Raw genomic sequence first — 141,914 nt, 5'->3', positions numbered from 1 at the left:
GACTGGCTGAATTTTTGTTTTTATTTCTTAGTTAAGAATTATGTTTTCGTTTGCTAAAACCAAAGTGATATTAAAAGATTTATTTCAAGTTGAAACTTATAAAGAAGTTTTTATTTACGTATTTCGTACACTTTTATTTACATGAATATACGGTTCTTTCGATTGCATCGAAGTGTACTAAGTGTAGCACTTTCCTACACGTGGTGTAAATTACACTCGATTGTGGTATTCGTATGCTGATTGGATTCAACGATTATGCACTAGAAAGGATGGTCCATTTTTCTATGATGGCACTAGAAAAGCATTGAACGGAAAGTCAAATTATTCACCAAATACAGGCACGACAAAAAATTTCACCAACAGGAAGAAAAACCGCTGTCAAAAAGTATAGACAGGCCTGGTGACAGGTTACAGTGGTGATGTCAAATGATCGCTAAATTTGTCCAATATACCATGAGCCATCCTTTGTTGTATCTGCACTAATCTGCAGTTGATTCAAAATCTGGTGTGAATTACACTACACCTCACCACAGAACACCTCAGGTTACCACACTACACCTTGAAGCAATCAAAAGAACCTATAGATAGGCACAATTTTCGAAATTGGCGCGTTTTATTTGGGAAAAGTTGAAGGGGATATTTGCGGATGTCATTCTACTAGGGGAGAATTGCGGATAATTTCATGATACTAGTGGGATAATTTTTATATTTGACATTGGTAACACTGGTTGAAACAAAACATTAAGAAATTCTGTGTTGAAATTGAAAACTTGCTTAAACAAATACGTTACTTCATTTCAGTAATATGGATTTTCTCTTACCTCTGGTAGGTACCCTCTTGACAGCTTTATTTTGTACCTCCCTCCTATATATAAAACCCTGCGTTTTTCGAGCCAGTCTCTAATCCACAGCCCATCAGCATATTTTTTAAGTTGACAGTGGTAGCCAGTAGCTGTCAGTTTAGGATAGGTTCCGCAGACTATTTTGCTTCAGGCTGGCTATATACTAGGCATATATTCGTGATTTGCTTAGTTCGTTATAAGTAGGTAGTAATTCATAGAGCATTCACAGTATGCGTATGTTCACAATTCCGTAGGCGCGATGCTTGATTTATTTACGTTCGTTTCGTAGTTCGCGGAAAGGACCACACACAAACCTTATGGAAAATGGCTTTCCGTGAATTCTACTGATTTTTTGGTATGATGAACTTTTCAAAGTCCTGATCAAAAGTCTCCACGGGCACAACAAAAAATAATGGACAGTTTTTGAGAATAAAATTGCTCAAAGTTGACAAAATGGGGAATTTGATAGCGAAACGGGAGAAATAGGCCGTATTATTTTGGATATGGATATGGTTTTATAGAAGATGATTCAATTAATATATACAGGGTGATACAGGGGGCAATAATGGAAGTCAATTGTATTACAGAATATGTACGAAAAAACGTGTCGCAAGATTTATTTAAGAATAACACTTTGTGGAATTTCAATAAAACAAATAATATATATTGAAATGATAATTAATCGACAAAACACCATTAAAGAGTTTGTTGCACGAACTGAAGCGCATTCAGTCAATGATATGAGGTTCCAACTCATTTCCATTTTGATTTTCCGCATCGACAATGTAGTCCAACAAGTTTGTTAACGGATACTTGACATTTGGTTCATGTCTGGCGTATCCAATGAACCAAAGGACACTTGATATATGAGCACATGTGCCCAGAGTTCTGGCACCTGCCTTATAAGTACAATAATAACCTGTTCATTTGTGTACCGTATCCACATTATATTTTTTGTGTCATTGAGATGACGGGAAAAACTGCGAAACAAAGTAATCCAGGATATGGAAGTGAGGTATCGGAATGAAGTTCATTTGGTGCTTCCCTCTGATTTGAATCTTGTACATAAGATGGAGCAAGTCTCAATTGATATGTACCGACAGCCTAGGAAAATAAGGAAAATGATGATGGTCCAATGGTATCCATCTTCCCCGTCTCCTCCTGACATTTTCTTCCTCTATTATGTTCTGTACCCTATTCATCTGGTGAGATCTTTCCAGAATCAGTTTTGGGATAATTCTGCATCTGCTCCTCTCATTTCAATCACTGGGTTGTATTTGTTATTAATTGCTCCACCAAAAACAAGAAAGTCCCTCAAATGTTAAAGGTGATGAGTTGATATTGTGGTCGAAAAAAACTTAAAGATTGATTACATGTGTCCATTGCGCGCTTTAATTATCCACTGGGTTTTGTTCACGAGGCGAGAGGCATCAGCCTCGTCAGTAGTAGGTTGTTGTCCGTTTTGTACATTGCAGGGCATTTTATGTGCAGTACCTAATTCTTCTAGAAGATGAATGGCGTCTCTATAACCACGATCGACAAAAAAATGTAATCCTCAACAAATCTCAGTTTCTTATCTCATTAATGTTCCGCAAAGTTGACGCGTCGTTGTTTCTGGGGTCGGAGAAGTAAGGTCCTTGAATTGACTTAATATAACCGTTGGGAGCAACAATTAATGTTGGCTTCAATAAATGGTAATTTTTATGTCTGCAGTAAGACTGACGGAGTACTTTGAAATTCTTGCTTTTCTCCACTTCACAATAGGCCCCGATCTATTTATACAATGGCTTTACGCTGTTCAGGATTTCGATTATATATTTGTGAACTGATTAACATTGTGTTGAATGTATTGTTCCCGAGTGATTGAACTGAAACCAATATTTTCTGGGACAAATCTTTGTACAAGTGATCTTCTCACATTTGCAATTGCCATACTTGTGCATTGCCTCAAATGATATTTGAATATGACTTTCAAAAAGTCGTTGGAGAGCCCTTGTTTGAGTTTGAACAAAAAAGCCAGGAAATTTTTTTTTAAATATATATGTCGCCACCTTCTATTGGTACAGAATCGCTGTAGATATAGATATTGCGGAACTGATTCTTATTCATTGGAATGATCGATTTTGATTCTTTATCTGTGAAACTCTCTTCATCCTGGAAATCCCATTGTGGAATGTTCTGTACATTCCTAAGTTCTTGAAAGAAAACCACCAAATTCCTTTTTTTCATTTTACATGATCGAAAATTCAACTGCATCCCAGGAAGAATTTATCTCAGAAAAAAACATTCTCATGCAAGGCCCCAGCATTATCTCTGATATAAATGTCAGTGTTTTTGTTTTGAAAAACATTTTTGAAAACAAAAACACCGACTCAGTTTGAGGAACGTCCAGTCGTCTTCCAAAGCAGTTATCTCTTCCATTACTGCCCTATTAAAATTCAGGCACAGTCTTGTGAAGTTGTCAAAGGGAATATCTGGTAGTCCTGATTCTTCCCTAGCAATCTCCCGTTTTCGTCATTATTCACCCCATCTAATTTTGCCATTCGTTGTATATGGAAAATATTGTTGCATATGAAACATTTTGAAGCATTTTGAATAAAAGCCATCAGAAAGGTATGAAATGTAAAATAAACAGGCAAAAGATTCAAACTTTAGAAAAATCTTTTATTTCTGACCGGGATATTATAAGCTTATATCGTCATAGTTACGCTATCAATAAAGAGTGTCATAACTCCCTTGGGACATTATAGATTTTATAATTCCCTCTACCTTTCACAAGTAAAAATAAATAGAAATGAAAACTTAACCATATTTTATTTATTCACGTCATTACAAATAATAAATGTACAATTTTGAAATGTTCCCTGAAAATTACTTCCGCCACTGGAAACAATTTCTTCTTTTGTATGGCTGGAGCTTCTGTTCACTACAGTCGAGGTACCTGCCTCTTCTGATGACAAAGTAGACAACATACGCGCCGTTTTATTTCTCAATTCGATGCTATCCTCCAAATACCCCTCCGCCACCGTGGAATTTTTCTCCAACCTCCGTGTCTTTTTAAGTTAGTCATAGTTGCTCCTGCATTGGCTAGAGCAGTAGCAGAAGTGCGACGAAGGCAATGTCCCGTATAGGAAGATGAGTTTGGCAATCCTAAATACATTGCGATTTTGCTGGGGATTTTCCCAAACATGTTTTTTCCAATTGGCTGAGATGTACATTTATTTTGTCGGAAGCTCAAAAAAAATCGTTCAATGCCTTTAGGACGCAAAGACATATAAAGTCTTAATAAAGGCAAAGCGGAGAACTCTTTTTCATCCACAACTGTAAATTTCTTCGATACACCAGTTTTACTTTCCGGTACGTTCACTACCATAACGGAATCCCGGTCCTCTATATCCGATATCTTCATATTCAAAAGTTCCTGACTTCTGCATCCTCCAAAATAACCCATAATCAAAACAACCTATAACAAAAAAAAGGAAATAAATACACACAAAAAGGAAAATAAGAAAAAAATTACCTTATGCAATAAATGAATATCATTAGGAGCGTCCTTTAGGAATCTGATAACATCTTTAGGAGATAAAACAGCAGACTTTTTCGGCTTATAACTCTTACTCTTCCGTTTCAAAAAAGCCTGTAGTTCATTGAACTGTGTTATCTCGTTTCTCATGTATAGTCACCATCGATTTTAGCATTGACCATTTAGTCCATAAAGAATTCGGACTATACGTTTCTGACTGAAACGAATAAACACAATTACTACCAAATCTACCGAAAAACATAGAAAATTCCTTACCAGTTCTTGAAAATATGCCAGAAATACAGTTTCAGTGACATCTTTTGGCATAACATTTTTCCGTGTCAGCCAGTCCAGATATATCTTGTATTCTTTTTGGTATACGGCTTCACTTTTCGATGGAATTAATGATTCTCTTGCTTGTTCAGCTTTTTTCAAAAAATCCTCCATTATATTTGGGGTAGAAAACACGTTTTCACCGCAAACACAGCTTGATAACAAAGTTCTGTTTATAAACAAGTAACATAGCAACAACCTAGCAACAAGAAAACTCTACTATAATCAACGGTACCTGATTCAAATATACCGGGAAGGTAATGAATTGGTACATTTTTCCGTTTCAAAAATGAACAAAATTTTATTGAAATCGGTCAGAAATAAAATTATCTATGTACCACGGGAATTAATGAGCCTTAATAACCTCAGGCAATTGCTGTCCCTCGGGCCAGAGGCCCTCGGGACGCAAACTTTGCCATCGGTAATTAAGGCTCTCCTAATTCCCTTGATACATAAATAACTATTATTTACCATGTATACATTACATGACTACAGACATTACTAATTATATGTCATCGTGACAACCAATATACAACTGGTAACTTGATAAAAAAAACGTGATACCGGTTGAAATATTAGTTCAGTAGCGGATGAAGTAGATAAAACTATTTGACAATTTAGGAATGCGATTATGGAATGGTTGGTTTAATTATACAGTGCATTTCTTTAATGTACCCCCCCTTTTATTTTTTGAACGCGTCAACTCAAAAAATTGAAATTTGGGTTAATGAAATTAATGCATGAATACTTTATTTTGAAGTGAAATTGACAGATGAAACTTTTAAGATGGCGATTGGGCGCCATCTGGGGAAAAAATAAATGGAAAGGGGGTCTTGTGACACATCATTTTGAAGTTCCTGACGAATACTTCACAACCCTAGGTGAAAAAACCGAGGTGAAAGACTTAGGCATTACTTATAATAGTACTCTTTCCTTCACAAAGCATATAATGGTATTAGTAAAATCTGCAAATCGTATGTTGGGATGAGACAAACGCGTGAATTTAATAATATAAATACAATTAAATTACTCTACTATACTATAGTTAGACCAAAACTGGAGTTTGCTTCAATAATTTGGACAGGAGAATACAAAACTACTTTAAAAGAAATTGAAAAGGTTCAAAACAAATTTCTTCGATATCTCTATTTTAAAAAATATCATAAATGGCCCGATTACAATTTAATATGAAAATCACGGCTAAGGAGCGAATTCAAAATATTATCATTAGAACAAAGACGCAATTTGTCAGCCCTGATATTCATATATAAAATAATTAATAATCGAATTGATTCCCCCGAAATTCTACACTTGATTCCGTTTCATGTCCCTTTACGCCGTACTCGACATACAATTATGTTCAATATTTCTGTGTCAATATCTAGCACTAGATCACCTCTCGCAACCATGTTGATATTAGCTAATGAATTCAATGAAATAACGGATATTGATTGGTCTTTACCATATTCAAAATTCCGTAACACAATACTGAATAATATACTGATTATATCTTCGTGAAAATTAAATCTACCTAAATCTGTACCCCAACAGTTCTTATAGTAGGTACGTAATAAAAATATATTTCTTTTTTAAGTTGAATTTACATTGTATATATTGTTAATAATAGGAATCCATGTAATAAAACTTAACAAGTTTGTATGGGTCAAATAAATAAATAAATAAATAAAGTCAAGATCTTCACCTACTACAACATGGCGGAACATTAAATAATTTCCTGAAGACAAACACATTAATATCGATATTTCTAGAAATATTTCTTTTTATCTGCCATATGATAATTCCAACCAACCGACAAGGTTTTTTAAGTTATTTTTTGTTTATAAAAACGACAAAAAATGTCAGTACGACAATGAACATCATTGTTCAGTTAGAATATTCCAATTTAATTTTCGATTTTACTAATAGAAAGGTACCACGTCAACAATCTATCAATATTTTAGGACCTCTATTTATTGATCAAAATTTGACAGGGAAACTGTATTTGAATATGCTGGAAACTACTGTTGACCCTCACATCACTGAAATCGTCGAAGCGATTCCTGAAGAATTCTACATGGATATTGTATTCCAACAAGATGGAGCACCACCACATTACTCCAGACAAGTAAGAAACTATTTGGATACTACTATTCCAGGTCGTTGGATTGGTCGTCGACGTCCTACAGAATAGCCAGGCCGCTCGCAAGACTTGACACCTTTGGACTTTTTTTATGGGGCTGAACCTTTTTCAATATCGAATATAGGGCAGAGAATGATAAATATTTGTAGAGACTGTATTTGAAAATGTTCGGCGTGAAATATCGGATAGGCTGTTCGTATGTCAAGAAGTTCAAGGCAACCATTTCGATCATCTTCTGAACTGACCTCCAGCTTATTACCTCATATTTTGTAGTTGAATGTCAATGTATTCAGGCAATTATTAAAAGTTCCGTCATTTTGTAGTAGTTGAAGATATTGACATTATATTCTAGAGTTATGAAGCATCCGTCAGGAGCTTCAAAATGATGTGTCACAAGACCTCCCATTACATTTAATTTTTTTCCCAGAAGGCGCTCAGTCGCCATCTTGAAAGTTTCATCTGTCAATTTCACTTCAAAATGAAGTATTCATGCATTAATATCATCGTCCCAAATTTCAATTTTTTGAGTTGACCGTTCAAAAAATAAAAGGGGGAAGGGATATTAAAGAAATGCACTGTATAATGAACGAAAATTAATGTGGGATTATGTCAAATACATTATTCCGTAAAAGAATGATAGGATGATTGAAAAATTGAGAATGATGAAACTTTGCTTATTTGTGACATGTTCTAGTTTTCATTTTCTCACACGCTATTTTGCCGACTTTGAGCCGTTTTTCTCTTTCTGATTTAATTTTTCGTAAAGTTCGCATGCAAATCCCTGTGGCCTCAGCTACTAGTACTTGAACTTTCAAAGTTTAAATACAATATCGGTTACAATTTTACTTATTCCACAAATGTTATAATCTGAAACAAATATATTTTTTTTATTTAAAAAATAACCGCATCAACCGCGAAATGTTATTAGCGGAGGAACAATTAGTTATAATTATATTTTATGTAATATATGAATAGATTTCAAAAAGGTTACTAAAGAGTTCTAGTTCACCACGTCTAGGGCAGAATTGAAATCACTGGGAAGTCTTGCTTCTTGTATTTCATATTCAAAAACTGGGCACTTCAGGATAATGTGTTTCACACTGTTGCTCACACCACAAATATCACACTCCGCAGCAAGATATACCGTATAATTTTGTAGACATTGTTTTTGTATAATACATTTTCAACATAGCGGTTGCGGCGGGACTAGCCAGGGGGCCGGTACCGACATACATGTCGAACTGATAATCTCCTTTGTTTTGAACTCTCTGAAAAAGACTGCTTAAAGCACATTCAAAAAAGTTTCCATCGATAGACATACATTTTCCGTATGATATGTGAATGATATCTATATATATTATAACGATATACCAGTGGGAACACGTCTACAACTACTATTATTCAATTTAATCGAAATCAGCGCTATTTAAATCAATGCACTTTTGTCAATATAACACAAGTCGATTAATTCCGTCAGCATGAAGATTGGTGATTGGCATTCGATGAGGTCGACGAAGATCGTTTTTACCTGGTCCTGATTGGCGAAGGTTCTACCGGAGAGAAAGTTATCGAAGTGCCTGGAAATATCGTAGTCGGTTGGGGAGAAGTCTGGAAAGTATGGTGGGTGAGGCAGAACTTCGACGCTCAATTCATTTTTCAGACGGTGATTTGTCAAACGTGTGTTGTCGTGGAGCAGGATCAGACCTTTTCTGTTGATCAATGCCGGCTGTTGTTGACGCAATTTTTGGTACATTTTGTGGTACGTCGTACATCCCGGCAAAAACAATTATGTAAAATTGACATAATATAATATGTGTTATGTAACATGTTATGTTAACCTTACATCCCTGTTATGGCGAAATGTCCGCCACAAATTCAACCTGATTTTTACGTAACATTAATGTCATTATTTTACGAATATTTTATATAATTTTGGTGGGTAAATATAAACAAATATAACAAACTGACATAAAAATATTACATAACATTCTCTAAACTTACATCCCTATGTAGAAACGTCAGCCACAAATATAACCTTATTTTGACATAACACTGATGAGACTACTTTAAATATATTTGAAAATACTATGTTATTCACGAATGACTTCTCTACCATACCAATCCACTTCACACGTTTATGCACATTTCGATAATATTTTGGACGCAATTGCACTCGCTCGCAGAAAAACTTAGTCGATCAAAAATAAAGGTTTTTTCATCCTAGCGCCTAAACGATTGAATTTTTTTAAATGAGATCGAAAATAAAGATACCTCAAACATTAAACCATCTGATGAACCCATTATTATTTTTGTAACTTTTTCCATTCAATTTTTATTTTTATTTAAAGTGTGATCGACTTAACCCCGCATTTTGGGTAAAGTCGGTCACCTGTTTTAAAGCATAGAAAAATCGACTTTTCCCTCTTAAAGGGTAAAGTCGATCTACGTACAATAAAAAAAATATGTTTTTTCTTTTTTAGTGAAATGAATCCATCAAAAAATAGGAAAATGCTTCTTTTTTTGAAAGACATGTAATCTTTATTTAAAATAACTTAACAAAACAACTAAAAATGATAGAAAAACATAGGAACATAATTTAATCACAAATTCTAATACCTATCTACGAACTACACAAATTCTAATACCTATCTACGAAAAATGTCACATTGGTATGTAGATAAGTTCAGTCAACACTTCAATAAAATATACCTAACAAAAAATATAAAATTCTTAGCTGTAAAAAATAGCTTTGGTAAAAGAATATAAATAATTAAAACTCATTTCAGAAGACCTTGTTCTTCTTCGCGAAGATGAAAGATGTGCCTTCCACGTTTTTTCCTTTCAAGTTAACCTTTCTTTTAATCTGCTCTAATGTAATTATTGATAGGTCCGGAATTTGCGGATATACAAAAAACAACTCTTTCTTTGACTCCGTCTTGCGCATTGTATTAACAGTAATTTACTCACCTGAGATAGTTTCAATCTTAGCAATGTCTGTCTCTTTTGTTCTTTTTGAATTTCACTGATACGTAATCGTTTACAATAAAAGTTTCAGAGTTTTGCTCATCTGCCAAGCTTTTGCTTATGGTAGAGGATTCTCCTATTTCGTATTCTTCTCTGAATGACTTCTCTGACTCCACAATATCTAAATCCAATTTTTTTTCTGATTCAATGTCACTTATATTCTTATTTTCAGCTTGCTCAGGTTCTTCTGATTCGCTGTCACTTCTGGTGTTGATGTTTTGTGATGTGCATCTGGATTCAGCTATTAGCACATCCGATGTCCCTATGCTCTTTTCTGCAGATACATTCAGTTTTTTCCCTCGTTTTATAGTATTTGATGGACCTGTCCGAAGTTGTTCAAGATGGTCTACTATAGCACCTGTCCATGATGTTTCAAGGGTATCGTCAACTGTTTTACGTGGCATTTTCTCAAGTACAGCATCCGGATTGAATGGCACGATGCCACATGCCTTGAACCCTGCAATAGAGTTGGCTTGAGATCTGAGACCAACAGACTCCACAGTCTCCTTAAGAAGCTTTGGAAATACAGTTTTGGGAAGCACTCCTCTATTTTTTAACTTCCATGTTTCTAATACCTTTTTCCATGCAGCCTTAAGAGGTCGAAAGAAAGCTACATCTAGAGGTTGTAGCAGGTGTGTCGAGTTTGGTGGAAGGAGAACAAACCTAATATTGTTATTTTTGCATTCTCGTATTATGCCTACAGTGACGTGGCTACTTAAATTATCTCCGATCAGAACTTTATCTCCGTCTAGCTTTTTGAAGTGCGGCAAAGCAATAGAATAGAACCAGTCTTCAAAGATGGTGGAATCAAACCTCCCGCTGAGAGTGCGATTGTATCTGGCCCCTTCTATACCCCCTTCAGTCCATCCCACATACAAATGTTTTGCCTTATAGACAATGTATGGTGGAAGCATCGTGCCGTCCCCTGATATCGCAAATATGACCGTAGTGCTAGTTTTCGTGCTATCTATGGCCCTATGTGCATGTTTGGTGCCTTTTTTTAAAACTACTTTCACAGCACCGGGGTCATATACGAAATTCGTTTCGTCATAATTGATAATATTAGAATATGGAATATTCTTTATGACATTTTTTAAATTTCGGAAATAATCTTCCACTGACTCGTAGCTTAACGCTGCTTGAACTCGTTTCGTATTTTCTGCCAGTTTTATGGTAAGATTGGGATTTCGCTTCATAAAACCATTAAACCAATCTGTTCCAGGTAAATTCTCTATAAACCTTGGTTCTGTCAACCCACGCTTTGTTAAATAATGCTTTACAATATGCTTGATGTCGATTGGCTTTAAGCGGAATTCCCAATTGGCGCAAAGTTGCAGGATTTCGGACAAAAGTCTTTCTTCGTTTGCATCTAGGGCGGGCGGCCTCCCATACTTCAGCTGATGTCGTCCGTGAAAGTGATCATTGAGTGTCGAGAAAGGGACGGCAAATTGTTCAGCGGCAACCCTCATTGACATTTTATCTTGCTTCACCGCCGCCACTGCCCTCTGAAGGAATAATTCGTCATAATTTTTCTTTCCCCGGGTACCAAACTTTTTCTCATAGTGTCGAGGCATCTAAGAACAAATAAAAACAGAATTAATATAGACATAAAATGACTCTCTCACTAAACAGGGCATCGCCATATGTTTGGCAACACTGTACAGGTTGTTCTGTGTACCTTATTGTACTATACAATAAACATAACTTAAAATATTACTTCTTAAATTGAAAAGTAGGTAATAATAACATAGGTGTTTCTGAAACTGACAGTGATCGAAATTACCCCTCAACAATAGTTTTTTTTTAAACCTCCAATATAGTATTGAAAAAATTAAATTATAGTGTTATTTTTGTTTATTCACATTCACAAATAACTATTTTTTCCCATATTTTTACGAAATATATTCCTTCGCACAAGCTGTAAGTTGTGGAATCAATCGTTTTCGCATGTTTATATTTTAGCCAATTTTCAATCTTCTATAAATACGTGTGCCTACATGTTCTTACCTTATGTGTCACTGAGCGCTCTGCAGTTGATCACTACCAAAATTTCACTGAACCAGTGGACAGTTGTCCACTATATAAAAATGCACCCTTCCCGTTTTACGCGCTTTTTTCTTCGCAGTGGCGTGCTTGATCGATTTTTCCCCGCATGATCGAAATTACCCCGTTTGACGGTACTCATCAACAAAAACGCAAATCCCAACGTACCGCGTGATAAGAATGTCTCAAAAACTCTAGCCTCTCCCACAGAACTTCACACAGACCAACATAACTCGAAAACTCAGAGAGATTCTCATTTCTCAAAGAGTCAAGTGTGTCTGGATGTTACCAACCTGAAAACAGGAACGTAATATTGAAGGAAAAACTTTACGTAGGAGTTAAGTGAAATATTATTGACGTAAGTTTTTACGTAATAGCTACGACATATTTACATAAACTATTTATGTAAATATGGGGTTAAAATGTAATGGAGTATTTACGTAGATGTATTATATAAACATGTTCCGTTAATTTTGTGTAATATTTACGTAAATTTAACACGTGTGTTTGCTGGGATGTTTTTTTTTTTGATGAGTTTTCGCCTTTGGGAAGAGCCTGTGTGGATGATCGGTGTCCAACCACTGAACGTCTTTTGTTGTCGTAGAGGATCCACTTTTCATCACACGTGATGATCCGATCTAAAAAAGGATTGTTTTGGCTGCGCAAAAGCAAAGAAGAACATACCTCGAAACGTGAACATTTCTGTCGATAGTTCAAATCGTAGAGAACTCACTTTTAGAGCTTTTTGACCTTTCCAATAGGTTTTAAACCATCAAAGATACGGAGCTACAAAAATATGACATTAAAACGGACAAAACTTTTGAAATAATATAATACAACATCTTTGATTCTTTCGAGCAGATAATTTGACAAATAAATATCTTTTCCTCAAAGTACTTGTTGAAAAAAGAAGAAAAGTATTCTACCTTTCCAAAAAATCAGAGCGGTCTTCATACGGTCTTAGTACATTGTGTTCTTCAAATTCATTTATAACTCATTTATAACTCGTATCTTGCTTTAGTAACCATTGTCAAAATATTGGAAAAATAAATGAAATATACTTATATACTAAGATTCTCCTGCACTCCCTTATAATTTCGAAGCTTTATTTTTAATTAGTCAGCAGAAGCTATCATCTTTCATCCCTCTTTCTCTGGTCTGCGATGATGCTACTATGTGTACTAACAAATTTTGTAATTTATAATGACCTCCCCACAGGTGAGTCGTTGGTTCTTCACATAATGTCTTGATGAACATCATTCTTTTGACACATCGTAATGACTCAGACCGAAAATAAATTAAGGAAAGTTATGGAGTACGACTGAATGACAGTGACATAATTGTTTCAAGGTGATACATCGTTTTAAGGACCATGTTGACATAAATTATTCAATTTGTTCCATCAACACAAAGAGGAGTTTATTGGAGCGCAAGTGAAGCTCATTTAGGAAAGTTACCGAGACTAACCCAACAAGTAATAGTGTTTGAACGAGTAACGGGTGTTACAATTCACAATTATCATGAAATTGTGTTTCCTAATTTAATGAAGTAGAATTTTCATTCATTATTTGAATAAATGAAGACAAAAGTAAAATTTTATATCTTTGGGGAAAAAAACGTTATAACTATATAAATGTAATAGTGAGTCAGCGGATTCATATTTCTTCAAAAAAACAAATGTCCAGAAACATTTGACACAATTTTATTTGAAAAATTTATTCGATAAACATTATTTGTATGGTGTTTGAGGACCCGACATTTTCTTTTTCAAATTTTACCACTTCTAGAAAATTCCACGTATCACAGCGGGTAATGAAAATGAACCTATACAGGGTGTTTATCAAAAATGCGGTAAAAAATTAAGGGACTATTTCTTGTGCTATTCTAAGGATATTTGATATTGATCATTGTTAGGTGTCATACAAGGATTTTCATATATGTTGAGTTTTTAATAACTAACATTAGTGTATTTTGATGAAGTGTATGTTTTTGAAGCATTATAATTTGCCATAATTTACTCTTTCTCACTATATCATGACTAGCTTTTTGCCAGGATTTTTTTTGTTTTTCAAAACTTCAATGCATTTCCGGGATACTTACTTTACTTACTTACTTACTTACTTTACTTACTTACTTCACGGGATACTACTTATTCTTTGTCAATAACGTCTAACAACTACGAACTGACCTACAAAATGTATACTCTAAGGGATCTCATGAAATTAAAGGAGAAATGTACGATAATGTCCTGAAAAAAACATAATTCACTCAAAATTGAGTATTGTGAAGAAAAACAGTTCATTTCAATGGCAAATAATTACAGAGTGAATTATTTAATATCAGGAGCGTGACTGACTTTCATTATATTGGAAAGATGTGTTAAATTCACCTTTTTCTATGGGAATGTTATTAAAAAAACTTGAAACATGAAATATGAAATTTAAATTTAGACACCATTATTTTGAAAAAGTTATACAATGTCTCATCATAAGGTAGAGTATGAACATCTTGATATTGTATATATATATATATATATATATATATATATATATATATATATATATATATATATATATATATACAGGCTGATTCACGGTGGATGGCACATTAGACGTTTCTGGTGAACCAGACAACGGATCACTTTGAAAATTTAATGAAGGGCATATTCGGACATTCTCTAGCCAACTAAAATATTTTCGACAATGCGGTGTTGCCGCTTCTATTAGAAAGCATATATACAGAGTGTTCCATTTTTCAAATGGAACACTCTGTATATAATATTATTTTTGGAATCTCCAACAATTGCTCGACAACTTTTCTTGATATTGCCCTATACCTATCTGTTACCGTTTTCGAAATAAAAATTAATTTCAATTTTTTTCTTCGAAAATCATGACTTCTAAAAATGCCGATATCTTTTAGTTAAGAAGTACTATGATATCGAAATTTGGTTTGGAGTTAGGTGATACTTGGACACTTTCCACACGTCAGCCTAATCTCCGTTACTTCAATACAGGGTGGTAAAAAAATACAGTTTTTTCGTTTGCTTGAAAAAGTTGCTGAAATTTGATTATTTTAAATGGAACACCCTGTATATTATTGAAACTTCGGAAAGCTGCTGAAATTTGCTTTCTTTCTATGTATATCATACCTATACCTAACTAGTCCAGTTTCGGACTTATGAACATTTATTTGTGAAAATGTCCCTTCAGAATGGTATTTCCATTCGGTATTTGGTAAGCAGGCCATGATTACTATTTGACAGTAGCGTTGTGACATTCTCCTAATAATATCGACATTTTCGTCACTTCAGAAGTTGCAAATACCTTCAAAACGATGGAACAAACTATTCAAACGAAGTTCTTATGAATTTGTTTATTATTTTTGGACAGTGTGACAAAATTATCAGCAGAACATGTAGAAAGTTCAATGAAATGTATCCGAATCTACCGCCAATGAACCTCAAGAAATTTATACGAATTCAGAACAATTTCAATAAGTTTGGATAAACTTTAAAAAAGCACCAAGCAACTTGAAATTGGAAATATTGATATGAATAATTATAAAAAAGTAAAACAATCATGTGGAATATTTCAAAATATGTTCGAATCGCTGGCCGTTCACTTCCAAGCACTTTAAAATGCGGGTGTTGACTGCTTTCGTGGTGGCAGATCTGATTTCATTGGGATCCAAATCTTCAAATGTTTGGGCAATCCTTTCTAACAATTCATCTCTCGAACGCACGGGTATTTTGTAAACTTTTTCTTTAAACATTCCCCACAAATAAAAATCTAATGGATTAAGATCGGGTGATCTCGCTGGCCAATTCCATGGTCCCAAGCGCCTCATCCACCGATCGTTAAATAGTCTATCCAGTTCTGCGCTCACTTCTCTTCTGCAATGTGCAGGAGCTCCGTCTAGTTGGTACCAACAGTTTCGATAATCTTCGAGCGGCAGATTATCCACGAAACTGTCTACAGTATTCTCCAAAATATTCAGGTAGCTTCTGGATGTTAATGACTCCTCGTATATCACGTACCTCAATTTGTTGTCCATCAACATGCAGAAGACATTAAAACTAAATTTTTCTTGAAATCCGGCTTCTTTTGTGACGTGAGGATTTTCACTGGACCAATAATGACGATTTTTTCTATTGAAAATCCCTTCTCTCGAAAATTTCGATTCATCAGTCCAAATAATTTTATTTAAAAAAAGTGGATCTTCTTGAATGCGTGTCAACAACATTTCACAAAATTCTACTCTCTGTTGAAGATCTTGAGGCTTCATTGCTTGAATTTTGGTGAATTTATAATCATGCATTTTATGTCTTCGCAAGATTCTTTGAACCGATGAATATTTTATACCCAAATCTTCTTCAGCACTTCTTATCGATGACTCGGGAAATGCGTGAAAATATGCTAAGACATTAATCTGGTTGTCTTCGAAAGTTACGGGTCGAGGCAAGTTTCTTGGTGCTTTTAAAGTTGATCCAAATGCATTGAAATTGTACTGAATTCGTATAAATTTCTTGAGGTTCATTGGCGGTAGATTCGGATACATTTCATTGAACTTTCTACATGTTCTGCTGATAATTTTGTCACACTGTCCAAAAATAATAAACAAATTCATAAGAACTTCGTTTGAATAGTTTTGTTCCATCGTTTTGAAGGTATTTGCAACTTCTGAAGTGACGAAAATGTCGATATCATTAGGAGAATGTCACAACGCTACTGTCAAATAGTAATCATGGCCTGCTTACCAAATACCGAATGGAAATACCATTCTGAAGGGACATTTTCACAAATAAATGTTCATAAGTCCGAAACTGGACTAGTTAGGTATAGGTATGATATACATAGAAAGAAAGCAAATTTCAGCAGCTTTCCGAAGTTTCAATAATATACAGGGTGTTCCATTTAAAATAATCAAATTTCAGCAACTTTTTCAAGCAAACGAAAAAACTGTATTTTTTTACCACCCTGTATTGAAGTAACGGAGATTAGGCTGACGTGTGGGAAGTGTCCAAGTATCACCTAACTCCAAACCAAATTTCGATATCATAGTACTTCTTAACTAAAAGATATCGGCATTTTTAAAAGTCATGATTTTCGAAGAAAAAATTGAAATTAATTTTGATTTCGAAAACGGTAACAGATAGGTATAGGGAAATATCAAGAAAAGTTGTCGGGCAATTGTTGGAGATTCCAAAAATAATATTATATACAGAGTGTTCCATTTGAAAAATCATAGTTGCTACTGCTTTCTAATAGAAGCGGCAACACCGCATTGCCGAAAATATTTTAGTTGGCTAGAGAATGTCCGAATATGTCCTCCATTAAATTTTCAAAGTGATCCGTTGTCTGGTTCACCAGAAACGTCTAATGTGTCATCCACCGTGAATCAGCCTGTATATATATATATATATATATATATATATATATATATATATATATATATATATATATATAGGTATATATATATATATATATATATATATATATATATATATATATATATATATATTTATTTCAATAATAAATTTCACAAAAAGAATTTGAAGCTTTATATCTTCTATTAATTATATGCGAGCGCTTTCGACAGCTGGTCGTACTGTCTTTTAGGCACTCCTCAAACTGAACTTGTCATCCTGTCGTCTACCTCTTTATACGGTCCGAACGTCTCAACTCAGGTAAGTATTTCAGGTACTTTAGGTAAATTTTCCTGTATTTGTACTGCATCAGGTACTATTCTTTGTGTTAGATCTTCTCTAGGAATGTGTATGTTTTTGTTTAATATATTGAATGTGAGGTCTTGTTGAGTTTTGATTTGTACTTGTTCCTCGATAAGTGATTTATGACTGTTGAATTTATGGATGTTCAAGTTTTCCCAAATGTTCATGCGGTTTCCCTTGTTGACTTGTTTTATGAGTTTTATGTTCTCTGGTGGGGGGAAACTATGTTTGTTTTGTATGGCGTGTGTTGCTAGGTTTGATTTAGATACTATTGGATTTATGTATGCCTTTTTGTGCTCATTGTACCTTTGGATCAGTTCTTTCTTGATTTGGCCGATATAGAATTTGTTGCAGTCCGAGCATTGTATACTGTATATCCCGTTTTGGTCTTTGTCTTCTTCTTTTTCATAGTTGTTTATTTTTTGTGTTATCTTCGTGTTTGGCTTGTATGTAATGTTGATGTTCAGTGGTTTGAAGACGTTTGTTAGTTTTTTGGTTTGATGTCCTACGTACGTAAATGCTGTCCATCGTTGTGTTGTTTTGTCTGTTGGAACAGAACAAGGATCAAGCCACCCCAACAGACAAAACAACACAACGATAGACAGCATTTACGTACATAGGACACCAAACCAAAAAACTAACAAACGTCTTCAAGCCACTGAACATCAACATCACATACAAGCCAAACACGAAGATAACACAAAAAATAAACAACTATGAAAAAGAAGAAGACAAAGACCAAATCAAAACACAACAAGACCTCACATTAAATATATTAAACAAAACCATACAAATTCCTAGAAAAGATCTAACACAAAGAATAGTACCTGATGCAATACAAATACCTTTATATTTAATTTACCTAAAGTACCTGAAATACCTGAGTTGAGACGTTCTGACCGTATAAAGAGGCAGACGACAGGATGACAAGTTCTGTTTGAGGAGTGCCTAGAAGATGACAGTACGACCAGCTGTCGAAAGCGCTCGCAGATAATTAATAGAAGATATAAAGCTTCAAATGCTTTTTGTGAAATTTAATATTAAAATAAAAAACCGAAACACATGAAATGTAAATTATAATTTGACATTCTTTGACGTAAAAATGCCACCCCTACCTTCAACCCCCTTCTAATGACAGGTAGAACGAAAAAGAACTATGGATGTTAACGAAGTAGATGTTTAAAATTTTCACTGCGAACGTCTTGGCAACATCCTAATCTCAAATAAAACTGTCTTTTAACATTATTCAACGTATCATTCGTGACCGACCTAATCGGAAGCGTTATTCGTTCTTTCAAGTCATTCAAATTTGAAGGATTAGTTTTGTGCACATTGCCCTTCACATATCACCATAAAAAGAAATCTAATGATAAAAGATCAGGTGATCACGCTGGCCATTCAATCGATCCTCGCCTCCCTATCCACCGATTGGGAAATGCCATATCGAGGTATTGCCAGAAATTAACTTGATAATGTGGTGGTGCTTCATCTTGCTGAAACCATATAGTATTCACTGGAACTTGAGGGTTTCCTGGATCAGGATATGAATTTGCTGAACTAGGAATGATTTCATTTTGAAGTAGTGCCAAATAATTATCGCCATTCAAGTCGCCCTCAATGAAAATGGGACCAATGATATGGTTTTTTACAATCCCTGTCCAAACATTAACCTTTTGAGGGTATTGCGTGTGTTCTTTCATTCAGTGAGGATTTTCCGTTGACTAATAGCGGAAATTTTGCCGACTAGCACGACCGTTAAGAGACAAAGTACACTCATCAGGAAATATAACGTCTTCTAATTGGATGATATTGTTATTCAACATGTTCATTATTTGCTCACAAAAATAAGTGCTTCTATCAAAATCATCTTCTATGAGCTCCTGACTAGGTATCATTTTATAGGGATGCACTTTATTTTCTGTTAATATGTTTCTTATCAATTTATGGCTAACATTGAATGTAGTGGGTGCCTGTCTACTCGATGTATGTGGGTTTTCCTCAAACTCAAGCATCACATCAAATTTGAGTTCATCGGTCATTGCATTGGCAGCTGCTTTTTTGCATCTGCCCCACATGACCAAACAAGCGAAACTGCTTCTCTATTTTGCTTATTGTTCCTTGAGATATGGGCGGTGAATTAGAAAATTCCTCATGAAATAGGCGAGCTACTTCCTGTTGTGTTCGGGTTTTATCTCCGTATCCAATCATTTGTAAAACTATTATTTTATGCATTTCCGTTATTCTAACCATTTGCCAGACTTGAAGTTGACGAACTTCAAACTTAAATTCAAATACTGACAATTAATGCCGTAACATACAAGACAAGCTGACAAGGTGTTTGAAACTAACATTGTGACGAAAATTATTTACAATTTTTTAAAGGATACCATTTAAAAAAACATTGCTACGGTTTTTGCTTATTTTCTTATCATCAATACCTCAACATGAAATGAGTTTTGAGTATACTGCAATAAGTTTTGAGTGTATTTTATCGAATTTCAATAACCACATGGTTTTAATTTATTTTATCTTAATTGTTGCAACGACCTCGAAAGTGATAACATTTTTGAATAGAGAATGAAGAGACCTTTTAAATGATATATCACAAGCCTATACTTCCTATTTAAAAATTGTGGGTTCAACCCTGTCATACCATTTTCCCGTTGAAGTATGTAAAATCATTATTTAAATTTGACGTGTTTCGGGATTTTGTTAAAATATGTACCGTAACTGAAATAATGAACTTATTTTATTTGGCTTTTACACACTGTATATCGTAACAACTTAGTGGAAAACAAGTGGAAAAGAATTTAACAGTTGTAAGTATCTTGAAGAAATATGTTCTCATGGAAGTCATACAGTTTTCAAAGCCTATGAAATAACGTATTCAAAAACCACACGTTAATGTGAGATTTTCACTTGAAAGTGGCATGTGTTTGCCGAAAATTCCATAAATTTTGGATTTTTGGCAAAAAATTAGCTTCGGCAAACAAAAAAAAAGGTTCACCAGGATGGAAAGTACAAAGCAACTACCGAAGAAGAAGTCGAACCCATCTCGTCCACGTGTCGTCTCCTTTTTTTTACCACTCACCCTTGTGAAAAATTACACGTGATACAAAATACGTACTATCAAAAAGGAACAAGACGAGGTTGGTATATCACATCTGCAATGGAAGCATTTGATTACATATAGTAGTCGAATAATAATTTGAAAATTCAATAAAAGAGAATTGAAGATAAACACATTGATCACACAAACGAATCACGGAATATTCTTTTTAGAGCGGCAAATACTTCATACAAACTTTTTTCTCCATAAGATGGGACCACTGCCATTAACTAATTTAAATAAATCAGTAAATAGGCCTATTCAGCAATTTGCATTATTTGAGGGGCTTCTCTATATAAGCTGTCAAAACGTATTTCCGCTCAGTATTCAAAGTTGCTATGACTCTGAGGCTGTGTAATGTGCAAGTGAGACACTAAGGTGAGTTGGAATAATAAAACTAATCTAAACTTCTTTTTCGTTTCTGAAGGTTTTGTACTCAAATATTTTTTTAACACACATATTAAAACAAGTTGAAAATTGTCAAAAATTATATTTACTCAGGAAATTTTGTAGAAGTATCATTTAAATGATTATAGATTCGTGCATCATATATATGCATCATATATATACCTACCTAGACATATGAAAATCCGATACTGAAATACTCTATCATTTTTTTAATAGAATCTAGAAGTGTGGATAAACATTTGTTTGCTACTGGAGTTTGTCATTTACGAAAATATTTTCCACTACTGATGATAGATATTATTTCAATTGTCGTAAGGAGAGTGGAACGTACTCGTATCATTGATAATGTTACTATACTTTTTCTCAATTTCACATAAACCTAGTTTATGAGTGGCTATTGAAGTGATGATTTGGATAATTTGTTTTCCCAGACATATGGTGATAAAATCAACATATCTATTTCATTTGGAAATACTTGAGTATTTAATTTTTGGCACCCAACTTTTGATTAAATAACTACCCTTATATGCTACGATTGTCAATCCCCTTTATCACTGATGTTGGACGTGAAATATGGTTTCTTTCTTTATGAAATTGTCATTTTCATAACCAAAATACTGAAAAAAATTCAATGCTATATACACTGCCTTCAAACTCGACTGTTTATAACTCGTGATGCACTGTTTGGAACCTTGATGTAGTAATGAATATTATTAAACCGTTATTTCAACACCTCGACATGTGTTTCGACCACCAAGTGATCATCTTCAAGAGGAAGATCAAATCAAACATACTTATAATGTTTTCCTTATTTATACCATATATACCTCTTCTAGGTAGGTATCTGCGTCTCAAGTGTCTTGAATTAATTTCACAATATTGCCTTATCTACTAGTCTTGAATTATTTTACAATGTGTCGTTATGTAATAGTCACGTAAATCTAATAATTAAAATATTATTTCAACAAGCTATATACTAAACTGCTGATTTTTCAGGTCTTCCATATTTTAAGTGTTTCAAGTGTTCCTTGTATCTTATTTTAATAGATCTTTTTGTCTGTCCATAATATTTTGCATTGCAGTCCTTACATTTAATTTCATGAATTCCAGACTTTTCCGAATTCTCGACTTTGTCTTTTGGGTTTCCTAGAAGGCTTTGTAGTATATGACTTGGTTTAAAAACCACCTTCATACCTAGTTCCTTGAAAATCTTTCCAAAGTTCTTCGTGTATTGGTGGTAAGGAACTGATACAAGGAACACAGCACACTTAGAATATGTAAGACCTGAAAAATCAGCAATCGCCCATCATATTTTGCAACAAAACCATTCCATATACTTTAGTTCAAGATTAGTTAATAACAACAGGCATCTAGATGCCTATATAGCTTGTTAAAATAATATTTTAATCATTAGATTTGCCTGACTATTACATAAGGACACATTATAAAATTAATTTAAGACACTTAAGACGCAGGTATATACCAAGAAGAGGTATCTATGGTACAAATAAGAATAACATTTTAAGTACGTTTAGTTTGATCTCCCTCTTGAAGATGATCACATGGTAATCGAAACACGTGTCGAGGTGTTAAAATAACGGTTTGGTGTTGGGAAAAAACTCCAGTAATATTGTTTATGACCTAAGGAAAATTATGAAGAATATGAAGTGTTGAGTAAGTTTCATTCAGTTTCTCAGAAATATTTTCCATTTTATTTCTTCCTTGGATGCTCATGGATCTATGTATTCTTCATGTTCATTTATCTATATTAAAATTGTGAGACACTGTTTTTGTGTATTCAGTTTAAATGGTTCTTTATGTAACATACTTTAATGAGTCGTTAATAATTATTAACGACATAGATTATAATCTATGATTTGGATTATATCGTTTCCAAATTTTACTCCTTTTCAATTTATTTTTTCATCAATTCATCATAACTGTCATGGTATACGTTGAAATTTTTAGTGATACATGTGTTATTTGATTATACACTAGAAGTATATTTCGGACTTCACCAATATAATCATTTCAATAGATTACCTGCCTTTTAATTCATTTGTTATCGCTACCGAGTCCTACATTCGTCTACTATTTCACAATCAAATCGAATACATAGTTTCTATTGACTGTTAGTGCTTGCTCTATTTGTAAGATACACTTTTTAAGTTCTGAAACAGGTCTGGCCAACCGAATCATTCCTCAGTAAGTTTCTTTTTTATGATTCATTGGACGAAAATGTGTTTCGAGAAACCTTTTACTTAGGTTAGGTTAGGTCCAAAGTGAGTGGGTCTATTCGACCCTCCACCACAACACACAAGGGTTTATTGTGTCTCACACCTATTCACTCGGCATTCGACCAAATGAACCCAGCTTCTTAACGAAGCCGATTGGTTTGTATGGTGAGTGGTCTTTCAGGTCAGATGGTGAGAGTACGGATCTGCCGAACTCTTAGAACCTGATTCGGTCTCCAGCGGGGCAGGCACGAAGTATGTGCTCTGCTGTTTCATCATTTTTCAAACAGAGGCGACACACACTGTCTTCTGACAGTCCGAGTCTCTACATAAGATGATTCAAATGACAGCGATCTGTAAGAAGGCCTGTTAGGCATCGTAGTTCATCCTTACTGTAGTCCAACAACAGTTTGATATCAAACTTCGCCTTGGAGTGAGTTAATCCTGGAAGATTCTGCCAGTAGTCCATAAATCTTGTCATCCAGGTGTTAGGTCTTTGTTTGGCAAAGCCCAAAGTGATGCCAATGACAGGTTCTGGTCACGAGGCTGTTTGCAACACCTTCCTTTGCAAGGGAGCCAGCAGACTTAATGTCCTCCAGGCCAGTATGGCCAGGAATCCTGACCAGAGACAATATGTTGAGTCTTCCTATCGAGGAGAGTCGGTTTTGGCAATTAGCTACCAATTTAGACGTTGCTCGGTACGAGCCAAGAGCTTCCAACGCGGCTTGACTGTTCGAGAATATTTTATTGACTTGTGTATGGGGTTGGATTCGTCCACACATAATTCAATAGCATAAATTTCAACATATTACTTACTCTGTTTCGTATTCAATACTTACTCTTTACTTTGAATTCAATTAAAAAAAAGTCCTAGTCAGCCACCCCTCTACAGAAAAACCCACATAACAAAAACTTCAAATTCCAATAATGGTCGAGTTTCACTTTATTTCTTAGGTCTTGCAATTCTGTATTCAACCATATTAAATTTTTGACTCTACAACTATAAGCAGTGTCAGATATCTTTTAGGTTTGTATTCAATTTTGAATCAGACAGTGAAACTGAAGAGAAAAAAATTTGTTTGAAGGTGGTTGACAAAGATTCATGGTGAATTTCATTAGTTCGGACTCCCATTGTCTAATATGAATCTACTATGAAAGAACATTCTTTCTAAATCTAAATCTAATTTTTTTATTTGTTCTTTCGTAGATTTCGAATCATAGTAGAATCATATTAGACAATGGAATTCCGAACTAATGAAATTTAGAAGAAATTAATTCATCAAATGTTCGAACTGAGTATCATTAATTTGCATAGAATGGTATAAAAAAAGTTTTTGTTTTCTGCCTTACCTTCTGCCTTATTAGGTATCAGTAGCCTTCAGCAACGTAAATTACCTACAGTAGTTGGATGCATCATATAGACTTCTGATTTTAACCATCCTCATAGAAAAAGTCCAGTGGAGTCATATCGGTGATTCTGGGTGGCTATTTTGTAGAAATTTTCCTTCCAATCTATCAATCCTTGAAGTCATTATCAAGGAACTGTTGCAGTGAAAGTTCGCAATGAGGAGAAGCCCAGTCTTCTAGAAAAACTACCCCATTTCTCAATAGAGACTCTAGCTGGATGGCATTGTTAATGCTTGGCATAACTTGATAATGCAACATACTGAAATATCATACACCAATAAGATTTGTTTAAAAAAAATGGCCCCAAAATACGATTACCCAACATTTCTGAACAAAAATTAGTTTTTTGTTAATATGGGGGGGAGGTGAAGTGACATATTGGGATTTGAATCACTGCGGTTTCAAAAATTGACTTAATCATTCAGATAAAAAAACATTCACCCGAGAAACATATGCTTCGGAGAGAATCTCCCACAATTCCAATCTTCTGTCGAAATCATCATTGTTTAATTCATGAATCACTTTGATTTTGTGAGGATGGAATTTTTGTCGATGAAGAATTCTAAAAACGTGTGTATGTCTTTCTTCTGATTCTCAGGTCAAGTTAGTTAAAGACTGCGAATTAATATCAAGACAATGTGGTCTAGAAATGCAACATCAATGCCTACGTCCTATTTCTGAACGTCCATGTTGCCTGCTATTCCCGTTACCAGCTTACATGAATTCATCTAACAATTCTAATACATATTTATTTTTAAATTATGATAGAATTGACCGATAATTGATGGAAATCCATTATAACCCATTCAAAAAACTCTTTAATGTGAGATTTGCTATACAATAACATCTTCGGGGGTCACAATATCATCCGTCACGATGTGACGATATGACAAGATCAGTATTATGACGACCGAAGATGCTATTGTAAAGCGAAAAAAAACGTATCGCGGTTTTATAAACTTTCAAGTGGAAATCTTACATTATATTTTTCTGGACACGATATTTATTTCTTATATTTTTCTGCCTGGATTATTCCTGTTGAAAACACAAGTAGTGTCACTTGCAGATTTTTCATGCTATTTCAATCTGTCTTGAAGTGTATAAAGCATCGTTGACAAAACAAAAGACATAATAATAAATGAAACAACTCGAATTTAAACGGGGCAAAAATAAAAAACTCCAATAATAAAACTAAGCTGACAGTCACTATTTCAGAATTATTTCAACATAAACAACTTCAGCAGTGACTGAGTGTTGGACAATATCATGCACTTGTGAACATTACAAATAGTGAAATTGTGTGTTCAGGTTCGCCTTCTAGTTTAGAATTGTATCGAGTATTTTATTTTTTTCTGACTCTACTTGTTGAAATGTCAAAAATGATACAAAGTTAGATACGGAATTGAAAATATTTTCAAATAAAGTGTCAAATAAAGTGACATAAGGTAGTTGTGGGAGGGAAACAATGGTTTGATTTTTTCGTAGAAATACGCGGTTCCTAAAAAAACTGAAGTCGAATGTTTATTTACAGTTTCAATATTAAATGACTTATTAAGGTTATGAATGAATGAACTAAAAGTGATTCTGCACGAATATGAAGATGAGTTCGATGTCATAATTCTTAGTGAAACATGGAAAATCTCTGACTTTTTTCACTAGACTTGGTGGGTTACGACTTAATATACAACAAAGGCATAGTGAATCAAAATGACGGAGTACTGATATGCATAAAAAATCACTTCGAGTATTCCTATGAAGTGATCGATTTCGAAGAAATAAAAGTTATCGAACTGAAATTAAAATATAATTATAATATTGTCATAACTGGCATATATAGGTCATCTTCTACGTGTCCACTCAATTTCAACCATAGTCTCGCCGAGTACCTGGAAACAAGAGAACATTGTAAATCTTATTTTAAAATAATAATAGGAGATGATATAAACATTGACATCTTGAATACTCGTGATATATAAGCGAGGAATATATTAATATTCTAAGTGAATGGGGCTACATCTCGGCAATTAACACTTATACTAGAATCGTAGGCAAAGCACGGTCTTGTCTTGATCACATACTTGTGAACACTGACTCTCCACATGATTGGCTCAGGCCATTCGTTATCAAGTCATGCATCAGTGATCACTTTCCAGTAATCCTGCAAATTAAATGTCTAGCTGAAAGAGAAAAGGAACAAAAAATTCGCAAAGAAACGTATAAACTGTACATTGACAAAACAAAATTATGAGACGGATTAAGAAATGAAACTTGGACTAACATATACTCTCAAAACGACGTATATATTATGGCAAACAATTTTATCCATACTCTGAAACAAAAAATTGAACTGGCCACGCGTAAAATAATAATAAAAAGAAGAAATATTAAAAGGAAAGAATGGATCACGGACGGACTGGTAAATTCAACTGATACAAAAAATGACCTATATAGAAAACTACAAGATGAACCCGATAATGAAATTCTTCGTATGGAGTACAAGAAATATAAAGATAAACTGAATCAACTAATAAGTACAAACGTCAAAGATTAAACATCTCGAAAAAAAAGTAAATCAAAACATAAACAATCCAAATGGACTATGAAAGAGCTTGAAAACTATAAACAGAAAACAAACTCAAAATGAACTGAAATCTATCACAACAGAAGAGGTTATTGATTTAATAGACAACATGGAAATGGCGGATTACTTTGCTGACCACTAGGATGCAGCCGAATAAAAAACTAGCCGAAAAAATTATATGGCCTTCGCCAATGAATAAACCAACAAATAGAATACCTAACTCTATCTTCATGGAACCTGCAACTGTAAAGGGCAGTGAAAAAATTATTGGATCACTCAAAGCAGGTAAAGCTCCTGGACTTGATAACATAAAATGTGAGACATTGAGGGATAACTCAAATCTCATTTCAGCTCCTTTAACACGTATAATAAACAAATCTATAGATCTTGGCATATTCCCAAGTATTCTGAAAAATGCATCAATAAAACCTATATATAAAGCTGGAAACAAGAAACAAGCAATAAATTATACGCCAATTTTCCTAATAAGCAACGTTCGGAAAGTTTTTAAAAAGTTTCTGAAAATCAGATTTGACAGTTTCTTCAATAAATATAATACAAACAATATGGCTTCAAAGAGTACAGATCAACTGAAGATGCAATGAAAAATCTATAATTCCATGGACAAAAGTAATCGATGTCTATGCATATTCGTCGATCTGGACAAAGCCTTCGACACGGTCAGCTATTAGAAACTTCTTCAAACACTTAAAGCCATGGGTATCCGGGGAACACCACTCAGCTTGATGGAGAGTTACCTTAGTGAAAGAAAGCAAGTGGTTAATATAGATGGTAAGATGAGCTCAGAAAAAACAAATTAAAATACGGCGTACCGCAAGGTGCTGTGTTAGGCCCTATTCTATTCAATCTATACATAACGAACTATTCAAAATGACAACACAAGGCTCCATTGTCGGCTTTGCCGATGATACTGTTCTAGGAAGACTCATCCTGGCAATCTCTGAAAGCCAAAGCTGAAAAAGACTTCACAGATGGGGTAAATTTCTTTCAAACTCGACTACTCACCATCAATTTTCAAAAAAACTTTTTTATTCACATGATACAGCGATAATCCCAACATATAGGGAACTTGAATTCAACAACGGCCTCACAAAGATCCCTTCAGCTTCCCACATTAAATATTTGGGAATTATGATAGACTGTCACCTCAGATGGAACTACAACGCAGACTATTCAAAAAAGGGCATGGCCAACAGAGAAATATTTGACTGGAAATATATGTCAATTCTATATGACACACTGATTCAGACAAATATAACATACGGTATAAAAGTTTCAGGTGGTATAGCAGACACCTACTTGAAACCACTAGAAACATCACACAAATGGATCTTAAAGATCGTACTCACCTACTTGAAACCACTAGAAACATCACACAAATGGATCTTAAAGATCATACTCGGTAAAAACTTTAAATACCCAACGGAAAAATTATTCACAGAAGCAAAAGCTCTGCATGCCCGTCAATTTCACTTCCAATCACTAGTTCTCCACCACCATAAAAACAAGCACAAATACGAGCCTATACAGCACAAACATGAAACACTCTTCAAAGGCAAAACGACAACAATTCCAAGAGTTGATACACAAAAATCTCAAAGTTCGTTTACTTACCTCTGTCCAGCCTTACATGCTGATATACCAGATGATCTCCTCAGAACACGTTCATGCGGCTTGCTGAATAAAAACTGAAGAATTGACTTCATAGCTTTCCAAGAGAAAATATACACCGATCAATTGATAGAAAAACTTGAAGTGAGATACACTATGCCTTGCCTACTTGTTTATATGGAAACTTGTATCTATACTGTACACGAACATAATAATTATATTTATATGCTTTCTTGTTTATAATATCTATGTTATGCTTTTTTTATCTATACCTATCTATCTTCTTGTAATATCTATGTATAATTCAAAAACTATAATTCTATAAACTGCTCAAGCTTAAAATACTTTCGCCTATGTACAAGGGAAACCTTCTTTTGGGTGCTTCGTATTCATTAATCACCATTTACTGTTAGCAATAGTTGTATTCAAACTCTGCTTGTATATTTGGTGAATAAATTGTATTGTATATTGTATTGTATGTAGTTGTTGGTTCACATATGTATTAAAAACACCTTCCGGTTCTGGTGCAGGTGTTTTCAGTCGCAGATCCAGAACAGAGATATCAACCTACCTAGGAACCTATGCGACTGTATTTCAAGCGGAAATTTACGCTATTGAATTGTGTGCGGAGAGATTGGAAGAATCCAACCTCATACGCAAGTCAATAAAAATATTCTCGGACAGTCAAGCGGCGTTGGAAGCTCTTGGCTCCTACCAAGCAACGTATAAATTGGTAGGTAGCAAATTGCTAAAAACGACCCTCCTCGATAGAAAGACTCAACAGATTGTCTCTGGTCTGGATTCCTGGCCATACTGGCCTATAAGGCAATGAGGCTGCTGACTCCCTTGCGAAGGAGGATGCTGCAAGCAGCTTCATCGGACCAGAACATGTCATTGGCATCGCTTTAGGCATTGCCAAACAAATATTGAACACCTGGATAGCAAGAAGATTTATGGACTTCTGGCAGAAACCCCAAGGATTGGCTCACTCCCAGGCGTTTATTCACCCTTCGAACCTTGATATCAAACAGTTGTTGGACTACAGTAGGGATGAACTACGATGTCTAATGATCCTTCTTACAGGTCGCTGTCATTTGAATCATCATATGCAGAGACTGTCGGAAGAGAGTGTGTTTCGCTTCTTTTCGGAAAATGATGAAACATCAGAGCACATACTTTGTGCCTGCTCCGCTGGAAACCAAATTAGAGTTCGACAGAGCAGTACTCTCACCATCTGACCTGAAAGACCACTCACCTTTCAAACTAATCGGATTCATCAAGAAACTGGGTTTATTTGATCGAGTGTGAGCCACAATAAACCCTTGCGGGTTGCAGTGGAGAGTCATATAGACCCACTCACTTTGGACCTAACCTAACCAAGCTCATTTTAACTGGAAGGCACTGTACGGAATCATTTTTATCAATAGATTAACATGAAATTGAAAAACACTTTTCTCTGTTCCTTTTGTATTCCAAACATTTGGTATGGAATCGAATCAGATACCATTCACAGGATTCCTACAGAATATAATAAATGAAAGAAGTAAAATTTCACTTACATGGAGCACTGTCATCTTCACTGGTAGACATCCGAAGTTTCGCCGTAAGGCACTTGCCTTATCGGCTCTTCAGTACCAAGTACGGATAACATAAGAAGAAACACTCAATTCGTCATATTACGACCTTTTGTCACAGAATGAGTTGAATCCACTCATGTTATCCATGCCAGTACGTAAATAACATTCATTCGCTTATTTTATTAAATACCGGGCATAGCAATCTTGTTAGATTGAAATGGTATATTTTAAGGACTGATTCTATATTTTTGCTCACCTTGTCAAATGACACTTTTATTAGGAATCAGTAGTTGACTTAAATATTCACATTTCATTCTTCCTGAACAGCATGTCATGATGTTTGATATTTATTGATATATAAAATGAAGAAAAGAGAATTGAAATTTTCTATGTTTTTTACCACTTTTATTTGTAACTAACGTTACTGCAGTTTCGCTCTATAAGGAGATTTTTAAACTTATACAGTTTAATGTTTAATGTATAAGTTTGAACATGTCCTTATAGGATGAAACTGCAGTAACGTTAGTTACAAATACAAGTGGTAAAAACATAGAAAGTTTCAATTTTCTTTTCTTCATTACGATTTCCCCCACGTGGGATATATAAAAATTGAACAATCCAGCATGTTTTGAAATAAAATTTGAACCGATTGAGTTCTCTTTTGTTTCTTATTATCTGTCACAGTGGCCCACAAAATTTGATATATGATCATGAAATAGCGAGAGAAATAACTTTTTAAAATTATTTTTTCAGGAACTTCTGATTTTTTTAGAAAAAAATGTAAATTTTTCTGGGTAACGAATGACAGTTATAAGAAGTTATAGTTATTCATTTATTTTTGGAGGTAGAAATCAATGACAAATTCAACTTCTTATAAGTTTGTAAATGAAAGATTTGATGACTCGTATTGGATTCATGGTTTTCAGGAGAAGGTTCTGAGAATGTTTCCTTTATGAAATTCAGGATTAAATGTATTTTCGAGAAACAAATAAAAATAGAGCTCTTTTTCGAAAAGAACTCAACTTTTTAGGTTCAACCTCTCTATGCTTTGTTAAATGTTATTCAGTATAACGAACTCTCATTTTTCTTTCAGAATGATTCGCCATATAGTTTTAGTAACACTCCTGGGTTGTGTCTTATGCTTCCCAGATGTCAACACTATTCAAAACGCCGAAGAATCCTTGGTTACCACTCCTTTGGGAAAGATAAAAGGAACAATAATACCCTCTAGGTTAGGAAAACCTATTTTTGCTTTCAGGGGTATCCGATATGCCAAGGCACCAGTGAATGACTTGAGATTTAAGGTAAGATGCAATTAGTTTTGAATATGATGTGTCACAAAGAATATATGAGACATTAGAAAATACTTTTTATTACTACAAAATAAATTTCTACACCAAACGGGACATGGAATATATAGAGGTCTCTCATATGCGGAGTTCAAACCCTTCTGAAGACAGAAGGTTCGAGTTTTCTCATTCATTTTATGATTACTTTTCAAAATGCTTTTATGTTCATTCAACATGAGTGATGATGAAATCCACAAATCAACACGCTGAATTGAGATCATCATACGAATGACTATAAGAAATGTTTTTAATAAATATTTGTCGTCTTCATATAGTTTTATGAATGAATTTAATTCATTAAGTCTTCATCACCCTCCTGAAATTAGGTTAGGTCTATTGAAAACAAAAATTATATGTCTCTGAAATACAGATTCAGATATTCTTCACAATCTTAACTCTTGTAATGTAATGTGATGAAATGAATGATGTAAGGTAATCTAACATTGAATTTGGAACAAAATATGCTTGTAAATTTAACGTGTGACAAATCAGAAAGACAAACATCGTGATTAAAGTATGTAGGTCCGGAGAAGAGTTAAATTGATCAATTAACGCAAAATGACCCGCGCTACTAATTAGCTTGATTAAACGAAAACTCCGATGCGTCTTGACCGTCGAATAAGATAAGAATTGTCGGCATCCGTCTAATAATCATAAAACCTGTCATCGCTTATTTGCTGTCGATAAATAATGAGGTCAGAAAGTCGCGTTAAACAAAGGAAGTCGCGCAGCTACGAGTTGCAGGTGTTCGAATGATTGCATCATTATTCGTGCTATAAATACGCGAAGTTAGTCAGTCCAGTTTGGTCCGTCGAAGTGAAGTTATCTTCGTCAGTGAAATTGTTAAATAGTAAAAATATAATCAGTCTAGATTGGCCAGTCGAATTGAAGATACCCTGTCAGTACAGATGAGCAGAGTCTCAGATATGATAGTGAAATCCAATATTTCATTGATGTTTACTTCGATGCTCTAAAATTTTAGACAAGTGTATTGAACGCTTGTAAATGATTGGTAAACCTGGTATCGTTTCTGCCCTGAGTTGTCAAAATTAGGTAAAGTGGCATACCTGTTATTTGTAGTGAAATTTGTCGAAGGTACTGTTGGCGTACACGCTTTTTATTTTAGCAGATAATTACCCCCACATTATATGTTTAGGCAATTACTATGCACCTGATGTTCTTTGTTTCATTTGTTTTGCTATTGTAATATTAGTTTTTATTTCTTATTCGATAAATGTTTAAAATGTACGTTGATTTGTCATTCAGTTGTTTTATAACAAACATCTTGTTAACCAAAGCAACTTCCTACCTGTTTGGGAACAGCCGCTTGATTCCAAACAGAAGTTTTATTATTGTGGCATACTAAAGGCGTTTCGGACTTTCCCGAATATCTTCTCCGATATAAAGCTCCTTTGCCGTAGAGAGGGTGAATTCGAGCGTTCCGAGAGTATCAAATACGGCTGGTTTGGGCCATTGCATAAAATCAGGTAGACGAGGTGGATCATTCCCTACCTAGAGTAAGTGTCCAAAACACCAAACTATAGGAAGGCCGCTCACAAACGATCCCCAAGAAAAATGTGTTATCATTCAAAGTAAATTACACAAAAAACCACTGAACCAAATTTCATAAATATTATATCATTTTCTTTTTCAGCCACCTGTAGTTGCTGATAAATGGGAAGGAGTTTACGATGCGACTAAAGATGGTCCTTTATGTCCACAACCTACCTCTGATCCAGTTTCGGAAGATTGTCTCAACCTAAACGTTTATACAACCAAGGTAAACATTATTTTGAAGCAGTTGGTTATAGAAAGCATGAGAAAAGGTCTCTAAATAGAGATCTATTTTGATAATGACTAATTTTATGCTGAAAAAGATCAGCAAAAACGCCGGAAAAGTAAAATTATTCCACTACAATACTGGGTTTGAGAGATTTATCTAATCGCTGTTTCAATCAACAATCAACAAATTGAGATTTGTTAGCCTAAAACTTACCTATATTTTTACTCACTCTGTAAAAGGTAGTAAATTTCAATTTTTGATTATATTTTTCGCAGCTTCCTTCTGGTTCAGAAAAACCCAAACGACCTGTCATCGTATTCATTCACAGCGGTGGATTTTACAGTCTTGGGTCTGCAAGTTACCTGATTGGTCCAAATTACTTTTTAGATCAGGAAATAGTTCTGGTGACTTTCAATTATCGTTTGGGAACTTTGGGTAAGTGAATATTATTGTAAAAGTTTAAAATATATGTATATGATTATCAGCTGTCATAAATTAGGTGAATTATCCACACCGACTAAATTTCAAATATATAATAATAATAATTTATTATTTACCATAACATAAAATATTCTTCAGATCACATAACGAAGTGAATAAATGTATTATGCTAGGTTTTAAAACCAATTCTTCCACATAAACCACAACGAAAATAAATGAACATTCTAGTTATAGCTACACCAGTATATAAATAGAACTCAAATATAACTAGGATATATATAAAAAAAATCTTGTTTCATTGCTTCTCAAACAAATGTTTTTTGGCATTTTTTTGAAAGTATGAATAGAACTCGGGAACATCCAGGAGATTGCCGTGAAGAGATATCTGGTAGGTAAATGACCTTTTATACATTTCTTTATTGTGTGCAGGAATATGGATCACATTTTTTTTCCGAAGATTGACGTTATGCATATCTGTCCTATATATAACGTTTCCATACAAATATTCAGGATTTTTGAATTTTAGTATTTTATAGTAAAAAGTGGTAGCGTGTAATTTGCATCTGTTATACATACTCAACCATCCCGAGTCTCTCAGCTTATGGGAAATTATTTATCTCCTCCTAATGTGATACATCATTCGAAGACAACAATTTTGAACTTTTTGGACTCGATATATGTCACTACAGTCTATACATGGACCATACACAATGTCACAGTGATTGAAATGGGACAATATCATAGAATCTATGAGTAAACCTACATTTTTGCAGCTGCTTCTGCAGCTGCAAATATATATATATATATATATATATATATATATATATATATATATAAAAGTGGTCCCAATACACTACCTTGTGGAACCCCTTATAGAACCACTATGCTATTTGATATTTCGTTTTCTATTTTAACGCACTGAGTTCGATTTGATAAATATGATTTGAAAAAAGAACAAGCAGAAGTACTCAAACCAATAAAATGTAAAATGGCAGTTAATATTTGATGATTTAACGTGTCAAATGCTCTAGAATAGTCAATGTTATTCTGCAAACTCAAAATGTTTTTGATCGAATGGAAGCAATTGCAGTGAATCAAATAGGTTGTTTCAAAAGTTTTGTCCGTTTTTATGATTCTACTTCAAACTGTAATATCTTAGTAAATACTCATTAAAATCGATCGAAATGATAGCCATTTGAATCAGTGAACTTTTGTCAACGTAACACTTGTCGATTAATTCCGCCAGGATGAAAATTGTGTGCTCGGGATTCGATGAAGCTGACGAAAGCTTCACCGCAGGTTCTAATAGTAATGACAATAATAATAATAATAATCTTTAATAATGCCCAGAAACGAAAATGTTTAGAACAGGGATAAAATTTAAAATAATGATTGAATAAATTATTTCAATACTAACATATCAATTAAATGTACAGCACATAAATACAAACACATATACATACATATATACATATAGGTATAAATATATACATTATTGAATTATAATGGCAATTAAAAACAAAAAATGTAATATGGAGGTCAGAATTTTAATTAGAGGAAGAAAGCAGAAACTTTTTCAATTCCGATTTGGATTTAGTTTTTTTATTCCTTTTTAGTTTCTCCGGAAGATTATTTCAACTCCTAAATGAAATATTGATTTCTTTCCAAATTTTGAGCGATATGATTTAACTAGTAGTTTTTACTTGTCTTGTATTATAATCATTGATGATATCTATTTGATTGAAATCTAAATTCCAATCTTTGTGATTTTTTCTAACAGAATGAATGAAAAAACAAATCACGTGGTATATATAAATTTGACGTAGGTTCAAGATATGGTAATTTGTATATACATTTCATTATCTTATTTTGCTGTCTCTTGAGATGATTTATTATTGATAAATTAGCTGTTCTCCAAATTGAAATTAAATATTGCAGCTTTGAATATACCAAACAGAAATATATACATTTGAGATGGAATTTCTAACCCCAAATAATATTCCTAAAATTGGTCGAATTTTCTTTTTTAACATCTCAATATGAGTATTCCAACAGAGACCTTCAGCAATGTATAGTCCTGAAAATTTTGTGTTTTGACAACATTTAATCATTTTGTTGTTAAAAGCCAAATTCTCTTTGTTTGTGGTTTTGTTCTACTGGTGGGAAAGTTATCGAAGTGCTTGAAAAGATGGTAGTTGGTTGGCGAGAGGTCTGGGCAGTATGGTGGGTAAGGCAGAACTTCGACGCTAAATTCCTTTAATTTTCGAACGGTGATTTGTGAAATGTGCGGACGGGCGTTGTTGTGAAGGAGTAGCGCACCTACAGTAACTGTGGTCTTTTTTGCTGGTTTTTGCCTTTGAGATGTGGCTGGGGGCTAATCGGTGTCCAACCACTGTCCAGAAAGTCTCCTGTTGTCGTAGAGGATTCACTATTCGTCATACGTGATGATAAGATCAAAAAATCATTTGGTTGCGCAGCAAAGAACAGACCTCGAAACGTGACAATTTCTGTCGATCTGTCATTTCGTAGTGCACCCACTTTTCGAGATCTTCAACCTTTCCAATGCGTTCTAAACCATCAAAAACCGCAAAGGAGCTAACGCTCAGTTCATCCGCCATCCCATGCACCGTTTGTGATGGGTCAGTCTTCATCAGGATCCTCAAATTCTCGTCGTGAATAACTGTAGGTCGACCACTTTGAGGCTCAACATCGAGGCTAAAATCTGCCGAATAAAATTTCGCAAACCAAGGTCGAACAGTGAGTTCATTAACACTATTACTGTCAAATGCCTGGTTAATTATTCAGGCTGTTTCGGCAGTGCTTGGATTCGTAGAGAAAAATTGTCCGAAAATAGCTTGACGACATCATAAGTTGTAAATAGGCAAAAATTTAAAATTTGGAAAAAAATAACAGCATCAATTCATAGAGCACAAAATTCTTTATCGATCAGTATATAGCACGATACAGTATAATAAATATTTATCAAAATAGGAAGCAACGAAAGCACATGATATTGAAACGGAGAAAACCTTCGAAACAACCTAATATTATATTGTTTCTTCGATAATGATGAATGAAAATCTTCATTTGGTTATTAAAAAAATATCATTCAGCGCTAATTTAGCAAAATGTTAATCAGGTGAATTTTAGTAGGTAAGTCAATATTCGCTTTTCATTAGTTCGGACTTCCATTGTCTGGCGTTTGTCAGAAGGACAAATGGGTCATATCTGATCATGGGATGGCGGCATGAATGTCCCCAGACATCAGTACCGTCCTTCACGGTGAAACCCCTGCCTGGCTGGGTTGTTATGAATGAAGAGACTGATCATTTGTTAACGGGGGACATGAGGGCTCCAGAGTGTCTGGGCCTTCTATATCGAGAGGGGTCGTCTACAGCATAATCTATAGCTTTCCTAATTAACGGATTATCGTGGGTTTTTGCGCATACAAAACTTGCCGATTCCTCGACTGAATGGACTGCTGAATGGAAGGCAGCTGTGAATCTCTGCGGATGGCTTCATTCCGCACGAACCACGGAGCATTCACAATCATCCGTATCAACTTGTTTTGCAAACTCTCTAGAATAGAGATATTAGACGGAGCCGTGTGCGTCTTCAGCCGCCTGAAGCAACATGATGATAGACTTGAACATAGTTTTGTAGATCGCAATTTTGTTCTTTAGGCTCAGTTTTGATCATCTATTGATCAGAGGGTACATATTTTTGATCCGACCCTCGATCTTCACCTTCACGGTTATGATGTGCGGGTTACAGGTGAGCCTACGTTCTATTAGAAGACCGAGGTACTTTACCCGCGCCTGCCAGATCTACCCTCGAGAGATCCTCACTTTTCTGGCTGAAGAAGATATTGTTTTTTTCCGGGTTCACTAGGATCTTCCATTCGAGGTATCAGCGCTCGATGTCGTCCAATGCACGTTGCATGTAGACGATCCCGAGCTCACGGCCCATGGAAGATGAGAGGAGAGCAGTGTCGTTGGCGTATAGAGAAAACTTCACACGCTCGGACCTCGGAAGGTCACTGGTGTAAAGAGAGTACAGCGCAGGAGATAGCACGGCCATCTGTGGCACTCCAGCAAGGATATCTCTGTTGTCAGACAGATAACCCTCTACTCTAACCTGAAATGTTCTGTCTTTCAGGAAAAACCCAATCCACCATATCAGCCCCCAAGGCAGGTCGAACGCGATCAACTTATGCAGAAGACCTTCGTGCCATACACGGTCTAAAAGAACGACATAAACTTTATGAACTTATTTCTCCGAGATATAGGTCTTTATAGGTCATTCGACTGCTTTCACCTATCCTCTCTTTCCTCTCTCCGCTTCATTGGTTTTTAGCGGCAGCTGACCGATTGGCGAGAGTTGGTCGTATTCTGCTTGATTAGAGGTTTCCATATGTTGCGTATCTCTACGCTAGCTTGTCTAAATGCGTTGTTGGACAACATATATGTGGTTTCTTTGAATTTTATTGTAAACCAGTGTTCCTCTTTGTGGATGATTTCAGCTTGAGCCCACTTGATGTTATGTAGATGAGTACAAACATGCTCTGCTATTCTTGATTTGCTGGTTTCTCCTTGTTGTGTGTGTTTCTTGGGCTCGGCAATGCAAAATTTCAATAGCCTCTTAGTTTCACCGATGTATGATTCTCCGCATTCGCCGGGTATCCGATAAATGCAATTCTTGGAATCGCAGTCCGCGTTTGGTGGCCTGGTTTTTGTGAGGCTGCTATGGATAGTGTTCCCAGATTTGAAGCAGGTTCTGATGTTATAATTGGACCAAATTCATCTTATTCTTTCAGATTCCTCTGAGGTAGGGAAGTACAAGTACTGGTTGTATTCTCTTCCTTGTGAGGCTCTTGCTGTCTTCTAGCTAAAGTATGTTCCACCATCACTTTGGAGTAACCATTTCAATTTCCTTTTCCAGACTAGTTCCTTTTCAAGATCTTCTTCTGTATTACAGAGCCCGAAAGCACGGTCAACTAGAGTCTTCATGATATCTCTCTTAGTCGATTGATGGTGGTTGGATTCCTGGTTCAGATACTGTCCCGTGTGAGTGGGTTTTCAGTATACCGATGTTTCTCATTTAGTGTCGGTCCTCTCCACCAAAACGTCTAAGAATGGCGATTCGTTGTGGACTTTCTTCTAAATTGTGAAAGTGATGGAAGGACTTACGTTGTTGATGTGCTTCAGGAAGGTGTTCAGTTCTACATTCCCATTCCCATTTTTTTATTTTTTGGGTTGTTGCTTGTATTTTATTTCATTGTTATTTCAGTTTCTTCTGCTTGATATAATTTTTATTTTTAAGCTAATCTTTTTAATTTTTCACAGATTCTTTCATATATTTCAAATCAATTTATATTATATTAGATAATGGAAGTTCGAATTAATGAAATGCACTACGAAACGTTGTCAACCACCTTCAAACAAGTCAATATTTGGTTTATATTTCAACATTTCACATTTCCTGTAGGAAGAATACTCTATTATTATCATTTATCAATCTCTTCTATCCGAAATGAATTGATTAATTTTATATATTATACTCATAAATCAAAATTATCTTCATTTGGTATAATTATAATACGTTTTATATTCTAGGATTCCTGAGTACAGGAGATAAGGAAGTCCCGGGAAATAATGGCTTGAAAGATCAAGTAGAAGCTTTGAAATGGGTCAAAAATAATATCGAATCATTTGGTGGTGATCCTGAGTCTATAACGATATTAGGATATAATGCAGGAGCAATGAGTGTCGTTTTGCATATGGTTTCGCCAATGTCACAAGGTAAGAAAAGAACAATGAAAGGATCTGAAAAACAATTAGGAATGATTAAAAGTTTTTGTGAGTATCTTCAAAATCCCATAATCTTATACGACTAATTAACCAACAATTTGTCTAAGGTGTCGCTAGATTGTTTAGCGGGCAATGAATCTGAGGAAATGTCTTTTTTGTTAAAACTCAAAAAAAAATTTAAACATTTACTGATCACGTGTTTTCATCCTTTTATCACGAAAAAAGCCATTATTTTTAAAAGAGGCAATACTGTTTTTATGGACGTCTTTAGGGGGATTTTCACTTTTCACATTCTGAAAGAACTGGAAACGGCAAAATCGATAAAAAACTTTACAAAAAATGACTTTGGTTCAATGTTTTATATTTTTTTATTTTCAATACAATACTTATTATTTTTGAATCAAATCAGTCGTTTCTAAGAAATTAACAGTTTTTGAATCTATTTATGAATCCTCCAACCAAACTATAAATATTATGATTTTGAAAAAATGTTCATTCATAAATTATTCCAGTTTATTCCAACGATTGTTCAAAATGTTTACCATTTCCTGACAATAATGAAGCATATTTACAGATTCATTTTTTACACGGTGAAATGATCCTAGGGTAATTTCGTTTCAAGCACCTCTTTTTTATCCACGTAGAGACTGGGGTAGATTATCTAGACATGTCAACGTATCTGTTCAGACATATCTAAAGACAGCACATCAGGTGATTTTGGGGGCCATTCTGAGGGACCACATCTGGGTATCTACCAAAATGAGTCCCCAACTGATGTTGCGTTCCAGCTAGACGAAGTACTTTCTGACAGGCTGATTTGAAAGTGTCCCGATGACAATTAACCAAACTGTTCTTCAGACTGGACCGCTAAATCTCATGATAACGCCTTTGACGTTTTTTGTAGAAATTCGTGGAATCTAAAGTAAACATTGCATAACAACAGACCATTTTAGAGTTAATAGATAGCATAAACGGTGGAATACTATAAGGGGTAGGAATGTAGGCTTTCATGGCTGGCGTCAATGTTTTGGTTGGTTTCCGAGTTTTGCCGTGGTCTTCTATGTTTACAATCTACAAACGTTTCAACTTCAACTGCGGCGGTCATCTTCAGTGGCGTGGTCGAACTACTCTTTTTTCAACTGAAACTTCCAGTCGATACATAAAGAACGGCAAAACCTGGAAACCAACCAAAACACTATAAGAGGTGAACAAACTTTGATGAACATGCACAAACTGTGAAATGATGTGAGTGGACTGTATTATACTTTTAATGAATTATTGATAAACAATTTTGTCTTGTTCTACGAGTGACGCTGTACTGCCTCTCCTCTTGCGAGTATGGCCTACTATCCCTGCGCGCGCGCCCTTGTATTCCCTTCGTGCCCACATGTATGGACATATTACAAAACAATAGTCTATTGATGGACAGGATCGTCTCCAACTAATTGAAGCCTATTTGACTTGAAAATTGCCCAAGGGGTTTTACAAAAACCGCGACATGGGTTCACAAATACGATAGTTAGAATGTTTCATAAAACCTTTTACAGTACAAAACAAACAGTAAATTATATAAGTCAGTGTAAATGTGGATATTCATCAATTTTCAGCCAGTTTTATTCAGTTCGTTGAGATAAATTGACGTGAGTTTTCAATAGAATTTTCATTGAAATAGCAGATTTTCAACTGAACTGCCAAATTATTATAGCAGGGGAGTCCACGATGCAAAATGAGGATTTACTCGAGCGTCATAGAGACATATTAGGTTGCAAAGCTTAGATGATGAGAAGAAAAAAATGTTATATAATATATAACTTTTCATCGGTGGGGGAAGCGGCTATAGATTTTTAAATATGTAGAAAAATACTGTTGCATGGACATACTCGAGCGCGTCAGATATTGATAGTATCAAAGTCCTAGGTATTTTAAATAATGTTGGTATGTTAATCTGATCGTTTGCATGATGTGGGTGGTTGTACGTAAGGGTTAACAGTGAAAAGAAAAAAAATTTCATCGAGCGTGTTAGATTTTCATTTCTTTCATTTTTTTGAAATATCCAAGCGCGTCAGATTAAGATATATATAGTTCATCTTTATGTTCTAGACGTGCTATAATCTGACGATTCTCTAGAGGGATTCGCCTAATATGACAAAAAAATATGTTCTTTAAATTTTTTTCAAATCATTGAACTCAAATAATTGAAAAGCTCAGTAAGTAGCATGCAAATAAATAAGTGTATATTTTTTAAGTAGAATACTTGTATATATAAGAACATAATTTTCAAAAATGCTCAAAAAAATATTTTTTTATAATCACTTGATTAATTAATTATTATCTCCATCTTCATCACGAACGAGTCTCTGTGATCATCTGTGATGGCGTCATGGCAACAGAATTCAGAGGGGGGACGGAGTGAGAGAGTAATAGATAGAGAAGAAGTGAAAGAGAATAGAAACTCCGAGAGGGAAATATAGGTATCATACAGCTGCACACATTAATCTTTATCGACGAATTTTTGTTATTTCGGCTTGCGGAAATCGTCAGATTATATATTTTTCGTTATCCTTGAATTATTTCCTTAAAAAAAAATCAGCTACGCTCGAGAATGTCGAAATGACGTTATTTTTTTACAACTTTGCTGCCCTCCCCTTTCTTTACGTCACTCTCAAATTGTCAGATTACTGGAATATACACTTTTCAGCATGTAATTAACTCACCCTACCTTAATCTGATGCGCTCGAGAATTTCTGATGATCAATTTTTTTTTACTAATCTGATCCTTTATCCTTCACGGGCGGCCTTATATATGGGGCTCATATTTGGTGGAGGTACTTAACCAGGTACAAGGTATCCCCCTGTATATTAATTCCCGCTTGGGCTCCCCTATTATTAAGGAAGAGCTGATCCGATTTCCTGAAATAAACTAGTGAAATTAGAAAAATTTTTATTGTGGAAAAAAGTTCGGATATTTTTACACTCTCATAACTCAATTTCACTAGTTAAGTATATGTACGGTAGCCGGTCGGTTCGACGTGGGTGCTTTGTTCACTCACTCAAATCGACCGCCGTGTTGGTCGCTGGTTCAAGCCCCAGGCTGAACGATCGATTTTCACTTGCTATCGTCCAACCCGTGTTAGGAATCACACGTTAAACGGTAATACCTCGTTAGTCTTCAGCTTGCACAAGTTTTGACTTCTGAGGATTGTCGTTCGTAGGGGTACGACAGCTGGTTAACGGAAAAACAGATTATTTAATTACAAACATATAATAATTTTATACGGATTGTAGAAACGAGAGATTATTGGATGAACTTGAGTATGCCTCCGCGGCTATTCAAAACGCCTCGACATCTGGGCATACTTAAAATTGAATTGTTCAGGTTTATTTGAAATATTGCCTGTCAAGCGGCTTGGAGGGCCTCAAACAACTCTTTTTTATCAAAAAGTACTACAAATGACCTTCTTTCACGCGAATTTTTTTCGATCTTGATAACCTGTTCGGTTCAAAAGTTAGGTTAGGTCTTTTTACGTCTGCATTGTAAGCCACGAGCAATAACAACTGATAGTAATTGAAATATTTGGGAAAGTGATAGAGTATGAGTGTTTCGCTTGGTATTTTGAGTTACCAAGTTGATGGATTTGTTGATTTAATCGCCATTCCACTCATTGAAGAATTCACAGAGATCTTTTATTTCTGTGTATTCAGCCTCCGAGATCGCTTGAATTGCATCCGTACAACTTCAATAGAAAAAGAACTAAACCCCATATCGAAGGTTGAACAAATCCTGTTTTTAGTGATGTTTACTTTTTTGAAATCAGTTGTGAAGTTTTTTGTGAAATTTCATTATGAATCGAAGGCAACAAAATCAATGATCATCACATTTTGAATGAATCATAACCTTTTACTGAGCACTTTTATAATCTGTTTGTAGGTTTGTTCCATAAAGCAGCAGCAATGAGCGGTTCCCCATTGGGAGCCTGGCCTTTACCGACTAACCAGTTAGATTTAGCCAAGAAACAAGCCAAATTTGTCGGATGTCCTGATGATAATGCAGCCAATATCATCAAATGTTTGAGAACTAAAACATACAATGAACTAGGAGAATCCTTACCGAAGTTTAAAGTAAGTTTCAGAGGTTTGAAATTTTATATTCCTTAACTTCTACATGACACGAGAAAAATGAGAAATGACGTATTGTTGTCATATTCAAATAATTATCATTGATTTACTGATGGTTTTGATATCTTTCATAATAACACAACAACAAAAATATTACTGATCAATAGCTTTACCAACAAAAGGGTTAAAAATCATTCTCAGGATGAAATTCAAACGTGCCTTTTCGGAAGTGATGTCAGATGAGTACCTAAAAGTTGAAGAGCTGCAAAAATCCTGAAATAAATGATTTTTGGCACATCACTTCCCTGCCCAAACATAGACAGAATAGTTACTTTTTTAAGGACAAAACACAAGCACTAGAGGAGAATCCTTAAGGCGCTCTAAGAGGGGTGCTTGTGTGAAAGTAGCGATTCACTTTGGATTTGAATTGCTGGAGATTAAATTCATTTGGAAAAACGTTTTCTGGAAGTTTATTCCACTTACACACAGTTCTCCAAATGAAGGAGTTCTTAAGCGGTGAAGTTCTAGGTGTACTGAGTTGAACCTCAAAACGATGAGCAGCAACAGTCCTTCGGGTATTTCTGATATGTACCGCTCTTGGCGGAATCGAATGTGCCAAGTCACTTGAACACTTTCTGTGAAAGTATCTATAGAAGAGAGACAAATCTTCAACCTTCCTTCGATGTGATGTTCGCATCTCCAATCAGGGGGATGGCTTTTTTCTGGATGGAATCCAGCAGCTTCAGGGTATGCTTAGGAGCGGAGCTTCAGTTGCTGAGGTGTGTTCTTCAATTTGAAGCTTCAAATTTTGAAAACTAAGACTGATGAACAATTATGTTGTAATTGGATATATTGAGAGTGATTGTCGCGATTGATTGGAGAGCGATAGTGAAGAAAACGACTGAAGGTAGTATATGGAAGGTAGGAACTAACGGGACTTTCAGTCAAACTCGTTCAAAAAACAAACTTACTTTATTTCATAAATCGCCAAGCTTTCGTCTCAATATTCAATTTTAAATTGTGAAACTCAGATTACTTCGTCATGACGAAGTCTCTATTCAGAGACGATAGCTTGGCGATATATATATATATATATATATATATATATATATATATATATATATATATATATATATATATATATATATATATAAATACTTGTTTTTCGCTACTTCTGTTTTTGAAAATTCATCAAAATTTTTTTTATTTAGCAATATTTTCCCTCCTTGAATATTTATCAGTCCATCAAATATCTGTTCGTTGGTTACGTAGATATTTGAGTTTGAGTGACTCGTTTTTTTACAAGGGAAATGTGACCATAGAGAAAGGTGAAAAATTTTGAAAACCCCGAGTCGACATATCTTCAAATTCGCATGTTTGACTTTGGAAATCAATGACAGATGAATGACATAATTTCAACAAAATCGTTTTTTAACCATTGAAGAATATTTTGCTCAAAAAAACTGACAGAGTTCATCAAACAAATATATTGAAAAACTAAAAAAAAAACGGTGAAATCAACCTAATTGTCTTGACTTGAAAAAAATATTTTTCCAATCTGCAAAGAACATTTGAGTTTTCATTTCTATATTTCCTTCATTGTTTTACTCAAAACGAACCCTTCATATTATTTAAAATGAAAAAACCAATCGGATTCCTAATAATTTCTATTGGTTGATGTGATTCCAAAAATTATTTGAAATAATCATAATAGCAAATCATGGAACTTAAACATTTTACTTCAATAATTTTGAAATATGGTTTCAACGAATAATAGTCTTTAAGGCAGGCATCACTTCATGCTAAGTTTTTGAACTTCTCGAGTAACGAAAAAATACTTTTTCAGGCGTATATTTTATACTTGTGATGCACTGTTTGGAACCTTTGGTGTAGTAATGAATATTACTGGAGTTTTTTCCCAACACCAAACCGTTATTTTACCACCTCGACACGTGTTTTGATCACCAAGTGATCACCAGCTTCAAGAGGAAGATCAAACTACATTTCATTTAAGACATTTATACAAGTGGGATGAATATTTTATGATAAATGTATGAACCATTCCTAAACAAAAATCTGAAAATTCTTGTCAATCTAGCCACAAATCTCAAGAAAGATCATTAAACATTTTATTATTACAAAAAATCAGTTAACGAATGAGATATATTTTGAAAAATCGTTCATATTGACACAGCTACTTTTCTAAATAGACTCTGGATGTCATTTTGAAAATGTACTCAGATTTTTTGAATTCTTGATTTTTAAGATTACAGAAGATTATATTACCCAAAAATTAACCAAAAAGTAATCTTGCCATAGTCTGAGGCAGAATATTAGGTACTTGATTTAAAATGAGACAAATCCGGTGAAAACAAAATTTTAACTTATTTCAAGAGCAATGATACCTTGAGTTTCAAAACCTCATGTGACAATTACTTCCAGGAATTTGGCGAAGATCCAGCTATGATTTGGTCTCCGGTTATAGAAGGAGATTTTGGACAAACAAGATTTCTAACTGGTCATCCAATTAATCTTATAAGCAACGGACAATTTAGGAAAATACCGTTTATGACGGGTCAAACTTCTCAAGACTTTGGTCAAAGGGCATTTGGTGAGTAGAAGAAATATTTTCATTTTTATCAGTTTTATTTCTGCGGTTTTTTTTAGATTAACGATATTTCATTTTGAGAAAAAAAGTTTTTTTTACAATTTTTGTTCATAATAGGTATTCAGTCATTAGTTTCATTCTTTGCACTTTTTCAAATTTGAGAAAAGATAAGTATTCAAAAAATATTTTCCTAATATAATGAACATTTCAAAAAATCGAAGTGACCTTTCTGAAGATGTTTCAGCAATACATTATGTTATTATACAATGTGTCCAAGAAAAGCAAAACCACTATGAGAAAATCGGAAACCGTAAGAGATAAAAAGTTGGTTGACTTAGGAAAAAGTTGCCCATTTTGAAGTTATATTAAAATCACCTTTCAAAATTTGCTAATCGAACGATTATGATGACACATGAATATTCAGTTGTCCTTACCATAAATAAACAATTAAAATTGATGATGATTTCTCAGAGGCTAAACTTCGTATGTCTTGAAAAGTGGCGAAGAAATATTTTTTGTTTTCTCGAATCTTCTCGAATAACATCAGGAAAAAATTAAATAGACATTGGCGAATTTCGGTTCTTGTCGAATACTTCCGGAACTGATCGGAATTTCCGAAACCTGATTCTGTATATCTTACTGTTTCAGATTTTCCAGTGCTGACTCTTCTTATTATAGACACAGAAAATAAAAATTGTTCATGTATTTATAATTTTCAGCTGTCATCTACAACGAAACTTTGTCAAAACAAATGAATGCCGAATTTGACAAAATCGCACCAATAGCATTCCTTTACGAAAAGAACACTGAACAATCGAAAACTATCAGTAAGACCCTCAAAACATTCTATTTACAGGATAAGCCTATTGACAAAACCCAAATTCCTGGTCTATCTCAGGTAAATATAACGAAAATAGATACATTTTGAGAAATATTTTTTGTGAAGAAGTAACAGTTTTTGCATTTTTTTTGGGTTTTAACCTTCCACAATCTGATGAATCAATATAAAGAATGAATCGATAGAGAATGTATTGAAGTGCAGAAAAAAGCAGATTGAAAATATCACCCCGAGAAGTTTCTGCGTGAAATATTAACCACTGAATAAGTCAGTATTTAGAAATTTTACTACCAAATTAATATCACTGGAAAACTGAAAATATTTAATTTAGCTTTTCTTCAGATGGTTTCCTTTTTCAAAAAAAATATTGCTTGACAACGGTAACGTCTCGAATAGAAATACGTTATACTACATTTGACAAACTTCAAAATAATAAACTGCATGAATACAGAAAAAATTGTTGTCTAAGTATTTAGTTTGAGATCATTTTTTCGTCTTCAACCTCTCGCCTCAGCAAAGATAATTAAGTACTATCATCTCCACAGAACTGGTTGCAATACCAATACATTTTCAAAAGGTTATTTGCATAAGGAACGTTCAGTTATTGAACAGTTATTGAAATATATAGATTATACAATGGCGACTAACTCAACAACAACACACTTAAGAAACAACTAACATCATTTCATCAGACCATTATTATTATTTTTTTCACCGAAGTATGCGCTGATCTGGCCCTATCCCCCAAAGCCCCGATACATTCGGGAGGATGCGCCAGCATTATCAACCAACGACCACTCCCCACACCGTGGGGTAAGTTTTCATTGGGTCCTTGAATCATGTGCCCTGAGCAAGCGCAGTGAGCCAAGAACTACAGCCTTCTGCATCTGTCCGGCTAAGATTTCTGCCTTAGTGCGGCAGGCCAATATGATTTTAAGAATCGAGAGTAGAGAGAGCATCATTCCACCAAGGACTCCAATAAGCAGAACAATCATATTAACAGTGTGGTCTGGATAGAGTATGTAAGATTCGAAGAGAAAACCTCCTCTTTTCAGACGATATTCGTCTCGCCAGGAGCTGAAAACTCCACGACAAATATCTCTTGCTCTGGCGGTCGAGAAAGACTGCATCGGGCTTATTAGCTTGTATGAGCCTGAGGGTGGGGAACGAATAGTTCCAATAAATTTGGCACTTGTCATTCTCCACAACGGATTCAATAGCCTTCGGAGCGCAGGACAACACCGGTGTCTCGTCAATACCGTAAGAGTACCGCAGATGGTAATATAGCACTCAAAGGGCCGCGTTATGTCGATGGATATAGGCCGAGACAGCATATGCTGGACATGCTGATAGTAAGTGCATTTGAATCTCGGGCGCCTCGTGGCAGACCCTGCACCTTGTGTCAGGAACCTCTATACCTATCACGACACTGCGGTAGACTAAGGTGTTGGAGATATCATCCTGGCAAGCCATGATGAACTCCTCAGTTTCCGACTTCAGCCCACTCGACCTGAGGAAAGCGAAAGTCAGGCGCTTTGATAAGCCAAGGTCTCCAATGTTATTGCAGAAGACCCCATGCATTGGCTTATCCTTGTGTTTCCGCAGAAGTGAGGTGATCTCTGCGGCTTTTATATGAGCGTTTTGCTGAACGGGTTTCAACTCGGTGACAGAGTTGTGGTCACCTCGTTCAGTGTCGAAAACTAAATGGAGTTCATCAGCTGCTCGGGCAGCTGCCCTAAAGAGACATGCACCCTTTCCTGCTTTCTCATGGTCACAGACCATGCAGAGAAGGGGATACGACTTTACAGGCTGAGTCCAGTACCATTCTGTCATGTAGACACTCCAAACTCAACAGTCCACGGCGTCCCTGTTGTTGGGGGAAGTACAACCGTAGAACGGACGATTTGGGTTGTAAACTCCTATAGAAATGCATCATTTTTCGGGTCTTTACTCCTGAGTCCACTTCACTACTCCAAACGATTAGAGTAAGATTGGAATGTCAAGCATATTTGTTGTCGCAACTTTGTTCTTCCCCGACAGTTCCGATGACCAGATCTGTCGAAGTTTGTTCTGATACTTGCCGCGGAGAGAGTTCTTCACTGCTGTTACCTCTTGTGAGTGGTGTTGTTCCATCCCGAGGTAAGTATATGTCTCTCCGGCATCCAAATGGTGTAGGATGCTTCCATCTACGAGCTGCAGATCCTCTCCGTAGTGCCCGCATCGTCCTCTTTTGAGATGGACCATCTCATTATTATTATTATCATTATATGTTCTTGATTTGTTTGAAAAATTGAGACGAATTGGATACATATTTGATGTCAGAACGATTTTGGAAACTACCAAAACGTTGACATCTCTTCTCAAACGAACAGAACTCGACAGAACAAATGGGAAAACGAAAGTTCACCTTTTTCCTGTGTGAGAAGAAGACTTCGAAATCCCTATACGTAAGAGATAATTGACATAAAAAAGACAGATAATAGGGTCGGAGATAGCGAAGCAAATTTTTGAATCAACTGGTGATCACGCATTGAAATAGAATGAAACAAAAATTATTATCGAAGAACCTTAAAAAATTCATATTTACTGTTTTGGCTTGTACCAAGTGTGAAATATGAATTTCAACAGAATTTTCGGATAACTGCACGTGTAATATGTGTATTCATGAACTATGGAATATGATATCTGGACATTTTATTTTTTTATTGTTTTTCAAAAAGAACATAACTGTTTCCAATAACTTTTTAGTTAAAGGAAAAACTGAAACCTCCAGCATAAAATAGATCCAAAACAAACTCGTTTCCCAATCACCGGAAATGTAATACTCTTCCCGAACCGCGTTTCATCAACCAAGTTAGCCTCTTCAGGAGATGAAATTTACTTCTGAAAAAGTGCTCATTTTGGAATGAATTTTTAGATTTTGAGAAAGATAAAGGGTTGCCTTCTGTAACATTTCGGAAGGTTATCCCCTTCCGAAACGTAACCATCTCAAAAAGTTGAGTATAATAATTTAATTTTTCCAGAATTTATTCAAATTCTGAGTAGACTTTGTAAATGCGACAAGTTACTGGCTAATTGGACTCTTCAGTGGTTTATATTAGGCAGTAACTTTTCTTCGAAGTAAACTTTTCAGTTTGCCTTTCATCATACTCTCTAACAGATCCTCTGTATTTCATGTTTCGTATGTGTTCGTATCATAATGTGTGTTCATCAAATGTGATGTCAGTGTCTTCAGGCCTTGATTAGCGAAGTAACATCCACGATCACCAGATTTCGCATCTTGATTTATTTTTGTGTATGTATTCAAAAAGTGGAAATTATTGATTACAAACATCGTCAAAATTGTTCACGGGTGACATCAAATCACACAATGTGCAATGTTTCGAATAAATACAGGTGATTATCAATGAGAAAGGATATATCCCTTTGGATAAAAATTTTGACGGGACTCTATATTTTTCTAAACCGTTTACGTAATCCCTAGTAATGAATCTGTCTTGTTTTCGTTTGACTACCCTGTATGCTCTTAAAGAGTATATATGGTATTGGGATGTTAATATTTCAGCTATTCTTTTTTTTTGGTTCATCTTTCGGTTATTATTTTTTTTTTCAGTTTATTTATTTCTATTGAATAACATTTATTTTTTAGTTGTATTCTGATGCTGTTGTGGGATTTGGAGTTAACAGAGCTGCAAAATTAATATCGCAATATAGTAACCAATCGGTATTCTATTATCGTTTTAGTTATCAGGGACGTTACAGCCACTTCTATAACCCAGAAAGCAACAATACTGTTCCATTCGGTAAGTTAGATTTTATACAGTTGGTACAAGAGTACAAAGAAATGGTCAGTGGTGGATTTTTTTTGAAGTTCCATTTAATTTTTTTAGGTGTGGTTCATCATGATGATTTGATATACTTATTCTATATGCAGAAACTATTTCCACTTTTCAAAGACAATTCACCCCAAGAAATTGAGATGGTGACAAAACTAACAGCGCTCTACTATAACTTTGCCAAAACAGGGTAAGAGATATTTTTTTCACAGTAGGAACACGCATTTATTTTTTCATTCTTTCAAATAATTGATGTGGTCATTAGAGGTCTCTAACTGTTGAAGAAATATTCGACATACTCAAAATTGAAAAATGAACTTGATTTAAACTTGAATTCGAATAAATTTCCCCTAACACTAGCACCACTCGTGGTTATCTTGTAAACATTTAGAAAAATACGACTATGACCTCATTTAATTATCCGTAGTTATGCAGCTGATTCCTGTAATTATGAGTTATTAATAATAATAAATACAATTACTTCTTATTTCTACCTCCTGATCGACAATGATGATGAAAATAATCCTTGAAAGGCATAGGTTACTCGTATTTCAAATTTTACGCTTTTTGGTAGGCCTAAAACTTCGGAATTTTCAATTTTCAATTTGAAGAATTTACAGTTATATTTGTACTTCCAAACAGTTTTCATAGCTTTGGTTTTCCCAACACCAAACCATTATTTCGAAACCTTGACACATGTTTCGATAACCAAGTGGTCATCTTCAAGAGGAAGATCAAACTAAATATACTTACAGTGTTATCCTTATTTATATCACAAACACCTATTCTAGGTTCTTGTGTCTTAAGTGTCTTACATTGATTTCACAATATTGCCTCATCTACTAGTTCAAATTAATTTCACAATGTGTCCTTATTCACTAGTCAGGTGAATCTTATAATTAAAATACAATTAGGTATTGGTCTACCATCGCTATTCATAATATTATTATGTTTTCTTTTTTCTACACTCTCATATGCATCTAGATGCCTGTTGTTGTTAACTTGTCTAACTGATCCTAATGAACTAAAGTCTATGGTTTTGTTGCAAAATATAATGGGCAACTGCTGATTTTTCAGGTCTTTCATATTTTAAGTGTGCTAAGTGTTCCTTATATCTTATTTTGATAGATCTTTTTCTCTGTCCATAATATTTTGGACAGAGAAAAAGGACTTTGTCGTTTGGATTTCCTGAAAGGCTCTGTAGTGTATGACTTGGTTTGAATGTTGGAAAACAATCAAATGTTAATATGAAATAAATTTTTTTTTCAAAAGGATCGTTGGTTATTAGATGACATCTGAAGGTAACGTGTGCTCTGTCACAATGACAAATACTTTGAAAGAATTACTCAAATTATTGAACACATTTTTGTTGGGACAGTAGCCACACATTCCAGAATTATGAGATGCTAGTTGAATTTATTATTAGATTTTTATTTTATTGTGAAAAGTAATTCATGCAAGACAAATTTGTCTAGAGTTTTTTTATTAAAGAAGACAATGGGCAAAAATAAACTTTTTGTCAATGTTTACTGTTTGGAAAAAAAAATTATTTTATTGAAATTTGCATGGGTAGAAACTGAATTATTCACAGAAGTTATCATTTTAGATAAAGACATTTAATATATAAACCACTAATGGCCGTGGACTTTTGAGTTTAGAAATCTACATAATATAATGTTACTGGATGGAGCATGTAAAGTAATCTGGAATTCGCATCTACTTCTCTGCATGGTCCGCGATCATGAGAGAGTAGGAATTGTAGCATTTCTTTTCAAGGTAGCAGCTCTAGTGGCTGATGAACATTCAACACTGAACAAGGTGACCAGAACCCAGTCACCGAATTGGAATCCGTTCAATTGCAGAAATCACTTCATCTCTATGACGATGCAAGGGGTCTTCTTCAATAACATTGAGAATTTCGGATTATCAAAGCTGTTGACTTTTGCTTTCCTTAGGTCGAGTGGGTTAAAGTCGAAAACCGAGGGGTTCATCATGGTCTATCAGGATAGTATATTCAACACCTTAGTCTATCATAGTCGCGTGACGGGTATAGAGGCTCTTGACATCAGGCAATGAAGTGCCTGAGACTTTCATGCTGTCAGGATGTACACATAAGAGGTCTCAGCCTATCTCCATTGACATAACGCGACGCTACAAGTGCTATATTACCATTTTCAACTCTTCTACGGTGTTGTCATATGCTCCGAGGGTTATTGAATCTATCATGGAGAATGAGATATGTCGAACTCATTGGAGCTATTGATTTTCACCCTGACGCTGAAACAAGATAATAAGCTTTATGTACTTCTTTGCCACCATCAAAAAGACGATATTCATCGTAGAGTTTTCAACACTGGGTGAGACGAATATTGTTGGAAAAAAAGTATGAAATATCACGATCTCTTTGAATTCCGTACTCTTTCCAGACCACTCAGTTCCTCAGTCGAGGTGGTTGTTCTGATTATTGGAGTCTTTGGTGAAATAATGCCCTCCTTTCCTTCGAATTTCAAGAACATGTCGGCTAGCCGCATTAAGACAGAAATCTTGTCCGGAGAAATGCAGAAGGCTGTTATTCTTGTGTCCGATAAGATGACTTACCTCATGAGTGGTTATTGGTTGCACCCCCCCCCCCCCCCAAATGCGTCAGGGCTCCGGGAACAGTGCCCAACTAGCTCAACCTTTGGGAAGAAATAATAATTTACAGTTACTATGACATAAAAACCTCCATCCTTCAGGGATCACATAAAATTAGTACATAAATGGTCTTAGGACCAATTCTTTCACATAAAATCACAATTTTTCTATATAAACCACGAAACATGACACATAAACATGGGTTTATGAAAAAAAACCAGAAGTGAATAACATGAGTTTCTTGTAGTGCAAATTTTGAAAACAGATGACAAAGTTTTATTTACATGATGTATGGTTCAGTGGAGATTTCAATTGGAACTTGAACGAGTAAAATTTTCATATTAGCTCTGAATTCCTCAAATTTTACATGGACTATTTTATGCTTTTCAGAAACCCCATTCCAATTGCTATAGAAAAGCTTGATAACGTAAAATGGGAACCATTTACCATGAAGGAACAGAAGTTCATGGAAATAGGAAACAAACTTGTGATGCAGGAAAAAATGAATGAGAAACGATTTAACGAGTGGGACAAGTTGTTCCCCATTTCGATGTACCAAAAGAATAAGCATAGTCATTGAAGAGGTATCAGTTTGAAGACTAGTTTCATAGTTTTCTATTAGGTACCTAAGACCATTGGTTTGTTGCGCTTTCTGGCCATATCGAAGGTACTTGACTTTCTTGATGTCGCTGTTGACAATAAAAATGTTGATTCTATATGTATAGTTTGTGTACTTGTCTGAATAAATATTGTTTTATTGAGCTTTTATTTCATTTTGGGAAATGTAATTGTTTACGTTACTAATGTCAGTAAACAACAACTGATAGAATTACAAAAAAAGATGAGGAATTTACATATTTCATAAAAGAGTTTTCAGGGGATATTATTTCACTGTTACGAAATTGAATTCTTACCATGCGGAAGTAAAATAAATATGAATTCTGAATTATCAGTAGGTACATGAATGTTGCGACAAAAATTAGAAAATTTCAAAACAGTGTTGAGTAACAAATTTGTCAGACATTTAACATAACTACAAATGAAAAAAAGGGTTGAAACTCACACAAAATTTAACTTCTAAAGGAATGAAAAGGGGTGAAAAATAATGATCTTGTTATAGTTTGCTTTTTTTGAAAGCAAATTTTGAATTGATTTTCTGAACTCGATTAAGTCTCTGAAACTTTTCATGCCGATGAATTATTGTAATGTTTTTACTCTCAAAAATGGTTTTGATGAAAGGTTGGCTATGAGAGTCGTAAGTCATTCGTTTGTCAAGCGTTATGGAGTCGTTTTGCAGGCTGTGTTCTCAAGATTTTTTTGGTACAACAGTAGGGGGCTGTGTGGCATGGTGAAGTTGTTAGAAACGCAAGTTTCTGAATGCACAAAATGGAACTTTTACGAACTGTAGCGGAATTCCGCTACCGTAGCGTAATTTACTCGACGGTAGCGGCGTAGCGGATTTGAACATAAAGTAGCGGATTTTTCTACAAATAATCAATATTGAAAATAATATGAAAGAAGATGAGGCAGTGGACAGCACTGGAAGCTGACAGCTGACAATTGAATTAATTCACAGTCAATACGTTATAGTCTCATTAGCTGAGGCCATTACATGATAGCAGAGAAGATGAATATTTTTATTACTATCATAAACCATAAACCTAACCTCCAATATCTGGGAACTGAAAACTGAAAGTCTCGATTCTCTCGAGTATTATGAATTATATGGAACAAATTACAGTGGAAATAGAAGATAGCTCATCTGATTGTAGCTCGAGCGAAAGAGCTACCGCAGTTGAAATTGACGGGTACCATCTACTGAGTTGCGCGGTTGAAAATTGGCATGATCCTGATTCAGCGTCAGATGTACAAGCGTAGCGAAATATGAAGCAGTGTAGCGGAATTTTGGTTCATGTGTAGCGACTTTACAGTTCATCCAGTTGGCAATATATGTAGATTCAGAAACGTCCGGCGTTCGTTCTGGGTGAGAGTGCGTAATGTTCCGAATTTGACGCCAAAAGTGAATATCCATACTCCACTGAATTTTGGCTTGAACATTATTATTACTGTTTATGGTTTTGAGTTCGAAAAATCATTTTTTATTTTTATCATATAACATATTGAAAGTATGAAGTAACATAAGAATGTATTAGCACACTATGCTTGAATAGTTCTACGTAAAGGATTTTTTCATTTGAGGATGCGAACTCTCATGAAAAACGCTGTTTGAACAGACACTTTTGAGGAAAATGCGTTTGGTCCAGAACAGGAGTCGGCAAGTAGTTTTAGGAAAAATTTCAATGAGGTCCAGAAAAAAAACAACTGATAACAATGAGGTGCTACCTATGTATTATTTAGGTTTCAAATCCAATTCTGAATTATACAACACGAGACCTGAAATCAATGTGAGAAAATACACCGACGGACTTGAACCAGTTTGGTTTTAGAGAGGAACAGCAAATTCGAAGTGGGTCTTCTGGTGGGCGTCCGTTAATCTCGAACGATATTTATTTTTCAAAAAATTCATCTTTGAGAAAGATGTTTCACATACGTATGTCGAACCAAACATAGTGTCCAAATTTATAGCTAGTTTCTTGTAATTTTCATATTTTCCGAGATATATTTTATCTAAAATTCTCATTAGGAAACCGTTTCAAACATTTGCAAATACACATCCTCTTGAAAATCGATTTTCTCTATTTGAAGTGATGGCTTTGACAGATTGAACAACTTGGCAGCCACATCTGCCCATTCTGTCGCTACTTAGATCGGTCAGATTCTCAATAACTGAACAGTGTCTTTTAAAGAGTTCTTTTTATATTCAAGAATTGTCGGAAAATTAATGAATTTTCGTTTTGCAATATCATTTTCAAAGATATCCAGCTTGCGATGAAAAGCAGACATTCTTTGTATCAGATCACATAATGATTCAACATTTTTCTTGTAACTCTGTGTTGAGGGCATTCAAATATTTCAAAATATCGTTCAGGAAAGCCACAACCAGCATATTGCGCTTGTTTGTTATGAACTCAAAGTGCTTCTGAGTATCTAAGTTTTGCAAGAAGGAGGTTTCTTGTTCTTTAATTAGCCAGACTAGAAGGGATACTAATCAAACCATATCAGTTGTGGGTACTTGTAAAACAGGTTAGCTAGGAAACTCAAAATAAAATAAGTACTAAGTTTAATTATATGTGGCTTGAAAATATTTAAGGTATTGTATGCCTTATCTACGTAATAATTTATACTTGGTATACTTGGCGGTCCGAGGTTCGACCTTTCGCGGTCCACCTGTTGCTGACCGTTGCTCTAGACTCTAGACTCTAGAACAACGAAAACAAATTTGAAAGTAGTGTGAAAATAAAAAAGCAAAAAAAAACAGTGAAGGAAGCAATTTTTGAAAGTTTTTCAGAGTCTGATGTGAAGAATCACTCTAACAAAGAAATTGATGAAGAAGCAATAGGAAGACTAAAAAGAGAACTAAAAAAACACAACTTCCGCTAGAAGTTTTAATTCTACCTATTACATCTGTGACATTTTTTAAATTATGATATTTATCGTTTGTTCACGGATTGTTGAGAGGATTATGGTACTGCTAAATACTCAGGAACGGTTGATCCGATTTCCAAAAATTAAAAATTCTGAGATGAGAATCGAAATTGCTATCAAACATGTTATCATACGCCCTTTTCATAAAAAAAAATAATAGCTCAGCGATGAGTGATACAACAAATACTATTGTCAGAAAATACTGAAAAAGATATCTTTTTACGTAAATTTTGTGCGACTTTGATATTTTGTCTCGTTTAAAAGTACTAAATTAAGTTGGTGGAATGATTATTCAATAAAGGCAAAATTTTATTCAGATAATGATAATGTAGCGAAACAAATTTAAAATAAGGTACTGGAGTAAACAAAAAAAACAAATATGAGAGGAGTTTATTTCTTTAACAATGTAAACAAGAGAAAACTTGTTGTTCAAAGGGGGTACAATTTATCCCAGAACTGAAAACGATCATCAAATAACCTTTCCTTCATTCTTAGTGTGTTCCCGATATCTAGATATTTCTGAGAATCCATTGTGAAACGATCCCATTGGACGTTATTCAGCTTTTTATCTACTCCTGGGGTGGGGTTGCTGAAAAATATAATTGGTTATAGCGATGTTTAGTCACCACCAAGTATAGATATTCTGTAAAATGCATTTGATGGATAATATTACACTAGGGTGGAAAATGAAAAACTTAAAATTATTTTCTTGTTGTTGTTGTAATGTAATTTTTTTCAATACCGGTTTAATGATCACCTTCTTTAATTTAATTGTTGTTACTTACATTAAAATATATTTTATCAATCCTTCAGGGTGTCAATGCAAAATATTCCTTATTTGAGAAAATCATGTTGAATAAGGGGCAAGCTATCTACGTCATGAATAATGAGTTTAAACAAATAATATTCGTTCTATAATTGCAGGAGATGATGATAACATGATCTCAATTGAATTTTCAAAGCATTGAATTTCTTTTTCAATGAAACATAATGAAACCTACTTGCCGCTGTAGAATGTAATATGATGTTTTCATGAATATTTCATCCCTGAAATCTGCTTCTCCGAGTTAATTTGTTTCAATAGTTCCTCTATTTTTCGCAAAATGATAGGCAATGTTGATTTATTGTGAAAAAAGCGACGGGTGCTTGATATACAAAAAATATGGCATAAAGCGCCCACGCTTTTTCACAATAATACTAGTATTTTTCGATCGTTATTGTTTTAAGCTTATTTGAAAAAATATTTTTAACTTTTTAGTTCGATGTTGTTTTAAAAGCGTGTTTTTTAGTTTTTTAAACTTCATTTATTCAAATGTAGAAATACGTGTAAAGTGAGTTCGAATTATATCAAGGAGGTTACGAACAGCCCCATCTGCCCGCGAATAGATCAAACGAACATACATATAGGTGAAGCTAATGAAAGCGTGATAAAATAATAATGATAAAAAAAAGGATTGTGCTTTAGACCACACGACTGGAGTAAACCTTCTTCAGCTTCATCTATATGTATGTATATGAATGAATGAATGTGAAAATGAAAAAATACTTGAATAACCGTTGTTTGTAGACTGAAGATTAGTCCCTTGAATTATGTTTTCAATGATATGATCCTTTATTGAAGTTTCCTATTTTGGAATACTGAAATTCGTAAGTCATACTCACCCGGTTCTAGCAAAATTTGCGTGTAGGGTTGTTAATTTCTCCACCATATCTATTTCAGGAAGTGGCGACTCTTCTCCAAATCTGGGAAAGAGTACTTGAATATAGTACATATAAATCAAGTCATCGTGATGAACTACTCCTGGAACAGAACACGAAAAGCAATTAACTTTTTGAACTGATTCAAATATCAGTGTAGACTAAGTCGACCGAAGTGATGATCAAACTATCTTTCTTAAATAAAGCAATGAGCAAGTTTTCTACATTCTAATTCTAATGATTTGTATCTGTTAGAATTCATCGCACAAGAGTGATAAGACGGTTTTCAGTATAGTGAACGTCAAGTTTTCTTGCTTAATGACAGCAAAAAAATCATCTGCATTGAATGATTGTGAAAAATTTAATATTTCTGACCTATAATAATTCGAAGTGGGGGCTATTCTACAAAAGAGGAAACACGCTTTACAATTAATGTGGTTTTGATGATTTTCTGCTCAGTTATTGCTTACCACCTGGCACCGTATTTGTTCCGGGAAAATAGAAGTGACTGTAGCGTCCTTGGAACGTAAAGCAATAATAGTACACAGGCATCGTGCCATACTTGGAAACTAATTTTGCTGCTCGATTCACTTGTAAACCCATTATTGCATCGGTGTAGAGCTACAAAAAAATTAAAATGAAATACTCCTTACACAAAATAGTTATTAAAGTATAATTATTTATATTTATTTCACTGCTATTTGAAAATGAATATACATTATTCTCATTTTTTGCTACTTGTCAAGCACTAGAGCCTAATGGACTTATGGAGAAAGAGTTCGTGAATGTCCAATTTTCATTTTTTATAAAAGCTCATCGCATGACCCCAGCATAGGGACGATGGGTTTGGGTTGTCGTGACTTCGACAGATAATGGGTAGCAGAGTAACCTCTCTTCTTGTCGTATACGAAGTCAATCCGAACAGTTAGATAAAAGACTAATGTACCGGGTCTGATAAATTTACTACTCAGTTGATACCATGTGAAACCTCCCTCATGAAAATAATGATTAGACCTCGTGTAATACCACGCTGTCCATGCCATACGAAGAAACTGCCGAGGTTCGGTACCTATTTGGTTTTTTCACCATTCGAATTGACTTCGTATATAGTATACTTACAGGATACAGAATAAGATATAGCCGGTGGGAGACCGGGAAGCTTCGCAAACAAGGGTTTGTATTAGACAGAGAAAGTATTCGAAAAAAAAATGTGAACAAGTAATTGAAGAATGCAATAGAAGGTTCTAAACGGTATGAATGAGAGACACTTATGACTAGCTATGATCATTTCATTTTTATTTTTAATACATTTCCGGACACACTCAAAGGTTGGGTATAGATGCGAGCGCTAGACCATATACAGAATCTATCAATATTTTACGAATAAATCGAAAACAACTCATGGTAGCAGGTTGGTTAGCGCAAATGGATCTTCTTACTCATTTACCCAACCGCTATGTGAACGTTGGTTCGATTCGAACTATAGTATTTTCAATTTTCACTGCGTATCGTCTGGGCCATGCTAGAAATCACACGTTGAAAGGTGAGAAATCGACAATCCCCAACTCGTACACGTTTTGATTCTTGAGAGTTGTCGTTCTTAGGAGTGACAACTGTTTAACGTCGAAAATATTTGACACATTTCAACCTAACAATTCTCAGGAAGTTTATTCCATATGAACGCCGTTCTCCAAATGAAAGAGTTCTTAAACAGTGAAGTTCGAGGTGTACTGAGTTGAACCTCGAAACGATGAGCAGCCACAGTCCGTCGCGTATTTCTGATATGTACCTCTCTTGGTGGAATCAATTTTGCCAAGTCACTTGAACACTTCCTGTGAAAGTATCTATAGAAGAGAGACAAATCACCAACCTTTCTTCGACGTTCCAGACTATCAAAGTTGCAAGTTATGTTTGGGTCTTCAATCAGGTGAATGGCTTTTTTCTGGATGTAATTCAGCAGCTTCAGGTTATGTTTGGGGACGTAGCTTCATACATGAGAACAATACTCCAAAGAAGGTCTGATCTGAGCTTTATAAAGCATCAAAAGTTGCTGAGGTGTGTATAGTTTTCTGATTCGGAACAGTGTGTCAAGCTTCTGAGAAGCAGCCTTTGCAATTCCAGCCACATGATTGTGCCAAGACATATTGATGTCCATTTCATGCCCCAACAAACTCATCGAAGCAAAAAGAGAAATTACCTGACCTGACATTATTATATCTGTTTCGGAAAGATTTATCTTTTTGGAGAAAACCGATGCCTGGGTTCTTGTGGCATTGAATTGAACCTGGCTACTTTCACCCCAATTCGAAGTTACTTCTAGATCCTCATTAAGATATTGAACCTCCTGATGAGACAAGTGTGCTGTCGTAAGCAAAGCAATATATTGGATTCTGGGTTTTATTAAATATGTCGTTGATATACAATGAAAAGAGGGTTGGAGACAATATGGATCCCTGGGGAACACCATCGTTGATGATGAAAGTATTCGAAAGATATCCATCGACGGTCACGTGCAGGAAACGTTCTTTAAGGAAGCTGAGGAGCCATATACAAAAATGATTCGACAAGCCTTTCATCGAAGTTTAGCCAGCCAATCATCATGCTACACTCGATCAAAGGTCTTAGAAATATCAAGAGCAACATCTCTCCATGTTTCTATCCGGCTACTGAAAATATATTCTTATATTATGTTTCCCAAAAAATATTTATCTAATTCAGCTTTCTACTACATCGGAAGTAGAGTTATACTTTATATAAGTTAGAGGATTTCTGGCGAGGGATTCACATAACTCCACTACTTGCTGTCTGCCAAGGCCATGATGATCCAAACTTCACAGTAGCCTCTCTACTTTTGTTGGGGCCATGAACTGATACTTTTTCAGCTTTTATAAAATAACGGTGGTCTGGAAATCACGGGTTCTTAAAATCCCATCTCTTTATAAATGCCATAACAATATTCTTTTGGTTTGTGCAGATCTTTTATGGGTTGTTGGTCATATTCTTTTGGACACAGAACACATTACAAGACAATTTTGATAGTCCTGTGATGCATTGCCTTCAAATCGTTCAGAATATAACGAACTGCCTCCATTCCTTTGTTGAAACGTCTGAAACCAAGGTCTCTGTTATACTTCATTCTGTCAGATGCCCACTAATTCAATTGTCTTTTATTTTAGGGTAAACAAGTACATTGGAATAGTTTGGTTCACGAATTTCAAGCAAAGAAATTAATCACTAGGTGAAACAATAATCAATAGGCTGCATCTGCGATTTGATATTACACAGTGCCGGTTCAATTTCCGAATGGTAATAGGCTGAACCATACATATAATGTCTGAATTCATTCTTGTCTTTGAAGAATAATCCTGAATGTTACGATGGTATCTGAGGAGTCAACAAAAACTTTCTCTGTGTTTTTTGTAGATGTAATCAGATTAGGTAGATTTTCCATCAATTACAATTTGAATTGGGGAGTACTCGAGGCAACGACACGCATCCGATTTGTATCAGATAAGAGTTGATGTTTCGTAATACAATATTCAAATCATCATCAATATATTGTTTGAAAAAAACTTTGTGGGAAATAATCGTTAGGTAACCATCTAAAAACAATTATGGAAGGTGGAATACCTAAAAATTAGCCAGAAATATCGCCATGAAATATCACTACTGTGGAGTAAAAAATTGTAATCTTATTATCTCATTTATTGGTCAAATGAGATAGTAATGAGAACATGTAACATGTACCGTTAATGGGTGTGATTTTGTCTGATACGGTAACCAATATCTCAAGAAGCATATTGAACATTCGCGGGTTAACCTCTGAGTTTGTTTACAAAAGGAATTTTCCTAGTGAATACAGTAACCAATAACAATAATAATCTAGAACTACTAGCGAAGACTCGATAACTGACACACCGGCACCGCCTTATTATTATAATCAATAGGTACCTCTACGAGACATTCCTCCATAGAAATAGTAGTTTATGCACTCAGTAGTTATTTGTTGCAAACTATTCTCGATTCATCGAATTAATTGTCTGGGTTTTCCCACAGTTAGAATTACAAAATATCGCATAAAAGCAGACAGACAAGGTGAAATATATATAAAAAAAAAGAGTTATTCGATGAATCTGCTAGAAAACTAATGGACAACTCTTGGTTCGTTGATATGGGTTTCATATTATACAAAGTAACTGTTAACTGCTGAAAATTTTTGACGAAATTTCTACGACCGAACATCCATGGGGAATTGTGGGTGAGAGAGGATAGTTTTTTTAAGGGCGTAACACAAACACTACAGGAAAATCTTTAAGGCGTTCTAAGAGCGGTGCCTGTGCGAAAATAGTGATTCACATTGGATTTAAATCGCTGGAGATCAAATCCATTTGGAAAAACGTTCTCAGGAAGATTCCATATAAACGCTGTTTTCCAAATGAAAGAGTTCTTAAACAGTGGAGTCCGAGGTGTACTGAGTTGAACCTCGAAACGATGACTAGTCACAGTCCGTCGCGTATTTCTGATATGTACCGCTCTTGGTGAAATCAAATGTGCCAAGTCACTTGGACACTTTCCGTGAAAGAAGAGAGACAAATCTCCAACCTTTCTTCGATGTTCGAGAATATCAAAGTTGCGAGTGATGTTCGCGTCTCCAATCAGGCGTATAGCTCTTTTCTGGATGGAATACAGTAGCTTCAGGTTATTTTGGGGGGTGGAGCTCCATACATGATAACAATACTACAAAGAAGGTCTGATCAGAGCTTTATAAAGCATCGAAAGTTGCTGAGGTGTGTACAGTTTTCTGGTTTGGAACAGTGTTACAAGCTCGTGAGGAGCAGCCTCTGCAATTCCAGCGACATGATTGTGCCAAGACATAATGGTGTCCATTTTAACCCCTCAACATACATATCGAAGCAGAAAGCGGAATTGTATGACCTGCCAATTGGTTCGGAAACATTTATCTTTTTGGAGAAAACCGATGCCTGGGTTTTTGTGGCATTGAATTAAACCTGGTTACTTTCACCCCAATTCGAAATTACTTCTAGATTCTCATTAATATATTGAACCTCCTGCTGCCGTTGAAGATGTGGATCCGCAGCCGATGTTCTGGATTCCAAATGTAATGTCGAGACAAGTGTGCTGTCTTCAGCAAAGCAATACGTTGGATTCATGGTCGTTGATGGTAAAAGTATTCATCCAACTGAGGAGCCATACACGAAATTGATTCGACAAGTCATAGCATCGAAGTTTGGCCAGCAAACCCTCATGACACAAACGGCCAAAGGGCTTAGAAATATCAAGCGCAAAAGCTCTTGACTCTCCATGTATTTTGATTGCGTTATTACAAATATGGCTGACATCAATAGAAGGTCGCCTGTTGATCTTTGGTTCCGAAATCCATAGAAAGAGCCGAGAACGAGTACACGATATGAAGTACAAATCTTCATGAACAATAATTAACAGGCCCATTTTCATGGAAGATGAATGGAATTACTAAAAATTAGCTCTTATATAAGCTCTACTGAAATCTCTTGAACTCACATGATGTAGCGTTCCATTGTGAAAACTGATCACAGCCATGGAGCTTGAACTTGAAAATTATGGAGTATCACAAATAAAAAAAATAGGTATTTCAATAGTGCCTGTTATCGTTTTGCTCAAGTTAACGACATATTATGATGGGAAAGGAACGTTTCCCATCATAATATGCCTACATCTCCATCTCCATACAAAAAGTGGGAATCTTCTGAAGAAAGGAAGAGGAATGTTCAGTTCATGTAAAGCAGTAACAGTCAGACACAAACTAGAAGAAAAAGCCCTCACGAAACAACTATCTACTTTCATATAAACATTGAACTACACGAAAGAAAGAATACTTTCGAAACAACTAATTTCCCATGAACATTGGATTATATATAATACTTTTTTTTTCTATCCAATTTGTAATACAAACATTCGTCATGGAATTGAATAAGATATCATTCACAGGATTCCTACCCACATGTAACACCGTCATGTCGTATCAAAAAATCAAATTTTTGAATTCCCGATTTACCATACCTTATCCAACGCGGTAAATTGACGGAGTGGTATATAGGGCACCCGAGTCACGATCGAAAGGTCGTGAGTTCGAACTCCACCTCAACCTGATATCTTTGTCCAGAGAATCTAGTTGAAGTTGGGATGGTTCTGCATCGTTACATGCCTGACGAACTGCGAATAGCCATGATCCTTCTTAGGTGCCGTTATACCAAAAAATATATCTTATTAAATCACATTTTACAATGTACATAAGTTTTTGTGTCACCGGAAAATTCTTCGAAAGAAAAATATTAATATCTGCTGGAGGTATGGTTAGTTGTTCGGTTGAGATTGAGAGTGAGAGTGTTTAAATTTCGAAGAGGCTCCCCAGTCAGCTACGAAGTCGAATTGTCACATTGATACCGAATTTGATCCGTGCTTTGTATTTCACTGCAATGTCCATTGCAAAACAACTAGTTTTTGGGCGCTGGTCTTGAATATTTTATATACCTTCGCGAGATTATCCAGTTGTTATTCATCTACAGGCATGTTTCTGAGATAAAATTTCCTGATAGCCCTACTCACTTCTCTGGATCGAGTAGTATTCCTTTCGTAGAGAAAGGCAATGGGTGCGATTTTTTCAAAATCGTTATTAATTTCTTGTGTCAGAGTAGCATTCTTCACAACAGCTGAAAAATACCAATAAATGAAATCTTTGAAAGTCTTCATTTAATACATTGAATGGTTCGTTACGAAAAGTTATTTCTCACCATATGCACTAGCAAGTAATTCATCTTTTGTTTGACCGGTCATAAATGGAACTTTTTGAAGTTTTCCCTGTTTGATGAGAATAGCGGGATCATCGGTCAAAAATCTTGTTTGTCCAAAATCACCTTCAATAACAGGAGACCACCTAAGAATGGGATCCCATCCAAATTCCTGGAAAAAATACACACACTCCTACATTTTTGACCTAGATAGTTATAGATTTCTGAATATATTAGGAGTGAATTCTCATTATTCAGTATACGAGTATATCGTATTGGAATTTTTATGTTGATTTGTATCAATTTACCAATATATTTTTTGAATTTATTGAGTATTTTTCTCAATATGTCGTTGGAGATATGACACTTGTCAGTGCTTTTTATCTCATTTGGTTAAAAATGACAGATACATAAGTATATTGTATAGTTGCGATCTAATAGTAGAAAAGCTTCAGTGAGGGGAAAGTTCTTAACGATGACGATATATCTGAATCTTTTCGACATTCATTAAAAGTGCCTTCAAATACCTATCCAGGATATTCATGGAGCTATGCCATATACAGTGCATTTCTTTAATGTCCCCCCCTTTTATTTTTCGAAAGGGTCAACTCAAAAAATTGAAATTTGGGATAATGAAATCAATGCATGAATACTTTATTCTGAAGTGAAACTGACAGATGAAACTTTCAAGATGGCGATTGGGCGCCATCTGGGAAAAAATTAAATAGAAAGGGGGGTCTTGTGACACATATTTTTGAAGCTCCTGACAAATGCTTCACAACCCTAGAATATATTTTTAGTATCTTCAACAACTACAAAATTATGGAACTTTAAATAATTGCCTGAATATATTGATATTTAACTACATAATATGAGGCAATGAGCTTGATGTCAGATCAAAAAATGCTCGAAATGGTTGCCTAGAACTTCTTGACATATGAACAGCCTATCCGATATTTCACGCCGAACATTTTCGAACACAGTAACGTCAATATCTCTACAAATATTCATTATTCTCTGGCGTGTACCAATATTCGTACACCTTTTGCTTTAAATAGCCCCATAAAAAAAGTCCAAAAGTGTCAAATCTGGCGAGCGGGCTGGCCATTCTGTAGCACCTCGATGGCCAATTCAACGATCGGGAAAAGTAGTATCCAAATAGTTTCTTACTTGTCTGGAGTGATGTGGTGGTGCTTCATCTTGTTGGAATACAATGTCCATATCGAATTCATTAGGATTCGCTTCGACGATTTCAGTGATGAGAGGGTCAACATTAGTTTCCAGCATAATCAAATACAGTTCCCCTGTTGAATTTTGATCAATAAATAGAGGTTCTACAATATGGTTTTCCAATATTTCTGCCCAAACGTTAATTTTTTCTGGATATTGGGTATGTGTTTCCCGGAAAACGTGAGGGTTGGTGTCACTCCAATAACGGCAATTTTGTCTATGAACATTGCCGTTCAAAAAAAAATGTATATTCGTCATTAAAACAAATATTGTGGAGATAGGTAGGATGCCTTGCAATGATTTCCGTCATAATTTCGCAGAATTCTGTTTTTCAATCAGGGTCATCTTCAGTTAATTGATACCCATTCCTCTTCAAAAGTCTCCACACAGTAGAAGGAGACACCTCACAAACATTCGCGACCAATTATTTGCACTCGCTGTTCTTCCGGAATGGACGGATGAACTGTGGGCTTTTTGTTATGTACACTACTGGTAGTTGTGAATTTGGATACGAGTTCCCTCAAATATTTTCTACAGATAGGACGATTCGGAAAACGTTCATTGAAAATCCTTTCGGTCTCGTCAAAGTTACGCGTTGCACCTTGAATATAAATCGTTTAGATTTTTTACTCCAATGGACGAGATATCAATGAGTTTTTTCATTTTATTAAATATTTGGCCATTTTGTAGTAGGTGAAGATATTGACTTCATATTCTAGGGTTGTGAAGTATTTGTCAGGAGCTTCAAAATGATGTCTCACAAGACCATCCTTTCCATTTAATTTTTTTCCCAGATGGCGCCCAGTCGTCATCTTGAAAGTTTCATCCGTAAGTTCCACTTCAAAATAAAGTATTCATGGATACATTTCAATATCCCAAATTTCAGTTTTTTGAGTTGACCTGTTCCAAAAATAAAAGGGGGAATTAAAGAAATGCACTGTAGAACTGGGTAAAGGTGATGATATGTACCCTTACGGAGATCGTTAGAAGACTCCATCAACGAATATCGAAGATGGCTACCTAAGATGGTCAGTAGCAAAGCCAAGCTTCGTCGTCGACCGTCAATGGAAATCGTCTTCCGTCTTTTACTGCAACTTTCATTGTGAGGCAGCTAGATTCCAATATCGGACAGCACTGTTTCCACCCGCCAAGGTCTCATCAGAGATGCTGAGCTGAATCACAGTGCATTGCTGGACTCGACTTGAAGGACAATCCTGAATAAGTAGAAGTGATGTCATCTATTCTTATGAAGACACCATCTGTGGGATCGACAGAAGATGCAATCCACGAATATCAAAGATAAACTAGGCTCGAAGTGATAGATGGAGTCTTCGTAAGAAGAGATGTCATAGCGCCTACTTAAGGAAAGTTGAGTCCAGCAATTCATGGTTTAACCTATGCGACTGTATTTCAAGCGGAAATTTACGCTATTGAATTGTGTGCGGGGAAATTGGAAGAATCCAACCTCATACACAAGTCAATAAAAATATTCTCGGACAGTCAAGCGGCGTTGGAAGCTTGACTGTCCTTCCATTGCCTTCCGGGCCAGTATGGCCTGGAAGGCAATGATGCTGCTGACTCCCTTGTGAAGGAGGATGATGCAAGCAGCTTCATCGGACCAGAGAACCTGACATTGTCATCGCTTTAGGTTTTGCCGAACAGAGATTGAACACCTGGATGGCAAGAAGATTTATGGACTTCTGGCACAATCTTCCAGGATTGGCTCACTCCAAGCCGTTTATTCATCCTTCGAAGCTTGATACCAAATAGATTTTGGACTATAGTAGGGATGAACTACGATGTCTAACAGGCCTTCCTACAGGTCAATGTCATTTGAATCATCATATGCAGAGACTCAGACTGTCGTAAGACAGTGTGTGTCGTCTTTGTTTGGAAAATGATGAAACAGCAGAGCACATACTTTGTGCCTGCTCAGCTGGGTACCGAATCAGGTTTTTAGAGTTCGGCAGAGCCGTACTCTTACCATCTGACCTAAAAGACGACTCACCATACAAATTAATCGACTTCTTTAAGAAGCTGGGTTTATTTGGTGGAGTGTGAATAGGTGTGAGCTACAATGAACCCGTGCGGGTTGCGGTGGAGGGTCGAATAGACCCACTCACTTCGGACCTAACCTAACCTAACCTACTCGGACCAACTCCATTGATGAGACCTTGGCGGATCGATGCAGTATGGTGTTCACGAATGCTTAGTTTTTGGGGTTTGGTTTCAGATATGAAGAATTGCATTGAATTTCTATCGAAATTAAAAAAAAAAATCCAATGGAAGTTCACTAACTCATTGTGTCGAAACATTTTCGCTTGTGTTCTTTGAAATTAATAAAAGACATTTGAAAATAATGACTCATAGGTTTTTCTCACCGTGAATCCAGATAGAGATTCGCCTAATTGTTCAGCAGGCACAGTTTTCAAACATTTAACTATATTTTCAGAAGTATCATCAGGACATCCAACAAGTTGAGCTTGTTTCTTAGCCAAATCAAGCTGATGTCTTGGAATGGGCCAAATCCCTAGGGGAGCTCCACTCATGGATATGACTTTATGGAATAATCCTACGGAATAAAATGAATTAACTTGCTTTGTACGATAATGTTGAGGCATTAGTCTAGTTAGATTTGTCTAACTAGACTAGATTTGTGAGTGATCAACCATCAATTTTTATCATGACTGATTGATGAAATTCAGAATATTTCATGACAGACTCGACTAAAAGGTGATAGTTCAATGTAATTATTGTAATTATTGGCAATGACATCGAGATTTCGCCATCGGAAATGATAATAATAATATAATATGATATATTAATTGCAATATATTGAAATTTTGGCTCTTTTCTATATATGTTGATATTTTTGAAATAATGAGTCGATATGTATCTCAGCGGTAAAAATATTCCTGAAAGAGCTGGAATGTTATTTTATTTTTGAAGAAGCTTGTGAGCCTCAAAAAAAACAGTAGTTATTAAACTCCTATGTCGAAGTATGGTCACTTTTTCCAATTTTATTCTTCCAAAAATGAGTGGTACATGAAGATACCTCAACTATAGATTTCCACTTGTAGAATCTATACCGTTAGTCGCTCAAGACGTTAATGAATTCCACATATTTTAGACATATGTTGATTTACAAGCTTTTCCATATTCATTAATATCACTGATAATAAAACAACTGTGCTACAGTTATTCAGACGATTTTTCTTATCATTATCAGCTCAAAATTAGTTGAACAGTCTACCAAACACAGGAAGTTACATTCCATTGGCGCATTTTTTAAGTACGATGATACGTATTTTGGAAAGACCACAAGATTCATTAAGCTGTTTCAGGATATTTCATTGGTAATTGGTTAGAATGTAATTTCAGGTGTCGTGAATCATAGCAGAAATAGTTGGTATTTTGATCTGCATTGTTGTTGCTATTGAACCATTCATGTTGGTAGTTGAATATAGAAAGACCGGGAAGTTTTGATTTTCAAATATTTTCAACCTTTTGACCAATACTCTGTATCTACTGAATCTTTGATTGTGTTCGTCATAACTTATTGATCTGGAAAATGGAATATTATAGTATACGGGGTTCATTCTTGAACTTTTCGAACCTTATCTCTGCTATTGAAGACAATTTGTTCCGATTGGTGATAACTTTCCTACCATGAATCACCTTCAAGAGGAAGATCAAACTAAAAAACTGTTTTTTAGTTTGATCTTTCTGAAAAACTGTTTTTTAGTTTGATCATTTGGTGATAGAAACACGTGTCAAGGTGTTAAAATTACGGTTTGGTGTTGGGAAAAAACTCCAGAATATTCATTATGTTTGCTGATAACATAACTTCAACGAAGAAAATGGTAGATCTGAACTCCGACATTGAAAGAACAACAAAAGAAATTAAAAAATAATTCAACTCAAACGATTTGAAGCTGAATGAAAATAAAACACAACTCTTTACTATCTCCAGCAATCCTCTGATATGATTAGGAGGTAGTTGTAAACTTGTAAGGATCAAATATTGTAGCCCCCTCACTTGTTCATCACACACAGAAATCCCGAGTAAAAATTTCATTACAGTTATTTCTACTGTGAAAAGAAAGTATCTTGCGCAAACACTTCAAGTAGGTATAATATGCTTTCTCATACACTCGCATTTAACATACGTTATTATTCTATGGGAAAATTGTAGTTCAACTTTTATTCAAATATCCAGACTACAAATGCGGGCAGTCCGTACGAATTATTGCTGAAGTAGGCCCAAGAGAATACTGCCAGTTTCTATTTTTCAGATTTCGTATCGTAACTCTTCTTCACATTTTTAATTTCTATTAGCTACTTCATATTCACAGCAGTGTGAACTAGGTATTCAAGAAAATGTGAAATACATAGATATAACATAAATCACACATAATCAATGAGACCGCCTAGGCATCGATTGAAAATCACAGAAAATAATTCACTAAATCTACTTAACTACAATAAAATACCTGATATCATAAAACCATTGAAACCAACTGCATTCAAAAATAAGTTACAATAATTTTCGAAAGCTAGTTCGACATTACTTGCTTGGTGCAGCAGTAATAGATTGAAACTTAATGCAGACAAATGTGAAGTTATGAGTTGTAGTCGAAAAAGGAGGTTTATACCTTCCCGTATGTAAGTCAAGAGTCAGACCTGCTGAGATGCAATGATATCAAAGACCCAGGGATTATACTTGTCTATGAACATTCGAAAGACATATTGTGGAAATTGTTGAAACTTTAATAATATTGAAGCTACGAAGCTGTTGTATTACACCTAGGTAAAGTATCGTGTGGACTCCATTCTATAAGATCTAAGATCTAAGCATTGAAAGAGTTCAAAGAAAGTTTTCTGAATTCTCCATTTTCAGAATAGATGGTTATTACCCTGAGAGAGGTATTAGTGATATGAACAATTGTGAACAACTTCCATCGTGCTTTGGAGGACATTACAAGCTACCCTTCTTGACGTAGACCTTGTCAAGATGATAAGGTCATCTGCATAAGCTTGCAGATCTACTTTTCTTCTGTCGAGAGCATCAAATAGACTATCTATCAGAAGCGACCACAGAAGAGGAGATGATACCCCACCTTGAGGGCAGCCTCCGGAGACCCTGAAACTAATGGCCTTGCCTTGAAGAGTCGTAGTTGCAGTTTTGTTTACCAGTATGGCATAGATCCAGCCAGCTATGGTCGATTCTATACCTTTCTTAGCCAGAGATGATCCTATAGATTTAGGTGGTGCATTGTCAAAGGCTCCTTCAATATCGAGAAATACAGCAACCGCAATCTTCTTGTTGTCAAGGTAGTGGGAAATTTTCTCTACACGGTTGATTAATGCTAAATCTGGCAATATGCAAACATGTACTTCATTCATTTTTCTTTTTTTTAAATTTCAGCATTGTGAATATAATTTCGTATTGTCCTATGAATGGGTAACTGTTGGTTAGTAAACCTATTATTATTATTAACTTCAGGTAAACATTCTATGAATCAGTTGTGCGTTGTGTTTTTACTACAAATCCCGCTATACTCGCATAAATAATTAGTTACTTGCCAACTTCAGACAAATTGGCGAGTACCGTTCTGTAACTTTTCATAGCTCCGAACGTAAACATACGAATATTTTTAAAACCTACCTATGAAATATCACAATGAAAAAAGCCTAATTTTTGTTTGCACTAGAATTAAAACACACTAAAACAGAACCATTTCGATTTAGAAAACTGAACGTTGAATGCCTTTTCAAAAGAAGTGAACTAAATACTGACTGACTAACACGCTTCGATTTATCTTACCATAAATTTACTATACTTACGTTACTCGGCGATTTGAGTGCTTATTTCCATGATTTCTATTTCCATGGAGTGTTTAATGCATTCAACTTTACCTTAATAGATTATGCTATTATTTGACTTGTCCTTATCCAAGTGATTGAACAAGTATCAAAAGACGCCTTTCCAAATATAGTTTTTACCTTGAGACATGGGAGAAACCATATGCAGAACATTACTCCAACCACCTGCACTATACCCCTCTAGGGTTACGCAATTCGGATCACCTCCGAAAGCTTCAATATTATTTTTGACCCATTTCAATAGCTCGACTTACTTGGTCTTTCAAACCATTATTTCCAGGAGCAAGTTTGTCTCCAGTGCTAAGGAAACCTGAAAATTGATATATACGTTAATAGTCTGAAATTATTAAATTCAAAATCTAAGAGTGGTGTTTTAAAATTATTGACTAAATTGGTAAAAAGCTGAGATCAAAATAATACATTTCACATTGAATGTGTGAAAGAAATATAACATTGTGAGTGTTAAGACACCCTGTACCAGCCTCAACAGTGAGTTCAAATAGAAATAATGAATTATTGATGAAAAATAATGTGAATGTTCAAATTTCGCGGGATACGTTTATTCGATTACCGAGTTTTTTATTTTCTTTTTGTTTGGTACACTTGTCACGAACATATGAAACCGATGAAAAATGCTGAGAAAGTGAAGAAAATTGTTACACTAGAATCTTGCAATGTTTCCGAAAATTTTGGGCATGAAGCGTGTGACAGCGAAGTTCTTTACAAAATTGCTCATTAATTGCCGAATAAAGTCAACGGCGATCCAGATTTGCTTAAAAGTGTCATAACTGCTGATGAATCATGTGTATGTGGTTATGACAGCGAAACCAAAGTCCAATCGTCCCGATGGACGAGCCCAAGAGAGCCAATACCAAAAAAAGCAGGGCAACTTTGATCAAATGTTGAGGTTTTGCTCACTATTTTCTTTGATTACCGTGACGTAGCGCATAAGGAGCTCTTGCCACATTATCTTAGTTCAATAAGGAGTATTGTATTGAAGTTATGCGCCGCTTGAGACAAGCAATACGAAGAAGATGTCCGGTATTCATGACTTTTGCATCACGATAATGCACCTACCCACAGCAACAGTCATTGTTTGTTTGTAATTCCAATTTTTTTCGAGATTTTTGACCTTTGACCTCGAATAAATTTTTTTCCACGCAGCGCAATCATTCGGAATTCTGAAATCTTATTTTTAACTATGTTTTGAACAATTACACGCATTTGCAGCTTGATGTAAATTTATGTACTTTCACTCTTATTTTCCAGTCTAATTTGACCGGGCAAGTAGTCCAACAACTGTTTGGTATCAAGCTTTGAAGGGTGAATAAACGCATTGGAGTGAATCAATCCTGGAAGATTCTGCCAGAAGTCCACAAATCTTCTTTCCATCCAGGTGTTCACTCTTTGTTTGCGATGCCAATACCAGGTTCTGGTCCGATGAAGCTACTTGTAGCACCCTCCTTTGCAAGGGAGTCAGCATCCTCATTGCCTTCCAGACTAGTATGGCCAGGAATCCAGACCAGAGACAATCTATTAAGTCTTCCTATTGAGGGGAGTAGTTTTTGGCAATTCGCTACCAATTTAGACGTTGCTCAGTAGGAGCCAAGAGCTTCCAACGCCGCTTGACTGTTCGGGAAGTGAAGCGGCGTTGCCTGAACTAACGTATTCATCAGATTGGACTCCCCGGGACTTCTTCCCAAGATTGAAGACACCTATGAAAAGACAGTGTTTCGCCACAATGTAGAAGACAACAGCCGAATCGCTAAGAGAGCTCAAAGACATTCCAAAAAGTGCATATCAGAACATTAACGGATAAATGAATATTTTTTGAGGAAAATGAAAATTCACCTTATTTTTTTTTGATAGAGTAGTATAACTAAAGCTAAATTATGTATTTCTATCATGTATATATTAATATGGACAAATCTGGTCACCAATGATTGACAAGGTTTTCATAAAATATAGAATTAGTAAAAGAGAACATCAAAACTTTCACAGGAACTGAATTCTCATGTAGGTGTGGAACCAATGAAGTTTCAGACTGAAAATAATGTCTAAGGTAAGAATGAAGAGGGGAAATTCAACAAACTCAGTGAAACGAATAATTCACAGGCACTAGCTAATAGCCCAAAATAGGATCATGAACAAAATTATCAACCGAGGTGAATTGTTGATCTAATCGAATTCAACTCATGGATATTCAAAAAATCTTTATCTGGAAATGTGATTGGTAAAAGACAATTTCTTCAGCTATTGGAAATTGTAAAGGGTATATCTTTCAATTAGTTCAGATGTTGAGTTTATTTACCAAAGTGTCTGAAGCATTTTGAGACTCATATGAACTGAAGAAACTATATAATGATATTTTCTGATTGATTTGGGCGTTACTTGATGAAGATCCATGGTAATTTAAAAAACTACACCTCACGATTTGATCTCCACAAACTCAAATCGTGAGGTGTAGTTTATGAAAAAATAGATAATGGAAGTTTCCAAAGATTCAGAGACAACATTCATATTTACTGCCAACATAGGGCAATTGATCACAGGACGTGAGCAGTTTACGAACAATCAAAACTAAATACGTTGAGAAATTATTATTCGAGAAAACGTACATTGAAATTAACTAGAAGAGTTAAATAACACGAAATACTCTCTATCTGGATCTTCAATCCAGATTATTCAAAGTAATTTTTATATTATTTGAACTCTAGAAAATCAACGAACAAATAATCATTATGAAAAGAAAAGTTTAATCAACGTTTTTGACGTGATGATGAAAATATTAATAGACCATTTTGATCTTGATGTTTATCCAAGGAAAACACAACAATATGATTCTGTATTATAACCAATCCAGCTTTTACAGAATATGGCTGAAGCAATATATAAGTCTCATCGGGATTTAGAAGCAAAAATACCAATTATTGAATTTGTTAAAAAAAATATCCAGAACAGCAACTGCTGCTCTGTGTATTTCTTCATTTTTATCTCCATGAATAATTTACCATTATGTATGAGTTGAATAACGTTATCAACGTGACCAAAAAGATAAGCTACACCTAATTAAAATCCCAACATTTATAATCAGAAAGAAAAAATATATCAACGTTAACAAAAACAATAAATTTAATGAATAAAAACAGTAGACGATACAATTCAACCAATATTTTTCGCGTATTTTGAAAGATTTTGTGGCGAGTTTCATTCACTTCATTTTCAGTAACTTTTTAAATAATATTATTTGTTTGATATTCATTGATTTAGACTGGAAGTAAACGTCATTTGAGTACGTACGATTTCTTTGAAGCATTATTTTAATTATACATTTGTATCATTTTCTACTAATTTAAGTTGGTTATTAGTCACACCTCCCATGCGACGATTTTATATATGAGATATGATCGCACGAGGGCATTATATATCATCTTCAGGTGAGGAATATACAATATATTTCTCAGGAATTTAAGTTTTGTGATGAGCCCGGAAAGTTTTCTCACTAGATGTATCATATGGGAATCCCATTTAAGCTATCTATTTGAAAATACCCCAAGATACTTCACTTTTTCAGCAGATTCTATTATATGAGTTGTTTCACTACAAAAGACTATCAGTTGCTTGTACGATAGAAGTTAACTGGTGTAACTAGTAAATGTTTTATATTTGGTTTTTTGAGATTCATAGTGAGAGATGTATAGTTTGAATATTTCATTATCACGGAGAAATCTTTTTCCACAGTATATTCAACATATTTTTCCATATGAAGCATAAATAGTATGGGACCCAAGACAGTTCCGTACGATACACTGAATTCAATTTCTCTGAGGAAACTCATCTCGTTACTGATAGATATACTTTAATATTTGTCAGCGAGGTAACTTTCCATTAGGTTAAGTAAAGTTCCTTTGAAGCCAACATATCCTAAACAGTTAATGGGTTTTTTATGACCGACCATATCTAGATCGGAGATTAGATCAACAAAGAAACAAAGAGAAGGTTTCTGCCGGTCTAAAGCTGAATATTTCTTGAAAGTAACGTTGAGAATTGAATTTTGTATTGACCTAGCGATTTGTAATCCAAATTGTTTCGAAAACCAGTAACACTTCGAAACTTACTGATTCTATCCTTCAATACTTTTTAGACGAAACAGAGAGTATAGGAAAATGTTTATATATAATTGAATTAATTTTTTTTACCTGTTTCATAAATAGGTCTAAACACGGCTATTTTGAATACTTTAGGAAAAGTACCTGTTTCAATTGACCAATTTTATATGAATGCTATTGGTTCAGCTAGAAGATCATCACAGGGTTGATATTGAAGGTATTAGTGGGAGTGTAACATATTAAATTCGATTTTTTTCACTGTATCTTTGGGTATATAACCTTTCACAATTTGAAAAACAAAGCTTGATCAACATAGAATCTGCTGTAGTGTAATGAAGGGCAAACTGAAAAATTCACTCGTGGAAGTTGCTATGTAATATGAATCACCGGAGAGTTCAATTAGTCAGTAACTACTGATTTTTCGATTTGTAGGCGAAATTTATGAATAAGACAAGTTACTATCACATATTAATTATATACTCAATGATATTTGAATTCTTTCTTGCTTTCAAATATAGTTGAGTTTGAGTGGTTAATGACTTAATAAGACCGTTTGTGATTCAGTTTCTCTTCTTCATCATATTCCTTTTCTTTCTGATACTTTCGCTGCAATCATTTATTTATTGTGATTTATTTTATGAAAGTTTCTGCGTCTTCTTCCACATTTTCTTCCGCGTATAGTTTTTCCAAACTTCTCTCGATTTAGTAAGATATTACGAAATTGCATTCTCAAATAAAGAGTCCTGTTTATTAGTGTATTGAATTTTCGAAAACGACATCTGAGCATCTACATTCTTTTGACCTCTTTCACAATGAAAGTCAGGGCAATTAAAAAAAGAGTTTCGAAACATCAACAATATTTCTGAATAGAACTTTCCAAAAAAGTTCCGAGAAACAATGATTTGAAGAAATCATGTAATTGCCTTTCGACGAGTCATCAAGTCAAAAACTTTGAAAAATGGCTTGAGTTTACTGTTACAGAGTGTACATTTCTTTAAAGAAAACACTTCTTATAAGCACAATTGACAAAGAAAAATAAATGAATTCAATTACCTAGTGTCGCTATTCGGTAGTTGAAAGTAACCAAGACGATATCTTGATCCATGTAATAATCTGGACCTGCCCAATTACTTGGCGAACCAACACTGTAAAATCCTCCAGCGTGAACATGTACAATTACAGGGCGTTTGTGATGATTGTTTGCATGTGGAAGCTACAAAAAATCAACTTGAACTGGTAAAATATATATATATATATATATATATATATATATATATATATATATATATATATATATATATATATATATATATATATTTTCATTTTGTCTTCAATCGAGGACCGCCTGCCCGGTACTGACGATGCCCAATAGGCTGAAACAGCTGTCTACCGGTGGCTCTTAAATTGAAATCAAAATGGGAGTGATCAAAAAGTACTTATCTATTTATTTTTTGATTTTCATGGAATCATTTTCCAGCAGCTTGACTGCATTAACCTTTCTAGATTTCATATCATTTCTAGAAACATGTGGATTCGTTTTCCGATGGCATTTCTGGTTAGCTTCCCAAATTTCTGCCACCACAGTTGTCGGTTGATTGGTCAAACCACCAACACTGACATAAAAACTTGGCAAGTTGACTTGGGTGTCACACCAATAGGTGGTTCCACTTATGTTTCGCTTGGGTTTTCGCAGCTATTTTTATCAAGTACCTTCTTGGTTTTTCTCATTTATTCTTCCCTCTACGCCGATGACACGGCTCTCCTCTCATCTTCCATGGGTCGGGAGCTCGGGATCGTCTATATGCAACGTGCATTGGGCGACCTCGAGCGCTGGTACCTCGAGTGGAAGATCCGAGTGAATCCGGATAAAACTCAGGCAATAACCATGGGAAGAACGATAGCTTCTCCGGCCATGAAAGTGAGAATCTCTGGAAGGGAGATTGATTGGCAAACGCGGGTCAAGTACCTAGGTCTTATTATAGACCGTAGGCTCACCTGGAACCCGCACCTGTTAAGCGTGAAGGCAAAGATCCAGGGTCGGGTGGCAAGCCTGTACCCTTTGATCAACAGAAAATCGAAGCTGAGCCTAAAGAACAAAATCACGATCTATAACATGATGTTCAAGTCTGTCATCATGTATGCTTCAGGCGTTTGGGGACAAGCGGCTCCGACCAACATCTCCATCTTGGAGACTCTACAAAACAAAATTCTACGGATGATTGTGAATGCTCCGTGGTTCGTGCGGAATGAAGCCATCCGCAGAGATTTGAAGCTGCCTTCCATTCAGCAATCCATTCAGTCGAGGAATCGGCGAGTTTTAGATTATGCTGAAACTCACGAAAATCCTCTAGTCAGGGAAGCTATAGATTACGCTGTAGACGACCCCTCCCGATATAGAAGGCCCCGACACTCTGTCGTATGAGGCCCCTATGTCCTCCGTTAACAGATGAATAATATCTTCATCTATCTCACCCCAGCCAGGTAGGGGTATAACGCGAAGGGCGGTATGGATGTCTCAGGACTTTCATGCCACCAATTAACACCAGTCATAACCCGTTTGTCTCTCTGACGAACATCAGTTGAAAGGGGAAGGGAGCCAGGCTTCAACCTGCAGGAACTCAAGATGGATTACGTCATTTAGTCTTCAGTCGAGGACCGCTTGCCCGGTACTGACGATGCCCAATAGGCTGAAACAGCTGTCTACCGGTGGCTCTTGAATTGAAATCGATATGGGAATGATCAAAAAGTACTTATCTATTAATTTTTAGATTTTCATTGAACTATTTTCCAGCAGCTTGACTGAATTAACCTTTATATATATATATAGGCAGTTTTCTTGTGAACACGAGATCTATCAACTGAAACCACAAATGTGCGGTTGGCTCCTGTTGGTGGCTCCGTGCATTTGTATTTCTATATTTCTATCTTTTGGTAACCAAGTGTTGCCCATCCTTACACTTGGCTACACCATACTGATGATGGGCCAAAAGCCCGAAACACGTGTCTATGGTTTGCCACTTTCATGAGTGTTATGTCCGATATTAACTTCTGTTTCTATATCAAGACACTCAATAACTTTCATATTTGTATATATATATATATATATATATATATATATATATATATATATATATATGTATATATATATATATATATATATATATATATATATATATATATATATATATATATATATATATATATATATATATATATATATATATATATATATATATATGTATATATATATATATAATATATATATATATATATATATATATATATATATATATATATATATATATATATATATATATATATATATATATATATATAAATTATAGGCCCTGAAGAAGCTTCCTAATAGAAGCGAAAGCTTGGTAAAGTAGAGGTGAGTTTTGATTTTTCGACTGAGAGACCCCGTTAATCCATATATATAGCGCCAGCCCGTTGGGTCCTCGACTGAAGACAAAATGTGAATAACCAAGAAAAGCACTTAATGAAAATAACTGGGTAAACGCAAGAGAGATATAAGTGTAATCACACCCAAGTCACCTTACCAAGTTTTTATGTCTTTTGATGACTTGGGTGTCACACCAACTGATGGTTCCATTTATGTCTCGTTTGCGTTTACGAAGTTATTTTCATTAAGTGCTTTTCTTGGTCGATTTAGTGAAAAAAAGTGGAGTAGATATAATTGAAAACATTTGACATATAGTTGATTATGGATAAATTGAGTGGGAAAAAATTACTGAAAATAAAAACAGAATATTGAAATTGAAGAAGCAGTACTGAAAAAAATGAAACAAAAAAATACTGGAAATACAAAAAAGTAGTCTCGAGAAAACATTCCAATCGAGGTACACAAGATCGAATCGAATATTACAAATGATTAACTGATTTGAATTTATAGAATCCACAATGAAATGAAATAATTATCATTTATTGATTGAAGCGATTTGAACTCTCTCACCTTTGTGGTATAAACATTAAGGATGAGGCAATCTTCTGAAGAGTTGCCATATGCTTGTGGCTGGGGACACAGTACTCCATCTTGGGTGGCGTCATATATACCTGTCCATTTTTCAACAGGTACTGGAGGCTGAAAATTATAATGAAAATAACATTTTTATATTTTCATACTGGCTAATATCAACAAATAATATACGAGTATTCAAAGGACCAACTCAAACTTGCCTTGGGCTACCTTGGTGCGCTTTATTTTATCAGATCAGATCTTGGTAGTCAAACGCACCCGATTTAGTTTTGCTATTCTTCGCATAAAAGTTATCAGCAATTTATTATCCGCCCTCTGGTCCACCACATATTAGACATTTTTTTTTCTAGTATGTCATTCAAATATTAGAAGCAAAATGGAATCTGAATAGTTCAGAATGGAACCTCTGCGTCCACTCGAGCCCGTTGTCGTGGCTTGAGGGTCATAACCTTGCATGTTCCAATTGTCTCCACTAGAATTAGTACTGCGACTTTTACCGCTAGGCTGAACAGGAGTTTTAGAGTCACGCTATTTTTAAGTTCATTTGCTCATTAGAAGCATTCAGATATATAGCTTCATCAGATGGATAATCATCTTTTTGAGTTACTCTATTTTTGATCCCTATAAAAATATGTCGTTTGTGGGAGGCTCTTCTTCGAATTGTGTTGACCGAATCTTGAGTCTAGAGACGGATTAGCGTAAGTATCGACGGAACAGTTATGTAAGTGTATAACGCAAACCATTACAAGTCCCAGATTACCATCAATGCTTTTTTATAATCAATTTTTTGTACAAAGGTTTCTGTAATTCAATCAATCAATCAATTTATTTGCTTATTATCGATACAATAGATTTAGCATCGTCATGGTAGGTAAATGTAGTACAAAACATACACATTTGAAGGCAAAGCATTATAACTTACAGTTGAAAAATTCACTCACGTCATAAGGCAGAGATCAACCAGCAGCCCTTTTATACTTTTTTTGAATTTAATCATATGTAATTTCCTCATATATGGTGGTAGATGGTAGATGGTTATCGCCATAGTAAAAAAGCTTTTATGAGTAATTGTCAGTCGATGTTGGGGCATAAGAAGATTGTGGCCATTTCTGGTCAAATATTCATGGTTGCGATTAACTTAAGGGGTGTAATTTTGTGTCTTGATATAGACAAGCTACTCAAATATGTGTAGAGCCGTAATGGTTAATATATTAGATTTTTCAAATAGAGGTCTACAGCAGTAAGTTCGTTTTGCTCTTCTCAGGACTCAAATAGTCGTTTTTTGTAAAATGAATATTCTTTCCCAATCAGTTGAAAGTCCCCAAAAAAACCAATCCGTATGACAGCTTAGACATAAATAACCCTATGTACCTACGTAAGCTACTCTCAAATCATAAGAGGGAACAGAATCATTGATTCTACGAAGCAGGTAAAAAGTGCTGAACAGCTCAGTAGAGAGATCTTTGATGTATTCTTTCCAATTAAGTGTTTGATCCAGCGTTACCCCCAAAAACCTAACGGATTTTTGACTGTCCTTCGGTTCTTTTAGTGTGAACGTAATTGTTTCAGTTTTCTTGACATTTAAGCATAACTTATCGGCTGCAAAAAAAATTTCAATTTTTTTCAACGCGTTGTCAGTTAGTTGCTTTGGATATTCATGTTCTGGGTGATTCTCATAAACAGTAGTATCATCGGCAGACTGATTCGTATTGAGGGGGGTTCATATGGTGTGGAATAGTAGGGGTCTCAATATTGACCCTTGAGGCACACCTGCTGTTATACTCACTGCTGGAGATCTCACACTACTTTGTTCTACAATTTGCTTTCGTTTGGATAGGTAAGAATCGATCGAATCAGCTATTTTCCTTCTGATTCCATAGTACGGAAGTTTATCGAGTAGAGTCGAGTGTGACACACAGTTGATTGCCTTCGAGTGCCATTTCAGGGTGCGTTTACAATTTCTGGACTCAAATTTTGAAGAAGACTGTGTGATAGTGGTTTTCGTTAATGATACCGAGGAGGATCGGTCGATAGCCAGGCGGTTCGACGTGGGGTTCACTCACTCGAATTGACTGCCGTGTTGGTCGGTGGTTCAAGCCCTAGTTTGAACGATCGATTTTCCAACCCGTGTTAGGAAAAACACGTGAAAAGGCAAGAACTCGTTAATCCTTAGCTCGCACAAGTTTCGACTTCTGAGGGCTGTCGTTCGTAGGGGTGCGACAGCTGATTAACGGAAAAACATATTTTAAACAGAGAGTCTTTGATTGCATCGTACCTATGAATTAAGGATCTGACCAATAGAATGTTTGAAGGTCACTATTGGTAGTATAATTGTATGTGCCCTTATTGTAGCGAATGCACGGAATTCTTCAGTGAATGAGATGTGGCCTTAGTTGAGTTCGCCATACCGATAATAATCTGCTTACAGAATAATTGTTACCTTAATGATTTTGAAATGATACAGGTGTGGTTTTCAAACGGATCGGTGGCTCCAATAATTAAATGGAGTGTGTTTGAGTAATATTCTACAGAGAAATCTTCACTGAATAGTTTACAAAAACACGACACGTATTTGAATACACAATAACATCTTTAGGTGTAGTGAAACACGTATGAAAGTACATGAAGAAGCTATTGTATAGTGGATTACGGATTCTCATCAAGTATCCAATTCTAAAACATGGTTTTCATTGTGTTTCTCTTTACTGTGTTCGGAATCACATTCTTAGAGTTGAGCCTCTTTCCGAGGGTTGCTCGCAAGTCAAAAAGGCAGTTGTGTTTGTATGAACAGCGAAAATAAAGATAACTTACTAAACGCTCAAACCGTTAAAAATATCAACTTCATAATGAATATGACACATGACTCACAACAGCATAAGGACTTTAAATCTTGGTAGCAATTATAAACTACGCATGTGTCTTTAACGAAAATAATGTTGAGGTCTTACTACAAGACCTCAACATTATTTCGATAAATTTCTATTTTTGAAAGGAAACTTTGTTATTTAGCAATACCATGAGATACACCAGCACGGGGTTTCATCTTTTGTTGGTGGTTCGATTGGTATGGCTCAAAAATTAAAAGTTTGAATTTGAAAAAATGGACATTCATCTGAGAAAATATTTAGGTCGATATTAGTCGACATTATTTCCTGAAATATTCCCGGCTGAATGCATCGATGTAAAAGAAAATATCAATTCTCAAATTGAATCAATTTTATGACCTGAATAACAAGACATTTCAACAAGAATATTTGTCTGAAAATACAATCATCGAAGAAATAATGTCTGAATATATAAACGGAGTTCGTGAATGACTGAACTCGTAGTTTTCAACAATAGGATTTCATTGTTGAAACCTATCTTGCTTTGACATGAGACCGCAGAGCCGACGCCCGAGTCGCCCGACATACTTGAAGCGGTTAGATGCATTTACTATACCTACGCCGCGAAATTCTTTTCGATTTCAATAAAATAATTACTATTTTTTTTTCTGATTGATTCGGCAGTTACTTGATGAAGATCCATGGTAATTTCATAAACTACAACTCACGATTTGATCTACACAAACTTTATTTGAAAAATATATCACGACATGTTTTGCTAACACAGTAGCTTCTTCAACAGTGATTTGAATATTATAAGTTGCTTCTTACGCTAATATTTATATACCACAGGTAACTACGATTGGGACTACCACTACCATTAAATTAGGTAAACCTCTACAATTCTCATATACCTGAGGTAGCTCTTCAATTATGATTACCTGAAGCATATTACCTCAGTTATATATCAATAATAATACTTCCTCAGTTTTTTAAGAAAACAAGTTCAGTAATGGTGATCTATTCAAATCCAGTTGGTCATTCATCAGAATGTTTGAATTTTTAAGTTTCTTAATTTCCATTGCTTCCAAATAATTCAGTTTCAAACCTTCATTTTCTCTGTGTAAGATATGATTTTCTTCTGAAAGATGATTTGAATATGTTGACTTGTTTTCTTATTTACATGGCTCATATTATGTTCTTGGATTCGATTCCTAAATGTTCTTCCAGTTTGACCAATATATTGTAGGTTATGAAATAATGACTATTTGGAAAAATGTTTGTGATTCTACCAATAAGTTTAGTTTGAGATATTGAGATTTCTGAGTATCGTATATGAATTGTTGGTAAACTAGAACTGAGGAATAAAAAAAAAATTCACGTACCTGAAACCTCAATTCGTTAATAGGTGGTTTGGCATATCGAATATTCCTAAAAGCATATATGGTTTTTCCCAATCGGGATCTTAATGAACTTGTTCCTTTTATTTTCCCCAATGAAGTTGAAACAATTGGGGTTTCAATTGAGTGGCATCGAACTTCAAGAATTGATGTTAAACAACACAAAAACAATATAAAAATCAAATACATCTCTGCAACGTACTGTACAAGGTAACAGAATGGCAATGAATACTCGAAGATAGTCGATATATATCAGGTTATTGTTTGTTTCAGCAGAACTCCACTTTAAATTCAATGAGCGGCGAAAATTATGATGGTAATTTGTTACTTTTCGGAATTGATTAGATAACATTTCTGTTTGGTTATTCCAAATTGTTTGTGAATGACTCTCATAATCACACTTTTCTTGACCTCGCTGGATTCTCGATTTGACCTTTTTTATATGAATTTCAAGAAAAGTGAATCAATAATTTTGAATGATAAGCCAGTATTTGGATTGAAATGCTATGGAATTCGATTGATTTTTCCACTCTAACAGAATAAAAATTACCACAAATACATACATACATACATACAATGTAGTTCGTATTACTTGAATCAATTGATGTCATTCATTAGAAGACATAATTCTCAAGATTGGCAAAAAAACTGATGATTCAGTGACGTTCAGGACTCAGATATCGTCAAATTGTTATAGTTATCAGAATTAAAATATCTATTGGAAAAGAAAAATTTTCGACTTTCTTTCTCCACCTTGATACAAAAAATGTAGGAATCTTCCAAGGAAAGGAAGGAAGCAATCAGTTGAAAAAAACTCTATACTTCCTTCCTACCTTCTTTCCCCTCTATGGATGATACCCATATTTTATGTATCCCACATTTCACTAGCCACTCGTGCTGGCGAAATGTTAGGATTGCGTAGTTTACGCAATATTTTCAAATTCATAATTCAGCAAAGCATCATCTCATCAAAGACTCACAAGAAACTCAAAACTTACAGTAAATTGAAATGGCATAAAACGAACCAAATGACACAATCACTTTTTATGGAATTGTAAGGAGATAATAGTTCAAAAAATAATATGACCTCACTCTAAATATTTTCAAATTCATAAATGAGCAAAACATCATCTCATCAAAGATTAACAAGGAACTTAACCCTTTGTTGACCGCTATAAGAAAGTATTGAAAAAAATTTTTTTTTGTGATACATCTGTATTTAGGATGAAAATTGGCATAGACAAATTTTTTGAAATTTTTCGAATATTTTTTTTGAAAAATTAGTGGTAACTCTGAGTACCGTTGGGTTATATTCGAACAAAAAAAGTAAGAAAAGTAAAAAATTTCAGAATACACTCAAGCTCATTTGTGGAAACAAATACATTTTAATTTTTTTTGGAACTATAAAATCTATTTAATATCGACTTCATGGTACTCTACAAAGCAGTTTCTTTTTTCAAAACGGCATAAAAAATATTACATGTCATACATTTTGAATGAGGTCGGGACTGTATTTGTTTCATACTACAAACTTCACAACGACCTCTCTGAAGTACATATTCGTACTTATTATTGACTCCATTTTGAATTTCACATGAAGATCTTTTGTTTCTTTTTCCACTTGTTGGGCACGATTTTTTAGTGATCATTCCCAACGCTACCCCTCTTCTGAATTCCAATAAAGGAATTTCATCAAAAACACTACAAAATGGTACATATGCAATCACAAATGCCACGTCTATGAGACCCCAAAATATTTTGTGTCACCATTTTTTGGATCTTCGGTTCAACCCAAAATACATTCTGAGCTGATCAGCTTTGTCAACTCCGCCCATATGTATATTTGTTGTAATCGGCCACGATGGTGGGACATGGTATTTCTATTGAGGTTCCATCTTTCTGCTTCCTTTTTACTACGGTTGTTTCATTTTCATGAAAATTACTTGCCAGGTTGACAACTCTGTTGTCGCGCCATCTGAAGAATCCAATTTCTGCTGAACTGAATCGGTAGTCGAATTCTCCACGCTTCAGATTCTTGTCGTTGGTTGGGTTTTTCGGAGTTCCTTTTCTATTACATCTAATCGTTCCACACGCATAAGTTTTTTCAACTTTCAACTTCTTTAAAAGAGGCATGGAAGTGAAAAAAAAACAGTAATGCGGTTGGTGCCCAAATAATTCTTCAAAAGTTTCAAGACAACTTTTTCTCCCAATACCCAGTCAGTCAATTCAGGTTCATTGTCATTGCCTTCCTCCTTCCCTTGGTATATGTCGAAATGTAAAATATAACCTTTTTGGTCAGCACAACACCAAATTTCATGTCCACGTTTGATTGGCTTCATTGGGTTATACTGTTTTATAGAACTTCTACCTTTGAAGGCTATCATGGATTCATCTATGGTAAGATGTCTGGTTGCTTTCGAGAAAGCATTGAAAGTCTCATTCAATGAATCAATCATTGGTTTCAATTTATAGAGTTTGTCTTTGTTATTTACGGGAATTTTAGCATTATCATTTATGTGTAAGTTGGAAAGTATGTTATCGAATATCTGTCTACTTATTGTATTCGACACTAGAGGCACTCCTAAATCTGAGCTTCCTGACCAGTAGTGCCTCCACGATGGTAAAACATGATAACCCATCAGTAGATTTGTTCCTATGAAATCAAGTAATTCTTCTTTTTTAAAGTTCAGATTTCTGTTCCGTTGAACAGCGTGAAGATTACTTTGGTACACCAAATTTTCAAGCTGAGGTTCGATGAACTTCAAAAACACGTCTGTGGGTTTGAGACAATCATTAAAATCATCGGTATTGGGACCCTCGTTACACTTATATTCTGGAATAGTCATTTTACAATCACTCTTCCTTCATTTTTGATCTACTCCAATATCCATTTTCTTCTTTTTTTTCCAGTCTTCCTTACATGGCCAGTTTCATCTTTTCTTTCATTCTCAGGCTGCACCTCTTCTATATTCAGAGAATGATCCGTAGGGTTCTCATCAATCTGCCCAATATCTTCAAGAGGAGCGGTTTTATTTTTAAGAGGAGCGGTTTTATCATCTTCCTTATTCGTTTGGAACTTGTTATCCAACTCGATATCACATGCTATATTATCTTTTATGCGCTGAGCCTCATCTAATAATTCCTCATCAGTCAAAGCACGCTTCCAGTACCAACTATAATATTGTTTATCCATGACCAGCTGAAATAAAAAACATAATAAGGGGCAAATCAGTAACCATTTTGAAATAATTCCGAAACTGCAATTCATTCCTAACAGCCCGACGGTACTTATAAGAATCACCAATTCAGACTAACCTAGCGCATGCATAAAGTTTTTATTGATTTATACATTTATGTTTTCGTCAATAGAAAGTATCAATGAACATAATAATAACATAATTACACTCACCTATTGAATACTATCTCTTCAGTTACCACTGCAATTAATCACCCGGTTTGAACTACACATAGCTCTGACACGCACTACTAAAGTACATAAAAACGAGAATAATGCGCTCTCTCACTAGTCGAAATATGAATTACTGTAGAAATAACTCGGTACCTCAACGTACTAATAGACGCGTCTCTAGCCCATTGAATATATTTGGCTTTTATGACCGCTTGAAGTATGTGGTACCTCTGAGTACTGAGGTCGACAAAGGGTTTTAAAGCTTACAGAAAGTTGAAATGGAATAAAACAAACAAAATGACACAATCACTTTTCATGGATATGTAAGGAAAGAATAGTTCAAAAAATGGCATGACCTCATTCTAAATCCAATTGTGTGGAACACCCGCTCAATCATCTTCGGTTGAGACGGGATGGAGCCTAGCTCCTGTACCCTTTCAGGTGGCTGTGGACCACCCGAGTTGGCGGATTCGTTATGCTTGAGCACTTCCTTGTTATGGATATCAATTGGAAGGAATTGCTGAAAAGAAAAAAATTGAATGACTTCACTTTGAATCCAATATGGCAAACGACCCAATATGGGGAATTAGGTTTTTTGTGCACACCCGTAACATCGGTATCGAATGAAAAGGTAGAAGAAAAAAAAGTCAATCAAAATTGAATATTGCGGAATCCCAAAGATGATGGACTATGTTCTCTAGTGCACTCTTATGATGAAGATATCAAATGAAAAGTTTCAAAAGAAAAACAAGAAATCTCGGAAAAAGGATGTCTGCTACAACAATTTTGCAAAGTTATAGTACGGCAAAGGTTAGGAATAGTTTGGCAGTGCTTGAACAAATGTAGGAATCGGACATGCCACAATGACGCATTAAATGAAATGAATAGACTGAAAAGTATATCCAGCGAAATTTAGGTAACCCAATCTTTCTAAGCATTGTTTTCATTGATATTGTTAATTAGAGGATAGGAACTTGAAATAGTTTGTCCATTATCAATGATAATTTATCATGACTGAAGTCGATTGGTGATTCAGTAATTTTTAACGAGTCATATGCAAGTCCATGTTTTAATCCACTTCTATTCAAATATCGTAATTTTGAGATGATTTAATAATTACTCCTTTATTTCAAGATAATATAAAAATCCTCGTTTGTCATTATTGTATTCTTAGTTTTTCTGTAACAGGTAAGGTCAACTTACTCAAACTGGTTCTAAGAATGAAAAAATATCTGTTGAATCCATTCCGTGTAAGCTATCAAAACAATTGAAATGTTAACCGCATCAAGATAATGGTAAGAAATGCGAACCGATAAAGAAAACTTTCAATTATTTCAGTTTACGACTGGTTTTGTATAGATTCATTCAGCACGTCGAGTGGTTTCGAAAATGCGGCGTATAGTACTGGTGCTATTGCTTTTTTTGGGCTTGAATATTGAGATTCGCTGCGATGCAAGCGAATATCCCATAGTGACGACCGCTTTAGGTAGAATTAAAGGTAGCACGGTGAAGTCCAGGTTAGGAAAAACCATTTATTCTTTCAGAGGTATTCGGTATGCGAAGCCTCCAGTTGGAAATTTGAGATTTATGGTAAGTTTTATTTATGACAACTAAGGGTGATAGATATACAGGGCTATTCAAATTCGTTTCTGTACATGGGGATCTCGTAAACGATGAGAGATAGAGTGTCGGTTGAATTGTGGCAAATTTGCGTAGTTTAGAGACCTATTCAATGATGTAAAAAAATCGAATATAGCTCTTTTGGTTCTGGAGATATACAGGAAAAACAAAAAAAACAAATAATTTTTTTTCGTACATCTTCTTTATTCGCAGAAAAATTGAAAATCTGTCCACATTTTGCTATTGGCACTTGATGTGGGCTATCAAAATATGTCCATGAATCTTTTATATAGTGTGTCATCTGACTTGGGCCATCCCTATCTTTGAATTTTTGAATACGGACCTGTATTTTTTGTTGTAGTTTTTGGATCGTAGACATTTCCTTCATACTTAGAAATTGAATTTTATTTTATATTTCTGGATGTTTCCGTAATATTCGATTATAATTGTGTGAATTATTCTCTTTTAAATTACGGCCCTGGAAATTGGTTGACTGAGTTGAGTAAAAACATAATAGCAACTTTTACCTCTTCCTATATACCGTAGAGGTTTAAGATAGTTTTTTTTTTCATTTTTAGGTACCTATTCATATTTTTTCATATTTCCATTGCTCTGAGCGTTTTTTACAATGAAATCCGAATAAGAAACCTCTAATGATTATGTGAAACATATCTACAACAAAAATATATTATATGTGTTTTGATGAGCAGAAAAAGAAATGATAGCAATAATAACATCTGAAACGAACACTATAATTGTAATGAAAATTGAAATGAAGTAATTTATATGCACAAAAAATTAATGACGCAATAAATGTTCGAAATGAAGTCCTTCCATTGCGAGACAAATAATGAGCCAATAAGATGGTTTGCAAGATCACCAGATCTTACTATTTTGGATTATTTTCTATTGGGGACATTGAAAAATAGGATTTAAGCTGGAAGAGAGAAAGACAATGTGGAATACTGGAGATTGATGATTTTGGATGATTTCGCAACAATGCAGCAACTAAGTGTATTGATAATATGAAAAACCGAGTTAACATTTATTGCGCCATTAACTTTTTTCTGTATATAAATTACTTCATTTCAATTTTCACTACAATTATAGTGTTCGTTTCGGATGTTATTATTGCTTTCATTTTTTTTTCTGCTTACTAAAACACATATAATATATTTTTGGTGTAGATATGTTTCAGATAATCATAAAAGGTTTTGTTATTCGAAGATTATTGTAGAAAACGCTCCGTGCAATGGAAAAATGAAAAAAAAACTCTCAAAAAACTCTACAGTACATAGGGAAGCATAAAAGTTGCTATTGTGTTTTTATTCAACTCAGTTAACCAATTTCCAGGGCCGTAATTTAAAAGAGAATAATTCACACAATTATAATTGAATATTACAGAAACATCCCGAAATATAAAATAAAATTCAATTTCTAAGTATGAAGTAAACGTCTACGATCCAAAAACTACAACAAAAAATACAGGCCCGTCTTGAAAAATTCAAAGATAGGGATGGCTCAAGTCAGATGACACACTATATATAAGATTCATGGACATATTCTGATAGCCCACATCAAGTGCCAATAGCAAAATGTGGACATATTTCCGAAATGTCCGCGAATAAAAAAGATAAAGGCAAAAAAATAATTCGGATTTTTTTTGTTTTTCCTGTATATCTCCAGAACCAAAAGAACTACATCATTGAATAGGTCTATGAAATACGTAACTTTGTCACAATTTAACCGACACTCTATCTCTTATCGTTCACGAGATCCCCATGTACAGAAATGAATTTGAATAGCCCTGTATATTTTATTGCGGGTTGAATGTCTGTTTAACCCTGAAGAGGCATAAGGCTATAGCAGGGTCCCAACAAATCATATAATAACATTATAAAATACTAACCCCCAAAAATAAACATGATCAAGTCAAGAATGTCTGTGGTTTGCAAGTTACCTGCGGATCACTGCCAACAACACTGCCAAAAACTAGTAATTATATAGTAATCACCGGCCGTTTAAATGAACAGTCTTTAATCAATTGTCTTGCTTTTTCTTAGACCCATTAACTTAACAAAGACATTAATGTCATCAGGTGAGTATATGATTCTAGTTTTAGTTCAATTTCATCTATATAATGAGTGAACTATAATAGTTTGATCAGTGTATATGTAATAACTATGAACATTGATGGGGTCTCCTATTCACTTTCCTATTCATTTAATTGGCTTTTTGAATCAATTACTTTCAAAAATATTCTCATGAATTGCATTTGTACTATATGTAAATTACATCATATATCAACGAAATCTCTAGTTGCTTTTAATAAGTGTAAATTTTTACTATATGCCGATGACTTGAAAATCTATCACACAGTAAAGGATTCATATGACAGCGGAGAAATTCAGGAGGACTTGAAGCGGCTGAAAAAATTCTGTGATGATAATGATTTGTTTCTCAATCCACAAAAATGCGTGTCAATCTTATTCTCCAGAAACAAAAATATAATCAGAAATAATTATTACTTTGAAAATCACGAACTGAAATCAGTTTCAGAAGTTGAAGACTTGGGAATAATTATGGACTCGAAGTTATCATTTAATTCACATATAGAAAAAACCGTCAATAAATGTAATAGTATCATTGGATTCCTCAAAAGAAACTGTCAAAACTTCAAAACGGCAAAACCTCTCCTCAATTTATATTATACATATGTACATAGTAGGCTCTGCTTTGCATCGATTGTTTGGAATCCTCAGTACCAAACATAGATCGTATTGAAAGAGTCCAAAGCAAATTTCTTCGCTACATTAGTTACAAATTAAATTTTCCTATTACGAATAGCGATTACAGTCCCATTATGTGCCAATACAATATTATGGCTATGAAGGATAGAAGAACTGTTACGGATATTATCATGATTTTCAAGTTGATGAAAGGATTAGTCCACTGCCCAGAGCTTTATTCCAAAATTGAGTTCAATGTTCAGGGTAGAACATTGAGGCGCACAGAATTCTTTGAGTTAACTTGCACAAGGACAAATGCTGCTCAAAATTCACCACTTTATAGAATGCTTAAAACCTTTAACGAAATTTGCAATGATATTCAATATTTTGAAATCTCTTAAGACTGTTTCAAACGCAGGATGAAAAAAAATTTCATTGATAAGTTGTGATCATTTCTGTAGTCTCTGTCACTCCTATAAGAATTATGTTATTCTTCGATTGTCTAATTTAGTTTACAAAAAAATTAAAATTGACATTTTTTTTTCTCAAAGCCCACTTGAACGAAACTTATAAAGTGGGTTCTGTATTGGATTTGTTAATCTATTTGTATTCCCTATGTTGGTGAATAAATAAATAAATAAATTGATCTGGTGATGATTTTCATTGAATTTACCTATATCACTGTAATAAAAGACCATTTTGTTTATGAATAGATTTTTTCTAAGTAACAATCGAAAGAATACCTTATGACGTTTGTTTATCCCCCAACGGAGTGTTTTTCAATAATTGTAATTGGCTGCACCGAATTGACCCATATCAATGAGCCTAAATAATGTGTCGATGGTTCACATATTACGTATAGTTGAACGCGAGGACTATTTTCACTTGTATCGATCACAAATTCACTCAGACGATGTCACTATGAATATATTTGTTTCGGAAAATGAAATCATTATTCGTGTTGATTCGGTTTTGAAAATCAGTTATTTGCTGAAGTATAGGCAGGCTATTTCAGGACTTCTTAGCGAGATACAGTTATTGCGTAGAAGCAATCCTAACACAGTCTGTACAAAAATATTGAGAGTTCTTTTGTTTTTTTTTTTGCGTAATTCTTATGGTTTTGCGTGTGCTGAATCCGGTATGTATGAATATTAAACAAGATATCACCTTGATAGAACAGATGGAAGACTAAATAAATTGTTCATATTTATAATTGCGCAATGAAACTTTTTTTGGTCGAAAATACATTCTCTTTTCCAGTGAGAATCTTTTTGTAACATTTTCGTTTGTAGGAAGCATCTGAATGGTCTCTGGAAGCGTCCAACAATAGTCTGCCATCACTGAGACGCTCCGTATTCCCTGTATCTATTGTATATCTCCTTAATATCTTAGTGAAATCGTTAACCTTGCTCATCACTTACATCTCCTACATTTTCTGGAAAGTGGTCGGGGTGAGAATGAAAGAATGAACTTTAAAACTAATTAGACAACCTGAAGCTTGCAATGCTGTTAACATTTTTTTGACAATTTGTTTGTAGTTAGAGTCTTTTTTATTGCCAAAAAGTTTATCTATGACTCCTTGGAAGGCAATCCACCCATCTTTTTGAGGATCCGTCATGGTTGTGATGAATAGTGGATCACCCATAAGCCGTCTAATATCTGGTCCAACGTTTTGCGTTTTGAAAAATAACCTGACGTTCTGGAAGTTTTTGAGTATTTTTTGTTGCAGACTTGTGTAATGAGTGTGTTTGGGGTGAAACCTATGGTGTTCCAATATTTTCTGCTATAGTCGTAACAGTAGAGAGGTGTTGTACCCAACACGTCCTGCAGCTGGGGTTGATGGAATATCGCTGACTTGTGAGGTGTCAAGCATGAAAGTGAAAGAAATATATCTTGAAGTGTATGTATCCGTGCCAAAAGAGTATGACTCTGAGCCCACTCAGTCTCTCTGAAGGTACTCCTTTCTCTAGCTGGTCATGTGACCCTTCACGGATCATGAAGTACCTGAAGAATCTAAACCTAAGTCTATAGAGGAGATCGACGTATACTGAACGAACTTATCTGTTCCCCCAGTGACATGGGTGGTGCAGTCAGGAAATACCTCAGAGCCTCTCTAATCCACCTTGTACCAAATTCTTGAACAGAAGCGGAATTTGCATCAAGTGAGAAAACAAACAACTTCTGGGCAGGTCAGAAATCGCTGACGTACATACGATAATTCACCTGAACTAGAGGCGAAAAAGCCCTGCATGACTGAATTTATGAATCATCAATAGTGGCGAGGTTGCTGCTGCTGTATTTTGCGATTACTCGAAGGCTTTGGACTGTGTGGTTCCTACAGCTGAGGAAGCTTCCTTATTACGGTTTCAGAGAAGTGATACTGAGCTGATTCAGCTCATATTTGTCAGGTCGTAGCCAGATGGTGGAAACAAACCACCGCTCAGAAATTGGAAAAATACATAAGGGTGTACCTCAGGGTTCAATACTAAGGCCAACATTGTTCCTCATCTACGTCAACGATTTGACAAGTATAAATATTTCAGGGAAATTCACACTATTTGCAGACGAAACTACCATTTTGTGGCAATCGGACAATGCAAACTATTTAACTAAAATAAACTATATTCTTTCTCTCTCTCTCTCTCTCTCTCTCTCTCTCTTGTATAGATAATTCGGCCATGGGAAAGTTACTACGGTCATTGAGGTAGAAATGGTGCACCTTTAATATCTGACAACCTCAATATCGATCTATTGAATGAAATCTCTTCAGTATGCTGTTATTGCTATGGTAGAGAATATCCTCGAAGATAGTCCAGAGGTACGATTCCTGGGCTGCACATCTTGGCCTGGATACCTGAGGTTACCTGAGAGGATCAGAAGAGCGTCTCCAGGTGGTGGATGCCGTTAGTACCCTGCAGCCGTAGGAGGGTATCTTATTGAAATGCGTCTGAGGAAAGTTTCATATTCATGTTGCTTCGCATTGAAAGTTATTTTGGCAACTACTATGGTTACTAGTTGTCTAAAACCTGAAAAATTCTGCACGGAATGAGTGATCTAGCTGTCACCAGCCGAACCAAGCTTGATGGGTTCAGTTTCATCCAGTAGCTTGCTGGAAATGAGAGCTGCAGAGGGAGAAAAAGCAATTTCTCATTCGGTGGTCGATTTTGGAGCTATTTACCTACGGTCGGTGGCTGAACCTCGTTGATACCTGATAATGGCATTTTAGATTTTTGTCAATCTTTGATTGTGTGGAGAGTCATCATCACCTCTTCGATGAGCCAAATCGTGAAACTGCAGTGGATTTCCATTCAGATCGAATTCTACGTGCTTCCATAGATCTGAAAATCTGATTTGTGTTCAGAAATCATAATATAGCAAATAGGACAACAGATAATCTGTTTTTGAATAATTTTGAATGAAGCTACCTACCATCTCAATAGATTTCACCTCAGAACATACACTCGTCCTGATATCTAGAACACTAAGGTGAAAATGCACCAGTATGACATTATGATAGATCAAATGAAGATAAAACGATCAGTATGATAGTCTCACAGTCAAATGAAAATTCATTCAGGAATTCATGCAGTTTCTCGAGAGAAAAGTGATCTCTTCATCAGGTCAGCCTGGAATAATTGAGAACTATCAAATCACAAACCTGTTATTCTTTATTTAAATTTCAATAGTTCGGACTTCTATTGTCTAATATTATGTAAAATGATTTGAAATCCATGAAAGAGCCAATACAAATAAAAAAAAGCAGAAATAAAAATTATATTAAGTGAAAAAACTCTGAAAATAGATTACAATGAAATAAAATACGAGTGGAAAATAGAACAATTAAACAAAAAATAAAAATGAAAATTGAAAATTATTAGATTACAAGCCAAATTACTTCACAACGTTTTGATTGTTAATATCCATAATCGTCTTCGGGTGATGACTGGACTAATTGTTCCGAAAGATTACTATTTATGGGTCATTCGAGTACTTCCACTTATCGCTTCTTTTCTCTTCCCGCTTCACCGGTTTAGCGGAAGATGACCGTTTGGCGGGAATTGGCCATTTTTCAACGGCCTCTTAGTTTTACCAATATAGTATTTTCCGCACTGACAGGGTATCCAGTAAATGCAATTCTTGGAATAATAGGTTAGGTTAGGTCTAAAGTGAGTAGGTCTATTCGACCCTCCACCACAACCCGCAATGGTTTATTGTGGCTCACACCCATTCACACTCGGCCAAATAAACCCAGCTTCTTAACGATGCCGATTAGTTTGTATGGTGAGTGGTCTTTTAGGTCAGATGGTGAGAGTACGGATCTGCCGAACCTGATTCGGAACCTGATTCGGTTCCTAGCGGGGCAGGCGCAAAGTATATGCACTGCTGGTTTATCATTTTTCAATTCTTGTAATTAAAGTCCGCGTTTGGTGACCTGGTTTTCGTGAGGCTGCTATGGATACTGTTTCCGGATCTGAAGTAGGTTCTGATGTTGTACTTTGACCCTATTCTTTTTATCCTTTTCGATAATCCTCTGATGTAGGGAAGTGCAAGCACCGGTTGTGACAGCTTCTCTTCCTTGCGAGGATCTTGCTGTCTTTTAGCCAAAGTCTGTTCCACCATCGCTTTGAAGTAGCCATTCCATTGAAGATCATTTCTGATGAAGTCTAGTTCCTTCCGGATACCTTGCTTCGTGTTACAGAGCCCGAAAGCACGGACTAATAGAGTCTTGATGATACTTTTTTCAGTCGAGCGATGGTGGTTGGATTCGTGGTTCAGATACTGTCTCGAGTGGGTAACATATGTATACCGAAAACCCAATCACACGGGACAGTATCCGAACCACGAATCCAACTACCATCAATCGATTGAAAGAGGAATCATCAAGAATCTATTAGATCGTGATTTCAAGCTCTGTAACATGAAAGAAGGTCTCGAAAAAAAACTAGACATCATCAAAAATGACCTTCAACGGAATGGCTACTCCAAAGCTATTTTGGAACAGACTTTTCTCAAAAGACAGCAAGAGCCTCGCAAGGAAGAGAAGCCGTCACAACTAGAAGATCATCGAAAATAATAAGGAGAATTGGGTCAAAGTTGTTGTGAATGCGGAAAAACCTATATCGGTGAAACTAAAAGGCCTTTGAGAGTCCGCATTGCCGAGCACAAGAAACACACAGAGTGAGGAGAAAACAGCAAACCAGGAATAGAAGAGCATGTTTGGAATCATCAACAAAACATCGAGTGATCCCAAGCTGGGATCATACATAGGACGAACACTGGTTTTAGGAGGAAATTCAAAGAAGCCGCATATATGTTGTCCAACAATGTATTCAGACAAGCTAGCGTAGATATACACAACATATGGAAACCCGTAATAAAGCGAGAAATGGCCAACTTTTATTTTTTACTTGTATTTCATTTCACTGTAATTTCTTTTCAGTGTTTTTGCTGAATACAATTGTTATTCTCAGTTATTCTTTTTAATTTTCATTTGGATTGGATTTCAAATCATTTTACATAATATCAGACAGCGTAAGTTTGCACTAATGAAATTCTGAAACATTGGCAATCACTATCAAATCTTTCTTTACTTGAAACTGCAAACAATGTCTAATTGGAATATAATAATAAATTGAGTTTTTAGTGTATTGTTAAACTTTCTTCAGATGAAAAACTTCTGTAGAAAAACTTAATGAAGTTTATGATGTCGACAGTATTTCATGATTTTTGTATAAATCTCAGTTGAATGATGTCCCCACATGAAGGAACTGAAGAATATGTTTTCAGTTTGAGTTCATTTTTCATACATTACACCTCACGATTTGATCTCCACAAATTTATTTGAAAAATATATCACGGCAAGTTTCGCTAACACAGTAGCTTCATCACCAGTGATTTGAATACTTCGAATTGCTTGACGTGATCATGTTTATTAATTTTTTGGGGGTTATTATCTTACAAGGTTTTGTAAGTGTGTAAGAGAGTCTTACCATTGCATCTACCGAGATTGCCTCTCAGCGCTGTTAGATTAGCTTTTTTCCGGACTGTGTTCAGGGTTTCTCTGAGGTCGACCTCCCAGTTGAGGGTACTCATGAAAGTAACCCCCAAGTAGGATACTAAGTTTTGGAGGTGGAGATTCAAGTTATCGGTATCAAGTTTGAGACGGGTGGTGGAGTTTTGGTGTCTGAATAGAATGGTTTGGGTTTCGAGGGGGTTTATTTCGATTCGCCACTTGTTGCACCAGTGCTCAAAGTGGCTAATCATTGTTTGAGATTGTGTTTGCAAGATACGGGTGCTGATTGGTAGATGAGATTGTATCGTCTGCATATTGAAGGATTTTTTTGAGCGGAGGGCGACTCGTGCACATAAATTAGGAATAGGGTGGGTGAAAGGATAGAGCCTTGGGGGACTCCGGCTTTGGAAGTGAAAGGGGAGGAGAGGGCTTCGACGACTTTTACGCGGATTTGTGGGTTGGTAAGATAGGAAGCGACTAGTCTGATGAAATGAGGAGGTTGCTTCGTATACTAATATTTACTACAGGTAAACCATAATTGAGACTACCTTCAACAAATTACCTAAACCTCTTTCTGAGGTACCTCGTCAATTATGATCACCCAAAGTATATTACCTCACTTCTACATGAATAATAATTCTTTCTCGGTCCATGACAACAAAATCAATAATAAAATTATGGAAATACTACGGATCTTCATCAAGTAACGGCCGAATCAATCAGAACAAAAAATTGAGTTCAATATATCAATCGATTTAAAGATGCTTATGTCGATATAGTGTCATTTGTCTATCAATCGAGGCTGAGTTACGAAAGAGCAACACAAATAAAGTTAGGCGATTCACTTTCCATATTACATTACCTTATCACCATCGAATGGATGATAGCAAAAGTCAAATTTTGAAATGAGTTTATCATTCATATTTCAGCCTCCGCAACCAGTTGACAAGTGGGAAGGAGTATATGATGCCACTAAGGATGGTTCACTATGCTTGCAACCTCGTATGTTTGGAAATTCTTCCGAGGACTGTCTCATATTGAATATTTATACAACAAAGGTCAGTTCCTATTTGTAGATGATAGTTGATATTTTGATTAACCCTCTTTTCTCAATGAAGTCAAATCCACATCCGGAGAAACTGAGCCTATTACGTGTCTAGGAATCCACATATATCAAATGCAAACGAAATTATTTATTTTTCAGAATGAACTGAATACTCCAAGTGATCTCAGTGTTTTCACTTTCCTTTCAGACCAACCAACCAATATAGTTTGGTATCCATAAACTGAAATGTATAACAATTTCATCGATATAAGACATTAGACATGTTATTCTAAGTTTGGTATTCCTGTTTATGCTGTTTACAATGATTTGAATATTTCGTTCTACTTAGACATATTATATTCTCAGATCAACGAATATGATAAATAAATGAAAAAAGTACTATTTTTCCTCATGCCCAAGTAAGTTGAGATATTTACGGCAAATCTATTGGAACAACATATTTGTTTGTCATCTTTTATAAGACTCTATGTAAATTCTTTTTTTGAAACAACTAAACGCCTGATCTCTAATTATAGCTATATAGCATCAGGTTATTTGACATGGCTTCTAACTTTAACAGTCAGGACACTTTCGAAAAAAGGAAAGACAAATCAAATACATCAATAAACATTGTTTCAGTAGATATGTAGATCAAAACAGAAGATGACTCCTCCCAAATCAATGTATGAACATTGGATTTAGCAGAAGTTACTGTTTCTCATTCAGTTTGTCCTTCAAACATTCATCGAATACAGGAACGCTACACAATGAAATACAAAAAAAACATTGCTAATTGAATTGAAAGAGTTACATTTTTACAAGAGATTAGTTTTTGCTTTCTTCATTCCTTTGGAAATATATCACATTTTTTGTATCAAACTGAAGACGTGAAACGCCAAAAAGTCTTTTTCCCTGGAAAATTATAACAAAATTTCACCTATAAAGAAAACTCTCAATCTTCAAATGTACTTCATTGTTTCACGTAACATTAGTCTTCAACTCTCACCAGCATTTTTTTGGATAACTGAAAGAATATTTACTCAATATTTGCAAGAATAAATATTTTATATCATTAGAAGAGACGCATCTACTCTTGTCGTAATGTCAGGTAACTCACGCAACTTCATTTTTCGATTATTCAAAACGATTCTGTGGATTTTTTTATATTTTCTGATGTTACACTTTTCCAGCCATTGCTTCGCTTGAATGGTATTGTTCCCATCATGAAGCAGTGTAAAATGAAAACACGAAATTGTTTTTGATCCATTGTTTTCAAAATAACAAAAGTAGTGTCACTCTTAGTATAATAACTTATGGGTAGAATATCATGAAATTTCAACAGCTTTCTTTTGGAGGTTGGTACTAACTGAAAAAGCAGTGAATGCAATGAAACTAGCGAGACATTTCAGCCTAGGTAATACCTGCATCCTTTGCAAGGATTCATCTCGCCACCGTCTGGCTACAGCCTTGTGAAGATGAGGGTATTTTGAATTATTGAATCTGAACTCTATCGATTCGAATATAACTTTTCTTGAAAACAAAAAACGAAAATTATACTCTTTATAAATAGTAGGGAAATTTCAGGGTTGTATATGAATTTTGTTTCCAGCTTCCAACATCTGAGAATGCTTGTAAACGACCTGTGATTGTACATATCCATGCTGGCGGTTACTTCATTGGTGGATCCATCAGCACCCAAATGGGCCCGAATTATTTTTTGGATCAGGATATTGTTCTAGTAACTTTCAACTACAGACTGGCTTCAATGGGTTAGTATGCAACCCGCTCTGAAGAAGATTGGACGTAAATGTCTTCTTCTCTTCCAACTTTTGGACAACAAGGTATCGATGTCGATGAATTTTCAGTGTAAAAAATTATACTTATTACTTTTTTCTAATGAAAATGAGGGTGTTTTTTAAATCTTCATCCAAAACTAGTTTGAGATGGATGGTTCAATGTCCAAAAATCTCCATTCAAACCATATCCATTTAAAAAAATCTTTCGATTAATATTTTTTTAGAAACCCACCCAATTGAGAATATTGAAGTCTGTTCATATATTTATTACTCACATTAGGGAAAGTTATTAGGGTGACTTTGTAACAAACACTTCTGATTTCAACCATTAGTTCTGAAGAGAACTGCACTTGTTTAATGTACGATTCAAATTTCACGTAACTCTACATAAAAAAAACCGAAAAGCATTATATTAGATACTTTAGCGGGTCATTTTGAGGGACCACGATTACCTACCCATTGGTTTGGAAAATAGACACCGATTCATACTATTGTAAACCCTATTTCTGAATACTGCTGAGCAGTGTATATAAGAATATCTTTGTACTCGGTCGGCAGACTAATCGAACTGATAGTTCAGATATTGGCCACCGATGGGACTCACAATGCCCCTGATATTATTTCAACGACAGATCTGCCATTTCAGGACATTTCGTGTTGAGCTTGAAACTAGAAAAACCAACCATCTCCAGTTATCGAGTGTAGAACCGTTGGATAAACTTTGCGCAGTAGAGATATTTCGGATCCTCCTCAGCGAGGTGAGGGTACATACTGACTAATTTCCTTTGTTACTTTCAACACATTGGATTATCAGGAAACCGTTGACTGAATATTGTCTGATTCATGATAATTACATCCTGCTTAGACGTTACTTGAAACTGCTTCACTTTTATCGATCAAATGTCGAGGGAAAATGAGTGTTGCTATAAGTTACTTTGGGAAAAAAACCAGAGAAAAGCTAATGGAATATCAAAAAATATGAATACAACAAATATAAGAGGCTTGCTAAACCGCCATACGTGTTTCCCTACACAATAGCTTTCTCAAGCGGGATTTGATCAACTACTATACTCCTACAGTACTATTCAGTAATATTCATTACTACACCAAAGGTTCCAAACAGTGCATCATAACTACTATTGGCTTAAAAACTATGATCTATGATCTAAGCAGATGATTATTTCTGATCGTGTTTTAACTACATGAAACGAGTGGATTCAATCATATCACTAACTTCTGAAAGCAGGTAAATTAAGGTAAAAAAGATAAACATACTATATAGCTTGATTATCTGATGAGGATGTATTGAGTAAAGGAGAGGTATTCAACTCAATTTGATCGTTCATTACATATTTGTGATGCACTGTTTGGAACCTTTGGTGTAGTAATGAATATTACTGGAGTTTTTTCCCAACACCAAACCGTCATTTTAACATCTCGACACGTGTTTTGATCACCAAGTGATCATCTTCAAGAGGAAGATCAAACATTTGATGTGAACAAACTTGTTAAGAGTGTTTTGGTTGGTTTCCGGGTTTTGTCGTGGTCGTCTTTGGTTACAATCTACAACGTTTCGACTACAACCGCGGCAGTCATCTTCAGTGGCGTGATCGAAGTAGAAGAAACTTTGCAGATCAGAAGAATTACCACCAAGGCTGTAGATGTAGATGACACGTTCGTTGTTTGGATCTATAGAAAAAAATTCAGAACTTTCTAAATCATCTGAATAGCTGTAATCCAAAAAACCAGTTCACTTTGGAATTAGAATAAAGCCTCCAAATCCCATTCCTTGATGTTTTAGTCACAAAGGAAGGTATTCAACTGGGTGTACAGGAAGAAAACATACACACAGATTGATACCCACATAACGGATCCAAGCATCATCTAAAACAGAAACAAACCGTCATCAACACCCTACTAAACAGAGCTTTGAGAATATATGAAGAAATGTACGTGACGACGAATTAAAAAACATCTGACAACTGTGTTACAAGCGAACGGCTACGACAGAAAAGACACAATCCGCACTACGAGTCCAAGGGAGAAGAAGAGGAACACCAGTGAAGAGCAACCCCAAGGCACTGTCTATTTGCCATACATAGAAGGTGTCACCAACCGAATCGGGGAAATTCTAAAGATGAAGAAAATTGACGACGTCTTCAAACCAACGAAGAAAATATCGGAGTGTATAAGATCAGCAAATGACAGCAGAGATCCACTCAAATCAGAGGGAGATTACAGGATTCCTTCTAATTATGGTAAAGTTTATATCGGTGAGACGAAAAGGAGCATTGGTACCCGTCTGATCGAGCACAAGCGTAGTTGCCGATTGGAACAGATCGATAAGTCTGCAGTCGCTTAACAATCATTGTCCGACGGGAAAACCAGATCTTTTTCGAAAATATCGAGACGCTAGCAACGTCGAAACATTATTCAACGAGAATGAATTTAGAAGCCATAGAAATACACAAATACCAAGAGAACTTCAACCGAAAAAAAATAACATATCTACCGAAGATTTGGCACACAGCTTTAAAAGGCGCCAAAACGAAGCCAAGTCAACCAAATCGCGCGGGAAGTACATGCGAACCCGCCATTGCAGAAATTGTGCGGGAAATCAGCACTATGAATGACATGGCAGAAATGAGAGCTTTTGTTTCAGTTGATACGTCAAGGAGAGTACTTCTACCACGCCACTGGCGATTACTGCCGCGGTTGCAGTTGGAGATTGTAGCCAAGGAAGCCAAGGCAAAACCTAAAAACCAACCAAAACATTGACGCCAGCCGTGCAAGCCTACATTCCTGAACTTGCTAGGAGGTTGATATAGTGAAAATTCCATTAATTATAATATATACCATTCATTTACAAATTCTCAGAAAGAATAAGAAATTGATAATTATTTAATGATTCGATTTACAAAAATAGAAGACGAATAAATTTTTTATTGAAACTGGATATCACTAATTTTTATTTTCTTGGAATAAATTGATAATGCCCACTGAGCGGCGAGTGACGTCACACTACCGCTTTCATCAAGAGGTTCTGAAAGGTTTATCGTAAATTTCGTCCAACCTCATTCAAAAGTTAGGAGGGGTGGGACTTTTTACTTATGAGCTGCATCTTGAACTCAAAGACACATTTTATTTTACATTTTATCTTTCAGGCTTTTTGAGTACCGGAGATGAACATGCTCCAGGAAATAATGGTTTAAGAGATCAAGTCGAGTTACTTAAATGGGTTAAACATAATATTGAGCCGTTTTGCGGTGATCCAAATTCTGTCACCCTTCTAGGGTACAGTGTGGGAGGTTGGAGTGCACTCCTACACATGGTATCTTCTTTGTCTCAAGGTACGAAATTTGATCAAGTAGATTATTTATGAAATTTTCCATCGATCAATGAAAAACAAATCAAAACAACAGGTCTGTGTTTATGTGGAATCATTGTGAAATTTCATTTGTTTACGTATTCGTTTCATAAACTGATTATATTTTAGGTATTTCCAAGTATTTTGTATGTATATTTGCATATTTATTATTGAAATCGCAAATAAAACCTTCGTTTAATTTATTCAGTGAAAACTTTTGTAGTAAAACAGATTATCACTTCTGATTTATTCAGCCTTAATAAGCGGACGTTCTGGGTGTTTTTTCCCCTTTTTGTTTTTCGGCTGTTAGTATTCTCGCTTTGGACTAATCCGTTTCGACTCTCAATTTTGAAACCTCATGTTTCTTCGTATATCGTCATGTCATAAAATCATATACAATTACATACAAAAATTTATTCAATCATTGTAGGAACATTAATCACTCAGAACTGATTCCACCAATGAATAATTCATTTCTATACCGTGAAATGATTTGATGATTATTGTCATTATGTATAGGAGAAGTTTAAGTCTGCTGAGGTGGTCTGGTATATTTCTTTTTCAATGAAACGACCTTCTAACGGCAAACCTTGGTTCAACAAAAATTACGAGCAAGCTCCTCAAAAAAAATGTCGCCTACCGGCAATGGCGCAAAAATCCCAGTGTCGAAAACCGAACCAGGTTTGTTAATGCTCGCAACAGCTGCAAACCTAGGATAAATGAAGGCAAATAACTTCACAATCAGAGAATTAAGGATAAAGTTCTTGCAAATCCCAACGGGTCTAGATCCTTCTGGTCGGTAGCTAAAGCTGTTAATTAGAACTTTACGAAATTCACAATTCCACCAATAACACAAGCGGATGGTTCAATTGCAACAACAGCCATAAAAAAGCAAATGTACTAGCTGAACAATTTGCCACACTAGAATCCACAATGCCAGAAATTACTTTTCGACAGCCACTAGCCTGGTGAAAAGTGCGAAAATGAACTCGCACCAGTATTTTGCAGACTTTTCAACCTGTCTTACAAGAAAGGGGTTTTGCCCTCTTGTTGGAAGATTGCTCGTGTTCAGCCTATTCACAAAAATGCCAAAAAAATATTTCAAATAATTATAGAGCATTCGCTTTGCTATCCACTTTTCCAGGACAAAAACAAATCAATCTATGAAATCGTTATTTTTCAGAGGATTGAATGATTTCAACCAATTACCAAATCACATTAAAGATTCTGTTACTTTATATTTATTCAAGACTCAGTTGAAAATATATATTACATCACGTACTCTATGAATTTTCGGAATTTTTTTTATTTTTATGTTTCACATCATCGGATTATTTTATTGGTTCGAGCTTTTATGTGTTCTGTATACATTGTGTTACATCGTGTTACATTGTGATATGTTAAATATTTCATTAGCTACCCACTCAAGTAATTGTTTTTATGCCCTAGTATAATTGTAATATGGAACTAACTATTCTGAATACTCCTGATTTGTTTTGTGTAATGGGACAATATTCTCAGGAACACATTTCTATTTCTAGCTTTTCAGCTTCTTGTATTTATATATTATTTGACTTGCATTTTTTGGACTTGCATTTATATTAGGATTTCCTATTTTCAAATAAATATCAGTGATATCAAACATCATGGAGAAAGTCGTAAACCAACTCGTAAACCACCTTAAATATTTGGAAGGCTTCAAAATCAATATGGCTTTCGGAAACAAAGATCAATAGGCGACCTTTTATCGCATGTCACCCATATTTGGAATAACGCAATCGAGAAACATGGAGAATCATGGAGAAACATGGAGAATCAAGAGCTGTTGCGCTTGATATTTCTAAGGCCTTTGACCGTGTGTGGCATGAGGGTTTCCTTGGCAAACTTCGATGCTAAGACTTAACGGATCATTTTTGTGTATGTCTCTTCAGCTTCCTGAAAGAACGTTCTCTGCAAGTGGATGGATATCTTACGAATACTTTCACCATCAACGCTGGTGTTTGCCAGGGATCCATATTTTCTCCACCTTTTTTTTTTGTAAACCAGAGGTATATTGTTAATAATAAAACTAAAATAGTAAACGAATTCAACTACTACTTCATTACTAGTATTCAGCAAATTGTTGATAGTATAGATAATGTTCAAGATTGAAAATTCAATAATTATAATCTGTATCCTAATTTTTCCAAGTTTCACATATTAACAATGTATGAATTACGTCTAATTGTTAACTCCTTAGACAACAAAAACACTGTTCATGAGATCTTAAATTCCAAAATGCTCAAAGTCATTCTCTAAACATGTGGACATATAATTTTAAACCTTGTAAGTACTTCTCTTCAAATTTCTAAAATTCCAAATCTTTTAAAACTGAGTACTATAGTCCCCATTCAGAAGGTAAACAATACAATCAAGGCTAGTGAAGATAGACCTATAAATTACCACCAATAAAAAAAAAATTTTAACTAGCTGTTTATAGGCATGTACTTGATCATGTTGGAAAAAATGAAATTTTAATAAATAATGAATCTAGATTTCGTAAAAAATATTCATGTGAATCCGCACTACAACTCACTTTATCTAAATTCAAAAAAGAAGTTGATAACAATAAATTTGTAGTAGCTGTTTTTCTTGATCTGAAGAGGGCATTTGAAATAATTGATCGTAATATTCTTCTAATAAAATAAAGAGGTTATGGCATTGATGGTGATGTTTACCAATGGTTATCTGACTATTTATCCCATAGAAAGCAAAAAGTCGAGTTCAAGATAATATCTCAGAGGAATTGGCTATACAAATAGGTGTGCCTCAGGGTAGCGTTTTAGGACCTCTCCTTTTTATCTTATACTTAACTAACATATAATAAACTTGTTCATGAACGTTGATTTTATGAATTTATTTACAGATTATACACTATTGGCATGCTACGATACAAGCTTAGATAAAGCTATTGATAAAATGGAAGCCGCATTAAAGGATGTAAATGAGTACTACATGACAAATAAATTAAAACTGAATATAATAAAAACTAAAGGAATGATTATTACAACAAAATATTAATGGAACAACCTTGATTTAAATGAAATAAATCTACAAATCGATAATGAAAACATTGAAATTGTGTCATGTATCAAATATCTTTTGGCAATCATTTCGATTATATATGTAAAAAAATATCTAAAAACTATATTTCTTCGCAAGAATTTCTGGTAATTTATCCACTCAGTCTTAAATTACTGTGTACAATGCGATTATCCAACCACATTTTGATTACTGTGCTTCTATTATTTTCTTGTGTAATCTAAATCAAACATCCCAATTACAAAAACTTCAAAATCGCGGTATGCGAATTCTTCTAAAAGTGAATAGATTCACTGAAATTAGAATTATGTGACAAACTTTACGGTTGTATTACTTATCTATTGTTGTGGAATTGGCCGCGGTGGTAGTGCGTCCGACTCACGATCGGAAGGTCGGGTGTTCGATTCTCGCCTCGACCAGATATTTTTCTCGAGAGAATGTATCTGGTTGAAGCTGGAATGATTCTGCAACCGTGTTAGGAATCACACGTTAGTCCTTAGCTCGCACAAGTTTCTCAACTTCTGACAGTTGTCGTTCGTATGGGGGCGGCAGCTGATTAACGGAAAAACAGATTTTTTTTTAAACAGATCTATGACATTCATATATGAAATTCTGAATAACTTACCACCTTAATTTTTTTCTGAATTTGTTAGTTTAAATTCAGAAGTGCACAAATATGCCACAAGAAATCATACTAATTTGCATTTATGCAGAACAAATAGGAGAAGTGCCATGAATTCTTTATTTTGATGCATACAATAAATTACCAAATGAAATTAAATCTAGTCCATCATTAAGTATTTTTAAAAAACAGTTATTGACATCCATACATAATGCTAGATAGAATAAACTTGGTAAGATAACATTAAGAAATATAGGAGTTGTGTGTTGTTTTCTGCTTTTTATCATTGTATTGGAGTTGCATCTATATTGTAATGTATTTTTATTAGCATATGTCGTGAGTTTTCGAACTAAAAATTTTAATTTTCAATTTTGAACTATATTTTCATTTTGAGTTTTTTATATAATTGTTTTCAATTGCTATATTAGTAATATGTTTTATATAATATAGTGTATTAGGATTACCTATTTCAATAAATATATTCTTCTTCTACTTGTATATCAACGACTCATTGGAAAAAATCAAGAATCCAATATATTGCTTTGCTGTTGCTATTGTGTCGTCATTCCATTTGGATTCCAGGACATCGGCTGCTGAGGCACATCTTCACCGGCAGCAGGAGGTTGCATATCTTAATCAGAATCTAGAAGTGATTTCGAATTGGGATGAAAGTAACCAGGTTCAATTCAATACCACAAAAATCCAGGCATCAGTTTTCTCCAAGAAGATGAATATCTCCGAACCGGATATAATAATGCCACGACAGACAAAGTCGCTTTCTGCTTTGATAAGTTTGTTGGGGGTTACAATGGACACCAATATGTCTTGGCATAATCATGTCGCTGGAACTTCAAAGGCTGCTTCTCAAAATCTTGGAACACTGTTCCAAATCAGAAAACTGTACACACCTCAGTAGTTTTTGATGCTTTATAAAGTTCAGATCAGACATTCTTTGGAGTATTATTCTCATGTATGGTGCTTTACCCCCAAAATATACCCTGAAATTGCTGGATTCCATCCATAAAAGAGCTATCCGTCTGATTGAAGACGCGAACATCACGTGCAACCTTGATACTCTGGAACATCGAAGAAAGGTTGGAGATTTATCTCTCTTCTATAGATACTTTCACGGGAAGTGTTCAAGTGACTTGACACATTTGATTCCTCCAAGAGCCGTACATATAATAAATACGCGACGAACTGAGACTCCACTCATCGTTTCGAGGTTCAACTCAGTACACCTCAAACTTCACTGTTTGAGAACTATTCCATCAAGAGAACTGCGTTTATGTGGAATGAACTTCCTGAGAACATTTTTCTAAATGGATTTAATCTCCAGCGACTCAAATCCAAAAAATTATTTGCGTCCCCATTCATATCTCATCAACCTCCTCTGAAGGGCTTGTACCACTTGTAAACATCTGTCTGATTTAAGTACAATCACCGTATGCCACGGTCAACATTTCAAGTGTTTTTGAGCAATCAATTCCATGTTTCATACAAAAATTTGTGCAAAAGCTTTTATCCATTTTTTTGATTACAGAAAATCGCAGAACACGCCAAACATTTCTAAATTTTATACCTCTCAGCAACAAGCTGAACATGCAATAGCTGGAACTGTGAACATATGTTCGAGACGATTGTACCACCATGAAAAAATTGCTAATCGAATTCACGTATAGCCCGCGAAATTGGAACATTCACCTTATTTTTTTAACAGTCCATACATAAACAAATTTCTTAAGCTATTTCATTGCCGACTAGAATGCTTTTAACAAATAATTTGGTTTGAATCTCTGATTTGTTTTCAATCAAAAGTATTCATATCAAGTTCAAAGAACCGGATGTGTTTGTTCTCTGCGACTTATAGACAATCTATATTAGGTTATACTTTGTGAATGGATGGAGATTTTGTTTCCTATTTTATGGCACGGATCTGTCATATTATGATACAAATACGTTTTGACATTTATCGCTACTTCCACTTCCCGTATCATCTTTGACCAGACAATATCAAATCTATAGATGTGGACAAACATATAATAATTTACCAAAACATATCACATCAATTATTGAACTTAAAAAATTTAGTAAATTAGTAAAGATCCTTGTTTGGGAAAGTGCTTCTACAGTTTGAAAGAGTATTTTGCATACAAATTCTATTCTTTCGGTATACCACTTTGTGTAATACGATTTATGTCAAGTAATTTTGAAATTGTATTGTTTCATTGATAACATATTTGTACATTTTTTCTTATCTTTGATATTTTTGGATTATTTTTTAATCTTCACTGCATTTTTGTGAATACTATATAGTCTTTGAAAAACAACATTCTATATATTTTTTACATTCCATGTATTTATAAACATGACACCCTTTGTCGACAAAATGTATTACATAATCATACTATTCGGCTACAACCTATACGTAGAAAAACACTCATTTCTTCTATCAACTAACTGTATGTGTAACTTGAAATAAAAAATATTGTCGACATTGTTGGGAACAGTAAAAACTATTTCAAACTAGGTTGCATTTTATTTTTCGATCTGAATTTTTCTAGGATTGTTCCACAAGGCAGTCTCAATGAGTGGTTCCCCGATTGGGATTTGGCCAATTAAAACGAATCTCCTAGAAGCAGCAAAGAAACAGGCCCGTTTAGTTGGATGTCCAGATGATACTTCAGAGAAAATAGTAAAATGTCTAAAAAAGGTTCCAGCTGAACAATTAGCTGAATCTTTGCTAGGATTCTTGGTGAGACATGCATTATCATTGAGTTACTTTACCTACTTATTTAAACTGAAAGAGGTATATTTTTAGGAGATATTAATTTTTTAGGAAAGAAAGGTTGTGACTGTCAACCTATTCATCTTTATACAAAAAGAAATGGATAGGCTTCAAAGCATTGGAGTAGTAGTAAGTACTTTTTTAGAAATTCGGACTCCATAGTCACTGACCTCAAAAATATCTCTTCTGCCTCGTACTTGAATTGGATTTCATTTTGTGGGTTGATTTCTTATATCAAATATCACTTCTAACTTTTGACTTAATTTTATTTTGAAGTCCATATTTTTTCAATATTTTTTTTTGTATAAAGAATGAGGAATAATCCAAAACCTTCCTTTTCCAAATAACTATTCTCTCCTAAAAATATACCCCTTTCATTTTGAACAAGATTCCTATGGCTGGGATCAAATTAAATGAGTGAATTGAAGTCATTACGCACTGTCATCGATGACATGAGTAGATTAAACTCATTCGTGACATAGTGTCGTGATTTTATTATTGAATTGAGCGCTCCATTGTTATCCAAACTGGTGCTGAAGAGGCAATAAGGTGAGATATTATTCCGAAATATCGGATGTCGACCATTAAGAATGACACATTTTCATGTAAGTGAAATTTTACTTCTTTCATATTGTGTAATAATCTTTTGAATGATATCTGATTTAATTCCATAACGAATGTTTGGAGTACAAACTGAATAGGAGAAAGCGTTCTATGTGTAGTTCAATGTTCATATACTAAGAAGTATTTGTGTCGAAAAAATGCAATATTTATATAAAAATAGTTGTTGCGAAAGGACTTCTTCTTCCAGTATGTGTTTAAAAGTTACTTCGTTGCATAAACTACACAACATCTATATATATATATATATATATATATATATATATATATGTATGTATATTTTTTTTGGATGATGCAACTAATTTTTCTTTCATTTTCAATATTTTACTATTGCTGTAAGTTACAAAAAGGATTTGAGGCTCTATGACTTCTATTTGATTATCTGCGAGCGCTTTCGACAGCTGGTCATGCTGACATCCTCTAGACTCTAGGCACCATTCTATCTGATTGAATAGTGCCTAGAGTGCTTGCCCCTTTTTTGAGTGTTCTGTCTACAAATTTTCCCTTTTGATTTATATCATACACACTCAATAACATCTTTATATCTGTATTTATATCCTGGACCCCGAAGTCACGCAGGTAGCTATAGCTGCCTACGTGGTGATGTTAGATAATGCCTGGGAATGCTAGGTCTTCTAATTGAAACCACAAATGTGCGGTTAGCTCCTGTTGGTGACACCGTGCAATGTGAAGTTTTTCATTTTTGGTAACCAGTTGTTTACCATCTTTGCAATTGGTTGCACCGCGCTGATGAGGCCAATAGCCAGAAACACGTGCATGAATACTTTATTCTGAAGTGAAATTGGCTGATGAAACTTTCGAAATGGCGACTGGGCATTATCTGGGAAAAAGCATTGAATGGAAAGGGGGGTTTTGTGACACAATTTTTTGAAGCTCCTGACAAATGCTTCATAGCCCTAGAATATAATGTCAATATCTTCAACTACTACAAAATGGCGGAACTTTTGAAAATTGCCTGAATACTTTGATATTCAACTGAATAATATGAGGTAATAAGCTTGAGGTCAGTTCAGAAGATGCTCGAAATAGTTGCCTTGAACTTCTTGACATGTGATTAGCCTATCCGATATTTCACGCCGATCATTTTCGAACTCAGTAACATTCTCTGCCGTATATCCAATATTGAAGCAGGTTCAGTTTCGTACACCTTTTGCTTCGAATAGCCCGATAAAAAAAGTGTAAAGGTATCAAATTCGGCGAGCGGGCTGGCTATTCTGTAGGACCTCGACGGCCAATCCAACGACTGGGAAAAGTAGTATCCAAATAATTTCTTACTTGTCTGGAATAATGTGGTGGTGCTCCATCTTGTTGGAATACAATATCCATAAAGAATTCATTAGAATTTGCTTCGACGATTTCAGTGATGAGAGGGTCAACTGTAGTTTCCAGCATATTCAAATACAGTGCCTCTGTTGAATTTTGATCAATAAATAGAGGTCCTACAATATGGTTTCCCAATATTCCTGCCCAAACGGTAATTTTCTTCTAGATTATGGGAATATGTTTCCCAATAACGGCAATTTTGTCTGTGAACATTGTCGTTCAAAAAAAATGTACATTCGTCACTAAAACAAATATTGTGGAGATAGGTAGGATGCCTTACAATGGTTTCTGTCATGATTTCGCAGAATTCTGTTCTTCGATCAGGGTCATCTTCAGTTAATTGGTGTACCATTTTAATTTTGTATCAATTATACAAGGGGGGAGACATTAAAGAAATGCATCTCCGTATGAAGATGTAGAATTGGAAAACCAAAACCTACGCATTATCTCGAGTTTTCAAACTGATCATTCTCATTTGTCGCAACTGAACACAATTTCATTGTTGGATTCCATCGGTTCAGTAGTAACTATTATTTCGTACTCTTAATATTTTTCTGTTTCTACATTTCGAATATTTTATTCAATTTTCATGTTATGGTACATTTCAACTAGACTTAATTTTTTAAATTGGGAACCCCCAAAAGCGAGATCACAACATGAATTGTATAAGCCAAACATTGAAATTCTTTTACAGTTTAATAAAACGAGCGCCATCGATTGCAGTGAGAATTTTGTAATTATTCTTCAAATATCCTAATATTGTTATTTGTGAGATTTCACATCGTATTCATCATGAAAATCAAATTTTTAAAGGTATCAAAATGACTTTCAGGAATTTGGTACCAATCCCATGATGATTTGGGGACCTGTGATCGAGGGAGATTTTGGAAAACAGAAATTTTTGACGGAGCATCCCATTCGCCTTATTACAGAAGGAAATTTCATGAAAGTGCCCTATATTGCAGGCCAAACCAAAGATGAAGTAGGCTTCAAAGCATTTGGTGAGTGAGTGATAATTAGTTTCGTAGAACTTCGGAATCCACAGTCACTGACCGATTACTTCCTTCCTTCCAAAGAAAGGAAGGAAGTAATCAATTTGAAAACAAGTAACTCTATACATGGACCTGTAGATCATACAAAGAAGTAACTTTCAGACACAGACTGAAAGAAAGTCCTCCTGAAACAGCTACTTTCATATAAACATTGAATTACATGAAAGAAACAATTTTTTTCGAAACAAATACTTCTATATGAACACTGAATTATACAGAAGATACTTTTCTCTACTCAGTTTGTATTCCAAACAGTCGTTGTGGTATGAAATCAGATATCATTCACATGAGTTCTACTTTGAATGAATGGTAACAAATTGCACTTACATGGAACACTGTCATCCTCACTGGTATACATCGATGTTTCGCCGTAAGAGTGTCTTACGGCGACCCTACGGCTCTTCAGTACCAAATTGGATAACATTATAGAAAATACACACAATTCATTCATGAATTACGATTTTTATGTATAGAGTTACTTATTTTCAAATTGATTACTTCCTTCCTTTCCTTGGAAGATTCCCTCATTTTTTTTTTATCAAGATGGAGTAATAGAAAGCCAAAAACTTTATTTCCCAGAAATCAATCACTCCTAAAAATATAACCCCTTCAATTCATCATTTCCTACTTTTGACATTATTTGATTTTGAATTCGATTTATTTTCCCAATTATTTTTGTATTTCGTGATTTTTTGTAAGCTGGTATCTGATGGGTTGTCAATGTTTTCATCAATTCTTCAGTTCTCGCCGCAAATTTCTACAGCGAAACCGGTTTGGTTTCAGCCACTCAGATTTTTTTCTTCAATGCACTAGAATTTGACTTATTTGACAAAAGTTTTGAGCTGCTTCCACTTCGATACTGAACCGGTGGCTCGTAATTAGTAGCTAGGCCGTTACACTTAATAATGATAATACATTATTTTATTGACAATGTATAGGGAATGTAATAAAACAGTAGGGGAAGGTGGGGAAATGGTGCTCACTTAAAGAAAATCTACTAATTTTTTATCGAGAATCAAATTTGAAAAAATCTAAGATTAGTGTCATGACATTTATTTTATGTACTTTGGTTAATACAAAGGAAAAACTAAAAAAAATATCTATTTACAAAAATATTCACTGTAGGTCCCTATATAGTTAGCGGCTTTTCCCCTAAGTCGGGGGTAATAGTTATCGCCGTAAGACATTTGCCTTAAAGCTCTTCAATATCAATATGGGTAACATTATAAGAAAGAACATACATTTCATTCATAAATTACGATTTTTTATGTAACGGAATAAGTTAGATCTACTCATGTCATCAATGACATCATAAAGACTCATTCGCTTATTTGATTGAATCCCAGCCATAATGAATCTCATTTAAATTGAAAGTGTTATATTTTTAGGAGTGATTGATTTCTTCGGAATATTCCCACATTTGTTTATATCAAGATGGAGTAGTAGGAAGTCAAAAACTTTCCCAAAAATTAATCACTCCTAAAAATATAACCCTTTCAATTTAGTCATATGACTTATTCAGGGTGGTCCGTTTTTACTTCATTACTGTTCACATACAAACATGCTCACATGTAGTTATCTATGAAATTCCTGTTATTATACCACTTGTATTTCTAACTAACGTAACTGCAGTTTCGTCCTACGAGGACATTTTCAAGCGAATACGATAAACTGAAATGAATAACAATGTACAACCTTATATGTATACCTATACAACCACTATCGGTAATAACAGACGGTCCTTAACGACTTTATTACCTAAGTTTTATTCAATAAAGTCATTAAGGATCGTCTGTTATTGCAGACGGTCCTCATTGACTTTATTACCTAGATTTTGTTTAATGAAGTAATCGAGTACTGTTTGTTATTATCGACAGTAGTTGTATGAACTCTGTCCATCCAACAAACAAAGTAACCCAAACAATGATAGATGCGTGATCAAAGCATCTTTTGGGTGAAATAAACAAGCCTCCTTACGCTGGCCAATCAGATTCAACTGCAATCGGCTGGTGGAATTCATTCAGGTGTATCGCTACAGGGTCGGTGTGGTGAGTTACATTTAAACGCCTGTTGTGTGTGGATATACGATATTTTAAAGTTCAATATTTCAAAAATGTCAAGTACTGATACGGCTGAAGAAACTGCTGGTTTGTGTCACTACACTTCACATAAAAAAACTCTATACCCAGCCGCATTTTATTAAAAAAAAAAAAATTTTTTTCCTTCCTCATTGCGACTCTGTACAAGCAGTCTTGTCTGGAAGATCACGTGCACTATGCATGATGATGTTTCAGAGGACTCTTTTGCTTAGATGGAGAGAGTATGGGTATATAAGTGTGTACATCGTTGATTATTTCAGTTTATTCGGTTGAAAATTTCCTTGTAGGACGAATTTTCAATAACGTTAGTTACGAATACAAGTATTTCGAAACATAGAAAGTTTCAATTTTCAATTTTTATAATAAAATCTTACCACGTAGTAATGGCTACATCCATCAAATTATTGAAAATATTGCAGTTTCAATGATATTACAAAGGTTCACATTTTTTTAAAGTTAATAACGAAATTTTCAGAAATCGTCGACAATGCCACATTAACGCAAGAATTGAATGACAATTTCGAAAACGTGGCTCCGATCATTTTCACTTATGAAAGGAACAGTAGGCAATCCAGAAACGTCACCAAGGCTATTAAAAGATTTTACTTTCATGACCGGCCTGTGGATAAATCTCAGGTCAACAATTTAGCTGAAGTAAGTATCAAAAATATGTTTTTGTTGAATTTATAAAAAAAATATTGAAAAAGTCATTTTAAAAATACCGAAGTTACGGACATAAAATGTTTGATCAACGAATTGATCGATACTTCGTCACATCCAAACTGGTTGAATCTTTACATTGTCATTTGGTGTGGATTGCTTCAATGACTGGTTCAATGAAATTTGAGAAAAAAATTGAATCAAAGAAAAGTTAACAAAATTGTTTCCGGTGAAACTTTGTAAAACTATTTTTTTCGATTGCAGAACAATAACTTGAACAATATTTTATAGAAAGTTTTCCGCTATGTATTAAAAAGTGAGTACAGGTAGTACGAAAATTATAATGAATCTATTCAAAAGAGAGGCACAATGCGGCAGCTTTTTGTCGGTATGCACTATGGGTTTCATTCAAAAAATTTTTTTCAGTAATCTAAAATTTCAGCAATCAAATATATTTTTTTCTATACAGATCTAAGATGGGCGCTACACAGTCAATAAAATAACTGGTATGTGATCTGGTCGACTGTGTAACCAAATCTAATCAAATTGAGTTCTTTAAATCACATCAACGGAGTTAATCTATAAAATCTGAAATTTCGGAAATATTTGATATTCACAAAATACTGGCTGGAAAGTTGAACAAGGTTAGAAATCAAAATATGCTCCAAATTTGTTATTTAATGTGCTCGTTCAGACTAATTTATTTTTTTATTGAATATTATGAAAATAAATCATTTCTCAAGTATCCCACAATATTTTCCGATTTATATCTCAATCAACAACTGGGCAAGAGGAATTGAAAATGTGAGATCGCCCGCGGTACATCGTGACGTCACACCAGGCAAACGAGCTTCGAGCGGTGGCAACCGGGCCTGTAGTTGGAGATTATGAATCGCTGCTTTCGTCAATTCGATTTGATTTTCTTCAAAGTAATGTATATATCAATTCTGGATTACTGGCACTTTTGAGACGAAAGTTCTATAATAAATAAAGAGTACCTTGGGATTCTAAGACATAAATTAGGATTTTTCTCTATGACGTAAATAGATCTTCGCTCATTATTGTTTTTCGAATTCCAGTTTCCAACTAATATTCCAGACAAAGTAAAATCTGATAATGTATCAACAGAAGTCATGTTTGGTGTACTCAAACTCTCACTGTCCTCGGAGGAACTCAGTAGTAATTTTCTCCAATACTTTCTGTATTTTCTATTTCTTTAGAACGATTTCTTTTTCGATGGTATACCTATAATATTTACGGTCTGTTTAGCTTTTGATCTTCGAAAAACCTGTTTATTATCTTGAATTCCAACATCAAAGGTATTTTCCTGTGTACCCGCTTCATCAGACATGATTTGATTTTCAGCTATATCTTCATTACAAGTATTCAACAAAATTTGTTTTTCCTTCTTTTGAACAAACGGTGGAGCTTTAGATGTATGGGCCGTCGCTCTATCAATCTGGCAATCAAATATATGCGGAATTACGCCTGGTTTCAATATAATTTTTCCCACTTTCATAGTTTTGATATACATGTAATTTTCTAAGTCTGTTTCAACCTTAAACTCAAAATAATGCTCAGAGTAAACTATAATTATTTTTATTAATCATTATCATTCATACTTACCTACATTAAAATGATCTTCGCAACAAAAATGCGTCCCCTTGGCAGATACAAAGTCGGCCCTTCGCATAGCGCGCTGCCATATCTTTCGTAACAGTGAAACAAAAATTTTGTCTGGTGCAGTTACCGAAGAATTCTTGCATTTAGGAACGATGCAATACTTGTAACGTTATTTTTTATAATTATTCATATTCACGCAGTTGACACACTGCGTAAACAACACACAACTTGCTTTCAGGTTTAGCACACGTATTTTGATTATCCGCCAACACTCCCTTGTAGCCGAGTCGACTGATGTGACGTCAAGCTTGACCACGCCCCGTTTCGGTGAACACTACATTCAACAATTGATTTGAGGGGGAAGATAAAGAGTGAAAATTCAGATTTTTTGCAGATGTACTATTTGAAACATAAACTTCAAATTATGAAATAAAAAAAAATTGTTAAATGAGCCCATTTACCGAGCACACTGTATATTGTTTCCAAAAGTTGAGATTTCTGAAATCTAGTGATGTTGACTAACTATTCCTAAAAATAATCCACTAAATTGCTGTAGACATGCGGGTGGTGAAATATAAAAATATTCTCTGCAAAATAGGTTTTTCTTGAATAACTTGGCAATGTCACAATGGAAATTCAAAAACAAAAATTCCTTAGAGAGCAAAAAAATATGGAATCGGATGATGCATACTAAATGTTTCATTTAATTTTAAAATAATTATTTTGAAGGATAGTATTTATCGATATGACTGAAAAATAATTGAGCAATTCGAAAAATTGTTTTTCCTGATAGCAATGGACCGAAGGAATCTTGTTGACTCTCCCTGTACTTGTATGTGTTATAATATTCCATACATTATATTAATTACTATTCAATTATTTTGTGAGATAACCATTTTGAATGTTTTAGTGGTATATGAATTTATATAATACATAGTTACTACAAATCTTACTTCGTATGTAATGTAGTCAAAAAACAGTATCAACAATATCAATAGCACAATATTGAAAGCATGAAAATTGGTAATTGAACTAGATATGAATTGATTTACAAATATTTTTATAAAAACATTTTTTAATGTTGGGTGTGAAGGTTTTCCACTATTTTTCCGTGCTTTTTCAAGTCGAAATTAAAAGAACCACCAATAGACATACGATTCACCAAAAAAAAAAATTAAATGGCATTGATGTGCTGGATATCTATAGGCCTTCTCATCATAAGACGAGCGCAAGCGTAGCTGTCATATTGAAACGGCGGTAATTCAAAACATTATTACTGTTTTAATCAACAATGGCTGGGCGAGGAATATTATCTCTACAAACAAATGAATTGGAAAAAACCATTGAAGGTGTTTCACTTGTTTATAATTCAGTTGAGGCTCATAATTGTGAACAATTAAAAAGGTGGTTAAAACGTCATGGGTGTCTGCAAAAAGGAAAAAAAGTGAGCTGATTGAGAGGTTAGGTATCAGCATTTGTTTACTTTCTGAAAACATATAAAAAAAATAAGATTTACAGTTTTATTCTTGTTAATAATGTCAGTTAATTTGATGTAATTGAAAATATATTTCAGTTGACAAGAGTAGTACTTATGGAACTAATAAATAAATCAAGCCATTGATAGTTTGAGGCTGTACATACAGCAGGGGAGCCCACGATGCAAAATGGGGATTTACTCGAGCGTCATTGAGACATATTAGGTTGCAAAGCTTGGATGATAAGAAGAAAAAAATGTTATATAATATATACTTTTTCATCGGTGGGGAAGGCGGCTATAGATTTTTTAAAATGTAAAAAAATACTGTTGCATGGACATACTCGAGAGCGTCAGATATTGATAGCATCAATGTCCTTCGTATTTTCAATAATGTTGGTATGTTGATCTGATCGTTTGCAAGATTTAGGTGGTTGTACGTAAGGGTTGAAGGTGAAAAGAAAAAAAATTTAATCGAGTGCGTCAGATTTTCTAAGCGTGTGTTAAGTGCAACAACAAAAAAGCTCTCATTCAATAATCTGACGATTTCGATCTGACGCAAACTCGCTTCCATTATTATAATGTGCAAAAAAAAATCGCCATTTTGAAATACTCAAGCACGTCAGATTGAAATATATATGGTTCATCTTTATGTTTTGGACGTGCTGTCTCATAATCTGACGATTATCTAGAAATCTAGAGGGATTTGCTTAATCTGACAAAAACAATATTTTTAAATGTTTTTTCTATTCATTGAACTTAATTAATTGAAAAGCTCAGGAAATAGCATGCAAATAAATAAGTGTATGTTTTTAAAGTAGAATCCTTGTATTTATAAGAAAATAATTTTAAAAAAATGCTCAAAAAAATTTAATTTTTTATAATCAATTGATTGATTATAAAACTACAGTAACTAACGTTACTGCAGTTTCGTCCTATAAGGACATTTTCAAACTTATACAATATATAAGGACATTCTCAAACGTATACAATATATAGGCTCTAAAATTTTTAAACTGACGCGTTCGAGAATTTCTGATGATCAATTTTTTTTTACTAATCAGATCCTTCATCCCTCACAGGCGGCCCTATATATGGGGCTCATATTTGGTGGAGGTACTTAACCGGGTACAAGGTATCCCCCTGTATATAAATCTGCTGCGCTTTACTAAATCCCGAAATCCCCACTTGGGCTCCCCTATTAATATATCATTATTAATTGGACAAATATGTAAATATTGAATTCAATATGTTTAGTAATTTTTATTAGAAGGAAATATTTAATACAACATTATATATATATATGAAATTTACAGTCAGAAATGCAATAAGGAATAATGTACGTATGTTGAAATTCCTGATAGCTTAAAGGATCAGGGTTTTGTTCAGTTGGACCACTTTCTCCAATGAAATGTAGTGAGCAAATATAAGTATCCTTGGGTACTTAACATCATCAATGATTTAAAGCCTCGGTCACTCCAGCCACATTTTTTCACCCATAATTCACATTTCGCACATTTTGCACATGCTTCAATATGTAATTTGCTTGATGATTTGATTTTTTTTTGCGATATTCAAGACAAGGCTTTGAAAAATTTATAAAATAGTATGTGTTGTGTATCACTTTTACATACTCCATAACAACACCGTTTTGTTGTTCCTTTTCGTACGGATAACATAATTATAATGGAGTATAAAAAATTTGTTCTGATTATTTTGACTTACTACTTTTTTTTCACTTTTTTTTACAATCAATAAACTTCAATTCATATTTTAATTTTTCAAACATGAGTTGCGAGCTTTCTAACATGGTTGTTTACAAAAAACAGTATGAAAAAGATGGCTGATACTGACGCATGCGCACAAAAAATTTGTGATGAAAAGGCCTATTGCCTCATCATGAATAATGATACAGTGGTTCTGAAAATACGTGCGACATCTTTGTGAAATACTATTTCAAGTTATTTTTAATCTTCAATATTTATATCAATACGAGAAATCATCAAAAAGTACATAAAGGGTGGAAAGGAGAGTTTCTGAATGAATAATCTGAAACTGTTTTCAACAACAAAAACAATTCTGTAGAATCAATTTGAAGCCCATTCATTCCCATTTATAATGTTAAAATTCAGATTCTGAAGAAAATTGAAGTTCCACGTTTTTCATTTCCAGGCATTCACGGATACGTTAGTGACTTTCCAGGTCAACAGGGGAGCAAAATTAGTGGCACGATATGGGGACAAACCTGTGTACTACTACTGTTTCAATTTTCAAGGAAGATACAGTTATTTTTATCTCCCTGGAACCAATAACACCATTCCTTGGGGTAAGAACTACTTATTTCAGATTGTGAACATATTCACTGATGAGTAATCTGGATTAGAATTATCTTGGATGCTTAGTTGATATTCCTGACAGTTTGGTAAAATGTATAGGTACTTCATTTGTCTAACGAAGTTACTGCATATGACCAAAATTCGGACGAAAAGATGTATTCAACTTTTCGGTAACACTTCATATTTGTACATTTCGACTCATATTTCACAAAAAATATTTGAACTTAATGAAAGAACTAATTTTGAACTGAGAGTGATATTTCATTTATATAATATTTCGTTAGCTACTTCAGTGTTCACTTTTTCAAATCCTTGGATCATCATGGTATCACTTGAATAAAATATATATTAGCAGATATGTCAATTCAAAATCGATATTGTTCATGCGAAGTTAAAGTTGTCTGATGGACTATTCTCCTCTAAGCAACTATCAACTATCCCCTCAATAGGGATAACCAGTACATGTGAGACATAAGATAGATTTTTGGTTAATTTTTGTTCAACCAATACTTGTGATGCACTGTTTGGAACCTTTGGTGTAGTAATAAATATTACTTGAGTTCTTTTCCCATCACCAAACCGTTATTTTAACACCTTGACACGTGTTTCGATCACCAAGTGATCATCTTCAAGAGGAACATCAAACTTACCATACTTACAAAGCTATCCTTATTTATACCATATATACCTGTTCTAGGTACCTGAGTGTCTTTAATTAATTTTACAATGTGTCCTTGTATAATAGTCAGGTAAATCTGATAATTGAAATATTATAAGCTATATAAAATTAATTTCACAATATTGCCTTATCTACTACTATTAAATTAATTTTACCATGTGTCCTTCTGTATCAGTCTGGTAAATCTAATAAATAAAATATTATTTTAACAAGCTATACAGGGTGTTAATTAAGTATGTACCATAAATTCAACAGACGATTCTTTAGGTAATTTTAAGACGAAATGTTCATATAAACATGGGTACGCAAATCCTTCGTTCTCAAGATACAGGGTGTTGAAATAAAAATAAAAAAAAGTTATTCGTAAATATCTTAAAAATCCGTGACCTAATTCTGTTGTAATTTGGCAATGATATTTATAACATCGAAGAGCTAATTTAGCCCGAACGTGATTCAATTTAATAAGTCCAGTGGCGTCTCGAGCGGGATTTGAACGAATATTTCTGACTTAAAAATGTACGCCACTGACTTTCGTGCAATTTTCATTATTTCTTTGGATTGAGCAATTAAAAATACTTTTTTGGCTCTTGAATTTTTTTCGTATCTTGCTTAGTTTTTAAGAAAAAAAAGTCGACCTAATTGCATATCCCAGGACCTCACAAGGAATAATATGGGGAATTAAATGTTGGAAATCATTATTTTTACAATTTTTCATTACTAATTATGTTACAATAACAACAAATATTAAATAACATTAACATCTAGACTAACGAATTGCACTAAATTAAGTGTTGGAAATTGCCTGCTTCGGCTTCAATACAACCGTCTAACCGTCGCATCATTGAATTTCGCACTCTTCTGAAAATACCTGGCGTATTTTTTATTATGTGACATGAATTAATGATTTTATTCCGTAAATCCTCTTCACTTTGAATAGCGGTTTTGTATACCAACGCTTTAACGCTTTAAGGTGTCCCCAGAGAAAATAATCTGAAGGATTCATTTCAGGCGAGCGAGGTGGCCATGGGTGTGGGCCTGCTCTCCCAATTTAGCGAGTATGGTAATTTTCATCCAAAAATTGCCGTGCTACTACACAAAAGTGTGGTGGAGCACCATCGTGTATGTACCACATACGGAATCTTTCCCATGACTGGAATTTCTTCGAAAAGTCCAGGTGAAACACATTCTAAAAACCTTTGGTATTCTTTTCAATTAAGTTTAGGTGGAAGGAAGTGAGGCTCAATGAGATGGTCACCGACAATTCCAACCCAAATATTAAAAGAAAACTGTTCCTGAAAATTATTTTCTATCAAGGCGTGTGGATTGTTTCAGGCCCAAATGTGATTGTTGTGGAAGTTAATAATTAAATTGTGAGAATAACAAGCTTCATCTGTAAACAATATTCCACTTAGAAAACCTAGATTTCTTCTTATTTCACCGCGTAACCAATTACAAAAAGCTGGTCTTACAGGCAAATCTCTGGGCAATAGAGCTTGCACACGTTGCATGTGATAGGGATATAGCTGCTGGGCTCTTAAAATCTGCCACACTGTGACATGGGTAATATTCAGTCCTTCAGCTATTTTCCGAGTACTGGTATGAGGATTTACTTCAATCTCATTTAAAACAGCTTCTTCAATTTGAACTGTTCGTACCGTTGCAGGCCTTCCAATGACAACCGTCGATCTTTTAAAGCTGCCTGTTTCAGAAAGTTGTGCATGAAGACGTACAAAAGTTCTTCTATTAGGCACTACACGCTGAGGAAATCTTTCATGGTAAATGCGTCTTGTAGCATTCGAGTTTCGTGAGCCATTCCATAACAGAAATGCATATCTGCCATTTCACTGTTAGTAAATTGAACTATGTTTTACAAAAATGGTTCGAAAAATAACCACTGAACACACTTTTTATAACAATTATAAATCGAAAGCCTATAAAGTGGACAACAACTGTCAAGTTGTTTATTAAATGCTGCAATCGTTTTCCAAGGCAACCCTTGTGTTATGGTATTTTCAGAAGAGTGCGAAATTCAATGATGTGACGGCTAGATGGTTGTATTGAAGCCGAAGGAGGCCATTTCCAACACTTAATTTAGTGCAATTCGTTAGTCTAGAAGTCTAGATGTTAATGTTATTTAATATTTGTTGTTATTCAAGAGACAGAAAAGTTGTATTTCTGATTGCTTGATCCAAAAAAATAATAAAAATTGCACAAAAGTCAGTGGCGTACATTCTTAAGTCAAAAATATTCGTTCAAATCCCGCTCGAGACGCCACTGGAGTTAATAAATTGAATTACGTTCGAGCTGAATTAGCTCCTTAATGTTATAAATACCATTGCCAAATTACAATGAAATTAGGTGAAGAATATTCAAGATATTTACGAATAACTTTTTTTTATTTCCATTTCAACACCCTGTATCTTGAGAACGAAGGATTTGCGGACCCATGTTTATATAAACATTTCGTCTTAAAATTACCTAAAGAATCGTCTGTTGAATTTATGGTACATACTTAATTAACACTCTGTATAATATACTATTAGGTATTTGTTCACTATCGTTATTCATAATGAATAATTTTCACTTATTTATACACTCTCATAGGCATCTAGATGCCTGTTGTTGTTGACTTGTCTAACTAATCTTAATGAACTGAAGTTTATGGAATGGTTTTGTTGCAAAATATGATGAGCGACTGCTGATTCTCAGGTCTTCCATATTTTGAGTGTGCTAAGTGTTCTATATATCTTATTTTAATAGATCTTTGTGTCTGTCCATATAATTTTGCATCGCTGAAAAATCAGCAGTCGCCCATCATATTTTGCAATAAAACTATAACATAAACTTCAGTTCATTAAGATTTTGGACAAGTTAGCAACAACAGGCATCTAGATGCCTATGAGAGTATAGAAATAAGTAAACATAATAATATTATGAATAACGATGGTGGACCAATACCTAATACTATACTATACTCATAGCTTGTTAAAATAATATTTTATTTATTAGATTTACCTGACTATTACATAAGGATACATTCTAAAATTAATTTGAGACTTTGATCCCGCATTATCAAGTATAAAACTCGCTTTTATTATTCATTTTATTTTATTTTATTATTTCATTCATTAATTTCATTCAAGTGATCATTAATTATCATAAAGTAAACAAGTCATCAATCACACATATTAGAATAGGTTTCCACTACACTACATATTTGAAGACCTTGAGATTACGTTTGTTTGAAGGTGGTCGATAATGTTTCGTGCTGCATTTCATCATTTCGGACTTCCATTGTCTAATATGATATAAATTGATTTGAAATACCTGAAAGAATCTGTAGAAAATTAAAAAGATTAGCTGATAATTAGCGATTATATGAATTAGCGATTATAATGAGCAAAAAAAATGAAATAATAATAAAAAAATGAACTATTAACACGAGATAAAAATTAAAAAAAAATTATTAGCATGAAATGAAAATTAAAAATCAAAAGATTTCATACCAAGTTACTCCACGACGTTTCGATTATTGGTATACACAATCGTCTTTGGGTGATAATTAGACTTATTCCTCAGAGATCTGACTATTTATTTATAGGTCATTCGAGTGCTTTCACCAATCCCCTCTTCCCTCTCTCCGCTTCATCGGTTTCAGCAAGAGCTGACCGTTTGGCGGGAGTTGGTCGTGTTCCGCTTGATCAAAGGTTTCCATATGTTGTGTATCTCTACGCTAGCTTGGCTAAATGTGTTGTTGGAGAAAACATTGTGGCTTCTTTGAATTTTCTCACAAACCAGTGTTCCTCCTCGTGGATGATTTCAGCTTGAGACCACTTGATGTTATGTTGATGAGTCCAAACATGCTCTGCTATTCCGGATTTCCTGATTTCTCCTCGCTGTGTGTGTTTCTTGTGCTCGAAAATGCGAACTTCCAATGGCCTCTTAGTTTCATCGATGTATGATTTCCCGCAATCGCAGGATTCTCGGCAAATGCAATTCTGAGAATTGCAGTCCGCGTTTGGTGGCCCGGTTTCCGTGATGCTGCTACGGATAGTGTTTCCAGATCTGCAACAGGTTCTGATGTGACGGCTTCTCTTCCTTGTGAGGCTCTTGCTGTCTTCTAGTTGAAGTCTGTTCCACCATCACTCTGGAGTAACCATATCGTTGAAGGTCATTTTTATGATGCCTAGTTTCTTTTCGAGCCTTTCCTTTGTAGTACAGAGTCGGAAAGCACGGTTTCCTAGGATAATTCTTCTCTCAGTCGATTGATGGTATATGGCTTCTTGGTTCAGATACTGTCCCATGTGAGTGGGTTTACGGTATACAGATGTTTCCCATTTAGTGTCGGTCCTCTTCACCAATATGTCTAAGAATGACAATTCGTTGTAGATTTCCTTCTCCATAGTGGAAGTGAGGGAAGGACTTACGTTGTTGATGTGCTTCAGTAAGATGTCTAGTTCTGCATTCCCATCGTTTCATATTGTGAAGGTGTCATCCACGTATCTCAACCGGACTCGGGGCTTCAATGGTCTTGAGATTATTTTAGAAATTTCCCTAGCTAGACGTCACTATAAAAACTATAAACGTGCACTTTTGAAATCAGTAACGTTATTTTACCAGGCGTATATGCATATTTTTCTTTCTTAATGAAGAGGTTTATTAACGATAAATCTTGGTTCAACGTCGATGTCAGGTGCTGCCCTGTCTTGTATTTTTGTGAGGTCCAGAACATTTGGTATATCTGTTTGAAATCGTTACAAATATCTTTGCTGGTTTTTTCTGATACCTGGCAATTTTCATTAACCAGTTACTGAGAATCTCTAGCTCTCCAATAGTGGACTCTTTCGAATACCTAACTCTGTCTTGGAACCTTTTTTTCTCTCTTGAACTTTGATTCATCATTATTTTTGTCTCACATTGGATTGCAATGGAAAGTGGAAAGACAGAAAAGCTGCATCGCTCAGATTTCAAGTGAGTGAGGTATAGTGATTTTGTCTTTCAATCCAAAGCAACCATTTAGGAGAAGAAGACTTGATATTCTGAAGACGCCAACTTGGCTGATAAAATGTGGGTTAAAAAGAGTATTGCAGTGTTTGTTTTTGGGAGCAGATCTTGTTTCGGATTGAATCTACGCCAGAGGATCCAGTTCTACATTTATATCATCCCAATGTTCATTTATACCAATAGTTACCAAAAAAATCGGCGAACGAAAAGGAAGTGAAAAGAAACATGTGACATAAAAACTTATGCACACACATAATATATTATTTCACTGAATTCCATCGTTCAAAATGGAACATTTTTAAATAATCCCCATGGAGACAAGCTTCATAGATTTTATGTATGAGGGTATGAAATCAATCATTTTGAATATGTATCTATATGTATGAATAATTTTTATACATTATAATATATACGTTATTATATATTGACCAGACCTTAGATCTAGTGACAATCATTTAACATATTGAATGGTTTCAGGAGTTGTTCATGGAGATGATTTGAGCTACTTATTCTACGATTCAATTAATTTTCCATTATTCAAGAAAAATTCACCGAAGCCTGAAGTTGATATGATTGATAAACTGACAACAATATTTGCTAACTTTGCTAGAACTGGGTAAGGAATACTTACAATATTTTTTGTTAAATTACTATAAATTTCGAACAATAAATTTAGTACAGTTTGAGGAAATTTTTGTATATCTATCAGAATTGTGTAGCCATTGAATCTAAAACTATTTTTGTATAGTAAGAAACACAGAACATTTTTTATACTAAGGATGAATTTCATACGAGTTTATACAATTCAATAACGTAGTCGGTTGATTAAATTTTATTAAAGCACATTTTACAAAAAATTATAGACAATAATGTACATTAGATGACAGGTAATAACTCGGAACAAAACACCACAAACTACCAAACTATGGGTGACAACTAACTTACAAACTCAAGAAATCGATTGGGAATATGTCATCCAAGTATACTATTATCTCAATCACCTGAAAGCTACAAAAATCTCAAGTCATTTGAATTTGAATTAGCTGTTAAATAACTGTAGGTAAAAAAGAACTTCTACTCAGTTGAAGAATATTGTCATCTGTACTGCCTGAATATCTGTAATACTTAATTTGCTGGATGATCACGTTTTTACATAATTTGTTATTGCCGTATGTACGTTTCATCAATATTATGTATTCAACACGTATTGTTGTTCTGAACTTGTATAACAAACATTGTTCAAAAACACCAATAACATATATTCGATTCAACAGGAGTTTCAAAACGATGTGTTACAAGAATCTCACTTCTGTTTAATTTACTTTCCGGAATGTCGATTTTACTTTGAACTATAATATTCATGCATCAGTTTCATTACTTCAAACAATAATTATCTGAATTGACCTGTTTAAAAATGAAAGGAAAAGATAACATTAAAAAAACCATTGTGTATGAAGAACTATAAATAATCATTTGTTATAGTAATCCAATCCCACATGTGAATGAGAAACTGGATGAAGTGAAATGGGAACGTTTTACACTGGAGTCTCAAAAGTATTTGGATATTGGCAACAAGCTGACCATCAAGGAAAAGTTGTACGAAAAACGAATCGAATTTTGGGAAAATCTGTATCCTTTACGATTGTACACAGGACACAAATGATGTACAAATCATATATAAATTGAATAAAAATGAAGTAATTATTTCAACTTTTTTTTTCAATAAATAACAATGATGAAAAAATTACAAAGTATCTACATATTTTTCTGATAAAGTGATACATGAGTTTTGAGCTGAAGAAATGAAGTTATCAAACAACTGTTCATATTCAAATTTCAGTGAATTGGTGTTTCTTGAATTATTCATCAATAAACAGGGTTCCCAGTAGAAGCGTGGTGTTCAAAGTTGAGTTTTTTCAACGAAGTATTGCTTTTCATATTCAGATTTCTTCAGAAAACTGTGAAAAAAGTAGCAAACCATGCATGGGACGTAATAACGTGAAGTACGTCTCCCGAAGAACAAGCGATAACAAGTCTTGATGATGCCATCTGAGATGATGGCGAAACGTCGACCTTAGAAAAAAATACATAACGGTGGAACAACCGGAAAAGTGATTTCATACTCGTATAATTTCATGTTTTTAAAGGAGTTTCTTATGGGGAAATAATTTAAAATGAAATATAAGAAGAATGTTTTTCGAATTTTGATTCACTCAGTATCAGAAAAAAAGTTTTTGATCAAATTATCATTTGGTAATGAGGAAACTTCAAAAACATCTTGATAATAAAAAATTATTCAATTGATGGAATACGAATATGGAAATGAATAAATATTATTAAAAAACAACTTTTATATTCCACGCATTCACTTGATACCCTGTTTACTGGAGAATATTTATATGTGCTATGTATTTTTATCTGCTAGATTTACTCGAAACATTTTTTGATAATTTCACTCCTCCATCTCAAACTTCTGGTAGATAGTAGTTCAATGTGGCACAAATATCTGACTTTTCCCTTGTTCCACCATTTCGTATGCCTCACTGGAGAATGTTCGATAAATAAACCAATAGGAAAACCTTATATAGCGAATTTGATTGAAAATGTTGAGAAGGAATGGTTTAATGACGGAGAAAGCTCCCTCAAGTTGTCTAATGAGTTCAAAGATTCATAGTTCTAAAACAGTCCTGACTATTATACTTTTGCTGCTGGTGAAGTTACGATCTTCATTCGGGTTTGTAGGCCGTCGTAGTTTGGAACTGTATCTTAACGTTTCGCCAGCACGAGTGACTGGCTTCTTCAGAGATTTATTCATCTTGATGGTTCACAGATGACTGGTGATTTCTAGTTCTTAGGTTGTATTTATGTTGACTCAGGTAGCCCGCCTTTCTTGTTGATGCGTTGCTATTGGCCGAAGTGCTATTACCTGTTGATGACGTGACGTTGCATTGTACTGTTGCCACTTCAGCATCTTTCAGTATGGGATTCCAAATCCAGTTAAGCGTAACGACCCTCTCTTTTCTGTTGTAGTTTTCCAAATGTTTATGTATTTCTATGGTTTCCCGTACAAGCCGACGGTGGTATCCAGTATCGTGTGATTTCCTTCACTAAGCGCGTGTTCCGCTACTGCCGATTTTTCTATTCGATCTATCTGTATCTGTATCCTGTCCTTTCCAGGAAGGTGGATAGGTCGCTGGGAGACATCTCCTTTATATCGGCAGGCACTAAGCGCGTGTTCCACTACTGCCGATTATTCTATTTGATCTAATCTACAGTTTCTCTGATGTTCATTGAGCTTTGTACTCATAGATCTTTTGGTGGTACCGATATAAACTTTTCCGCAGGTGCACGGTATACGATATACCCTCGCAGCTGATGGTGGATCTCTTTTGTCTTTCGCAGATCTCAAGCTTTGTTGTATCTTCCTGGTGGGCTTGAACACTGTTTTTATGTTATACTTCCTTGAGATTTTTCCGATTCTATCTGTCTCCATGGTGAAATTGATGCCAGGGTGTTGAGCATTTATGTGGTCTAGAAATAGGTTCAATCTGTCCCTCTCATGTCTTCAAATAACGATGGTGTCATCCACGTATCGTAGCCGACTAGTTAGTTTAAAATAGAAAGCGTCGATTGCCTTCTTCTCAAACTCTCCATGAAGAAGTTGGCTATCACTGGGCTGAGTGGACTTCCCATCGCTATACCGTTTAATTGCTCATAGAAATATCCTCTCCATTGGAAGTAACTTCCCGTGAGACAGGCTTTGAAGAATCAGACAATATCACTAGAGAACAGGTTGGCTATCTTTCTCTAAGAATTTTCCAGCGGGACATTGGTGAACAAGGACACAACGTCGAAACTGACCAGAATATCATTTTGCCTCAAGGTTATATTCCTAATTTTTCTGTCTGTCAAATACTTGATGTGCGAGGTGGTTTTTCCAACATGAGGCTGGAGGAGCGATGCTAGGTGTTTTGACAAGTAATACTATGGGTCTCAATGGAACTTCTTTTTTGTGTATCTTTGGAAGACTGTAGAGCCTTGGCAGGACGGCTTTTATTCTTGGAATGGTCTTTTGAGTGGTTCACGACAATGATGATGATTTTATGAATCGGTTCGTATTCCGCAAACTCAATTGTGTTGGGCCTCTTTTAAGCTTGCGGTAGCTGGACGGGCGAAGAAGTTCTTCAACTATTCCGATGTATTCTTCTGTTTTCAAAAGCACCATGGCATTTCCCTTTGCTGGTAGAATGATGATCTCCTCATCCGAGTTCAGGTTTTTTAACCAAAACACCAAAATGTAATATACCAAAAAGAGGAATTGTGGCTTAAAAAAAACCTGAACTCGGATGAGGAGATCATCATTCTACCAGCTGACAATGGAAATGAAATGCCACGGTGCTTTTGAAAACAGAAGAATACATCGAAAAAGAACTTCTTGACCCGTCCGGCTACCGCAAGTTGAAAAGAGACCCAACGCAATCAAGGTTGCGGAATACGAACCGTCTCATAAAATCATCATCATTGTCGGAAACCACTCAGAAGATCATTATAAGAACAGAAACCGTCCCGCTAAGGCTCTACGATCTTATGAAGATACACAAAAAAGAAGTTCATTCGAGACCCATAGTGAGTGCACCGGGTTCGCCTACTTATTACTTGTTAAAACACTTAACACATGGAGAAATTTGAGAAGATGGCAATCGATGTTTTCGATTTCAAACCAACCATTTGGCTACGATACGTGGATGACACCTTCGTTATCTGGAGACATGGAAGGAAAATATTAAACCTATTTCTAGACCACATAAATGCTCAACACCCTAGCATCAAGTTCTCCATGGAGACAGACAGAATCGGAAAAATCTTAAGGAAGTATAACATAAAAACAGTGTTCAAGCCCACCAGGAAAATACAACAAAGCTTGAGATCTGCGAAAGACAAAAGAGATCCACTATCAGCTGCGAGGGTATATCGTATACCGTGCACTTGCGGAAAAGTTTATATCGGTACCACCAAAAGATCCATGAGTACAAAGCTGAATGAACATCGGAGAAACTGTAGATTTGATCTGTTTAAAAAAAAATAGAATAATCGGCAGTAGTGGAATACGCGCTTAGTGAAGGAAATCACACGATACTGTTTGAAGATATGAAACTACTCGCCCCCGATCATGGATACCACAGTCGGCTTGTACGGGAAACCATAGAATTCCATGAACATATGAAAAACTACAACAGAAACGAGGAGGCGGTTACGCTTAACTGGATTTGGAATCCCATACTTGAAGATATTGAAGTGACAACAGTGCAATGCAACGTCAAGTCATCAACAGGTAATAGCACTTCGGCCAATAGCAACGCATCAATAAGAAAGGCGGGCTACCTGACTCAACATAAATACAACCTACGAACTAGAAATCACCAGTCATCGGTGAATCACCAAGATGAATGAACCTCTGAAGAAGCCAGCCACTGGTGCTGTCGAAACGTTAGGATACATATTCAACGAAAGTCATTTTTTGTGGAGGAAAAAATCAGTTTTTTATCGACCTTTTTTTGGGTAATGGTAACCTTCCACAATCTGAAAAAATATAAAAATTATAATGGAGAACTTTATACAAGTGTAGAAGGGCAAACTTTTTAGTTTACCCCGATAAGTTACTGCGTAAAAATCAAAGTATTTTTCACAAAGAAAAATCTTATATTTATCAGTAACTTGTCGTATTTCACAATTTTGCCTATCAAAAAAATATTAAGAAATTATACTTATCTTTTACGTTTCGGAGGCCAAAATCTGCCTCCGTCTTCAGAAATGGATAAAAATTCAAATAAATATGCAGTTATTCCTTTTTTGTGAGCTTATTTCTTTACTTCTTATTTCTTACTTTAGGATACAGTTCCAAACTACGATGTCCTACAAACGCTGATGAAGATCGTAACACAGAAAATCTTGGCCGCGAAAGACTTAACCAATATATCAATTTTTCTTTATACCTGCGCAACTATAAATAAAACGATAAAATGAAAGTTAGTTTTCATGAATTCCCCGTACTATTCAAAACCACTTCAAATATTGATAGTGATATACGGTGATTATTATACACTGAATCAGAAAAATGTTTACAAGCTATTCACAGAAAGTCGAGAATATGTGAATAACGACGCTCGCCCTGGATGCCCCAGCACATCGACAATCGATGGAAATATTGAGGAAGTGAGGAAATTTGTTACGGAGAATCGTCGAATTTCTATTAGAGGAGTTGCTGAGGATGTCAACATGTCGGTTGGCTTATGCCATGCACTTTTTTTGAGATTTTGGGCATTAAGCGTATAGCAGCGAAGTTCGTTCCAAAATTGCTGAATTTTGACTAAAAAAACCGTTGCATTAGCATCGCTTAGCAATGGCGATTCAGATTTGCTAAAAAGGATCATAACTAGTGACCAATCATAGGTATATGGTTACGACATCGAAACCAAAGTACAATCGTACCGAAGAAAGAGCACAGGAGAGCTAAGACCAACAAAAAACACGCCAAGTTCGTTCAAATTCGAAGTGTTAGTCACTTTTTTTTTCGATCATCATGGCGTAGTGCCTCAGAAGTTCTTGCCACATGGTACCTATAATCTTGAAGCAATTGCAGGAAGTGGAAGAAGAATTCATGGCTTTTGCATCACGATAATGCACCTGTTGACTCTCACACACTCTCACTGTTCATGAATATCTATGCCGAACTTCAACGCAGTGTTCATTATTGCACGTTCTAAAGGTCATGCAAAATACCATATCGAAAATAATTATTGAGAAAAATAGAAGGTGCTCAAATGAAGACCTTACAATGAATTAAAATTGGTTTTTTCCTTCTTTCTACTCACCACTCACTATGTAAATAATCAATGTTATCTAGATTGATGACTACAACACAAGCATTGCTTAGGTATAGTATTTCCAATGCCAATTGGAACAGCACAGAGAAGAAATTCCCGCCTCGACATAGGCGTCGGCTTATTATTTTTCAGTGGTAGTTTTTCAGTTACTTATTCTTACAATCATAGCAATTGATCACCCCATGAAAAAGTTATCTCAACTGAATTTTTCCACCATGGGTAATCATGAAAAACTTCGAAATTTAAGGTGGTTAATTTCCGAGATGAAAACTCTAAAATACAATGAAAACACAATAATCACACCAAATTCTCGTCAAACATATTTACAAAATAATAGAGGCCAACAAAATTGCTAGAAAAATCAAAATTCTTCTTCGCTATTTTCGGATGAGGTGGAATCATCATCGGGTTGAATAACGATCGGATTTATGGAACTTTGCACATAATATTTGTTCTCTTCTTTTATAACGTGGGCCGCACAGTTCTTCCACACATCACTATTACCCACTTCATTCACCACTCGCCTTATATTGTCAAGCACTACAGCATTCAATGTCGGTGACTGATTACATTTCCGCAAGTTTTATTTCATTGTGGCCCAAACTATTACAATTGGATTCAACACACATTAATATGGAGGCAAACGTAAGAAAATATGACCACGTGTTTTACACATCGAATCAATATATACGACGATCAATATGGCAGACGATTTTTTTATATTTTCGGCCGACAGAAGCAAAGCGTTAGGTACGAAACCACTTTCATTCCCAGCATGCAAAATTATAACACGTTTTCCCCTTGAACAAGGTGTGTTCAAAGCACAATACTTGGTTTCGTCTACTCAGCCATATTTGACAACATCATGGGTGTCAAACCAAGTTTCGTCGAGGTAGATTATATGTCTGCTGGATTCTCGGTAGCTTTTCATTCGCCTTAAATATTCTTGTCGGAGTTGAACAATGCGTGTCGATTCCATTATGACCATCCCATTGTTCAATGGGATGGTCATAATAAGACCGCTTTTTAATCTATTGTTGACAAATTAATTTGCAGGTAGTGGTTCCACTAGTTAATTACCGAAAAATCAGTTAGGATAATCATCATTGAACAAACAAAGTCCGCATCGGACCAAAAAACTTTAGATACATAAACAGCTAACCCTTGTCTTCAGATTCAGTATCAATTTGCTTCTCCTGAAGATGCTAACCTTGTTAGCGAAACGCGCGTCGAGTGCAGAAATATCAGTTTGGTGTTAGGGTAGTTGATCTCTAGAAAAAGTTTTCAAAAATCGGTTTGCAAAACCACTCACTACCTCACCTAACCCCACGAACACACGGCACTGATAAAGAAATATTGTGAAACGGTCAAAAATTAGTATTCAGCCAGTCTAGCTAGCCGAGCCTTCACTCCTCAACTACATTTGATAGCACGTTTAATAATTATCTGAGCGACTAGGGGCCACAGGCGAAAAAAGGTTTATGATTGTACTCTTATTTTTATTGTGGTTCCAATTGGGAATGAATAGACTATAGCCTATAAATTGTGAGTCAGCCTTGACTCACAATTTATAGTTTAAGTTAGTTCTTTTCTTTTTTTTTCTAGTGTCTACGCAGACTACTCTGAAAGACTACTCTGAAGGGGACAAAATAGAAATTGATGAATACATGAATATTTTTTGGGGAAAATGAAATTTCACCTTATGTTTTAACAGATAGCGTATTATTCAAATATCACTAAGTTTTGCATAAGCATATTGATTGCAACGCATGTTAAGTTATTGAAAATCAAAATTATCAGGCCTCCGGACTGCGCAAATATTGTTTATCGTTTTACAATTATTGTTGGCCTCTAAAACGATATCACAAAAAAAATACATTGATACGACTTTCATATATTACAATAATTACGAGTTGAATATATTCGTATGGAAGCGTAGAAAGGCCAAAGATTATTTGTTTATTTGATTCACCATAATTTCGACTTTAAAGTCGAAATTTCGAGTTTTATCTCGCAATTTCGACATATATTTCGTAATTTCGACTTTTATTTCGTGATTTCGACTTTTATCTCGTAATTTCGACTTTTATCTCGTAATTTTTTCCTTTTATCTGGTAATTTCGACTTTTATCTCGTAATTTCGACTTTTATCTCGTAATTTCGACTTTTTTCTCGTAATTTCGACTTTCATCTGAAAATTTTGAGTCAAAAGTAAAAATTTGGTTCCTTGAGTGCATTATAATTTACTACGAGGTGATGTTGACAGGAGGTTCGTGAAATTGTTGTGTGATTGAGATTCAATGGAAATATGTGGTTGAAAGTGGGATCAACCTCAAGCGACTCTAAGGTTAGAAATAATCATTAACTCTGAATCAATCAATCATTTCAACAATAATCATTTCGAACTGATGTTGAAACAAGAACAATATTTCAGTTTAATGTACATTTTTGAAAATGCTCATGTCAATGATATTTCATTAAATTTTACCACACTATTCATTATTTCTCATCTTCACACTCGAAGAAATATGTAATTTTGAAGATCATATCATCGTCACATTTGTCATGATCAAAATAATAGAATTAAATAATACAAATTGATTTCTCTCTGATGTTCGTTTAGCTGCCGATTCAAATTTTTTCAAATTAATTAATATTTTCCCAGGTAATTGGAGGATATTTTTTAAAAGGAGGATGTCTCAGAACTTTACGAACCGATATGGGCACTGAACATGAAGTAATGGAGAGGATACAAAAAGCCTTTCATGAAGTATTTACTGAATCAACAAATCGACCATGTTTTTTTTGTATGGAAAAAGCATGCACAATCAAAGGACAGAATCTTGGTGGTCTATATTACATAAACATAATGCACAATACTAGATGAATTTATTTCAAACCCTAATAAAACACAATTTATTTGATGCATCATTTTCGCACGAGTCTCTAGTTCAATTTTGTTTCATACCATTAGTACAAGTAAGAGATAAGTTGTAGTTAATGACATTTTAATTATAATTTTTATTTCAGAGTGATCTTGTTCAAGTATATTTTGAATGGAGTATTCATAGAATACAGAAAACAAGAAATGCTATTGTTCCAGCAGGGAGACCAAGAATATTGTATGCGATGCCTTCTCTTTATGGAGTTACAGATCACCTCATCAAGATTCCATCATTTGCTTTTGAACATTTTTCGTCGAAGTGTACATATCCCCGGACAGCTTGTGATGAAGACTTTTGGAAATTTTGTTCAATTTTTATGAAGAAAATAATTACACAAGGTCCCTAGATCCTAATGCCACAATTGATTTATACATTAACCTGGGAAGTGGATTATTTATGTTATTTCAATAAAATTTCAATTGATGAGTATGCATTGATATTATTCAGTACCTTTTTGAAAAAGTAAATGCTTTCCGCAGGAGTAAAAGAAAGTCGACTGTGGCCAAAAAAAATTAGCTTCTCATCATAGTAAATCAACCTGATCAGTAATATCCTTACTTCATTAACAAAACTTATCTAAAATTCAAGTTTTTCACTACAACTGAAGAAATTTCTGGTAGAAATTTATTGAAATTTTGAAAGAGTACTCTACACATTCATATCTTAAACGTCATGTAGAAACACATTTTGCATTGTCAACCAACTAATACTGTAGGTATGTTCTTCGAAGAGATACAGTGTTCATTTCTTAGGTATTATGGGTTTTCTCTCCTCGTTTCGAAAAATTATAGAGACCTAATGACGCAAAAACACTAACTGGAGCAGAATGGTTCCCAAACGTTCAATCAAAAAATGAGTAGGATTCGAATATTCCATAAAATCGGTTTCTGTCAGATTTCTTCGTAAAAAAACATAACACTATGAGAAGATTGGAGCACTGTCGAAGTGATTTGAAAAGAGTGTCGAAATTTCGAGATAAAAGTCGAAATTACGAGATAAAAGTCGAAATTACGAGATAAAAGTCGAAATTACGAGGTAAAAGTAGAAATTACGAGATAAAAGTCGAAATTTCGACTTTCAAATCGAAATTATGGTGGATCAAATTAACAAATAGTCTTTGGCCCTTCTACGCTTCCGTATATTCGTGAACTAGTATTGTTCATCCACTTCTGATACAGCTTATCAAAAAAACTCAAACTGAAAAGTTTTTCATTCTGACATCCTCAGACTTATTCTACACTTGAATTGACGCAGTTCATGTGTGGCGTTCGACAAATTATCAAATAACGCATATTTATTTTGGCATGGAGCAGCATGGTTTCATGTCAAATAAGTCGATCAATACAAATTTGTTTATTTTTGGAAGCCGGGTATTTGAAACATTTGGATGTAAATCCCAAATGAATACGGTATTTACCGAAAGCATTTGACCGTGTAAACCAGGGTTGGCAAGTAGTTTTAGGTGGGGGTTCGGATTCTGTGGGAAAATTTTGACAAGGTCCAGAAAAAACAACTGATAGAAATTAAGTGCTACCTAAATGTTTTTTTGGTTTCAAATCAAATTCTGAATTATAAAACATAAGACCTAAAATTAATGTGAGAAATTACATTGACGGTCTTGAGCTAGTTTTTTATAGTTTGTTTCTCGAGGGGAAGAGCAAATTAGAAGTGTGTCTTCTAGGTGGGCGTTTGTTAATCTCAAATGATATTTGTTTTTCATCTTTGAGAATTATGTTTCACATATGTATGTCGAGCCAACCATAGTGGCCATATTTATAGCTAGTTTCATGCAATTTTCATATTTTTTAAAAATATTATTTTAATTGATAAAGGTATATTATACTTCATCTATGTATCAATTTATACTCGTGTATAACACATTACAATATTTGGCGGTCCGAGGTTCGACCTTTCGCGGTTCGCCTGTTGCCGACCGTTGATGTAAACCATGACGTACTTCTGAAAGAGTTGACATGGTTCGGATTAACGAAAATTTTTGTTGAATTATTAGAAAGTTATTTGGAAAATAGGAAATATATTGTCAGGCACGAAGGAAACTCATCAGGAAAACTCCGGAGTGCCACAGGGTTCGAATTTGGGGCCTCTCTTTTTCATTATATTCATAAACAATTCATCTTCGGTTATTATTATACTATCAGAATGCCTCCTATTTGCAGATGACCTTGAAGTATATAAAAAAATACACTCAGTACGGGATCTTGTTATTTTGCAGGAGGACATGAATATTATTTACGAATGGAGTCTGATTAACAGACTGCATTTCAATCTCAGTGAGTGTAAAGTCATGACTATAACTGGTATTAAAGAGTCAGTTATCTTTAACTATGAGATGGGGGGAGAGAAACTAATCTACAGAAATTGAGGATCCGGGCCTAAGAAAAAAAAACGCGTTTTTTTTGGCTTTATTCATCAACGTTATCTCCTCCATCAAGAGCCACACAATAATGTGCTCATTCAGGCAAATTCAGTTTTTTATTGAAAATTATATATTATTAAAGTAAATCATCTCCCAAGTATCCCACAAAATTTTCCGATGTATATGTCAATTAACAACTGAGCAAGAGCAATTGAAAATGTGAGATCGCTCACGGTACATCTTGACGTCACACCAGGCAAACGAGCTTCGAGCGGTGGCAACTGGGCCTGTAGTTGGAGATTATGAATCGCTGCTAACGTCAATTCAATTTAAATTTCTTCAAAGTAATGTATATTTCAATTCTGGGTAGCTGGCATTTTTGAGACAAAAATTCTATAATAAATAAAGAGTACCAAGAACGACATAATTTCGCATTTTTCTCTCTGACGTAAATAGATCTCCGCTCAATATTGTTTTTCGAGTTCCAGTTTTCAACTGATATTCCAGACAAAGTAGAATCTGATGATGTATCAACAGAAGTCATGTCTGATGTACTCAAACTCTCACTGTCCTCGGAGGAACTTAGTAATTTTTTCCAATACTTTCTGTATTTTCTATTTCTTTAGAACGATTTCTTTTTCGGTGGTATATAATATTTACGGTCTGTTTAGCTCTTGATCTTCGAAAAACCTGTTCATTAATTTGAATTCCAACATCACAGGTCTTTTCCTGTGTACCTGCTTCATCAGACATGATTTGATTTTCAGCGATATCTTATTTACAAATATTCAACAAAATTTGTTTTTCCTTTTTTGAACAAAGGGTAGAGCTTTAGATGTATGGGCCGTCGGTCTATCAATTTGGCAAT

At 34.9% G+C, this 141,914-nt stretch overlaps 4 protein-coding genes across 6 annotated transcripts; 2 read left to right on the top strand and 2 right to left on the bottom strand.

Annotated features, from left to right (window-relative positions):
• Nucleotides 1-3,831: 3,831 nt before the first annotated feature.
• LOC141484593 (uncharacterized) lies at nt 3,832-5,161 on the bottom strand. The gene is made up of 3 exons (XM_074179564.1): nt 4,642-5,161; nt 4,363-4,582; nt 3,832-4,305 (listed from the first exon to the last, which is right to left on the bottom strand). The coding sequence occupies exons 2-3, from the start codon at nt 4,513-4,515 to the stop codon at nt 3,832-3,834; spliced, it is 627 nt and encodes a 208-aa protein (XP_074035665.1). The 5' UTR covers nt 4,516-4,582; nt 4,642-5,161.
• A 15,804-nt stretch (nt 5,162-20,965) lies between these two features.
• On the top strand, nt 20,966-54,760 carry LOC111507075 (juvenile hormone esterase). The gene is made up of 11 exons (XM_074180027.1): nt 20,966-21,123; nt 31,678-31,888; nt 33,588-33,713; nt 33,992-34,151; nt 39,773-39,958; nt 43,896-44,086; nt 46,526-46,694; nt 47,411-47,589; nt 51,179-51,332; nt 51,420-51,555; nt 54,390-54,760. The coding sequence occupies exons 2-11, from the start codon at nt 31,679-31,681 to the stop codon at nt 54,577-54,579; spliced, it is 1,701 nt and encodes a 566-aa protein (XP_074036128.1). The 5' UTR covers nt 20,966-21,123; nt 31,678; the 3' UTR covers nt 54,580-54,760.
• Nucleotides 54,761-57,923: 3,163 nt separating this feature from the next.
• LOC111507074 (juvenile hormone esterase) lies at nt 57,924-85,761 on the bottom strand. The gene is given in 11 exon segments (XM_074180028.1): nt 57,924-58,134; nt 59,208-59,346; nt 59,714-59,864; nt 65,775-65,953; nt 66,035-66,203; nt 69,643-69,833; nt 73,268-73,394; nt 73,396-73,457; nt 78,310-78,469; nt 81,230-81,358; nt 85,464-85,761. Coding segments are annotated over 11 exon segments (1,671 nt in total). The 5' UTR covers nt 85,668-85,761; the 3' UTR covers nt 57,924-57,974.
• A 4,462-nt stretch (nt 85,762-90,223) lies between these two features.
• On the top strand, nt 90,224-130,544 carry LOC111507069 (juvenile hormone esterase). 3 transcript variants are annotated; one of them, XR_012466763.1, is made up of 11 exons: nt 90,224-90,477; nt 100,179-100,307; nt 101,904-102,063; nt 105,255-105,440; nt 111,725-111,915; nt 112,000-112,077; nt 114,746-114,914; nt 117,540-117,718; nt 122,994-123,147; nt 124,845-125,010; nt 129,318-129,456. XR_012466763.1 is itself a non-coding variant. In XM_074180025.1 (11 exons), exons 1-11 carry the CDS (start codon nt 90,277-90,279, stop codon nt 130,501-130,503), a joined length of 1,767 nt encoding a protein of 588 aa, XP_074036126.1. In that variant the 5' UTR covers nt 90,226-90,276; the 3' UTR covers nt 130,504-130,544. The 3 variants fall into 3 exon arrangements, 2 of the variants coding, with proteins under 2 accessions (XP_074036126.1, XP_074036127.1); XM_074180025.1 differs by lacking the exon at nt 124,845-125,010 and adding an exon at nt 130,323-130,544 and having other exon boundaries at nt 90,226-90,477; XM_074180026.1 differs by lacking the exons at nt 112,000-112,077; nt 124,845-125,010 and adding an exon at nt 130,323-130,544 and having other exon boundaries at nt 90,227-90,477.
• Nucleotides 130,545-141,914: the final 11,370 nt, after the last annotated feature.

Source organism: Leptinotarsa decemlineata, unplaced genomic scaffold, assembly GCF_025532065.1.
Source record: "Leptinotarsa decemlineata unplaced genomic scaffold, Ldec_3_MD MMD2_tig00026282_RagTag_RagTag, whole genome shotgun sequence".
NCBI lineage: Eukaryota > Metazoa > Arthropoda > Insecta > Coleoptera > Chrysomelidae > Leptinotarsa > Leptinotarsa decemlineata.
Note: the sequence above shows the minus strand (reverse complement) of the source record. Positions and strands in the feature narration are given on the sequence as shown.

What these genes read in the sequence shown, in the direction of transcription:
- LOC141484593 (XM_074179564.1), bottom strand. Translation starts at nt 4,515, where the DNA reads ATGAGAAACGAGATAACACAGTTCAATGAACTACAGGCTTTTTTGAAA. An exon ending in ATATTCATTTATTGCATAAG is followed by an intron (nt 4,306 to 4,362) that starts GTAATTTTTTTC and finishes TTTTTGTTATAG; the next exon opens with GTTGTTTTGATTATGGGTTA.
- LOC111507075 (XM_074180027.1), top strand. Translation starts at nt 31,679, where the DNA reads ATGATTCGCCATATAGTTTTAGTAACACTCCTGGGTTGTGTCTTATGC. An exon ending in CTTTGGTCAAAGGGCATTTG is followed by an intron (nt 46,695 to 47,410) that starts GTGAGTAGAAGA and finishes TATAATTTTCAG; the next exon opens with CTGTCATCTACAACGAAACT. An exon ending in AAATTCCTGGTCTATCTCAG is followed by an intron (nt 47,590 to 51,178) that starts GTAAATATAACG and finishes TTTATTTTTTAG; the next exon opens with TTGTATTCTGATGCTGTTGT.
- LOC111507069 (XM_074180025.1), top strand. Translation starts at nt 90,277, where the DNA reads ATGCGGCGTATAGTACTGGTGCTATTGCTTTTTTTGGGCTTGAATATT. An exon ending in AATCTTTGCTAGGATTCTTG is followed by an intron (nt 111,916 to 111,999) that starts GTGAGACATGCA and finishes TTAATTTTTTAG; the next exon opens with GAAAGAAAGGTTGTGACTGT. An exon ending in GCTAACTTTGCTAGAACTGG is followed by an intron (nt 129,457 to 130,322) that starts GTAAGGAATACT and finishes CATTTGTTATAG; the next exon opens with TAATCCAATCCCACATGTGA.